This window comes from Primulina tabacum, chromosome 16, assembly GCF_025594145.1.
Source record: "Primulina tabacum isolate GXHZ01 chromosome 16, ASM2559414v2, whole genome shotgun sequence".
Taxonomy (NCBI): Eukaryota; Viridiplantae; Streptophyta; class Magnoliopsida; order Lamiales; family Gesneriaceae; genus Primulina; species Primulina tabacum.
In genome coordinates, this window is record NC_134565.1 from 7,060,241 (window position 1) to 7,202,829 (window position 142,589).

The following is a 142,589-nucleotide window of genomic DNA, read 5'->3' on the forward strand; positions in this document are numbered from 1 at the left end:
GTAACCTGTATTTGAGTCGATCACCGACTAATTTTCTCAAAATCAATATCCAATGATTGAGAAACTAATGTCAGTAGTTAGTTACTCGTTGAAACGAGTGCATTTTAACCTTGTGCAGCACTGTATCAGTGTTCCAAATTAAAATAGTGTCCGGTTGAAGATGACCTTAATGTCAATGAGACAATATGAGCAAAGGAATGTGTCCCTTCTCAAGTATAAAGAAGGACCTCAAATTTCATATGCAAACATAAAACAATCTTTTCTTCTCATTTTTCTCCAGATATTCCGACCCTAAATTTTAAGCAATGATTCCCAAGTTCATATTTACAAGATATAAAATCTTAAATTCGAATTCTAAGACTTTTACACTTTTAACACAAACACAAATAAAAAAAATAACATTTTAATGATAAATTACTCAACACTGACTCAATTATCTCGACAATATATATATATGTATATATAGTTGTCATACTATATTTTGTTCCATATAATACATATGTAACCCCCTATGTTACCAATCATTAGCATTAAGTTGCATCTAATTTAATAGGCTAAATTTAATGAGTGGTGAAGTAGTAAACTTTTTAAAACTTAGTACTAAATTTAGGTTGCATATATCAGTGTGTGTACACACTAATTAAGACAAATTTTGATGCAAAGGGAGGGATTGATAACTAATGGGATAAGGGATAGATTGATAAATAATCCTCTTTATCCCATGTTTGGTACCTTTTTAAAAAGCTCATGATAATATCATGGGTCCTTGATAAATAATTTTTAGAAGGATAAAATGTCCCTTCTATTAGGTGTGATAATTTTAATTTAATGATAAAATACATTACAAATGACTTAATTACCCTCAATTTATAAATGATTTTATAAATCTATGATAGTAGGTAGAAATTAAAATCAAATAAATATTTTTATTTATTTTTATATATTATATAATATGATAATTATATAAATGAATTCGAGATAATTATATAAATAATTTTTATAAATCTCAATAAAATTATTAGTATCACCCGATTAGCCTTAAAAATTGATATTTGACTTGACTCACAAAATCAAGGGCTCAATTATCATATTATATAATATATAAAATTAGGTAAAAATAAATAATGATGCAAGCACTATCGATGCATGAACAGATAAAAAATATGAACTCAAGCAACAACTTTGAAATTATAAAATTTATTATGATAATGTTAATTTTGTCATTACAATCTAATATATAAATTACTCTTATTAAAATCATACCAAACATTAAATATAATATCCTACATCTTATTTATCCTTAACTTATCCTTATATTATATATTACATGTTTATCCTATCATGTGTATCAAACTACGCCTAAATTGTAGTACTGTAACAAATCACATTATTTGTTCATTCTTTATTATATTATTTTTTTAATTTTTTTCACCATTCACCAAATTATAATGACCAATAATTATTTTCTTCATGCTTTATTCTTAGTGGGCGCGGGCGCAGAAAACTCCACAAGAAGATAATTAATAAAGTATAATGTCATGAAGTGTTACACAATTACAATTGAACAAAATATATTTTTGACTTGTCAAATTATCAAACAAATAAAGGTCGTACGCAAAAAATATAAAAAATTAATTTGATCAAAATCAATTCATGTAATTATTTTAAAAAATATTTTATATTATTTTTACCAAAAGAATAGGTCATGTTTTACGGTTTATGTTAAACAAAAATCTCGACACATTCCATTAACAAAGTACCAAGTCACGTATTACAAAGTGTTTCAGAAACGTGAGAATCGCGTTCAAGAAACCAAGTTGGTTCCATTATGTAAGCTCCGTCGGGCAAGCTCGTAAGCCATTTGGTTTGCAACCCTCGAGCATAGGTTGTCGACATTCTAAGAAATTGCTTAGTCTATTCAATTCATGTGTTTCTTTTTGTCTCTTTTAAAATGAGCATTTTAAAATTCACAGTCTCATACATTTCCTCTTGTTTTAAAAGAGAAGTAGTTAAAATAGAGTGCACTTACACTTTTCAAATCATTTCATTACACTATCTTTCATAATTAATGTTCTTTTTAAAAGATAAAAATATAATGATCCAAATAAAAAGAACGAAAGCTCGTGAAAACTTTTAAAATTTTGATTAATGTTTTAAGTTTATTCTTTTTATGAATGTAATGTTTATTATCAGTAAAACATATTTCCAAACTGTCGGAGTACTGTTTTCTCGTATCCAAGACATAGTTGAAATTTAAAAATTTTCAAAGAAATTTAATTTGAGAATCAATTATTTCTTGGATATCGTATGGTTCAAATATCAAAAACAGGATGTTTAGAGGGGTTTTTTTTTTTAAAAAAAAAACGTTGGACCCCAAATTATTTTTGATTTTAAGCCGAGATGATATTTCTTTTAAATCCCTACGAACGATAATTGGTCTTCAATATCCTAATTAGACACGTTCGAAGACTGAATTTATCTTCTAATTCATACTAGAGAATACAGAAGAATTTTGTGTTGAGACGAGATCGCAAGAAGATGGCGGAACCAAGGCGACGACACACGATGGTGCTCGACCAGTTCTGTCAAAAACAAGAAGGGGCTGATTTTTGCTTGTGATGGAGAGAACAGAGATGGAGGGAAAATCAAGAATTGAAATTTCTTGTATTGTTTGGTATCAATCTTTGATAATTCTTATTTATTATCTCCCAATTCTTGAATCCCACTCCTACTAGAATACTAGGTGTTTCATTGAGTTACTCTAACTCAAGTAACTCAATTGGTCAAAACACCTACCCATATGTTTTTCCTTGTCAAATCTCTTATATAGTGTTTTTCCTACTTTTGACAACATGTGTTATAATAAATAATTAATAATGTAATATTATTCGACTTAGAAAAATCTACTGACCAATCTTTGACTAGATTTCTCATGTTTAAAAATTAAATATTTTAAGATTTTGGATTATTTATAATTCGATCGACGATTCGAAAACGTTGATGTGACGATGGTAGGAAACACATTAATATAGTGAAAAGTAAACATTTCGAAGACTAATCACTCTTCATTTTTTGTATCTGCCTATTTTGGGACTCATTCACTAAATCAGAAAGTTGTACTCTCCTCACTAAATTAGCAGTTAACTTTCACAATTTTCAAATATGGAATGTATTTATAAACTCCTTTATAATCAATCTTTTTTTATCTCCATTAAACTAGTCACTAAATTCAACTCTTTGAATTTGACTATCTCAACTGAAACACAAAATTCAATACTTGTTTGACTTTCAATGGTTTATGATACAATTAGCTGTGAGTTCACAAATTCATGTGATTAAATACAACATTTTTCTTTATTCGAGCTTACTCTAATTAGCTTCATTTTTCATCAACCTTTTGATAAAAAAAAAAAGTCAGAACTGAAGTCTGATTGTACCCATCAGATCATGGTAAAAACGTCTAGTAGTATCGTTCCATCAGATCATGGTAAAATCGTCTAATAGTATCGTTCCATGATCCTTATGTATCATTGATAGTGCCTGCAAGAACCAGTAAGTTATGGTTAATATACAATATGGTCATTTTAACACATATATCCCGATCGAATATGCAATCATTAGCATATTGAGAGTCACAAATGAATTCGATATCGATGTGATGTTTTTTTGAGTAACTATAGTGGCATCGTAAGTGTAACTAAAAAAACAACTTTCAACAATGTACATGTCTTACTCTGATAATATATTTATTGCACTATAAACTAATCAGATCAATAGGATATCCACACTTATAGGTGAACGGTGAATCCCTGCCTATAATATATCAACTCCTACGTATGTCGGGACTACACTCAATCTCGCCACCTGATGACCTCCTAGATTTTATAAATGAGTCAAAGTGTAGTGCTAGTACATAAAGCCTTCATGTTGTCTAGAGTCAAAGGACTAATTTGTACCACAATAACCACAGACTAATTCACTCGATAAGTGATGACCATTTAGAAAAGTCTGATGAATGGTTGTTCAGTACCATCATCATATGATCATCATCTATATGATTATAAATCTCCATGTTCATATCAATGAAACATGACGTGAACACCACATATGCTAGTCTCGAGATGGAGTGATATTTATCCTTATTTCAGGCAGTTGAATCGAATAGAAACAAATTTAGAATATACAATAAACTTCCTAATGAATTTCATGATATACGTGACTTGTGGACCTCATGGTAATTATAGTATATTCAAGAGTTTTATCTATAGAAACCTTGCATGAGTATACATATAAAGTAAATATCATAATTGAATAAAACCGTAAAATATTATTAAAATAAATATTGTTTTTTACATAAAAGTCAATATATCTCAATTCATAAATAGGTTCAAAACATACCTACTCTAACTAAATCAACATGAAAACAATGCAAACAAAAATAAATTGATTATCTATTGTTATTTAATAAAGTAGAATCATATATAAAATGAGAGATTAGTTATTTTGTATTGATGTGATCCGGGTGAAATAGATGAGTCGGGTCGGATGCTTCACCGAATCTACTATCAAGATGTTGGAAAAAATAGGAGCAAGACGTTTGGATTAAAAGCTTGCTTCCCGGAATAGATGTGAAGATCTGCAACCAAGAGAGTAACCACGTGAATGGGCGCCGGAGGGATGTCTGGCGTGACCACTCCGATGCTTAAGTCAGTGAATAACTCGAGCAAGAAACCAATGTAACCAAGTGATAGTTGTGAGATTGGTGTGGAAGGTGTAGTAAATGCTCAATAAATGAGTGTATTCAATATCTGAATAGAGAATAAATGCAAAGAGTGAACCTGATATTTATAGTAGGAGATGCAATGATGACCTCGTTCTTTGTGTTGAGCATTAATTATAGTAGGGCGGCTGATTACACCCTATTGTTCTGACATGTCAAATCTCATATTAGTCACATCCAGCCTACTTGATTTTGTCAACCACTTGCATTGATGTCAGAGATAGATCGGCCGCATACACCCTACTTTGTCGGTGTTATTAAATGTGGCACGTTTATCGAAATGGCCCGGGTAGGGTGCCTCTCGGGCATTTACGTGAAAGCCCGGGCATCCAATTGCCCGGGTAGTTTAAGTCCGAGTGTTTCAATGGCCCGGTCTTTTGACTGGCCTCTCTACTTATTCTCCCTATCAAGTCATACTCCCAATGTTCCGGGAAATTTGGGATCCAGATTTCTATTCAGATTATCATCTTATTGACCCGGGAATAATCCATCCTCCTGACCTGGGCACCATCAATGGCTCGGCTTCATGTCCCGGGTTATCCCGGGAACTATCCATGACCCGGGACATCCGACTTCCCGGGATATCATGTATATTTCCACAAAGTAATGAAATAATGCTAGACGTAATCGCCAACCTAATCTTATCCAAATCGAAAGATAATAATTTCATTTATTAGATAATTCATAAGATACATCAAGTATAGCTCGAGATATATATTTATATATATAATTTTGTTATGTTATCGTAAAATTGGTGTTCAACTTTAAGCGACCGCTGATATGGCTAACATGACACATCAATTTTTTTTTCAAAAAAATAATAATAAAGGAAGGTTGTGAAACACTTCTCTCGCACAAATCGTGTTACTATCCCTTGGAGCAACTACTCGTGCATATAGTAGTTCTAACTTATTTAAATACACTTGGAGCAACTCCTCGTGTATTTTAAATAAAAATTAATTCCATTAAATGCTTCCTATCAAGATTTTTAATAATGTAACCAACAAAAATAAATCTTATCGACTAAATTAAATGTTTTTAGCGAATACACTGAAGTTGTTGGACACTGATGAATTTTAGCCATTCCACTAAACCTACTTCTACAGTTGGGACATAAAAAAAATTTCAAAGTTTTTTATATTACATATTTTTTGTTTATCTAAAATTTATATAATTAAATTATTAATATCATTTTTAAATTTTATAATTATGTTGTTAAAAATACGTGAATGTCATGAACAACTTTTTTTTAACCATGTAATTATAAAAATTTAACGATAAATCATTTCATGATCTCATTTCATATTATTTAAAATCTTTAATTAGAAAATATATGAGAGAAAACAAGATTTCTATTTTAAAAAAATGCATTAGAAAATTATTTGGAAAGGGGATTTTGGGAAGAAATCATGTGACCAAAGTGAGTGATATTAGAGAATAATTACGAGAAAACAAGTCGTGGGGAACAGCCATCATTAAGTTTTTTCCTCTCCTCCTGTTTCTGTGAGATATGAGTACTTTTCGAAATAAAAAAGATATGACTTTTTGAAAATAATATATTGTTATTTTGTCTTTTTTGCACTCATAATTATATAGTCACGTAATTATCGAGAATGATTCAAAGATGTGAAGTGTACTAGCTACTTAAATTTAAATACTTCAAGTTTATTATATTATTTTGTATTATATTATAACGGATGAATAGTTCAAAACAATCATCTCAAACTAATGGCTTATTCATCTTGCACAAGTAAAGCGTCAAAACATCTTAGGTTTGTCGTGTTATTTGCCACATAAAATAGACGAGTTGAATTGACAATATTCAAATCCGTAAAAATTCGGGCCGACTCACCCCAACTAATGACTCGTCTAGACAATGCTAAGCACAAAATTTCAAATTGGAATGAGATTTCGGGTTTGAAAAACACTTATCTCAACAATAAAAACAAACATCTGAACTTAATGGTCAAAATATGTATTTAATTATAATTATGCGAATGATAAAATAATGATTTACATTTAAAACGAAAAATATAATTTATAAACAAACTATGCAAATCTTATTACACTACTAATCAACACATATCCAACCATCTGTTAGAGTAGATGTACATTGAGCCAACTTATGCATCAGGTTTTATTGACATTTATTTAAAAATAATATTTGTTCTAATAATATTTTATGGTTTTATCCAATTATGATATTTACTTTATCTATATACTCATGCAAGTTGCATAGATAAATTTCTTGAATATATAATAGGTACCATGTGATATGTCTCTCAATGTAAAATCGTGAAATTCATTAGAAAGCGTACTATATATTCTAAACCGGTTCTTAATTGATCCAGCCACCTAAAAGAAGGATAAAAGTAGCTCGAATTTGAGACTAACATTTGTGAAGTAAATACATGTTTCATTGGTAAGAGTATGAAGATTTTCATTCATACAGATGAATAATTATTTGATGATGCACTGAACATCCCTCCCATGAACTTTCCAAGCGGTTATCAATTATCGAGTATAATAGTTAGGGGTTATGGTTTTACAACATTATTCCTTTGATCGAGAACAACCTGGAAACTCTACGTAGTAGCATGCACTTTGATCTGTTTACCAACTCCATTGAAGGTCATCAGGTGGCGAGGTTGTGTGTAGTCTCGAAATACATAAGAGTCAATACATTGTAGTCAAAATTTCACCTATCACCTACGAGTGAAGATATCATATGCGATATAATGAGTTAATAGTTCAAGTAATCTCTCACCAGAGTAAGACATGTGCATTTTGGAAATGTGTTTTCTCAGTTGCACATACATGTCACTAATATTACTCAAAGATACATTTCATCATTATCGAATTTATTTGTAACTCTTGATATACCAATAGTTGCAGATTAAATCGATATATATATGAGTTAAAGGGACTGTAATGTACGTCAACCACAACTTAAGGTTCTTGCAAGCACTATCAGTGATACCTTGGGGATCATGGAACGATGCTACTAGACGTTCTTATCATGATCCGATGGATCAAATCAGACTTCAGTTCTTACGTTCTTGATCATGGGATTGATAAAAAGACTGAGGCTAATTAGGTAAGCCTGAATAGGACAAATAATTGTTCTGAATCATATGAATTTGTGAACCTACGACTAACTATATCTCTGAATCATTGATAGACATACAAGTATTAGATTCTGTGTTCCTGTTGAGATAGTCAAGTTCAAGGAGTTGAGTTTGGCGACTGTAGTTTGATGGAGATCAAACATGTTGGTTATAAAGGATTGTATAATTTTGATTTCATGTAATGGAAGTTGAGAAATTTAGCTTAACTGCTAATTAAGTAAGGAGAGTATAACTGCCTCTTTTAGCAAATGAGTTCACAGAACTGCGAGCTATCAAAAATTGATCGATGAAAATTTTTCCCTTTGAAATTTTCATTTTACATTATGTGAATGAGATTTATACCCTCGATACATCAACACCGTCTGATTATCGGTAATTGTTATATGAGTTCAAAATTATTTATTTAGTAAATTTTGAATATACTAATTAAATAGTAAATTAGTAGCAGTGACTACTAATGCAAAATTCTCATTGATGCGCATATATGAATATAATTATATATATCAAAAGTTGATAATAATTTAATTGTGCATGGTATTTTCAATAGTGAAAATATATACATGAGAGTTTTGAATAATGAAAAACAATATCTTGATAAGAGGAGAGTCTTGTTTAGACCATCAATAGTAGAATGACACATAATTTCTGCACACAAATTTTTGTCTAAAAAAATTCTCTTTCTTTCTATCTCTCTCTCGCGGCGATCAACTCTCGACGCAAATTTCGTTTAGATATCTAGTGCAATCTATATGAGAAATTTAGTTTCTGATCTTGGACTTGATTATACAATTGAAGAAGGAGGAAGATCCGTTAGTAGGGATTTACAAGGAGGGCTATCTCCGATTAAAATCAGGAATAGTTGGAGTCGACGTTATATACAAAAAGGTAAACTATTCTTGAAACGTCTACTACTCGTTTTTCTTTAAATATACTAGGAAATTTTTTTATTTAAAAGCTTCGGCCGAACTATACCTATATATAAATATATTTTTAAAATCTTTTTTGCACCATTTAAAGTAAATCAATCAATTGTTATTTGAAAATCCAAAAAAGAAGTAACTTCAAACATAAAGTCGTAAAACGTCAACCAAACCTAACTTTAACATTTTCAAAAATAACTTAGCTCTAACATCCTTTCCAAACCTCTCAAATCATCATAAATCTCCAAATCTCTCAAATCATCATAATCATAAAATCTTAAAATTACGTAAATCATTAGCATAAGTCATAAACTTAAGCCATAAACGTAAATCATAATCGTAAGTTAATTGTGAAAAACTAGCTCTGGTCCTCGGGTTGTGTGCACCTTCAGTCCAACAAGATCAACCATCAAGGCTCCCACTAACATCAACATAATGCTCACCTGCATCAATCACACCTAGTGAGTCTATTGACTCAACAAACATTAACCATGATAAAAATTAATACATATAAATTCAAATGCAACAGTGAAAATATTTTTACTTAAAATAGCTTTTCATGAACATGCATAAACTTAAACAAATTTCCTTTCATCATATGCATTTTCATTTTCATCATATACGTATATATTTTCCTTTTATTGAATTCAGATCGTTAATTGTGACTTCGTATCAGGTGAAGGTCGATGGATCCATCTACGTATAACCACAGTACTGGGAGGTGGGGATATCAACGACACTCTCACCCGTCAACTGAGCTTTGGCCTATCATATCATCGTATCATGTCGATGAAAATACGATCGTCGGGGTCTCTCTAGGGTCTTCTCCCATGAACGGGCTCTCTCTGGGGCCTTTTCCCTCACAATATCTCCAATCATATCATCGTATTAGTCACAATTATTTCACATCCTCCAATTTTTCATATTTTCATCACTTATAAAAATTCACACACACACACACACACACACACATATATAAATCATTTTTCTTTTAAACCAAGCATGCAACAAGTCTTTTAGCGTTAAAGTTTCATAATAAAATTTCATAAACATTTAAAATAAACGTAATAACATTATTTACAACATTTAGGACACTGCCAGGACTTCTAATATTTTTAAGATGTAAAATGTCTGTTTTGCACCTGAAACCCTAACTTTCCATATTTTTCCCCAAACCTCGAACGACGTCCCAAATAATTCCAAACTTAACCTATCACCAAACTTAACCTATCACCTTAATATACACCCATAATTATTTCTTAGAAGTAAACCTATGCCCCTCGACTAATTTCCCAAATCGTTTTTAAAGCTTAGATGCACATTCCAGTTTTGACTCGTATTGACTCGAAACTTAACCAAACTTGAACTAAAGCTTCCTAAAACATAACTAACCTTTTTCAACCCAAACCAAACCAATTAGGACCCTTGATCAAGCCTGTATCAGCTACTGAACCATGTCCTTAATATTCGAGAAACCCTAGTTGGATCAAGCCATGCAAGCTTCGACCATATCCCTCAAGCAACTCGACAAGCCCCTCGTTGACCACCCTATGACCCTATTGGACCCCTATGGACCCTACTGGACCGAGCATAAAGGACCTAGCAGCCCCAGCCCTCAAACCCGATCCCATGCATGCTTGCGTATCTCCCTTACTCCACGCGACCCTCATGTACTTCGGACCACCCCTTGTGCAGCCCCCCTTGGACCATCCTCCAGCCCTCGTAGGACTCCTAACCTCGCCCTAACAGCAGCTACATCCGTGGATCTCAAGGAAAGCCCTAGCCGAAGAGTCCTAGTCCACCAAGAGTCCTATTTTCGAGCAACTCCTTCCTCCTTCATGTCTAACCCTTGCATCAGCTTGTCTAGGCCCTTAAACCCTCCAAAACTTGCCCCTTTTTATTGACCTAGAATGGCAGCCCTTTTATGCAACATATACATGATTTTTAAATCATACAAACACAAGTTTTGATCATGGCATGTCAAAAAAACGAAAATAAAAGATGTGCCTCATTTTTTTCATGCAAGAATGGTTAAATACACATAATATGGTGTGAAAGATGTTTGAAAGAAAGTTAAGGCATGCCTTTTCGAAAAAAATTTGGCGATGCGAGGATGTCAACGAGGAGAAGACCTAATGCTGATTTTTCTTCCAATTTTCGTGAGTTCCTCCTTCCAAGCTTTCGTGTGGGGTGTGTATTTGATGAAGAATGAATCCTAGTATGTTTAGGGGGGTTGGGGGACGTGGGTTTAAAATTTTTAAGTTAGGGTTTAGGGCTTAAAGTTTAATATAAAACATTGTGCAAGCTTAGGCCCATTAATCATAGTATAATATGCCCATTAAGCTCATTAGTTAATATTTAAAATATCTTGTTTAGGAAATTTTGTGAAATTATCAGCCGAGTTATCGAAAAGTTCATGTTTTCGTCGAAAATCGAATACTGTTTAAAAATACGACTCGACGTATAAAAACACCTCAAAACATCTCATTTTCGAAAATTTTAATTAAAATACCCCACACACACATTGAACTATTTAAAATAATCATTTAATAAAATATTTTATCTCATATGGTCCCCGGTCTCCATTCCTCGATCGCGTCTCGAATAACCTTTTAAAACATAGTTTTATGCATTCATGTAGAAAGATACATTTAAATATTTAAACATGCACGCCATATTTAATTCATGCAATTAAAACAATTTAATTAAAATACCTAAGAAATTTGATAACTTGCATGCATGTGGTTAACGTGGACCTTCAAATTTTTGAGACGTTACAATTCTAAAACACCTTATCAATGGTTTAAATCATACGACATCAAAAGAATATTTTGAACGTCAAAACAAAATTTTTTAAACTTCTGCTGCTCCTTGGATTCGAGAAACAATAGACCAACAGTGATATCACAGACTAGGTTTCTCTTATCTTGTTTGTTTATTTTTAAATTGTGTTGAGTAATTTGCTTCTTACCATATTAGAAATTCTAAAAAGTTGCAGCCCTTGAAAATTTGATTTTCGAAACACAAAAAAAAATTTGATTGCTCGGAACAGTTTATGGCAGCACATGTATGCAGCAGCGACTGCCTGATAAACTTTTAATTGGCAAGAGTTGTGATGCCCGGATAGTTCAAGTAGCAGGATAACAAAAACTACTCGTACTGTTCGGGCAGTAAAAAATGCCACATGCAAGGTGCCTGAATGGTCTCGGGCAGCCCTGCCCCCACAAAATCTATTTTTTTACATGTCCATGGGATTTTCTAAAAAAAATTGAAATTTTTGTGTCAAATTAATGTTTTGTGAAAATTTAAATTCACACTTTAAAATAAATTTTGATAAAATTATGGTGTTTTCCAAAATAAATAAGTAATTATTAGATTTTAATTATTTATGATAAAATGTGTTTTACAAGAAATTTTAATTATTAATAATTAATTGAAAAATTGAGTAAATATGTTTATTCAATCTATTAATTTATTTTTAATTATATATTTAATGATAAAATTACAAAATACATAATTTAAGTGTTAATATCTGATATTATGTTTTTAGATGATATATGATATCATATCGTATAAAAATGATCGAGAGCCATGATCAAAATGCTATGTGTATGTTATTATATTTTAAATTATTTTTTTAATTATTTGATAATTATTTAAAGTGAGTCTGGTTCATCGTCTGTTTCCCAATGTTGCCATGAAAATTTAATGAAATATTAGATTTAATAGGAGATCAAGATTTGAAGATGCTGAGCCCAGATCCTCAAGAGTTTTGAAGATTGAATACATGTAAAATAATGGTAGCTAATGTAATATTGCAGTTGCATCCCTTTGTTTACCTAGTTTTTTGTAAGGTCCAAAATGCGACAACGTAATCCAACTGCATGCAAATCTAAGAAAAATGAAATATACATAATTAAAATATTTTAATTGCATGAATTAAATGTAGTAGACATGTTTACATGTTTAAAATATGGCTTTCTACTAAAAGGCCTAAAGATGTGTTTTAGAGGTTATTAGAGACGCGGTCGAGGAAAGGAAACGGGGACCATAAAGGGAAATTTTTTTATTAAATGATTTTTTAATTATTTATTATATGGTATATTCTATATTGTATTTTAGAAAATTGTGTTTTTTGAGGTTTTTTTACGCGTCAAGTCGTATTTTAAACCGATAATCGATTTTTGACGAAAACAAAGACTTTTGGAGGCTCGATTAATATTTTCAAAAACTTTCCTAACAAAATATTTTTCCTACATTATAGTGGGCCTAATGGATCTATTATACTAAGTTTATTGGGCGTAGCTTACCACACAATTATTTATATCAAAATTTAGAGTTTCCAAACCCTAAAACATTTAAAACCTCACGCCTGCAAGCTCCAAAGACTCCTAGTTTTCTTAGGGATGTCAAAATGCGAAACGACCCGTCAACCCGACACGACTCAACACGAAAAAAATCAGGTTCGGTTGGTGTTTTTCGGCTTCGGGTCGGGTGGGTTCAGGTTAGTGCCGGGTTAGACGGGTTTCGGGTTGGGTTGAGTTGGGTCGTGGGTTGACCCAAAAACTTTTTTTTAAAAAAATATTACCTATATTTTTATATATTGTATGTTTGATCAAAATTTATTGTATATGTTTATGATAAATTTTCATCATTTAATATTTATTTTGTATATTTTTTATTTTTTTAATAATTGTTTATTTGATTTAGTAAATATACTTTAATTTTTTACAATTAAACTTTCAAATTTAAATCGAAAATTTTGTTATTATGTGTTTAAATTAAAATTTTATTATTATTTTTTATTTTTTCGAATTTTTTTTCATTAATTTTTTTAAAAAAATAAATAAAATTCGGGTTAGACGGGTTGAGTCGGTTTAGACGGGTTCGTGTTTGGGTTGGGGGTTTTCGGGTTGCTTCGGGTTCGGGTTGGGTTTGGGTTGGAAAAAAAATAAAAAAATCTCGCGGGTTGACCCGAAACCCGTTCCATCCGACCCGATTGACACCCCTAAGTTTTCTCCTCCATCAGCACACGCACACACCACATGTTTTTGAAGGTTTTTACGTGAATTTGAATGGAAAAAACGTAGCAAGTTCCCGTCCTTCGTCGCCAACATTCCTCGCATCTCAAATTATTTTTCGTACGTGAAATACGCAAAGGCACGCCTTAATCTTCCTTCACTCATCGTTCATACTATATTATGCGTTTTATACATGTTTGCATGAAAAATATGATACACTTTCTTATATTTTCGTTTTTATTGCAATACATGATCAAAACTTGAGTTTCATGCTTTTAAATTCATGTTTATGTTGCACAAAGGGGGCTATCATGATAGGGTTATGAAAAGGGGTGTTTTTCAACATGATTAAGAGTCCTTAGAGGCTTGGATAAGGGCTGGACAAGAGGAGAAACATGTTGAACAAAATTAGGATTTGTAGGAGAACTAGGGTTTTTTTTTGTCCTTGAAGGGTGTTGCTGCTGGCTGCTGTTAGGGAACGTCCAGGAGTTCTAAGAGGGTGTTCTTGTGGTCCTAGGCGAGAGGAGTTATGTTAGAATAGGTGTCCGACAAGCCAACTTCTGGTTAGAGATTTTATTAACTCTAATGTAAAACAATCTTTATTTTATTAATAGTTATTTAATTTAATTAATGTACATATATATTTTATATGGTGATATAAAATATGTGTATTTGATATTAATATATCATGTATCATTAAAAGTTAATAAATAAATTATATATTATTTATATGGTAGTTTAAATATAATTAAATTATTAGAGTCCTTGTGGGAGTAAGCATAAATATGCAGACTTCAGAGATCCATTTATGGACTCAAACAGGCATCGAGGAGCTGGAACCTCAGATTTGACAACACTATCAAAGAGTTTTATTTTGCCAAAAATCCTGAAAAACCTTGTGTATATAAGAAGGTTAGTGGGAGTGCAATGACAATTATAGTACTCTATGTTGATGACATACTACTCATTGGGAATGATGTGGGGATGTTGCAGTCAACTAAAGTATGGTTAGCTGGTAAGTTCTCAATGAAGGATATGGGTGAAGCATAATATGTATTAGGAATACAGATCTATAGGGATAGATCAAAGAGGATGCTAGGGCTCACCCAATCCACATATATCGATACCATAATGAGGAGATTCTCTATGGAGGAGTCCAAGAGAGTATATCTCCCAATGTCTCATGGTGTGACTCTATCCAAGTTTATGTGCCCTAAGACTGATAAAAAGATAGAAGCCATGAGCCGCATTTCATGTGCGTCTGCCATAGACAGTATTATGTATGGTATGATATCTACTCGACCTGATGTTGCATATGCACGGAGTGCTGCAAGCTGATATCACTCGAATCTCATACCACTGCATTAGAAAGCAGTGAAAGACATTCTTAAGTACTTGAGAAGAACTAAGAATTTATTCTTGGTATATGGGTGTAGAGAACTAAAATTAGGAGTGTCAAAATCAAACAAGACCAACAAACCCGATACGGTTCAATGCGAAATAAATCAGGCTTTTGTTTGGAGTTTCGGGTTCGGATCAGATCGAGTTGGACCCGATAGCTGACCTGAAAAAGTGATCGGGTTGGGTTGGGTTTGGGTCAACCCGAGTTGACCCGAAAATTTTAATTTTTTTAAAAAATATAATTAATAAATATTACATATATTTTTATATATTGTATGTCTGAAAAAATATTTATTGTATATTTATATCATAAATTTTTATAATTTATTATTTATTTTGAACTTTTTTATATTTTAAATAATTGTTTATTTGATTTAGTAAATATGTTTTATTTTTCTACAATTAGGTTTTCAAATTTAAATCGTATATATGAGAGAGATTTTATTATTATGTGTTTAGATTAGTATTATTTTTTTGATTTTTATTAAAAAAAATTATAAAAAATTCAAAATCAGGTTATACGGGTTGATTCGGGTTCAGGTTCGGGTTGAGAATTTTCGGGTTGGCTCGGGTTCGGGTTGGGTTCGTGTTGAGCAATTTTTGAATAGTACTGTTGCCCAACCCGTCCCAACCCATCCGAATTGACACCCCTAACTAAAATTGGAAGGCTACACTGGTTATAGCGTCCAATCAGATGTGGATGATTCAAAATAGACATCTGGATTTATATTCAAGCTCAATGATGGTATTATCTCTTGGAAGAGTTCCAAGCAAGACACCGCAACAGATTCAACCACTGAGGCCGAATACATAGCTGCAACGGCTGCAACAAAGAAGGGTGTTTGGATGCGGAATTTCATCCAAGAGTTGGGTATCATTTCTCAAACAATTGATCCATTCTCGGTCTATTGTCACAACACCGGTGCCGTTAAAATGAAGGAACCAAGGTCTAATCAGCGATCCAAACATATACTGAGGAAGTTCCACATGATCAGGGATGTTGTGGGAAGAGGAGACATTTCTCTAGAGAGAGTCGCCTCCGCAGATAATGTTGATGATCCACTGACGAAGCCCCTGCCAGGACCATTGTTTGAGAAGCATCCCGAAGCAATGGGTCAAAGATCTATGGGTAGTTGGCTATATGGTAAGTGAGAGATTGTTAGAGTAGGTGTCCGGCAAGCCAACTTATGGCTAGGGCTTTTATTGACTCTAATGTAAAATAATCTTTATTTTAATAATATTTTACGATTCTATTCAATTATAACATTATACTTTATCTGTATACACATGCAAGCTGCATAGATAAAGTCCTTGAATGTACAAAAGGTACCGTGAGGTCTGCGTCGCAACGTAAGATCATGAAACTCATTAGAAAGTGTACATCATATTCTAAACAGGTTCCTAGTCGAATCAGCCGTCTAAAACAAGGGTAAAGGTCACTCGAGCTTCAGACTAACATCTGTGGTGTAAACGTCATGTTTCATTGGCAAGGGCATAGAGATGTCCATTCACACAGATGGGTGATCATGTGATGATACACTAAACAATCATCCCTCGTACTGTCCAAGTGGTTCTCACTTATCGAGTGGAATAGTTCGCATGGTTGTGCACCATTAGTCCTTTGACCCGGAAAAATGTAAGGGCTATACGTACTAGCATGCACTTTGATCCGTTTACCGACTCCATCGAGGGTCATCAGGTGGCGAGGTTGGGTGTAGTTTCGAAATACGCAGGATAAAATTCATTGTAGTCTGGAATTCATCATTCGCCTATAGGTGAAGATATCATATGTGATCTGATGAGTTAATAGTGCAAGGAGTCTCTGGCCAGAGCAATAAATGTGTTTTAGGGACATTTGTTTTTCTAGTTGCACATACCATGACACAATTAGTACTCAAAGATAAATCGCATCGTTATCGAATTCATATGCAACTCTCGATATACTAATAGTTGCATATTCGATTGGGATATATGTGTTAAAAGGATCGTATTGTACGCTAACCATGAGTAAAGATTCTTGCGGGCACTATCAGTGATGCCTAGGGGATCATGGGGCGATGCTCTAGATGCTTTTACCATGATCCGATGTGTGCAATCAGAAATGAGTTCTGAAATTCTTGAACAAGGTGTTGATAAAAAGAATGGGGCTAACTAGGGAAAGTCTGAATAAGAATACATTTTATTCTGAATTACATGGAGATGTGAGCCCACAACTAGCTCTATACCTGAACCATTGAGGGTCACACAAACATCAGATTCTGTGTTCCCGTTGAGATAGTCAAATTTCAAGGAGTTAGAATTTGACGACTATAGTTTGATGGAGATCAAACAGAAAGCTTATAAAGGAGTTTATGAGCTAATTCCATAAGATGGAAGAAATGAAAATTAGCATGATCGTTAAATGAGGAGGGAGAGTGGAATTGCCTGTTTTGTGAAGGAGTTACTAAAACTGGCGACCGCCCAATATGGTAAGAGAAAATTTTGATCTTCGAAATTTTCAATTTTCATTATATGAACAAGATTTGTATCCTTGGTGCATCGGCGCTCTCTGATCGTCGATCGAGGTTATAATGAGTTCGAAATCATTTTTTGTGAATTTAAAATTTACTAATTAGATTATTGTGCTAGTAGTGGTGACTACTAACATGCACAATTTATCATATATGTTCTAGAGGAGTCTATAATTAAAATAACTAAGGAGTTAATTTATAAATTAAATAATGATTATTTAATTTAATTAATGTATATATATATTTTATATGATGATATAAAACATGTGTATATAGTATTAATATATCATGTATTATTAAAAGTTAATAAATACGTTATATATTAGTTACATGAGAGTTTAAATATAATTAAATTATTAGAGTCCTTGTGGGAAAGAGACTCTAATTAGATTAGGAGTCTCACTCTATATATACACAACTAGGACTCATAATACATATCATATATTTTGCACACAAAAACACCACAAATCCTCTCCTCAATCGAAGAAAGTGTTCCGCCACCACAAGGAAATTGATGAAGAAACTTTGGCCCACAAAGCAAATTAGATTTTCATGATTGTTCGTTAAAAATCAATAATTAGTTGTTAATGATTGATGGAGAATCAATTAGCACAAATCCATGATTGTAAATCATGGAATTCTCGGCCAACAAAAGGTTTTGGGGAAAATTAATTTCCGCCATCAAGCTTTCTTCCGCCACTGCGCAATCATCGCCGCACCGTCTCCGGATTTTGGAAATTCAGAGAATACAGTCTCAATGCACAAATCGTTTACGATTTCTAGTGCAATCCAAGCGAGGAACATTGCTTTCGATCGTGGACCTAATTAGGCAATCAAATCTGAAGAGCAGTTCACATAGATTTACAAGAAGAGCTATATCTGCCTAAACACTGGAATATTTTGGAGTCCAACATTAAGAACACGAATGTATAATTATTTAAACACCCTATGAATGCTTTAAACACACGACGTCCAAGAAAAAAAATTTAAACTTCCGCTGTATCTTGGGTGCGAAAACATGATGCCCCAACAATTTAGGCCTGGTATGGTTCAGGAAGAAAGGCCGATCGATTTTAGGGCTCATGGGGCTAGGGCTTGCGTTTTTAAAGAAACAAAGACAGGGCCGCGTAGGGGGCTGTCCAAGCAAGTGGCTGGGCTATTTTATTAAATGTATTTTCAATGTTCATGAAAAGTTATTTTATTAAAAGTATTTTCACCGTTGCATGTGAATGTATATGTATTACTTGCTATCATGGTTAAATTTAGCTGAGCCATTAGACTCACCAGGTGTGATCGATGTAAGTGAGTATGATTTTTATGATGTTGGACGACTTGATGGTTGAACCAACTGGACTGATAGCGCACATAAACCGAGAACCTTTGTTATTTTTTTCGCATTAGTATGATTTTAAAGATTTTGATGATTTTTATGACTTTAATGCTTATGAGGGGTTTTGAGAGGATTTAAGATGCTTATTCTTTATTTTGAAAAAAATTAGTTTAATGTTTGGTTGTCATCTTACGATTTTATGGTATGATCTATGTTTTGGATTTTTAAATTATAGGTTGGTTGATTTATTTTAAATTATATAAAAATATATATATATGTATGTATAGTATGGTTCGGCCGAAGCAATCATAGAAAGAAAATTTTTTTATTATATTTTAAAGTAAAATAAATAGTGGATGTTTCAGTTTTGGACTTTGATCCATATTTAGCTCATATGGATCAATTAGATATAAGTTATCGATCATCATTTATTATTTACAATGCATATGTGTGTTATTATTAATATAATAACAAGAATTGTATGAATCCGGCAAACACAAACAAACATGACACGAGATTTAAAATTAATGACGAGACAAATTTTCAAAATTTAAATCCTTCATTTTGAGTAAGATTCAAAATTTATATCAAGCCCATAAAAGAAAAATTAAAAAGAGCTTAAATTTTTCCTATATTCCATCAACGGTAGTTGCATGATGAACGTTACACGCGGCTAATGCCTGGCCCATATTATTGGAAAGGTCTGAACTACGGAAAGTTGTGACTTCCACTGACTTACTTGATGTGAACTATGTGAAACTCTCATGATTTCGGCTCATATTATCATGGATCATGGTAACCGTCCACTAAGGTTCAACATTGATGGATCGGGATCGACATGTGAAGAGAAATGACATCATATTATTGGACTCTCATCAAATGTGAAGCAAAATATGTGAAGATTGCAAATGATTACAATTAGGCTCTACCTTTTGGAAATTATGATTGACTGATCATATTTGATACCATAATTTAGCAATTGAGCCTTACGTACTCATTAAGGAAATTAGATTTCCCGTTTTCATTATAGAGTGATGGAAATGTCAAAATAGTGAGAGAAAATTCATAAAAACAAATAACCATATTTATGTCTTATAAAATATTTTAAAATAGTTAAAAACGTTTATTATGTTTTCATTTCAATATATTTACGATATTGTGCACGGAGCGCTAAGTGTTAACACGAGATGACCAATTCTACTTCATTATCTTTACTGATGACTTCTCAAGGTATAGATATATGTATTTAAGGAAAATGAGATTCTCTCACGGTGGACCTCATCTACCACACTCCAGTTGAATGGTGTATCAAAACGACGTAATCATACATTGATGGACATAGTTCGATCTATGATGAGATTCCGTGAATTGCCACCATCTTTTTGGGGAATTGTGCTTAAAACTGTGATAATGTTGTTGAACCAAGTTCATACAAAGTGTGTTGATAAAGCTCCATATGAGATATAAATGAGAAACCCTCTCAAATATTTTTTTCTTAAAAATACGAGGATGTATTGCTTATGTAAAGCAGATAGTGAAAGAAATTGGATAGCATAACCAATTTGTACTACTTTGTCAGATATCCAAAGAATTCTTTTGGGTATTATTTTTATTATCCCAATGAAACAAATGTTTTTGTTTCAAAGAATGTCAACTTTTTGTAGAAAGAGTTTATATTAGATATAAAAGGTTGGATGATAGAACTCGAGGAGATACGAGAAATAATCACTCTTGAAATAATAGAACCCAGACCCCAACAATCAATTGAATATATACAAGCTCCAAGGAGATCCGAAAGTATCTCAAGACTACATGATAGGACGAGTCCGCTTCTTGAAGAAGGCCAAGATAAGTTCATTCCTTGATTTGATTCAAGAAACTCAAAGAAGCATTATCAGTTATCGATTCATCCAAATGGCTTGAAGGCATGCAGTCCGAGATGGACTTCATATATTCCAATTAAGTATGGTCCTTAGTAGATCCAACTGAGAGAATTGTTTTTGTAGAAATAAAATGGATTTACAAAATGAAACTTGAGGCGTGTGGGAAGGTAATGACCTTCAAAGCAAGATTGGTAGCAAAATTGTATACTTAAAGGCAATGTATTGACTATGAAAAAACTTTTTATCCAGTCGCAATAATCAAGTCTATTAGGATACTACCATTCATAACATCATGGTATGAATATGAAATGTGGTATAGAGATATGAAAAAATAATTCTTTAATGGTGGCATTCAAGAAAAGATTTATATGTCTCAACCTGAAAGATTCACATCAGTAGGAAGTGAGCATAAAGTATGCAAATTTTATATATCTATCTATGGACTCAAACAACCATTGAGAAGTTGGAACCTCATATTTGACAATACTATCAAAGAGTTTGGCTTTGTTAAAAACCACGAGGAATCTTGTGTATACAAGAAGGTTAGTGGGAGTCCAGTGACAATCCTAGTATTTTTTGTTGATAACATACTACTCATTGAGAATGATGTAAGAATGTTGCAATCAACTAAAGTGTGGTTAGCTCGTAAATTCTCCATGAAAGATATTAGTGAAACATCCTATGTATTAGGGATACATTTCTATATGGATAGATCAAAGGGGATGCCAGAGCTTACTCAGTCCAATTATATAGATATCATACTGAGAACATTCTTTGTGGAGGAGTCCAAGAGAGGATATTTCTCAACGTATCATGGTGTGACTATATCTAAGTCTATGTGCCTTAAGACTGATAAGGAGATGGAAACCATGGCTCGCATTTTATATGTATATGTCATTGATAGTATTATGTATTGTATGATTTAAACTCGGCTTGATATTGCCTTTTGCACCGAGAGTTGTAAGAAAATATCAGTTGAATTCCGGTCCATTGCATTGGAAAGCCGTGAAAGATATTCTTAAGTACTTTAAAAAAACAAATAATTTGTTCATGATTTACGGGAGTGGAGAATTAAAATTGGAAGACTATACTGATTATAGCTTTCAATTGGATGTGGATGATTTGAAATCAACATTTGATTTGTATTCAAGCTCAACTGTGGTACTTTATCTTGGAAAATTTTCAAACAAGACAACACAACGGATTCAACCATTGAGGCCTAATATTAGCCGCATCAGCTGCATCAAAGGAGGCTGTTTGGATGATGAATTTTGTCAAGAGTTGAGTGTCATTTCTCAAGCAGTTGATCCAGTCCAGGTATATCGTGACAATGATATATGTCGTTTTTATGTGTTTTATTGCATTAATTTTGTATATGTTTGCATTGTGTGTGTGTGCATTTCATCCACATTTTGTTTTTAGAAAAATCATATGCATATAATCGTGGCTCACTTGTATTTGATGAATTTGCAGGCGAAATGTTCGGGAAACTGAAAAGAGGGGGGGAGTATAAAAGCTAGAACAAAAGGATGAAAATTTGGCAGAAAGGTTGGCGCTCGGGCGATAGGATCTTACCGCTCGAGCGCGAGGAACGCTTTCCTACCATGGAGACAGAAAGGTTGGCGCTTGAGCGGCATAATTTTACCGCTAGGGCGCGATTTGTGTTCTTTGAGAGAAGAGAGACAGAAGGGTTGGTGCTCAGGCGGTAAAATCTTACCGCTCGAGCGGGGTTCATATTTGAAAAATTTTGTGCGCGTGATTTCTTTCCATCCAGGTGAGGCTTACCAAGTTAGACTGGAAAAGGGCATATGGGCGAGATTAGGGCAAGGAAAAAAGGACTTTTCAGCAGCCATTGAAGCTTGGAGGAGAGAAAAGGCTTGGAGTTGAAGAATTTCAAAATTTCCAGTGACCGTTCTTCGCGTTTTTGCCAAGTCTAGTATTTCTAATTTAAAACTTCTAGTTTAAAAATTGTTTTGCATATTTTTATCATGAATTTTAGGAGCTAAATTTTCATATTTGTTGGGATTTTATGGGTTCCTACCCCGAAACCGTGTTTACTTAATTTAACTCTCGACTTTTGATTTATTATTGATTATGCTATTGTTTTTCATTGCATTATTAAAGAGTAACTAACTTTAATAATAATCTCATATTGCGAGTGAGTTCGAGAGAATAGCTTGCGATAAATAGCATAGTCTGTGGATTTACAATTTTCATAGCGATATGAAATCGGATACACATTGATAGTCATAGTTCAATAGGTCGAAAGCTGAGGGATTTCATAGAGCGACATGCAATTAATCTTTGATAAATAATTAAAGAGATTTAATTACTTCACCGTGTTGAATTAGTTTGACATAGCTCTAGATGACGTGTTCAATTGGTTAGGAAATCCTATCAAAAACGTGGACCATTGTCGAATCGAATTAATTAAATTAATGAGGGGTAGGTGAACTGAGATTCTCAACAAATTCATTTCATCATCGAATCCTCGAAGAATTTAGTAATTGTTTATTTAGTCATTCTAGTGGTCAGTAATCATTCAAATCATCGTTGCTAAAAGTTTAATAGTTGGAAATAATAATTGTGAAATACAGTCTCTGGAGGAACGATACTCGTACTCGTGTACACTATATTATTACTTGATATCGTGCACTTGAGATTATATCGATATGGAATTTCATTGACTTTTTACCGAAGAATTTCACAGTGCAAGTTTTGCTCGATCAAGTTTTTGGCGCCGTTGTCGGGGACTGTTAATCCACGATTTTATTCTCATTTAATTACTTTAGCATTCTTTATTTTATTTTATTTAAATTAAAATCGTAAATTTCTTTGCAGATATCCCTTTCGGTGCATGCCAAAGTCTCTAGATTCTAAACTTGAGATATTCAATCTCGAGATTGAAAGAACCCTCCGCAGACGAAGATGACAACAGAGGTTTAAAGACATGATGAATAGGAACGAACGTGAGGAAGAGCATCATGAAGACCTATGAGTCGAGGAGCCAAGACACATACCCGTGCTGGAGTACGCACAACTTTCGCTTGATAGAGCACGTCCAAGCATAGTGAAACCAACCATCAGGGCGAACCAGTTTGAGATCAAACCAACCATTATTCACATGATTCAGAATATGGTCCAGTTTGGGGGAACTATGCTAGATGACCCAAACACTCACGTCGCAGACTTTCTGGAAATTTGCGATACTTTTAAATCTAATGGAGTTTCTGATGATGTCGTTAGATTGCATTTGTTTCCTTTCTCTTTACGTGAAAAAGATAAAGCTTGGTTGAATTGTTTTCCTATAGATTCAATCACGACTTGGGAAGATATGATCAAGGCATTCCTCATGAAATATTTTCCTCCATCGAAGACCATGAAGTTGCGAGCGGACATAACCACCTTCTTTCAATTTGAGCAGGAATCACTCTACGAGGCCTGGGAGCGCTACAAAGATTTACTACGAAGATGAACACATCATGTGCTGCCTCTTGGGTTAGTTGTCCAAACTTTTTATTATGGTCTAATATCTTCTAATCATACCATGATATATGCTGCGGCCTGTGGGAATCTTTTGAGAAAAATTGATGAAGAAGGATATGAGTTGTTGGAGAAACAATCAGAGGAGAAGTGCAGGAGTTCACCAGGTAACTGTTTTTTCGGCTGTCACTACACAATTAGAAGCACTGAATGACGAGGGGAACATTTTGCTAAGGATTGTCAAGACATTAATCATTTCTACGTGCAAGACGAGGCACCAGTGAATCATGTGGGGACTCAAAATCTCTTCTAGGAATGATCCATAATCGAACACATATAATTCTGGATGGAGGCAACATCCCAACTTCTCATGGGGTGGTCATAATAGCCAGAGTCGGCCACATGGAGGACAACAGTATGGAAATAAACCGATTTATAGATCTGAGCCAAGAGAAGAAAAGTCTAATTTGGAGCAGATGATGTCTAAATTTATCTTATCCATTGAAATTAGACAACAGAACCAGGATGCATCGATAAAAGTTTTGGAGAATCAGATAGGGCAGTTGGCTAAGATGATCGCCAGTAGAGAGCCGGGCACCTTGCCAAGCAATATTGAAACTAATATGAAAGAACAAGTAGAGGCTATAACATTAATGAATGAAAAAGTACTTGAACAAGAGGGGAAGGAAAAAGGGGAGCAAAGAGAGGAAGAGGCTGACACGTCCACATGTAAGTCTTCTAACTCTACATCGGCACCAACTACACAATCTAGAATTGTTATTCCTCCAACTTTTCCTGCAGCACTGAAAAAGCTAAAATTGATTCGCAATTCCATAAGTTCCTTGAAGTATTTAAGCAATTGTACATTAATATTCCTTTTTCTGATTCCTTGATACAAATGCCTAGTTATGCTAAATTTTTGAAGGACATATTAACAACTAAGAAGAAGTTGGAGGACCATATGAATGTAAATTTAACTGAAAACTGCTCTGGATTGGTACAAAACTCTCACCAAAACTCAAAGATCCAGGGAGTTTTTTCTATTCCTTGCATGATTGGTGACGTTGTTTTTCATAAAGTTTTATGTGATTTTGATGCGAGTGTTAAACTTATGCCTTTTTCTGTATTTAGGAAGCTGGGATTGGGAGAGCCTAAACCAACAATGATGTCTTTGCAGCTAACAGACAGATCTGTCAAGTATCCACGATGAGTAATAGAGGATGTATTGGTGAAAGTGGACAACTTTATATTTCCTACAGATTTTGTAGTGCTTGATATGGAGGAGGATATGAAGATGCCTTTAATTCTAGGGAGACCGTTCCTTGCAACTGGTAAAGCTCTGATTGATGTACAAGAAGGGAATTTGAGTTTGAGAGTGGGAGAGGTGGAAATCACTTTCGATGTCTTTAACGCTCTTAAGAACACATTGCACACTAATGATTGTTTTCGAGTTGATTCTTTGGATTCACTTGAGTGTAATTTTGTGCAGGATGCTATGAAGGATCCATTGGAAGCCGCTCTCAACACTGAATTGAAGGAGGATGAATAGGATGAAGAAAAATCTGAAATAATAGTATACTTTAATGCCAACCATCCATGGAAGAAGCCAGTAAGGATGTAATTAGAGGATTTGGGGGATCGAAGAGACTTGACCCCTCAGAAGTAAAGCATTGAGGAACCATCGACACTTGAGCTCAAACCACTGCCACCACACCTAAAGTACATGTACTTAGGTGAGAATAACAAATTACCTGTCATTATTTCTGTTGTTTTGACATATTCAATGGAGGACAAACTGCTGAAGATCCTTAAAGAGCACAAGAGGGCGTTTGCCTGGAAGGTGACAGACATCAAGGGAATAAATCCATCAATATGCATGCACAAAATCCTAATAGAAGAGAAGTATTAGCCCCTCGTGCAACCTCATAGGAGACTCAACCAAAAAATGCAAGAGGCAGTGAATGCTGAGACCATCAAACTTCTTGATGCACGTATTATTTATCCTATTTTTGATAGTGCGTAGGTAAGTCATGTTCAATGTGTACCTAAGAAAGGTGAGATTACTGTGATTCTAATGAGAAAAATGAACTTACTCCCACTAGGACTGTTACGGGGTGGAGAGTGTGCATTGATTATAGAAAGTTGAATGATGCCACTCGTAAAGATCATTTTCCCTTTCCCTTTATTGATAAGATGTTAGAAAGACTAGCATGACATGAATTTTACTCTATCCTAGATGGGTATTCGGGGTACAATCAGATCACTATTGTACCTGAAGACCAAGAGAAAACCACCTTCATTAGTTCTTATGGCACTTTTTCTTTCAGACGTATGTCCTTTGGTCTTTGTAATGCCCCTGCCACTTTTCAACGATGCATGACTGCTATATTTCATGATATGATTGAAACTTTTAATTTCTTGAGATATGCAAGTAAGACTGTTGTGTAATGCCTCTGCCAATTTTCAACTATGCAAGTAAGATTTTAGATGAACCGCAATTGAATTACGCAACAACTGAGGAAGAATTACTTGCATGGTATTTGTTCTTGACAAGTTTCATTCATACATTGTTTTGTCAAAAGTCATTGTTTTTAGTTATCACTCTGCACTCAAGTACTTGATTGCTAAGAAAGATGCCAAACCACGATTGCTTAGGTGGATTTTATTTTCTTCAAGAGTTTGACCTTGAAATAAAAGATAAAAAGAGTGTAGAGAAAGTGATAGCTGATCATCTTTTTAGGCTTGAGCATATTAGCAAAGTATGTGCAAATGACGAGATACATGATTGATTTCATGATGAACAGTTGTTAGTGATGAAAAATTGTCCATGGTATGCAGATTTCGCTAATTTTCTCGTTAAAAGCTCACACCCCAAATTCAACATTTCACCAAAGAAAGAAATTTTTTCAGACGTGAAATATTATTTTTTGTAGGAATCATTCTTGTTCAAAATTTGTGCAGGTGTAAGGAGATCGAAATTTCAATTTTTCATTATGTGAACGATATTTGTGCCCTCGATACATCAGCGCTGTCTGATTATCGATCGGAGTTATAATGAGTACACAATTAATTTAGTAAATTTAGAATATAATAATTAAATAGTAAATTAGTAGTAGTTACAACTAAGTGCAAAATTCTCATAGAACATTCTGGAAGAGTCTAGAACATATTAATTAATAACTAATTGAGTAGTTAAGTAAAAATTATTTAATTTAAAGTATAAATAAATATATGTGCATATATATGCGTGTATATGAATATGTGCATATCTTTATATATTGTATTATCAACTTTTAATAATAATTTAATTATGCAAGATATTTTCAAGAGTGAAAAATACATACAAATTTTGATAATAATTTAATTATGCATGATATTTTCAAGAGTGAAAAATACATACATGAGAGTTTTTAAATAATGAAAAACAGTATCATGATAAAAAGAAAGTCAAATTAGATCCGTAAAAGACTTTTAATATGACACACATAACTTTTACACACAAGTTTTTGTCCACTAAAATTTTCTCACTCTCTCCTTGCACAAGAAAAAGGCAACCTGTCTCTTGGAAACACACAACCGCTCTTCCATAGCACCGCGGCGACGTATTTTGAAATTTCGGCGATCAATTTTCAACGCAAATTTTGTTTAGATATTTAGTGTGAACTATACAAGAAATTCAGTTTCTGATCGTGTACCTGATTAGACGATGAAAGAAGGAGAAAGAACCATTCGTGTGGATTTATAAGAAGAGCTATATCCGCTTAAAATCCAGAATAGTTGGAGCTGTCGTTATATACACAAAAGTAAACTATTCTAAAATAGTATATCAACTATTTGAATCATACGACACCCAAAGAACGTTTTGAACGTCAAAATAAATTTTTTAAACTCCCGCTGTTATTTGAGTACGAAAAAACGAAACGATAAACTGTCAAAACATATTATATTTGATATACCATTCGTCACATCAAATAGACGAATTAAGTTGACAATATTTTAATCCGTTAAAAAATGGGCCGATTCTCCCGACCAAAGACTCGTCTAGACAATGCTAGGCACAAAATTTCAAATTTTGAATGAGATTTGACACACCTTCTCGCGATAAGAAAAACAAACATCTTAACTCCATGGTCAATGTGTATTTAATTATAATTATGTGACTTATAAAAAAAATGATTGTTTATGTACATTTAAAACAAAAATATATTTTATAAACAAACGATGCAAATCATATTACACTACTAATCAACGCCTACCCAACCAACATGTTCTTCACCAAGAAATCAAAATCCACATTTACTAGCTTTCACACGCGCTTCAATATTTGAACAGCCCCTCCCAGTTCTCATTCTCTGTAGTACAAAATGTCTCAGGGACCAAAGAAATACAGGAAATAGGAAGCCCGGAATGGAACGAAGAATTTGAATTGCAAAGTCCACAAGTGGACAAATGCTGGCTAAAGTCAATATAGTCATGTAGTTGTCAATTAGTCTGCCACTTTCTTTTCATACTGTGTAGATTCGCGCTGCTTTTGTCTAGAGAAAGATAGATACACAATACAATATAATACACAGACAAAGATTACAACAGCAGTCTACGGGAAAAGAAAAGGGTCTACTTTAGGCCTATCATTCCGTTGATTCCGCTCATATTCTTGCTTGGATTGTGAACCCCATTTTGGTAAAACGCTTCCGCAATTGCCGCATATAAACAGGTTTGGGCTAGAGAGAGGAAGTGGGTCGTGTAAAGATTTTCTTTTTTTGTTTTGTTCTTGACTGTTGTGTATAAAAGCCTAATTTTCAATGGCATTGAGAACTAGCATTGATTTCTCGAAGCCGAGCTTGACTCAGGTCAAGATTTAGCATGTTTTGATCTGGGTGGGCGTTAGTTTTCCATTTTTGTCGCTATGGTGGAGTAGGTGGTGGTGTGTTGGTGACGCGTGGTTTGCACGTGCTAATGGGTTGCGTGACGTCGAAACAGACGGTTTCCGTTACTCCTGCTGTATTGGATCAATCGGGGGGACTCTATGGGGGGTCGGGCCGTAGCCGGGTGGGGAGCAGCGGCGGCGGAGGGGGTTTGGTGGCAGAGCTGGAGATGAACTTGAAGAAGGTAAAGAAAAGAGGAGCAGGTGAGTCGGGAAGCGAGTTGAGTGAGTCTGGTCGGACGAGTGAATCCGTGAGTTTTCGGCTTGGGAATCTGCATAAGTATGTGGAGGGAGAGCAGGTGGCGGCAGGATGGCCGGCTTGGCTCAGTGCGGTGGCGGGTGAAGCCATTCAGGGTTGGGTTCCACTCAAATCTGATTCTTACGAGAAACTTGAAAAGGTTTGTTTTGATTCTGAGTCGGATTACATGTTTTAGTGTAAGATAAAGTGGAAGTGAGGGTTTAACGGAGCTATGATTTATGATAAGTGGTGGAGAGATTACTTCTATGTTCTTTTTTGTCTCCTGTACCAAACGTTTGAGCAAAATTTTGGTTCCTAATCCTGTGAGAACTTGTGGTTTGTGATCAATAAAATGATTTTGCAATGTAGAAGCCCTTAGATTTTATAATGCCTTTAATCATGTCCTTGCATTTTGAAGGATTGAATAGATCAGGAAGCAATGTTGAACTTTTGGTTGGCATGAAGAAATTATGAACTCTATTTTTTCTTCAAAAGCTCGAATTTATGGGAACAAAGCTACTAACTTGTAAAATCAAGATTTTTTCCCTTTATGCTGAAAGTTTAACTTCTATGTGATTCTTTCTGGAACCAAATTTTAGGTGCTATATCCTCTCATGATGTTGCCACTGTGATAGGCAATAATAGTTATTGTTTTCGAACAGCATCTTACCTGCAATCTGTATTCTGTAAGATAAAAATCCATTCACATAGTTCAGCCACATTCTTTTTTATTGTTAGCCCTTCAACTAATGCAAAATCTCAACTTTCTTTTCTTAACAGATTGGTCAGGGTACATACAGCACTGTTTTTCGAGCACGTGAATTAGAAACAGGGAAGATAGTTGCCTTAAAGAAGGTGCGGTTTGACAATTTTGAGCCCGATAGTGTTCGGTTCATGGCCCGAGAAATAACAATTCTTCGTCGGCTTAACCATCCAAACATTATAAAGTTGAAAGGGCTAATCACATCTTGTTCTTCATGTAACATTTATCTTGTGTTCGAGTATATGGAACATGATATTTCTGGATTGTTATCTTGCCCAGACATAGCATTCACCGAAGCACAGGTTCTGATTATTCTGTACTAGATATGTATTGTGTTGAGTTTCCTCACCGCCCTTCTAGATCTTCTCTTTAAACATAAGCTATGAAAAAATGACATTAATCAGTAATATATGCCTACATTGAACATTATCCTGTCATATTTTGTAGGTTAAATGCTACATGAAGCAGTTGTTATTAGGACTTGAGCATTGCCATTCTCAGGGTGTAATGCATCGAGACATAAAAGGTGCAAATCTTTTGGTAGATAACAATGGAATCCTGAAGGTGGGTGATTTTGGATTGGCAAATTACTGCAGTTATGGGCAGAGGCAACCTCTAACTAGTCGAGTAGTCACATTGTGGTACCGCCCTCCTGAACTTTTGTTGGGCTCTACTGAATACGGGACTTCTGTGGATCTTTGGAGTGTTGGCTGCTTATTCGCTGAACTTCTCATCCGGAAGCCTATCCTTCAAGGGAGGACTGAGGTAATCAACAGAGCCATAGTTTTCTTGTTCCATAACTTTGTGATTGAGCAATATTTGTATGACAGACACGGATTAAAGAAAATATTTATATGACAGACAAAAACAATATCTACCATTTGTTAAAACTTATATTTTGATTAAAATTAAATTTGAGGTATCAAATGGGTATTAGGGTGAGTCTGTTGACTGATTCTTAATGAGAGTAGAATTGAGCCGATGCTCCTAGCTAAGTTTGCAGCATGGATGTATGCTCAACCATGTGGCATAATTATGAAATTTTATGTGTCTTCCTCAACAGGTTGAGCAGTTGCACAAAATTTTCAAACTTTGTGGATCCCCACCTGAAGATTACTGGAAAAAATCAAAACTTCCTCATGCAACGTTATTTAAACCACAGCATCCTTACAATACCTCTCTTTGGCAAACCTTCAAAGATCTACCTGAAGGTGCAGTGACTCTCATAGAAACTCTCTTGTCTGTGGAACCGCACAAGCGGGGAACGGCTGCTTCAGCCCTCACGTCCGAGGTATTCTTGTTGGACCTGGATAGCCACAGACAAATTTCTGGATTTCAATACACTGCTGTTTTTAATACTTCACGTTTCTCTGATATGAGAACCGATAGAGTTTCACCGAACAAAAGAAAAAAAAGAAGAGAAACTGATAGGACATTTGCTTTCTCAAGTTGTGCTTGGGTTTAGTTTCATGTCAAGTAGAATGATTCTAATTCTTTGTTTGTTATTCACAATGATTAGTATTTCAAGACAAAGCCATATGCTTGTGACCCGTCAAACTTACCCAAGTATCCTCCCAGTAAAGAGATTGACATTAAAATTCGTGAAGAGGCCAGCCGGTAATTTCTTATTTCCATTTGGATTGAAAATGATTGTTCCTTAAAGTCGAACCATAAAAGGTTTGCTCCTTGTTTTCAGGAAAAGGTCTGATGTGCGATCTCGTGGTGGACCTGAAACAACCAGGAAGCCAACTAGAAGACCCAATGGAATGAGCAAACTTGCACCGGAAGAGGTCACTCCCCCCCCCCCCCCTCTTTGCACTTCTACAAATATCTATAATACACAGGTTTAAATAGAAGTGTAAGTCGAGATATGGAACGTGGATACTTGTAGTCAAATATCGTTTGACTGTACCAAGTACCATAAGAGCTACTTTAAAGTTTTAGATAGTTATTAATCACATAATATCATATTTATTTTATATAATTATATAGGTGTATGTGCATGTGTACACAACACATCCGTATCCTTCTTGTCGTATTCTCATCTTTGATAATTATCAGATCTGTATCACGCTGTGTCCTCGTATCAGTATCCGTGCAATAGAGGCTTATAGACACAAATTTTTATGATCCTTTAAATTTCATTGTCATGTACAGAATCTGCCTCCTCAAAAGCATGAAGAATTGAAGTTGAATGGAAATGGCGTAAACAATGACAAAGGAAATAGATTCTTAGTTTGGGAGCCACCTAAGCCATCAATTATGTGGACCAAAGAAACGTCCCATGTAAAAAATGCATCACAAGGCGATGATACTTGTCCTGGCCCTTTACAAGTTTCGGGATCTAGTGGTTTTGCCTGGGCAAAAGGGAGAATGAACGATTCATCATTAAGATCACGAAGTAGGTCTAGCTCTAGAAGTCTATTTCTTGAATCTTCTGGTGCCTTGCATTTGAAGAATAGCTTTGATTTGATAGGGGAGAACAATTCTGAAGTAGTGAATGGTGATCGGAAATTTCCTGATACAAAACATCATGACCCATGTGAAACCATCAAGCGCTCAATGTTTAAACAATGGAACCATTTAGAACGTCCAGACTCGTTCGATACCTCGGACGAGTACCACTCTCAGGAATTGACCAAAGCACTTTATAATAAGGAGGAGGGTGCTGCCAGAAGACTCAATTCGGTAACTCTAAAATTTCTGTCTATTATACATTATATGTATATTATCAGTTATCACCATCATCAGTTTTTCTCTTCAAAATGTGATTCTTCCCGCTCTTATGAAGTACAATCATTATGAAGATTAAATAATACATGCTAATAATTCTATCTTTCAATGACCAAAAGAGTTCAGTATAATACAGCAGAACATTTTCTTTGATTCTGTATTTAGTTAGAAAAAGACTCCAAGTCATGCCCGATTAAACTTCTGGATTGTTAAGGTCGATTTTCTGTCTGAAGTATTTTTGTTTGGTTGCGACATTACGGACTTCAGAAAATTCAATCTTGTTATCCGGAAAAAGAGTCGAATCTTGTGTGTAGTCAGAAACATACTGTCTTTTAGGTTTGCCATTTCCTCTTTTATAAATCTCTTCCATTCTATCTGCTCTAGCTAATATGAATGGGACTTGAAGCAGGTGCATCAAGAACAGTGGGAGAAGGTTGAATTTTCAGGACCCTTGCTATCTCAATCGCAAAGAATCGATGAACTCTTGGAAAAGCACGAACGCCAAATCCGCCAGGCAGTTCGAAGATCATGGTTCCAGAGAGGTAGGATATTTGTCTTCGAAGTGAATTAGACTCCAAAATCGTTAAGTTTCTATAACACATAAGACCCCAATAGAACTCCAAAACCTATATTTCTTGTGTTTGGTGCACCCTCTTGAAAAATATACCGATCCTATTTCAATACTCACATCACAGACTACCTTTTTTCTTCCACTGCTTTATTACAATATTCACATATCCTATCTCAATAATGTTTGGAATGAATGTACTCGTTAAGAGTTTTAGTAACAAATTCTTGTTTCCTGAATGCAGTCAAGAGAAATGGAAAGCAACTGCCTGTATACTAGTTTATAGCTGCTGATGGAAACAAATAGCCATCCATTCATGATAACGAAACCCGGCTGATTGATCGCTGTGACATGAAAAGCTTCTTCTTGTAGAAGGATTGAGTTGTGTGTTGACTAGCAAGCATGACCGGCGAGGCTTTTGGAACTGTAGTCGAATTCGTTTTCTCCGCTACAACAGTGCTGCGAAAAAAAAAACCCAACCAAAATGGATCCCTCCTATCGGAGCTTATTCATCAACCAAGATCTAGGAAGGGATTATGTTTGTTCATTCTATTCTTTTTGATACATACATATTCGAACATTTTAATATAGCATTCTATCTAAATAGCCTCTTTTTTTTCATTTGTTTAAAAAAAGCCTTTTTCAACTCTTCCATCAGATTTCTCAGCTAGATTCTTATGCATTTCCCCCATACCAATGTGTACTAGTGCGAAGAAATTCAGTCTTCTGGTTTATCTTAAATAATGCATCCATTGATTTGTTTAGAATTCTTTTAAATTTTTAACTATATATATATATTTTTTATTGTAGCAGATTTTAAATTCATCTTGAAATTAAATCTATTTTGAAACTACTTCAGAATGAAGTAATTTCAAATCTTTTTTTTTTCCCAAATATTTAACTAAAATTCAAATCTTCATATCCAAAATGCAAAAACTCGACTTCTTTATGTTTTCTTAATCGGTACATGCGAAAAATACATGAGATTGAAATGTTGGTTTGCCATTATTAAAAAATAATTAATATAATCTCAGCAATTTCAAACGTTTCCAAAAAAAATGATTGATAATAATTAAAAGACAATATTTAACTAAACAAATGTAATCTAACTCATTGTCATTATATTCTCGTAAGTTTGTATTAAAATATTATATATATATATATATATATATATATATATATATATATATATATCAGCCAAAATACATTTGCATGAAAGATTATATACTACAAAAATTGTTCATTTATTTAAAAATGTGAGATTTAAGTAATTAGTCACATCAAATGTACATTTTTACGTACCTATAATAAAATATTAATATCTATTGTCGCAAGATTTGTAATGCATCAATGGAAAACCCCACCCAATTAGTCTACTAATCGTACAAATAATTATCCTCGCCGCGGGAGCAACCAAGGCTCATCTTTGGGCTGTTATAAATATTATTCGAGCTTGATTCAATTTAAATATTGTCTATTCGAGTTTGATTGAGTAATTCATTTAAAGCTCAAGCTCGACTTATATATATTCAATAACTTGAGCTCGAGCTTGAAAGTTTGAGTTCTAGCATATACTTGGGTTCGAGCTCGAGTTTAGATATTGATGATACCCCCGGGAAGAGCTTGAATCCCGGGACATGGGTGAATGCCAGGGTCATGGGCGAATTCTCGGGTCATCCATGACCCGGGATACTGAACGAATGGTCCAGGTCAGAGTAAAATCGCAGGAAGAGTTCATTATAGGCCAGATAGGTGAGTGCCCGAGAGGTCTTTTTCCCAGGCTATTGAACGTCCGGGTCCTCACTAGACTTCCCGAGAACTTTCTACCCGGACCACCTCGATACGAGCACCACACTCAACACTAGTATAATAGAGTGTGAACGGATGTCCTATCTCTGACACCGATCCAAGTGGTTGACAAAATCAGGTGGTGTGGATGTGACTAGTATGAGATTTGACATGTCAGAATATAGGGTATGATCAACTGCTCTACCATAATCAGTAGGTAGCACGCAGAACGAGATCATCATCATTTCTCATACTATAAATAACATGTTCTCTCTTTGCATTTAATTCATTCAGATATTGAATACAACAGTATTCATTGCTCATTTATTTCTAAAACTCTTCACACCAATATCACAATCATCCCTTGGTTACATTGGTTCTTTGCTTGAATCATTCACTGAGTTAAGCATCGGAGTGGCTACGATGGACACCCCTCCAACGCCCATTCACGTGGTTATCTTCTTGAGTGCAGGACATCCTATTCGCTTGGTAAAGAAGTTTTCAGCTCCGATACATCTCTTATTTCCTTAATTATCTTGATATTCAATCCGGTGGAGCATCCGACCCGGCTCATCCATTTCACACGGATCGCATCAGATATATATTGACAAAATTATCCACTATTTTTTATAATTCTAATAAAAAAATATATGTGCAGTTAATATTCGAGTATCTCGCGAGTACAAATAATTGAAAACCGAATTGGGTTCGAAAATATAATCGAGCTACTCAAACTCGAATCGAGCTTAGTCAAATAATTTGAATTGAGTTTTAACCGAATTACTCATGAACAATTTGGTTTAGTTACATCTCTAGCTTACATATGATTTTAAAAAAAATTGAGTTTCATAATTATCAAAGGGCAAGGACTCAAATTTTTTTAAATATTTTTTTTATTTAAAAAATTACAATTACATTATATAATATTATTTTATATTTTAAGTATACCAAATTTTTTTTAGACAACTCATAAATGTCCAATCTTTGACAACCGTGTTTTGAATCACAGCCCACGTGACATTATCAAACAAAATTAATTATATTATAATGAATAAAAGAGTAAAAAAAGACAACTAAAAGAGTAAAAATACAAAAATATAAAGTCGGGTCCCTTTTGTCCGGGTCGGGTCTGTCTCTATCATTTCATTTCCCCTGTGATCCAATTTCCCCCCTTTTCTTTTGCAAATGGCGAAAGATCACATTATTTCATCATTTTGCCCAAAAAACTTGTGTCTAATCCTTTGTCGGAACATTATTTTCATCTTTTTTCAATCACAATCCGACTTTAATTGCCCCGTCGCATTTCTTCCCCTACCCCAAACCCTAAGATTGCAATGTGCATTGATTTTTACTACTGACACTGCCTGAGGTTTCTCATTCTTGGATTTATTCGACCTGTTTCATCTGATTTTTCAGTTTGTTTCTGGTGATTTACTGTTGGATTGCTACGAGGTCAAAACCCTCGTCTGGAATTGTGAAATTTGATGTGGGTTTCTTTGATTCTTGGATTTTGATTGCATTGTGGCAGTGATTGGCGGATTGTGGAGATTTGGGGGTTAGCTGGGTAGACTTGAACGGGGATATTTGGGAAATTGAACTGGAAAGAAGGGGTTTTGGATCCGATCGGGGGTAAAACAGCGCCATTAGATGGCGCTGTTCAGACGCTTCTTCTATAGGAAGCCGCCTGATCGGCTTCTTGAGATTTCTGAAAGGGTATATGGTATGTCGTGGCCCCCTTTGTTATTTTTTTTTTTGTGTGGTTTTTTTAGCTCAACCATGTTTGAATCAAAAGGTCTCCGAAATGGAGTCAGGGGCCAGTTTTTGGGGTTGATTGCTTCAAGAGTTGAATTTCCTGCTCTACTTTGCAAGAATTTTTGTTGCTGTTTAACTTGGTTAGGCCCTTAACAACTATTTACTAGAACTTGAAGTTTTTAAGTCTGGTTATTCTCGGATTAAGTCTGAAAATGATATATTGTAGTTTGTTTTGAAAGTATTAAGAACTGCTGAGTGTTGATATTTCAGAGTTTGGTATGTTAGTTCGTCTTGAGTTTATACAGCAAAACAAAATCTTAAACTCGTCAGACATTAAGATTTCAGGTGGGGTGAAAAGGGTTTCAGATCATTAGTCCGTGGCATCATTTTACTTCATTTTTGTTTTGTAAAGGCGGTGTAAAATTTCTATGATTTTAATGAGAGCCATATTGTTTTCGAAGGCATTGACTACATATTATAAGATTAAAACTGTATCTTGAATTTCAACATCAGTTATTATTTTATGGTTTCTCCTATTTTTAATTTGTTATTTTGCAAATTTAAGTAATAAATTTTGAAATACTTTATGCATTGAACTTGCTGAAAACCGTATTTTATGGCTGTGTTTTACAATGTAACATGGTTCCACGGGAAACAGCTTTTAGGACTCTTACCGGGTTTGTGATTTGCATGATATGGTGATTCTATCTGATTTGTTCTCGATGCAGTGTTCGATTGCTGCTTCTCCACTGATGTGCTTGATGAAGATGAGTACCGATCATACATGAATGGGATTGTGGCTCAGTTACAAGATCACTACCCTGACGCTGCTTTTATGGTTTTTAATTTCAAAGAAGGGGAACGGCGGAGCCAACTCTCTGATGTATTATCTCAGTATGATATGACAGTCATGGACTACCCTCGGCAATATGAAGGGTGTCCACTTTTACCGTTGGAGATGATCCACCATTTCTTAAGATCCAGTGAGAGCTGGTTATCCCTCGAGGGCCAGCAAAATGTTCTTTTGATGCATTGTGAAAGGGGAGGATGGCCTGTCCTTGCATTTATGCTCGCTGGTCTTCTTCTTTACAGAAAACAGTACACTGGCGAGCAGAAGACCTTGGAAATGGTGTACAAGCAGGCACCAAGGGAACTTCTTCATCTTTTGTCTCCTCTGAATCCACAGCCATCTCAACTTAGATATCTTCAGTACATTTCTAGGAGAAATTTTGGGTCTGATTGGCCCCCATCAGATACACCTCTGTCTTTGGACTGTATAATATTTAGAAACCTTCCGCTATATGATGGTGGGAGAGGATGCCGACCTGTAGTTCGTGTATATGGTCAGGATCCTTCTTTGAAAGAATCCACTAGAAGCTCAAAGCTTTTGTTTTCATCTTCTAAATTGAAAAAGCATATTCGTCTGTATAGTCAGGTAAGCCACAGTTCATCTATTTCATATTGAATAGGGTAAGCTGTAAACAAAAATTTTTGAGGTGTTCTTATTATATTTTGCTGCAGGAAGAGTGTGAACTAGTGAAAATTGGTATTCATTGCCGTGTTCAAGGAGATGTCGTTCTTGAATGTATCCATTTTGAAAATGATCTAGCGAGGGAGGAAATAATATTAAGAGTTATGTTGCATACAGCATTTGTCAGGTCAAATGTTTTGATACTCGCCCGTGATGAAGTCGATGTTCTCTGGGATGCCAAAGACCAATTTTCTAAGGAATTCAGAGCAGAGGTAGAATTTTGTGTTGCTTGTGCTGTGTCTTCTGTTTATGAGGATTCAGATTTTGACCTTTTTTTTTTCTGGATCAGGTGCTCTTTTCAGACGTAAATTCTCTTCCGTTCATTACCACCGTAGAAACAGAAAGTGATGATGGCAATGAAACCGAAGGTGCTTCGCCTGAGGAATTTTTTGAGGCAGAAGAGATCTTCAGCAGTGTAATTGATGGTCAGGAGGGCAAGGGAGGGGAGACTGATGACCTTACAGCCCAAGCTAGCGCTCGAGTTGATGAAAATCATCACAAAGAAATCTTGAAGGATGAGTTGGATCATCATGCATTTCAAGATTGTGCCGCAGATGAGGCAATTCACATACAAGACATCAAGGTGGATTCAAATAATAAAATCGTGCGTAATGGAAAATTAGAATCCGTGTTGGGGATATCTGATGTGTCTACTAACGCAGTAACCATATCTGTAAATGCCGGTATGCATGGAAATTTTGAAGAAGAGAACAAGGAAAGTCTGGAACCGCTCTCTGTAATGGAGAAGATTGAAAATCAAGGTTCACAACAGAATTCTTTTGCTGATGATGATAATGAGAAGTTGGTTAAGGGGTTCTCAACTGTCACAATCAAGCAGCCAGTCACCAATTTAAAACCTGCTTCAGATGCTGCTAGTTCCAATAAGAAAACTAAGCAGCAAGAGTCGCTGGGTTCGCTAGCAAGACAAGCAAAGCCAACTTCTGTATCCAGGTGGATACCTACTAATAAAGGTTCTTACACTAATTCAATGCATGTATATTATCCTCCGTCAAGACATAACAGTGCTCCTGCGGCACTATCTCTTGGCAAGGATTCCCCGGAGGAAAAATCTAAATCCCCACCTGTTGCTGCATCTTCAGAATCTACAGCTACAACTGACAGGCCAATTGCATCAGGCCATGGGAAGCATTCATCTTGTCCATCATCATTAGATTTGTCGCTCGTACGAGAGGTCTCTTCCACAAGTCTACCCTCATCACCAAAGGTAGAGAGTGAGGTCCATGAACTTATTGCAGCTCCATCATTTCCTCCTCAACCGTCACCACCTCCTACACCTCCACCATTTTCATCTGCAAGTGTTGCCATTGCTTTTCCTAAAAGCTCACCACGCCCTCCCCCACCTCCTTCCTTGCCACTGCCATATTCTCAAAGTACAGATTTTACTCAGTTGCTGTGTTCTACTCTATCACCATCCCCGCCTTTTAAAAATGCAAACTTAAGTACCAATTCGGGGGTGATTTTTCTTCCACCACCTCCTCCACCTCCACCACCACCACCACCACCACCACCTTCCAACTTTTCCAATTTTCAGAACATTAGTAAAAATTTTCCATCAATACCTCCACCTCCACCTCCGCCTCCGCCTCCGCCACTTGCTCCACCTTCCAACCTTTCTAATTTTCAGAATGTTAGTCGAATTTTACCATCTGTACCTCCGCCACCGCCTCCTCCTCCTCCTCTTCCTCCTCGGTCATCTCGGAGTTATGTTCTAGCACTTACGCCAAGTTCCCCACCTCCACCACCGCCACCACCGTTTACTCCTGTATCCTTCTCGCAAAGATCTTCCAATATAGAGATACCTCTATCTCCATCTCCGGCTTCACTTGGCGTCCAATTTAACCACCAACCAACACCTCCAATCCACGGGGTCCCAAATTTTCCCTTACATGGAGCACCTCCACCTCCACCTCCATTGCTCGGCACTACGCCATCCTTGCCTTCTGCACCGCCACCACCCCCAGTTCATAGGGCACCACTCCCTCCATCTATGAGGGTGCCACCTCCACCTCCACCTCCACCTCCACCTCCACCAATACCAATCAATAGAGTTCCTGAACCACCTCTGCCTCCTCCTATGCTCCGGGCCTTTGTGTCGCCACCACCACGTTCTTTGCCAGGTGCCCCAATACCACCTCCGCCACCCCCTGGTGGTCCACCTCCACCTACACGTGGAGCCCCAAAGCCACCTCCTCCACCCATGTTTTGTGGCCCACCTCCACCACCTCCATCCATAAGTAGAGGCCCACCTCCACCACCTCCTCCTCCTCCCCCCGCCGGAGGCCCACCTCCACCACCTCATTCGCCCATGTTTGGATGCTCGTCTCCGACTCCACCTCCTCCTCCTGGAGGTACAACACCTCCTCTTACACGTGGAGCCCCACCTCCACCTTCACCTCCTCTATCCATGTTTGGTGGTCCACCCCCACCACCTCCGCCCATAGGAAGAGGCCCACCTCCACCTCCTCCACCCATGTTTGGTGGCCCACTTCCACCTCCTCCGCCCACAGGAAGAGGCCCACCTCCACCACCTTCTCCTGGAAGTCGGGCACCTGGTCCACCGGCACCTCCAGGACCTCCTAGACCTCCAGGTGTTGGACCACCCCCACCACCACCATTTGGTACAAAAGGACCAGCAGTAGATGGTAGAGGGTTATCTGCAAGTGGTGGGCGTGTGCCTTCACGTCCTCCTGGTATGTTAGGTGCTCCAGCACCTCGAAGATCTACCTTAAAACCACTTCATTGGAGCAAGGTTACTAGGGCATTACAAGGAAGCTTGTGGGAAGAATTGCAGAGATACGGAGAACCTCAAGTGTATTTCTCGATCTCTGCTGATTTAACTTTTTTATTTTGAACTGGGAAATTCTTGTCTTTCTTCATTAGTTTTACTAATTTTTTGAAAGTTCTAACACTCCTCCCCCAATCCCCAGAAAGAATTACCTAACATAGCACTATGTAACAATTTTTTTCTATTTTCTTTCTTTATTGCTTCTCGATTTCCTTTCTCTGCTGATACTCTGCACTGTAATCTAGTGCACCAGAATTTGATGTGTTGGAACTTGAGACTCTATTCTCTGCGACAGTGCCGAAGTCAGATAGTGCAGGAGGCAAATCTGGTGGTCGCCGGAAGTCTGCTGGATCTAAGCCTGAAAAAGTCCATATGGTAATGTTGTATGAATCTTATAATCGTTTTCTCTCGCAAGAAATTTGTTTCTGGGAAATTATAAGGTTAATAGATTCCATAATGAGGTTGTATTAGTGAAATTGTGATGTACAAATAAGTTCAGTTGATTAAAGTTATGTATAGGCGACAGCCCAAATAGCTTGAGAACACCTAAAAGTAAACTGTCTGGTAACAAATGGTATATTCATTTGTGTTATACTCACGAAGAGGAATCGTTTTGTGAAATGCACAATTATGCTATTCTCTGTCCAGATATCAGCATAACTTCAGAGTTGGTGTTCATTATATTGATACCTTTTTAATCTGAAGGGAAACCTGCCCAGCGGTGATAAATTAGATTTTACTATTTCAATATATAAATAGTTAAAAATTTCTATCTCGTTTTATTAATATTTTCCCCCTCTGATTTAGCGGTGTGTATCTTTTGGATCATGAAGGTGTCTGATTACCAATTTGAATACGTGGGTTGGGGACCTATTTCACACTTTGACTAATTTTTCTTGCTTTTAGTTTCTCAATTCAACACATTCTCTTTGGCAGGTTGACCTTAGGAGGGCAAATAATACCGAAATTATGCTCACCAAAGTGAAAATGCCACTTCCAGACATGATGGTAAGCTAAATATGCTATAAGTTTCCTATTTATTATTTTTGTTCTCAATATGTAAGTTCTTTCAGTTGACAACAACCACATGTTTGACCTAAACTGATGTCTTATCTCTTTCGGTAATTTAATTTATTATTTGGAAACCGTTTTGGTACTTTGAATACATTTTTTTGTTTAAAATTGTCATGTGTGCATAAGGAGATAAACTTGTTGTGTTGAATCGTTTGAAATTTCCAACAGAATGACTCGAGGATAACAATAAAAAAGCAACAATGGTGATGAGGCAACAAAAGTTGACTCGTGATTACATATTCTGGAGAAAATGTACCTAATAAAGTTATATAAGAGGATATGGTGGTGTTAGAACCAACTACTGACTGTCATAATCCGATGTCGAGTTTTTATGGAGTTCAAAAGCTTTTGTTCTGCTGAATGGAGTAAAAACGTATCGCCAATTATAAAAATTGTTTGCGTGACATGTCATTCCCATTAGAACAGTGGTTAACATAATTGCAAAAAAGAGAAACAATTTAGAGAAAGTTAGATAGTAATTTGAAATTAAATATTTTAAGACCAGGCCACTCACCAGCTTTCAGAAAAATGTCCTTTTCAACCCTTTTTGTCTATTTCATTCGTGTTCAAATAGACTCTATGGGTGGAGGTGATCCTACCTCCTAACTGTTTGTGGTTATGCCTACTAAATTGCGGCTTTTCGATATTCTTACAACAGCATGGATGGTTCACTTTGACAGGCTGCAGTACTTGCTTTGGATGAATCAATTTTAGATGCGGATCAAGTTGAAAATCTTATTAAATTTTGTCCAACAAAGGAAGAGATGGAACTTCTCAAGGTGAAGCTTATTTCCTTATGTATTTTTACACAAGTTCATGGTATTTCACTAATCTGGGGATCCATTATTTTCTTTTCATTGATTTTTAAATTTCACTTTTTAGGGATACACGGGAGACCTTGATAATTTGGGCAAATGTGAACAGGTGTGCACACTGGATCATGACTTGTGCTATTTTCTGTTGATTTTGTTCTTGATTTTGCTTGCCATGTTTTTGCCCGTGGTGTATGGATTTAGTCCGCATATTTTTTTCCTAGTAGCATTGGTTTTGATCAAGTACTAGTTAATAATGGTCTGTCATGCAAAGTGCTAGAATTTTAAGCGTACTCCAAATAACTGATATTGAGATCAGCCTATAAATGGACAGTTTCCACGGCATAAGAGCTTGACTTTTTTTGTTTTTTCGACTTTTTGGGATTTCTTTCTTCACATAAATATATAATGTCTGTTTATGCGAGCTGAACTGGGTTTGATACTGAACTGATTGAAACTTCAGTGTGCAACCAGATTTTGACTGTACCCAAATGTCAGCATCGATACTGTGTTGGTACATTTTGACAGTATCTGAAATTTTGTTTATGCAAGTGCAATTTCTAGTACTTGTACATCAATGACTGGACCAACACTGTTCGTCTTTTAATGCCTGCATATTGTTGGAGAAGCTTGTAACATAGAAATTGGATTCCCGACTCCTCGTAAATCTATTGCTGGTATCTTTGTGTAGTCACAGAACTATTTTTCATGCTCTGTAATACTTGATAGAAATCACTACAAGATATCTCTGGAGAGTGGAGACCTGATTTTTAGTACTACTGGACCACCACTTTCTATCCATAGTAATCATCTCAACATCACAGTCCTCAAAAATGCCTATTACACTGTTTCCAAGCAGTAACTTTGACTGTTTCTTAAGTCAGAGCCTGGTTAAACTTTTGCGGCGTCAGAACAGCTAATTATTCACCAAAAATTGACAGACCTTTGAAATAGTAAATATTTTCCATTTAGCAAATCAAATTTCAGATAGCTGTGATAGAGAATTGGTTTATAACGTTTTGATCAGTTGTAAAAATTCATTTTCAGTTCTACATAGAAATGGATTTCTGAGATAAGATTGGTTAATATCCTCTATAATTTGGGAAAAAGTGCATATGAGGCATTGGCAATGATCTTACTTTGGTTGTAACTTGTTTATGTATTGTGTGTGTGTTATTTTTATGTTTACCTTTCTTTTAATGTGTGCTATTTGTTTACCTTTCTTTTAAATTTAAATGACAATTTTTTACATTTTTTAAACTCTAAAGGGATCCATTGTTCGATGATTTACTTCTCTTTCAGTTTTTCCTAGAGCTGATGAAGGTGCCACGAGTGGAATCTAAACTTAGAGTTTTCTTATTCAAGATTCTATTCTATTCTCAGGTTTGTTGTGGGACATTTATGGACTTCCTGAGAATTTCTTAGTGTGCATGCCTAAATTTGTGTTTCATCTCAGGTTTCTGATTTCAAAAAAAGCTTGACCATCGTAAATTCTTCTTGTGAAGAGGTACGTTAAAAATGCCACTGATTGTGTGTTGGTTGTTTTTACATTCTGGATATGACAACTTTACCTTTCACTCGCATTAGGTTCGACAATCCCTCAAACTGAAAGAAATCATGAAGAAAATTTTATATCTTGGAAATACTTTGAATCAGGGAACTGCCAGAGGTACTAACCTTTTCCTGAAAGGTGTCATGTTTGGTTTTTGGACTGTGTGGCCTTGTTGCATATGCTGATAAATGTCTTACCTTACTGGATAAAGCGAAGTTTTTTATTTTCAATAAACCTCTGCGATTCTCAAGCATAAATGAAGCTCCAACTACAAAAATGAACATGAAAGGCATATGATTTCCACATCTGATCACCCACCAAACACAAAAAAAAAAAAAAAAAAAAAACAAAAAGCAAAAAAAGAAAAGGAAACAAAAGAAGAGAAAAAGAGAAAAAAACAAGCACCAGTAAATCCAAAGCTGGATCATACGATTCACACCCTTGACCAAGTCTGCCTACCTTTTCTAATTTCGATCATCTCTCTTTCCCTCCATGTGGTCTCCTTCCCTCCCCCTGTTTTTTTATAGTTGTGTGAAGAAACTGAATCCAAAGGCCCAAGCTGGATTAATATGTTGTAGTTGCTATATCACGTGGCAGAAAAAATTTGAGAAGAATCTTACTCTGACATCATTGTTTCCACTTTCAGGTGCAGCAATTGGATTCAAGTTGGACAGTCTTTTGAAACTCACCGACACACGTGCCTCAAATAGCAAGATGACACTCATGCATTATCTGTGTAAGGTATTGACCTGTTGCTTTTTAGTCCTTCCTTTTTTCTTAATTTGCTGTAGCTGGTCTTCCAAATACCTCCACTGCTTCCTAGGATATACATGATATCGAGTTCAATATGATAAAATGCTTTTTTTTTTGTCCTGCATGAATCAATCCAAATTATGATTGACCATCTTGACTCGACCAGTGGATGGGATATGTATCTTCAATTTCTATATAAATTAATAAATGTGTGCTGTAATTCATTGACATTGTTTACTTCTGCAAGTACAAATTCGATAATATGTATGAGTTAGTGCATCCCTCCAGTTCTCCAAAACAATGATTTTTTGTTTTCATGTCTACATTTATCTTCCAAAACTGCCAGATTTTCTGAGGTGCTTGCCCTCCCATCTGTGCTAAACAATATTTGGTGGTTGGCTTGAGAATCAATGTAGAAAGAAAAATGGCAAAGGTGTGTCCATGAGAGAAATTGGAAAATTGGATTTCAGTGATAAATGACAAAGTCGTACCATGAACTTGACATAATTTATGGATTATGTCAAAAGGGCTGGTTGTAGCGTTCTTACCCGAGTCACTACTAAACAGATTAATAGGGATGCAAAATTTAAAACTTGATAACAACAATTAAATAACGAAAACCAAATAACTTAATCATCTTACAATCCAAACGAAAACAGAATAATAATTTCAGTCTCAAACGTTAATACAATGATATCAAAAATATAATCCTGCATGAGATTACGAGAAACCAATTAAAACCTCCACTGGATCACCACCGAAAACCAAACTGCTATGGCCGTCTGAACTGTCCAACTTAAGATCTGCGTCGTGGAATGGGGTGCCCAAGATGAAAACAAGGACGTGAGTGACAATCGCCCAATACGAGAATGTCCCAGACGCCCACTACGAGAATGTACGAGTATACAAACTGATATGATGCATGTAAAATTCAATATGCTCGGATATCAAGGGTCAAGTCAAGAATGTCATGCTTAGTTTAGAGGTGCCTGAGTGTGTAGCCTCTGATCTGCCCTAAGCACGTTTTGGCTCCCACACTTATCATAAGACGTGGAACTACAATGTCCAGGGTCATCAGAGCTGGCATGTCCCGTTGGGCACTGTAGCTCTCGATGCCTAACCGTCCACAATATAAAATAGGGCTGAGCGGCCCTGACAAACGCGGTACATCACAAAAGATATCGGGCCCAACATGATATGTCATGCATATAATGCCAAAACAATAAAACATGTATCGTGCATCAGATAAATATGCAACATATCAGGGTGTATACTACGCTTGGATGTCTCAGTCAGTACACCACGTATCTTACTAAAACAATCTGATAGAAAGTTTACTCGTCTGAACCTAGACGATACCAATATAGTGAAATCACTATCAAACCATATCCTGAATTATCAAACATGCTTTAAAGTTCATCCCAATGATCTTTAAATTACTTTAACGCTTCAGAATTATACATGTGTCCGTCGTCAGCCTGCTGATGATGTCTCAATCTACATGTCCGTCTCGATTTGCGTGTCTCGGTTCACCGACCATTCCTCGAGTTGACACTAGCTCCGAAGCTTCCCGACACTAAACTGCCCTATAAACTAGTTAGAAAACCTACGGTATATGGCTAGAACTCGAGAGAGTTAGCTGTGGGAAAGCGGTGTAGGAATTCAGCATCTATTTATAGATTGTATCCGGACTAGTTCAGAAAATCCGAAATCAATCTTATCTGCCACGTGTTATATAATCTCATTCGTCTAGTTGGATTTATCGGGATAATGTAATATGAAGTAGATTGTGTGGTCCATTTTAAAGTCGGTGGATCCCAACAGGTTGTCGAATTATCAATTCTTTAATGATGCTTAATTAACAACTCTTTTATTATATCTTAATTAATATTTCATTTAAAATAAGGATTCGGGTCGTTACACTGATTGAGTATGATATAGTGCATGGCTAATGGAAGGCAGACGGTGGGATGAGAAAAGATTAGGATTTATGGATGAAGCTTTGCATTTTTTACGACTTTTCTGTTGGTCCTTGCAAGGTATTTCAATGTATCACGTGTTCGGTTTTCAGAAAGGCAAAAATTCTATGAAACCAGTTCTTCAACCCACCTGTTCGTTCCTGTTCCATTCCATCTTACTGGGATAATTGTCCCAATGTTGTCATGTTTTATAATGGACCAGGGAGAACATTTGTTTCTTGTTGAATCTGGATGTACAGTCCTTTTTTTTTTAAGAACTGAAAGCACAGCCGGAAGCTTTTTTGTCATCTGTCAAACTGCTACTTATTCTCTTGTTTCCTCGCTAATTGATCCAGACCTTTCTTCCATTTCTTTCTTTCTTTCTTCTCTCTCTCTCTCTACTGCAGCTTTTGCACTTACACCACATCCACGAGATAGAATGCAGCTGTCAATGCATTATTTTTTTTCTCCTTCCATTCGCATATGATGCCAATTTAGAGCGCATAAATTTTATTTGCCTAGTGTTACTTTGTGCGACTACCTGCAATAAACCTTTATAAGAAAGGAAAAGGGCTTAAATAAGTAATTACCTATGTACAACAACAAAGTAATGACTACTTACATTTGTCCAGTCTCTGTAAAATATAGTTACAAGTATATCTGATTAGCAGGTTTTGAAAGCCATGGCGTAGCACATAGAAAATTTGAGCTTAGAATCTGTAGCATGAAAAAAAATTAAACCTTGGAACAACTTCACATTGTTGCAGACTACCCTGCTTCCCGTGATGTAGCCATTTACACTAGAGTGCTTAGGCATCTTGAGAAAGGTCACTACTCAGTAACTCATTTGTGTTTTTATCATCTTTTATATTAGGTACTTGCATCTAAATCACCATCTCTTTTAGACTTTCACAAAGATCTTATTAGCCTGGAAACGGCCTCAAAGGTTGGTATTTGTTCTCTGAGTTCACCATAGATTTTAAATCACTGTAGAAAGGCTTGCGTAATTAGAAGTTTCTTTGTAGATACAATTGAAATCTTTGGCTGAGGAAATGCAAGCCATTATCAAGGGTTTAGAAAAGGTAAAGCAGGAGTTGGCTACTTCAGAGAATGATGGTCCTGTATCTGAAACTTTTCGCAGGGTATTATTTTAACCTGCTTTAAGTTGCTATTCCACCATAAAACTTGAATTTATTTTGAAGTTTGTTTTGTGGATTATTTTTTCCTTGGTTCTTTCATTCCAAAGATTTGAAAGCTACAATGTCACCAGAAGATCGACTTTTATTTTCTTTGACAGAATTTGAGAGAATTATTTTTACCTGCTTTAAGTTGCTATTCCACCATAAAACTTGAATTTATTTTGAAGTTTGTTTCGTGGATTATTTTTTCCTTGTTCTTTCATTCCAAAGATTTGAAAGCTACAATGTCACCAGAAGATTCACTTTTATTTTCTTTGACAGAATTTGACAGAATTTGTCAGTGCTGCTGAGATAGAAGTGTCCTCCGTAACAAATCTGTATTCCACTGCGGTACCTATCCACCTGGATTATTTTGTAAAAATTATTAGATAACCTCACATGTGACCGTGATCATAATGGCTTTCATCAATGCTATTGTTTACCAGGGAAGAAATGCAGATGCATTAGCTCTATATTTTGGTGAGGATCCAGCCCGATGCCCATTTGAGCAAGGTAGCATGATGATCTTTTTTCTGTTCTCGATTGACTTTTGGGATTGCAGATCACTGAGTCGATGTCTTAACATGTATGCAGTTACTGCAACCCTCTTAAACTTTGTGAGGTTGTTTCAGAAAGCTCGTGAAGAAAACTGTAGACAGGCTGAACTAGAAAAGAAGAAAGCTCAAAAGGAGGCTGAAATGGAGAATGCGAAGGGAATAAATCTAACCAAGAAAGGCGTAAAAGATTGAGAATTGTTTAATGTTTTGATGATTTCTTTCGCATTGGTCAGTATATGATGAGTTGAAGTTGTTGATCGGCCATGAGCTTTTAACTGTATTGAACTTATTTGCTTTATGGGTTCAAAGAACATGGAGTTGGAGGGAGCTCTTGAGGCTTTACGAAACCCGAGTTTTGCTGATAAGGAAATCGAGAAGTGAACCATGGTACTTTGCAGCTTAGATGGTGCAAATGTCTAATTTATCCCAAGCCTCAGGCCAAATGAGTTGTCGGGGAATGATTTTGGCACTTTCACCTTTGTCGAGAGAAATTTTTCGAGTTGGTTGGATTGTTTCATCGAATTTGGCTCGATTTAGGTGCCTTGACCCTTTGGGACATCTGCTTGCGAAAGGATAGGCGACTGAAATTGTAAAAGCAGATCTCAACAAAATGTACCACGACATTTGTACAGAGAACACTAACCCTGTAGGTATATCAGCGCTAATTCCTTTGTTGTATCATATAAATTGATTTGGCTATTAGTATATACTCAAGTTTCCATAAAACTTTGCTGTGTATAGAAGAAACTATAGAGAAGTTGTAAGAATAGGCTGTGCTAGTTCAGTCATGTAGTCAGGTTACAGTGTTTAGGCTTAATAAATTTTGATTCAATTTATGCAAGCTCTTCAATATGTTGATTAATAAACACATTGTTTCGGGTCTGCCGTATGATATCTTTTTATTTTATTTTTTCAGCGACTAAAATGGCTCGAATCCATCTATAGACTCAGCGTGTACAAACGTTGTTGTGTTGAATCGATAAAATTAGTCTTTAGATGTATCATCTGTCTTTCTGGTCCTTCATTCATATGTCAGCTTCTTTGCTCCTCAGAGCCTCATTGAGAAATTTGATTGCGGCGACTGAGAAATATGGAAACTTATTCAATTTACAAAAGTTGACAAATATAGCATGAGGCATCCTTTGGTGTGCATCATTTCATTTGGCTGGAGTTTTACAATAATTAAATTTTAGAAAAAGTCATGTCATTACTTTTCAATATATTATCTCATCTTTTAGCATCTCATTTTGCGAGTTTTGTGCCGGCTGTGTTTACTAAGATTTATAGTAGTAACATATATACTGTTTTATGCTGAAATATAAGGCGAGGTACCATCGGGCAAACTACTTTGATATATCATATATAGTGTCATTTACATAATGATGATTGAATTAAAGTTGGTTCAGTTGTTTCGGAATTTAATTAAATAAGCCAAGTATAATTAAACCAGTGATTGTTTCGTAATTTAGTTTAAAAAGCCAAACATAATTAAACCAGTGATGTAGAATTATTTGAGTACAACCATTGTGAGGAACAATAAAGTTGCACTACAAGGATGCCATTTTTGTGCTCTATCATAGTATAAAATTTTCATGAGAGCAATATTGCAAATTATGGCAATGTCCTGCGATATATATCGAGCATCATTTTATCATTCACATTTTATATGTTTGAAATTTGTCATTTGCAAAAGATGTTCACAAAGGCAAATAGAATCAAATCCATGAAATATTTGCCCACTTCAATAATTGAAGGGTCTTAATTTTTTTTAAACTATATTATACACAAAACTATAATATATCTCGAGAATCGTCGCGTTTTAAAACTTAGTGCACATATACACTGTGCTTGCCCGAACTGTTACAATAATATTATGAAAATTATAATTGTAAAGTTCACTAACCAAATCTACTTCTGTGCCAAATACAAATCATAAAGAGTAACAAACGAATGAAGAATTTATCATTCTGCATTCTCCCAAAAGCACAATATCCTTCTGGACAAGGACAGTGAGAGTTTTACAACATTCCCAGTGAGAGAACTTTGGTATTCGGAATAAATATGAAACATCAAAAGGACAACTTTCTTTCGTGTTCTCCGGCACTCAAAACAGTGCAACGAGATGAAATTCCAAGAGCGTCTTTAGCCGTAAGCAGATTCACAAATCCGTATACGGTGAAGCTGCATAAAAGAGCAAACTCGATAAAAAAATATGTTTCACCAAGCAAGGTCATAGTAACATGACAATTATCATACCGACCAATCAATGGAAATAGTCAAAATTATTTATCCTCTCTATTTCAGTTGGGTGTAATAAGTACAAGGACTTCCGGGTTGGAAATGGTGGTTTGGATGGAACCTAAATTCCAGTCAACTTCAAAATTCAAGATCTGGAAATGTTGCAGATGTATCCTCCTCAAGGTTATCATTGCCCAGAATACCACAGACATTACCTCACATAACCATCTAAATCAAAGAGAGATTTTATCCCCATTACCTCCTCTCCATTAAATGAGAGAGAGCCAAAGACTATTGTGCTTCTAACCAACTCTTTCTAGATGTAAGAGTTCCCATTCCTAGGGATGTAGTCTAGCAAAGAAAAAATTTTTTGATATGTTTTTTCGTCAATAGGACAGACTCCTCTCCCTTAATCGTTTTCCACCCAATTTTGGCAAGCAAAATTAGCAAATAGATAATTACGTTTCTAGACTCCCTGATATCCAATCCCCACACTATTCATTTTTGGTAGTGTTCTGTGACAAGGTGAATTTTCTTGTATGGCAGTGGCCGAAAGTAAGTTCCATTGCGTGTACCCAGATGGTTGTGAACACCTGAAGGGAGCCTAAGGATTGCAGACATGAACCTCGAAAACAATTGCTGGTATGAATAGGATTGGCAGCAGTAACAGTTCGAATAAATGTAGCTCTCCCAGCTAGATCAAGAGATTTTATCTTCCAACCAGTTAGTCTCTGTCACACCCCGTCGATGAGATCTCTATATAAAGGAAGGGAAATCCTCGAGCAAATTATGGGAATTACAAGGTTTTACCCAGGTCATATCCTTTAATCTTAAAAAAAAATTTAAAAAATAGAAAATTCCATAAGTCTTGAGAAATGAAAATTCCTAGAATACAACTCACGTTCGTGGCCCTATGTTCCATTACTTTATAGAACAAGGTTTGGCACTCAAGGAAGTAGACTCCAAGCCCAGGCTGTCCCATTGCAGGTCAAGATCTCATGTGATTGTCCTAGCACTCTTGGGAATCTTTTTCCATCAGAGTCGAATTGTCTGGGAAAAAAGATGCTTGACATCCTAGATTCTCCGATAAAGTAGATATAGGCAGCCATTTCTTTCTGTTGGAACTCCTAAATTTAGGCAACTTATAATAAAAAAATAAACACAAAAGTTGGCTACCTATCAAGAAAAGCGAGTAATTTTTTCTTATATGGTTTCAGACGTGAAGGTCTTGCTTTTTCAGGGAGCATTGGTGTGTGGAGAACTGTATTTTCTTATACCAATCATTTAACAGCCTAGCCAAGCATCGTCACTGTAATTCACAGTTCAAGAGAATGACTTGGTGAACATGCTTCATTAAATAGTTATCAGATGTTGATCTAGAGCTGCAATATCGAAGTCTCGTTAAAAATAAAGTAGCTAGCAAACATAATGTGTCTAAACTCTAATCCCTCAATCTGGTTGTTGAAAACAAACACAATGGTGAAGACTAGTGGCAGATTATATCATCTATAACTAGATCTTTAGCTCTGAGACTTCTGACCGCACAAGTGTTTGAATTAGAAAACATACCTAATATTAATGATAGAGCCTATTCGACTTTAGTAAAAGGTCAAACTATCCTTCAATGATTTTGCAACAATCAGCTACATAGTATAACTACATTCTACACTAATTATTTGGCTAGTTGTAAAAGAACGTTACTTGTTACAAGGAAAACCAGGGAAAACAACTTTCTACCAACCATTGAGAAATCATATTAGAGCTGGACATAACAAGCTTATACTGAAATAGCATGTTTTGAAAGGGTAACCAAGCTATGAATCTAGCGAATGCACTTTCATAGAATTAGTCGAATAATGAATTGCCGCAGTTGCGGAAAATAGTAAATACATATAAAATACAAGCAAGTTCAAGTACTTTATTGGTTAGCAAGTTCAACAACGGACTGAAATACAAACAACTTAATTGCAGCTTGTAAATGAAAAAAATAGTTGAATAATGAAATGCCGCAGTTGCGGAAAATAGTAAATACATGTTAAATACAAGCAAGTTCAAGTAATTTGTTGGTTAACAAGTTCAACAACGGACTGAAATACAAACAACTTAATTGCAGCTTGTAACTGAGAAAGTAACATTACCTAACAGCTTTGCTGAAAGCGGCGGTGCAGAATCTAACTCCCATTTTCACCCTTTTGATGAACTGAATGTCGAAAATCAAACTGATCTACATACACCAAAGGAGTAACAGTCTCATTCCTAATCCTTTTTATATTGGGGCTCACCAATCCCCTATGCCTAAAGCCATACAAGTTCAAAACTTGATTATCCGCAAAGTTGAAAGCCCTCTCCATGCTCTTCAAACACCTCTCAACCGGATAATCCCCATAACTACCGCAAGGTTTGCAACCAACGAAATGTGTCACAAATGGCCACCTGTCATCACCCAGTCCCGGGTGGTATTTCTCAATCATTTCCTCGTATCGGTCCACTAGACCCTCCCAATATCCATGCAAATAATACGAGTTCTCAACAAAAACCTTATTCATCCACTTATCCTTTTGTGAAAGCAGCACGTATATCAATGCAGATTGATCATCTGCCTCGAATGCTGGCCGACCCTTCAAATTTGCTGTCAAGATCTTGCCAGCCTCCACACGAACAGGACCCTTGGGGCCCATTGGAGCCCAAACATCCAACAAGTCCAATGACCACTGACAATTTCGGAACAAGAAACTACCAGTGTTCAACGCGATCCACGATTTCTGATCAAACAACAGATCAGGGTAACCATGGATAACCATATTATAATCCTTGTACTTAAATACCGGTATCTCAAATGCCATATCAGTAAACAAAGCATCACTATCCATCCACCAAACCCACTCCACCTCAGGATGAGCCAACATCAACCCTCGAATCAACGGCAACTTAGCCCAATACCCTGCCAATTCCTTATCTAAATGAGCCATGTTATACACAATCTCGATCCCATGTATTCTGCAATAATCAATCTTGTTCTTTGCAGCTTTCAACAAATAATGATCTCCGATCGCATTATCACAAGGGTTTGGTGGGGATCCTGTGACAAGCAAAATCCGAGGTTTTCCATTAACATAATTGGGAAAGAGCGGATTCTTTTCAAGCCATGCCTTTCTGTCTCCATCCCAGCTATCGATTTTCGGCCCTAAAGTGAAAGTTATGTTCGGGTTGAAAAACTCCTCGGCTTGGTCATCCGGGTCCTTGTCCGAACGAATCTCGGAGAGGATCCGATTGATTTCTTCCTGGAGATTCTGATTTTCAGCTTCCGCTTCATAGGACACAAGGTTGCCGATACCAATCGTGCCGCGGAGTACGAGAATAGTAACGAATCCACATAGTATCGTGATCTTGATGTTGTTGAAGGTTTTATTGATCTGCCGACCACGTGGGAGGAGAGCGGCAGCACGGCCACGAGCTCCGCCGTTGGAGGCGGCGACTGTCGTCGGGAGCGCGCTAGAAGTCCGTTTCTGAGCTGCAAACGGGCTTTCAGAACCCATCAGCCGAGAAAATCACACAAAAACCTAGAAAAATCGTGGCTTCCTCTCTCAATTGTGGAAAGGAAAGCAAGCAAGTGGGAAGAAAGAAGGAAGAATTTACCGACCGTGTGATGGATTTGATTAATGGAATAACGTGAGAGCGTGAGCGATGAATGGGAGCTGTTTCCGGGCTGGATTTACTTAACGTGTCTCATTCTTGGACTCCATTGTCACCTCTTATTCCATGATTGCTACACTAGTAAACATTAAACACAAATAATTCTCATGTGTGTTAAAAGATCGATCCAAACCATTTTGTATTATATTATTAATTAGCTTTCTAACATATAAACAATTTAACTTTCTGACATGGTTATTAAAGTTAACCATGTTAAATTGTTTATATATATTTTTTTTTATTGTCAATTAAATGTGTCGTTTTTTGTTAATTATATTCTGATGAAATATTGTGTAATATATGTTGATTTGAATTAAAAATTATATATTTGTTAATATCAAAAATATATTGTGTCCCATATGTTGATTTGAATATTGTTTACGTCAAAAGTATTATTTTTTATTATAGATATGGATCGACCGACTCATCTCGAATATAAATACATAAGATCATTGTGTTAGAGTAGATGTCCTATAAATCAATGGTTGGCTAAAGAATTTATTAACTCAGTTGTAATAAAAAAAATTTATTTTAATATAATTTATATTTCATTGTTTCGTTTTACTTTATCTGTATACTCATGCAATCATCATAGATAAAGACCTTGATTATACTTTAATACAAATGAATCATAATTTGATCTTGAAACTCATTTGTAAACACTGTATATATTATAAATTTGTTTCTAGTCGATTCAGCTGCCTGAAAACAAGGATAAAGACAACTTGAGCTTTTGAGACTAGCATTTGTGATGCTGTGTACCGTGTTTCATGGTAAGGACATAGAGATTCCAATCATGCAAATGATAATCATATGATGAAGTGGTTATTATTCATCGAATTGAAAAGTCAGTAGTTATGATTATACATCATTAGTCTTGACGAGGGACATAACCGATGCTCTACATACTAGGATTGTGCTTTGACTTGTTTACTGACTACGCGAAGGTCACGAGGTGGCGAGGTTGGGTGCAATTGCGACATGTGTAGGAACCAATACATTGTAGTCGAGAATTCTTCGCTCGCCTACGAATGTGGATATCCTATATGAGCTAACGAAATAGCAGTGCATGAAATCTCTGAACAAAGTGTAAGATGTACATTAGGGACGAGGGTTCTTTAGTTGTGCATGCGATGACACTATGAATATTTCATGAATGTATCACATATATATCGAATCTATTATGCAACACTCGATGAATCAATGATTGCAGATTCGATCGGGATATATGATATGAATGGACCGTACTGTATGTTAATCATAACCGATTGGTTTTTTCATGCACATCAGTGCTACCTAGGGAATAATGATGCAATATTACTAAACGCTCTTACTATGATTCGATTAGTTTAATCAGAAAATGATTTCTGACATTCTCATGATCAAATATTGATACATAGAATGTGACAAAAAAGGGTAAGTCCGTATAAAGGGTGATGTCCTGAATCACAAAGATTTGTGAACTCACGGCTAGCTATATCTCTGAACCATCGAGGGTCACACAAGTACTGAATATTTTGTTCCCGTTGAGACAATGAATTCAAGGAGTTGAATTTATATAAAATCATGAGATAGTAAATTCAAAAAATTGAATTTATGATAATTAAAATTTGGAGAGAATAAATTTGAGAGTTTAAAATATTAAACTAAAATGTTGAATTTATAAAAGATAAAAAAATGTAATGAGAAGTATGTATAATAGGCATTTAGAAGTACAAGTCTAACATGCTAAATAATTAAAGTTCTTAATGGACTTTGATATATTAATTAATTAAACTATTTGAACTAGTCAAATTAATTAACTAAGCCTATTAATGTTTAATTAAGGAACCTTAAACTTATAATTAAGAAAACTATGTTAAGAACTCATGATTTAAAAAAGAGATACAAAACCCAGCCTCCATTGATTGCAATTTTTGAAAAGTCTCCTCCAATTTTTCTCCAAAATTTCGGCCATTTCAAAAAAGTTTTGGGTTTGAGCCCTCGTTTAATTTTTGATCTCAACGTTAAATTTTTTCTAATTTTTCTAATGCAATTTAGAAACAGAGTAAACATTCTAGTCATGAACTTGATTGGAGATTAAAGAAAGAATATTTCAATCGTTGGTAGAGAATATTACAAGATCTATTTCCGCCAATCCTTAGATAGTTGGTGCCAAGTGATTTATTCACTAAAAGTATATTCATAAACACCTAATGAATGCTTAATTTTTTTAAAACCATATTGATGTGATCAGTCTGAAATGGATGAGCCAGATAAGGAGCTCCAACGGATCAAATCAACAATTTATAGTGTTTGGAAATTTTGAGTGAAGATAATGGCTTGGACAACACCTGCAAATAAGAAAGTAACTCGTGAATGGGCGCCGGAGGGGTGTCCGGCGTGGTCACTCCGATGCTTAAGTCAGTAGGCTTTTCAGGTAAACACAAGCAATATTTGAGAGAAAATATGTGTAATGCTTGAGAGTTGAAAGATTTCAGAATCAATTAATGAAATTAATACCTGATATTTATAGTAAAAAATGGGGTATGTACCTTGCTTTTCGTGCCACCTACTAAGTATGGCAAGTCGGCTGCCCATACTTATAGCTTCTGATGGCTTTTAGGACACTCCAAGCCCAATTTGTTCTGACAGATTAGACGGCCTGTATCAATCATACTCGAGTGTGGTTAAATTCTCGAGGTAGCCCGAGTAGTCGATTACCCGGGTATTTATATGAGATCCCGGGCTATGATGACGGCCTGGGCAGAAAAGAAAATGTCTGGGTGATTGCGTGAGAGACCGGCCTCTTCGGTGAACGCTCGAGAAGAGACGTAGTGCCCGGGTTCTTGAGGATAGTGCCCGGGTCATCAATGACCCGGATCCTTATGAGGGTATCACCACCCATCCCTAAAATAGTCGGGCTAGAGCTTGACTCGTTGTCCCGATCAGTCATACCTGTAATTTTGTTGAAACATAACCCAGAGTAAATAAGAGCATTGGGTCTTCAAATATTCCACAGATGTGATGGGGTGTCGGGGTCCCATATCTCCCGGGTTTTGAATATTTGTCATTTAGTATTCTCGGGAAGTCCAAGGGGTGTCATTATGACGCATGCGTTAGCATTGATACCGCCGAAAATCGTTCGTATTCCGAGGCAATAATGATCCTGTTTCCTCGATATCCGTACACGTCTTTTCACATGCATGCACAATTTCCTAGACTCATTCTGATCGTCCGATTAGATTCGGATCAACGGTGGAGATTAATTCCTTCCCCTATATTCAGTAACCCACCTATTCTTCAATCATACTAGCAAATTATTATCCGAGAAGTGTAATGGTAGGTTCAAGTAGCTCGAAGACTACTGATATGGCGGAGGAGTTCATGAACGCAGCCTTCGAGAAGCGAAAAACTGAAATGGAAGATGAAGTCTTCCAAAAGATCCTTAGTTACTGGGAGGAGCTGCAAAGACTGCAGTTTCTCTACGAATGTGGAGAAGCCACCACGCGTCGTCTGGTGGCAAAGCTGGAGAAGTACCGGGAACGCCTGCACGTTGCCGAGATAGTGAATATTTTCGAAGATGAACATGTCTACCAGCTGCTACTTCACAAGGAGAGGAAGATTCTGATGAACATCACCAACTCTGCTAGCTTCCACAAGACGTCTACTGGGAATCTAAAAAAATGGATGACCATGTGGATGGCTTTTGTAAAAGAGGAGTTTTTTAATATAACCGGTGAAACCTTTTCTGAATAAATAAAAATGCCTATCTAGTTTACCTTTGTTGCCAGAATTTTAATTTCATCAGTTGATATATGTATCATGAACTGAATAAAATAAATGACCATAACTGAAATGACCAACTGAAATGCAGGGACCTAAAATTCCCCGTGCTTAAAATAAAGTACCGGGGCCTCATACCTCCCGGGATTTCGATAAGATGCCAGGGCCTCAAATCTCCCGGGCTAAAAAATAAGATCCGGGGCATCAAATCTCCCGGGCTATAAAATAAGATGCTGGGGCCTCAATTCTCCCGGGCTATGATGTGGTATCATAATGATGCACGAATCAGCATTAAATTCTCGCCGAAAAATGTTTCATATTCCGAGATGGATAAGATTGACGCCTCGATACTGTATATGTCCTTTCGTCTGCCTGGTACAATTTACGAGGTGCATCCTGATCGTCCACGTGCGCCTAAGTCAACGGCCGAGATCTATTCCCATCACCTATATATATTAGGCCTCCTATTACGGAAAAAATACTTGCAAATTCAAAATCTTGGCGAAGCCCTTGCAAATTTTGCACTCGAAGCTCCTCCGTGCCAGCTCCTCCAACTCCGACGATCCTCTGCCGCTACAATCACCAACTTTTCTCTTTTTTAAAATCCTAAGTTCTTTCTCCCGATTATGTCTAATTCTACTTCTTCTACCTCCGGAGCTAATGCGCGAGGCTCTCCTAGCGATGAGTCCACCGCACTGCGCTCTGACTCCCCTCCGTCTCCCCCCCGCCGTTCTATCACCCAAACCTCAAAAACCCTTCCAACCAAACCCTCTTCTTCAAAACCCTCATCCTCGGGCACTTCCCGAGCTCCTGGAAAGGACAAAGGTAAGGGAAAAGCTCGGGCTTCTGACCATCCTTCCACTGAGATCTCGGGGGCTCCTTGGTTCTCCTCAATGAGCAGCACTTCGCGCTCGGGGGCGGACGAGGAACTCCGATCTTTGGGGTCTATTCCTTCTTCTTTCTCCATTTTAGTACCCGGGCCTTCTGATAGGGCTAATAACCCTCCTCCCGGGTATACTACTTTCTTTCGGGACCAAGTCCGGAATGGTCTCCGATTTCTTGTCCCCCCTTTTTATATTGAGGTCGCCAAGTTCTTCGGCGTATCAGTTAACCAATTCCATCCTAATTCCTTCAGGATTATGGCCTCGGCCTATGTCCTTTTCAAGATGAATAATTATCTCATCACTCCCCTTATTCTCCACTATTTCTTTTCTTGCCGACTTGGGGACAATGCATTTTCCCTGAATGCCTGGCTAAATGCCCGATTCCTTGATGACATCCTGATATGAATCTAGCCAGCCACTATGCGTTCCAAGAACCAATCCCGAGAGGACGATTGAAGATGTTGAATTTTGCCCTTCATTCAACCAATGAAAGCTTGGAAATAAGGCTCGAGGAGTTCGGGTTGCATCACCATCAAGTAGAGGATGAATTGGAAGTTTGCGCCTTAGCGCGTAAGTGGTGGAGATCAACAAATAATATAATGAAGGAATCCCGAACAACTAAACATATGAGTGAAAAATGGCCCGAGAGAAGCAGTGCAGCAGCACGCGCTAGCGTAGATGTGCAGAAGCAGCTGCACGCGCTAACGCAGAGCAGCAGCACGCGCTAGCGCAGAGCAGCAGAACTGCGTGCGCGTCCGCGCCAGAAGCGGCGCAGCCGCGCGCGCATGTGCGCCTGAACCGGCGCGGCCGCGCTCCCGCGCGCGCCCCTGCGCGTAAACACGCGCATCCGCGCGCACCGGGCTGCTGAAGTGCAGTATGACGCGCGCCATCGCGCGAGTTCTCGTGCCACCGCGCGACCTTCCGTGTAGAATTTGTTTACAACTTCCTTTATGACTTTTTACACTACTTTTCTTGCATTTTATTGTTTATTTAATGCTTGTAATCACTATGAACGAATCATTATTGAAGATTGATAAAAATATTTTGAAGAGTTTCTCTCAAATTTGCAAGGCATCTTGCTTTGTTCAACACAAATCAAACTTATCAAAGATTGCATCTTTGTGGCGTTTGTCGATTGTTTTTCGCTCGGATTGTCAAAACAAGATCTTTGAAGGTTCGTTTGAAATTCAATTGTTTTATCGTTGATATTTGTTGCTAAGTTTTAATCGCTTAGAGGTGAATATCACAAATCATTACTTGTTTCAAAAGATCGGGACAACATAATCGATCCTTGTTTGTTATTGAGTTGAGGGTGCGATTTCGATAATCGTGTTTGCTTCTCATTCGTACGAGGATTCGCATCACATCCCTTCCTCTTAAAAGGGATGGAAAGGAAAATTTTTCTATATTCAACTCCCGGGTCCTCTTCCCTGTCTGATCGGGTTTCTCCCTTCCCTTCCCCAACAACCTACCCTTCCCCAGTCCTACAAATTCGAGGAGCCTTTCCTTGTGAGTCAAACCTTGGTGGAGGGGCGGAAGTACTCCTCTTCTGTTCTTATCTCAGATGAGAACCTAATTACCTACAGGTTGAGTGCCCGTGCTGAGGACCCTTTGGACAGGGTGATTGACGAGGTTGCTGTCTCGGGCGCTCAACCCGGTAATTCGTGATATCCTAGTTTTGTTTTTAGAGTTTCATACTTACTATTTGTGCTGAAATTTCTTCTTACTCTTGTGCAGATAACTCAAAAATGCAGGAGGCCTTCGCCAAAAAATGGGCGGCTGAAAAGGCAGCCAAAGAGAAGAAAATGGCAGCCCGGAAATCTGCCCTTGAGAAGAAACAGGCCGAGAAGCAGGCAGCCCGGCAAGCTGAGTTGAACCGGGCAGAGGCCCAGCAAGAAGGGGTGACCCGGGATTCATCCCAGGAAGACCCTGAAGACCACGTCCCTCTGACCCAGAGGAAGCGAAAGGCTATCACAAGCCCGGAGCATACATTGGCCGAGGACAGCCGGGAGGTGGGTCAAAGCTCCTCTCCTGTGACCCGGTCAAACACCCCTCCCCTCCAACGATCTGACCAACAACCTCCTCTCCTCGAGTTCGAGCAACAAACCACTCAACAACCTCCTCTCCTTGAGCAGCCTCCCCGAATAAATATTCTTGAGGAGGGGCCTTCGGCACGGGGGATGAAGATTTTCAAACAGCTTCTCACTCTTGACGAGAAGGCTCGTTTGAAGAATGCTCGTGCTTCTGCCAAAATTTTTGAGGGCTCGAACAAGCTCTTGTCGGTAAGTTTTTGTTAGTCCTCATAATCTTTTCTTACTCCGATCACTGTTGATTCTTATTGACCTTGTTTTTAAACAGGCCGCTCACCTGCTGATCTCGGCTTTTGAGGAGGTTGCAGGGGCTGCTACTATCTCTGGCAAGCGAGCTCGGTCTTTCCAAGATGCTCAGGAGAGGCTGCAAGAGGAGCTAGCCCGGGCTCGAGCCACCCATGAGGAAGAAGTGGCTAAGCTGCGCTCAGCTCTGGACAAGGCCCAAGAGGATATTACTGAAGGCCTTGTTCTAGAGGAACGCCTGCAGGGCTCTCTATCTATCTTGGAATCGAGTCTTCATGCCGTTTCTGAACAGGCAGAGTTGCAATTGCATCGGGCTGAGAGAGCTGAGAGTGCCCTGGCCCGGGCTGAATACAATAAGGACAAGTGGTAGGCTTCCTTCCTCCAATCTTCTGAGTTCGAGAAGGCCGTGGTGGACAAGGCCTACCCTCTTTTTCAGACCGGTTTTGAAAAATGCCGGGAACAATTTGAGGAAGCCGGACTCCTGCCCCAAGATAAAGAAAATTTTCCTGACTTTGGTCTGGCCATTGCATCCCTTCCCAAGGATGGCGAGGAGGAGAAGGAGGCGACCCGAGAAGAGCAGCCCGGGCCTGAACATGTAGATATAGAATAGGATTTGTTTTTTTTTTTCATTTGTCTTTTCCTGTCTTGTAATCTCGGGTGATATAACTGCTTGCATGTAAATAACCAGAAAATTTTCTAAGTGTTGCGAATTAACCGGTAACTTGAAACAAGTACCCGGGATCTTGATCCTCGTAATGCATAAAATGCCTCATACTCCGCAAGTGACCCAGATGTAAGCAACCTAAAACCCGGATATAAAACCTTGGCGCGTATACCAACTAGAAAAAAGTTGGGCAAGAGAGCATATTTCGGGGTTTAGACTGGTCGAGGTGCGGTGCCCCGAGCCAGGGTGCAGTGCCCTGGGCTTTTAAGAACCAAGGTACGGAGCCTTGGGCCGGGGATCATGTCCCGGGACTTGGGAATGGTCGAGGTGTGGTGCCCCGAGCCAGGGTGTAGTGCATTGGACTTTTAAGAACCAAGGTACGGAGCCTTGGGCCGGGGAACATGTCCCGAGACTTGGGAATGGTCGAGGTGTGGTGCCCCGAGCCAGGGTGTAGTGCCCTGGGCTTTTAAGAACCAAGGTACGGAGCCTTGGGCCGGGGAACATGTCCCGGGACTTGGGAATGGTCGAGGTGTGGTGCCCCGAGCCAGGGTGTAGTGCCCTGGGCTTTTAAGAACAAAGGTACGGAGCCTTGGGCCGGGGAACATGTCCCGTGTAACGCCCCAAAAATTCGAAGGTCCACGCAAACCACGTGCATGCAATTATTAAATTTTACTGTATTTTAATTAAATGTTTTCATTGCATGAATTAATTATGTTGTGCATATTTGCATGTTTAAAATATATTTTTCTACATGGTTGCATTAAAATACATTTTTAAAAGGTTATTCGAGTTGCGATCGAGGAACGAAGACCGATGGCTAAAAAATGGAAAATGATTTTATTAAATAAATGTTTTTAATTATTTAAAATTATGGGTGATGCTTTTTTATTAATTTTGAAAATATGGGGTTTTGAGGTGATTTTATACGCCGGGACGTAATTTTTATTGGTGTTGGATTTTTAACAAAAATGCGAGCGTTTTGGCAACCCGGCTAATAAATTCACAAACTTAGTTAAATTAAATTATTTTTAATATTTTAATTAAGTACTAATTGACCTAATTAACCTCTTAGTGGACCAAGGCTTGATTAGTGTTTAATTAAACTATATATTATACAATTAAACCCCATAACCCACCCCCTAATCCCTAAAGCACACGTTCCACTTCCCCCAACAAATCAAACTCTCCCTTGCAAAGTTTTACACGGCACACACCAGATTTTTGGAAGAGAAAGTTTTCAAAAAGCTTGAAGAGAAATCAAGTGTAGGCCCTCGTCGTCGTCGTTCTTCGTCGTCAACGGTTTTTCGTGCGTTTAAAACGCAAAGACACGCCTTAATCTTCCTTTTCTCATCCATCATATCATATTATTGTTTAAATAATTTATGCATGAAGCACATGAAAACAAGTTTCTGAAATTTTCGGATTTCTACACTATTGGATGTTATACTCATGATTTTGAATCCAATAAATTGTTTTATGATACTAAGGGGCTGCCATGATGTCTAGGTTTGGTAAAGTAAGGTTTCTACTTGTTTTGGAGTCCCACACACCACACGTAAATCGCCTGAAACAAAGAAAGAAAAAGAAACAAGAACATGCAGAAACCGTGAACTTGCTGTCATGGGTTTAGGGGATCGGGTTCCTTGTTCCGGGGGTTTGCTTGGCTTTGGCTTGGGCCAGGGCATCGGCCAGGGCATCGGCCAGGGGCTTGGTTGAGTCTAGGGTAGAGTCCTATCCAAGCTAGGACTCGAGTTTGAGGGCTGGGAGGAGTCCTGAAACAAGAGGACTCCTACCCGAGAGCAAGAGCAGGTTGGTGCAGTTGGGTGCGCGGCTTGCAGGGGAGGGAAGGCAGGTTTCAGGGCTCGTGGGTTAGGCTAGGGTGACTCATTAGGGTCCTAAGAAGGTACACAATATGTTGGTTCAAGGGCTGGGGCGTCGGTCTAGGATCTAGGCACCAAACAAGAGTCCTAGGGTAATTACAACTCTCAGGCCAGCATATGAATCTTTAGGGGGCTCACGTTTTTGGCTTTGGGTAAGGTTTCCTAGTGGTTTAAGGGTCCAGTAGGTTACTTTAAGATGTTGGTCAAGTTTTGGATTAACATGGTTCGGGGGTAACTCGTGAAAATCGAAAGTTGGCTCGGGGTCGAAATTTAGGTGTCAAAAGTGGGTTTCTAACTAATTATAATTTGAAATACGGTTCACGGGGATCGAGTCATGGTTCATAAAAGCTAAAATAATATAACAAGACTAAATTTAGAATTTAGGAATTTTATATTAAAGTTTGGGATTTTTCGGGATTAAAACACCGTCAAAACAATTAAAAAAGGATAAATGAAAAGTCTAAGTTTTAAGCCAAATAAAATTATGGGAAAATTAATTTAGGCTTAAATAATTATTTGGGACATGTTAGAGTCATGAAATCAAGAAAAAAGTCGAAAACGTAAAATGTCGAGTCCAGGGGTAAAACGGTCTTTTTACACCGAGAAATTAGTAAAGGTCATGGAAGTGCCCTAAATGCTGTTTTTATGATAATATGATTATTTTTAAATGTTTATGATGTATCCGTGATTAAATTATGATTTTTAAAATGTCTATTTGATTTTTATGATTTATGGAAGACATTTAAAAGACATGTTGCATGCTTGGTTTCAAAAACAAAATGTTATGTTATGCATGATTTTTATGAAGTGATGAGAATGTAAATATTGAAGGATGTGAAGTGATTGTGACTAATTCGTTAATGTTGGCGACGTCGTGAGGGTTATGGTCCCAGTGGGAGCCCGACGATCGTGTTTTCATCATTGCGAATATGTGGTAACGGTTTTGTGGTAACGGAAGAATGGGAATATCGTGAGAGGAAAATGCCCCAGAGGGAACCCATTTATGGGAAAAGGCCCCAGAGGGAACCCCGACGAGCGTATTTCTATTCGATCATGATAGGCCAGGGCCCAGTTGACCGGTGAGAGTGTTGCTGGTGTCCCCCGCCGCCCAGTACTGAGGTTTCACGTAGATGGATCCATCGTCATGTCATGTCATGTCAGGAAAGTCACAATTAATCGATCTGAATTCAACAAAAGAAAAGAGAAAAAGAAAAGGAAAATGTTCATGATCATGTTAAAGGTTTTATGTCATGTCATGTTGAGGAAAAAGGAAAAAGTTAAGGTTTATGATTGCATGTCATGAAAATGTTTATGTTTAAAGTTTTATGCATCATGAAAATGTTTACGAAAATGTTTATGTTTATGCATCTTCATGAAAACGATATTTTAAGTACAAGTATTTTTCATCGTTATATGTTGACTGTATTACGTATTACTCGTTATAAAGATTACGGTGTGTTGAGTCTTTAGACTCACTAGGTGTGATGGATGCAGGTTATCATGATAATGCTAATGGAGGTCTTGATGGTTGATCCGACTGGACTGAAGGTGCACATGACCCGAGGACCAACGCTAGTTTCCGCATATATGTTATGATTTATGTTAAAAGATTTTATGACTTTTATTATGAGTATGAGTGGTTTTGAGAGGTTATAGTATGGGCTATACTTTTCAAATGTTATTTTTAGATTTAGAAAAATGTTAGTTGGTTGTTTATTTTAAAATGATGTCAAAATATTTTATGAAATTTTATGGTTCGGCCGAATGCTATGTGAGGTTTTTTTTAAAAAAATTTCTAGTACTTTTTAAGCAATAAAAAGGGCAGGACGTTTAAGGACTTGGGAATGGTCGAGGTGTGATGCCCCGAGCCAGGGTGTAGTGCCCTGGGCTTTTAAGAACCAAGGTACGGAGCCTTGGGCCGGGGAACATGTCCCGGGACTTGGGAATGGTCGAGGTGTGTTGCCCCGAGCCAGGGTGTAGTGCCCTGGGGTTTTATGAACCAAGGTACGGAGCCTTGGGTAGGGGAACATGTCCCGGGACTTGGGAATGGTCGAGGTGTGGTGCCCCGAGCCAGGGTGTAGTGCCCTGGGCTTTTAAGAACCAAGGTACGGAGCCTTGGACCGGGGAACATGTCTCGGGACTTGGGAATAATCGAGGTATGGTGCCCCGAGCCAGGGTGTAGTGCTCTGGGCTTTTAAGAGCCAAGGTACGGAGCCTTGGACCGGGGAACATGTCCCGGGACTTGGGAATGGTCGAGGTGTGGTGCCCCGAGCCAGGGTGTAGTGCCCTGGGCTTTTCTTCAATAACCGGGGCCTAGTACCTCCCATCATAAGATAACAGAAACATTCATAACATTCTTTGAGAAAATATATCTTTCATTTATTTCTTCCATAAAATAATTACATCTGTCATGCATAGTACTTCTTTAAATTAAATACATTCCAAGGCCTTTTGAGGAGATGTCCTTGAGCATCTTCTAAATAAAATGATCCCGAGTTGACTTTTCGGGTGATTTTATAAGGTCCTTCCCATCGAGCTTCCAGCTTCCCAACATCCCCAGCAGGGTTGACTTTCTTCATGACTAGATCCCCTACTTGGAAGTCTCGGATTCGGACCCTTTTGTTATATGATTTCATAACCCGGCTCCTGTATGCTTCCATGCGAATGAATGCCCGGTCTCTCCTTTCTTCTACCAAGTCCAATTCCATGGCCCGGCTTTGGTCATTGTCTTCCGGGTAAGATTCTACCTGGGGAGAAGTTTGCCCGATCTCAACTAGGAGGACTGCTTCAGAACCATATACCAAGTTGAAAGGAGTTTCTTGGGTAGGTGCCCGGGGAGTAGTTCTGTAAGCCCAGAGAACACTGGGTAATTCCTCCACGCAGTCCTTTCCTTTGCCCTGAAGCCGGGTTTTCAATGCTTGTACAATGATTCTGTTGATTACCTCTGTTTGGCCATTAGCTTGAGGATAGGCAACAGATGTGAAAGACTGAGTGATCTTCATCTCCCGGCACCATTATATTATTTCTTTGCCCTGGAATTGTCTCCCATTATCTGATATTAGTCTTCCGGGCACTCCAATTCGGCACACAATGTTCTTCCACAGAAATTTTAATACTTCCTGCTCAGTGATTTTTTCCAAGGGTTCGGCTTCTACCCATTTGGAGAAGTAGTCCACAGCTACTAACAAGAATTTTTTCTGAGCTCGGGCAATTGAGAAAGGACCCACGATATCCATGCCCCATTGATCAAAGGGGCAAGATGCCCAGATAGGCTTGATGAGAGTAGCCGAGTTGTGCTTAAAATTTGAATGATGTTGACAGCCCTCACAAGTTTGGACCACCCGCGCAGCATCTTGACTTAAAGTTGGCCACCAGAAACTAGAAGCATTGTTTTCCGGGCCAAAGACATTCCTCCGAGGTGCTCGGCACAACATCCTTCATGAATCTCTCGGAGTACATAATCCACCTCTTTCTCAGATAAGCATTTCAAAAGAGGTCCCTGGAATGATCTTCTGTACAAAATATTATTTAAGAGAACAAACCTGGGAGCTTGTCTCTTAGTTTTCTGCGCTCAGGCTCTGTCCTCGGGAAGTTCATTATTTACGATGAACTTGATCAGAGGTGTCATCCAGGAGTCCTCGGGTTCTGGTAACATTTTTTCCTCGGTAGAAAGGATCAGCCGAGATGCATGCAAGATTTCCCGTGTACTAACTTCTGACAAAGAAGCAGCCTTTTTTGCCAGAGCATCTGCCTTGCTATTCTCCTCCCGGGATATTTGTTTAATACCCCAATCCGCAAAAACTTCTGCTCGGGCTTTGATGAGCTGTAAATACTTTAGCATCCTGTCATCCTAAGCTTCATACACGCCCTTTATCTGCTGAGTAATGAGTTGCGAATCAGAATAAAGAATAATCCGGGAAGCCCCGACTTCTCGGGCAGCTTGAATACCAGCTAGGACAGCTTCATACTCGGCCTCATTGTTGGTTACCCGGGATTCAATCCTCAGTGCTAATTTAATCTTTTCTCCCGGGGGAGATATTATCACAACCCCTACTCCACACCCAGCAAGGCTAGACGCCCCATCCACGAATATCCTCCATACTTCCTCCTCATTGGGTTGGACCATCTCGAATAAAAAATCTGAAAGAGCTTGTGCTTTGATTGCAACCCGGGGTTTGTATTTAATGTCATACTCCCCCAACTCTACTGTCCACTTGATCATTCGCCCGGATACTTCAGAGTGAGTCATGATCCTGCCGAGAGGACTATTGGTAAGAACAATGATTTGATGTGACAGGAAATAGGGCCTTAGCTTCCGGGCGGTCATGATCAAGGCCAAAACAATTTTCTCCACTCCACTATATCGGAGCTCGGGTCCCCTTAGAGCATGGCTGATATAATAGACAGGCTTTTGATCAGAGCCTTCTTCTTTTATCAGAACCGACCTGACAGCATACTCTGTAGTAGACAAATAGACATATAATTTCTCCCCGGGCTCTGGCTTCACCAATACAGGGAGTTCTGCAAGATGAATCTTCAAGTCCTGGAAGGCCTGTTCACATTTATCATCCCATCCAAACTGCTGGGCCTTCCTCAAGACTTGAAAGAAAGGATAACTTCTATGCGCTGACCGGGAAATAAATCGAGAGAGGGAAGCAATCCTCCTGGTCAACTTCTGTACTTCCTTGACAGATCGGGGAGATGACATGCACATCACAGACTTGACTTTCTCCTGATTCACCTCGATCCCCCGATCTGTCACTATGAATCCCAAGAATTTGCCACTCTTTACGCCAAAAATACACTTGGCAGGGTTAAGCTTGATCCCGTACTGCATGAGAGTGGCAAAAGTTTCTTCCAGATCAACAATAAAGCTTGCAACCTCTCGGGTTTTGCCCAGAATATCATCCACATAGACTTCCACATTTCGCCCCAACTGCTTCTCGAAGACTTTGTTCATCAAACGCTGGTAAGTAGCCCCTGCATTCTTCAACCCGAAAGGCATTACAATATAACAAAATGTACCTTCCGAGGTGATGAAGCTGGCTTTATCTTGATCACTCTTGGCCAGGGGGATTTGATGATACCCCTGGTACGCGTCCATGAAGCTTAGCAATTCGAAGCCCGATGTGGAATCCACCAATTGATCAATGCGGGGCAGAGGATAATGATCCATGGGACAAGCTTTATTAAGATCGCGGAAGTCTACACACATGCGCCACTTCCCGGTAGACTTGGGCACCAAGACCACATTCGAGAGCCATGAAGGGAATTGAATTTCTCGAATGTGGCCAGTCTTCAGGAGTTCTTTTACTTGCTCATCAATAACTTTGTCCTTTTCAGGACCAAAGTGTCTCTTCTTTTGTTTTACCGGGTGAGATCCCGGGAGAATGTTCAGTTGGTGCTCCGATATTAAGGGAGAAATCCCTGTCAGCTCCTGTTGGGACCAGGCAAACACATGGATATTAGCTTTTAAACAGTTGATTAAACTAACCCAGGTGGATGTACTGAGATCCCGAGCCACCCGGATTTGTTGGCCTGGTCCGACTTCTACTATCTCCTGCTCTTCTTCTGCTACAAAATGCACTTCCCCTTTTTCCACCACTCTTCCTTCTGCTACACCCACTCTGGCTTTCTTCTCTTCCCACTTGGATTTGCTCTGATCCGCCCGGACCGCTTCCACATAGCATTTCCGAGAAGATGGTTGATCTCCCCGGACTTCTCCTACCCTGGCTCCCACATGAAACTTTATCTTTTGGTGGTACGTAGATGCCACAGCCCTCAGCTCATTCATGGCCGGCCTCCATAGAATGATGTTATACGATGATGGGGAGTCTACCACAGTGAAAGAAGTCATCACCGTCTTCTTGAGATCCCGGGAGCCCAGGGTTAGTGGTAAGATAATCTCCCCTTCCGGGTAGACCACATGGCTAGCAAATCCAAAGAGGGCAGTTTCCACAGTTTCCAAGTGATAGCCCTGCAAATCCATCTGCACAAAGGTATCTTTAAAAATTACATTTACAGAGCTGTCCGAGTCAATAAAGACTCTCAGAATGTCATAATTTGCCACCCGGGCTTGGATCACCAAGGCATCATTGTGGGATAGATTCACTCCCTTTAAATCCTCGGGGCCAAAACTGATGACCGCCTCGTTCCTTCTCATTCCTTCTACCTCCATACACTCCCTCCTACTCCTCGACTTCCTCGCCCGGTTGGAGTCTCCATTAGTAGAGCCTCCCGATATCATTTTTATCAACCCCGTAGCAGGGGGTGAATTCTTTTTTCTCTCAAGCTCGGGCTCTCTTCTTCTCCCGGGCTCTCCTCTCGGACTATTCCTCATACCTCCTCCTCGGGCGCTGGACCCTGGCTGCCGAGATGTCCAAGGTGGCAATCTCGGCTCTCTGTTGTTGTGACTGGGTCCGGGAATGGAACATGAGACATAATTTCCCTTTAATGTTTTGCAATCTTCAGTGTTATGGTAACACTTTTTGTGGAAGGTGCAAAATCCTCTCTTTTCTGGCAAGGATAATTGATGGTCCGGAGCCAGGTCTCTACTGCATTCTTGTACTTCCCTTTCCCCGGAAATCTTCAGAGGCGCGTGCTAGGAAAAATGCCCTGGATTACTCCTCTTTTGCCCCCTCTCCTCGGGCTTAGACACCCGATCTCCTCTCTCCTTCTTAACAGCCTCCCTCTTCTATTTATGAGCCTCTTCCATGTTAATATACTTCTCTGCCCGAGACAATAAGTCCTCAAAATCACCGGGCACCTTCTTAGTCAATGATTTAAAAAACTCACCCTCTCTCAGGCCCTGGGTGAATGCGGTAGTCTTTGTCTCAGTGGCACAAGTTGGGACATCAAGAGCCACTCTGTTGAATCTTCGTATATAAGCCCTCAGACTCTCCTCCGGGCTCTGCTTGACTTTGAAAAGACTAAAAGCAGTCTTCTTGTACTTTTTGCTGCTACTGAAATGGTGTGAGAACATCTTTTGGAAGTCTCTGAAAGAACTAATACTTTGAGGGGCCAAACCTTCGAACCACTTTTGAGCCGAATCCACCAATGTTGTCAGGAACACTTTACACTTGATTCTATCAGTGTAACAGTGTAGCATGACCATGTTCTCAAATCTGGCCAAATGTTCCTCTGGGTCTGCGTTTCCATCATAATCCTTTATTTTGGCTGATTTAAAGTTCCCGGGAAGAGGTTCCCGGACAATGATCTCAGCAAACGGGCATCCACTTGGAACTGCCCGGGTAGTGCCCTGATTCTCCAACTCTCCTTCCAGCACCTTCATCTTTTGTCTCAACTCCAACAACTCTTCTGCCACGGTAGGAGATTTGGACCCGGCGCTAGATTCCTCGTCTTCTCCTCCCATCTCATCCTCCCTCATCTCCTGTTCCTGCTCTTGCTCCTGCTCATGCCCCTGTCTATCCCCGGGCGGTGTAACATGATGAGAGACTTCTTTCCTGGCCATAGCTTGCTTTATGGCATCGGATACAATCTATTTTAACTCCTCCGAGGTTAAAGTAATGAGATTTGGTCCAGTGTTATTAACACCGGCTTGTCTTGAAGTCTGCCCTCCATCATCCTAGGCGCGAGAATTATCTTGGTTGGTTCTTCTTGTACGAGCCATATCAACGTCTTGAACTCAAATTTCCCACAGACGGCGCCAATGATGTGATCAGTCTGAAATGGATGAGCCGGGTAAGGAGCTCCAACGGATCAAATCAACAATTTATAGTGTTTGGGAATTTTGAGTGAAGATAATGGCTTGGACTGCACCTGCAAATAAGAAAGTAACTCGTGAATGGGCGCCGGAGAGGTGTCCGGCGTGGCCACTCCGATGCTTAAGTCAGCAGGCTTTTCAGGTAAACACAAGCAATATTTGAGAGAAAATATGTGTAATGCTTGAGAGTTGAAAAATTTCAGAATTACTTAATGACATTAATACCTGCTATTTATAGTAAAAAATGGGGTGATACCTCGATTTTCGTGCCACCTACTAAGTATGGCAAGTCGGCTGCCTATACTTATAGCTTCTGATGGCTTCTAGGACACTCCAAGCCCAAGTTGTGCTGACAGATTAGACAGCCTGTATCAATCATACTAGGGTGTGGTTCAATTCTCGAGGTAGCCCGAGTAGTCGATTACCCGGGTATTTATATGAGATCCCGTGCTATGATGACGGCCCGGGCAGAAAAGAAAATGTCTGGGTGATTGCGCGAGAGACCGGCCTCTTCGGTGAACGCTCGGGAAGAGACGTAGTGCCCGGGTTCTTGAGGATAGTGCCCGGGTTATCAATGACTAGGGATGGCAATGGGACGGGGCGGGGGCGGGTTTGCCATCCCCATCCCCGTCCCCTAATTATATCCCCGCTCCCATCCCCGCACCTATCCCCGGATCTACCTAATCGGGGAATCCCCGTCCCCGAACTCGCGGGGATAAAATCCCCGTCCCCGAACCCGTTTGAAATACCCGAATATATTATTGTATATATATATATATATATATATATATATATATATATATATATATAAATCCCCGAACCCGAAACCAAACCCATTAACATATCCCCGAACCAGTCCCATTTCGGGTTTTCCCCGCGGAGCCCCGAAACCGCGGGGAAAATTGCCATCCCTATCAATGACCCAGATCCTTACGGGGGTATCACCACATATGAATGTTCAAACATATCAAATTAAAAATTTTAAAACTTCCATTGTGTTTTGCACATAAGAAAACTACTTAATTTCATTTGTAAAAACAATCCAAGTTTCGGATTGTATAGTTGTCTTTGACACCCTAGCTTTAGTCACATCAACTTACGACACCCTAACTTCGGTCGCATCAAATTAATTTTAAAATGCATTTCTAGTTTGAGTTCTTCTGAAATGAGATTGTGTGAATTTTGCCATCTTACTTAACAAGCTCGTTCTCTTTTTCCTAAGTAATAGAAAATCTAATTCTCTGTTTGATTTGATTCATTGTGACATTTGGAACAAATTTCATACACTATCTTCTTGTGGGTTTCTTTATTTTTTAATCATTGTGGATGATTACACGAGGAGCACTTGGGCTTTTCTTATGAAAAATAAAGGTGAAACAAACATCCTTTACAATCATTTCATGCTTATGTTTAAACTGAATTTGACAGAAAAATCAAAATCATTCGTTGAGATAATGGGTCTTAATTTGAGATGAAAGAATTTATCAACTTAAGGAGATCATTCTTGAGACTAGTTGCATCAACACTCCTCAACATAATAGGGTTGTGGAGAGAAAACATGGTCATTTGTTAAATGTTGCTAGATTCTTGCGTTTTCAAGCCAATCTTCCAATTTCGTTTTGGAGAAAGTGTGTCTTGATTGCCACATATTTAATAAACAAAATGCTTAATCCTCTTCTTTCAAGAAAAAACACCTTATAAATTACTTTTTGGATACATTCCTTCTTAAAATAACTTGAGAGTATTAGGTTGTTCGTGCTTTGCAACCAATACCAATGCAACGAAAACCAAATTTGACTCTAGAGCATGTGGTTGTGTTTTCCAAGGTTATCCCTATGCAAATAAATAATATAAACTATATGATTTGAACACTGAAAGTGTAACGACCATGGGTCGTAGAATGACCCAATATGAGACTCAGCTCATGCCAATTCACCACTACTGGTCATGAGCTGTAGGTTGGTCCAGCATGGGCCGTAGTCCATGTCCATACACTGTCACTCATAGAATATCTCATCCCTGAAAGGTGATAGCCAAATTGATAATAACAAAAATATAGAAGCAAAAAATATAGAAGCAGTGAACGAAAGCAATCTCTTAAAGACAAAACTCTAAACAAAAATGAGCATACTATTAAAAGTATGAATATCGTGTATGAAAGAACAACAAGAAAAATGTAAATCAAACCGAGACCTGTACGAAGTACAGTTTCTTAAAACATATTTGTCCCCTCCGACGGTGCTTTGAGGATCTGGACGGACAACTGTTTCCCAGGATACAACGGCAAAATCTTGTAGCAACTTAGCACAAAGTAATTACATTGGCGAACTGAAAACGTACATTCACTTTCTCACCGAAATTTAATGGAGTTCAAATGAAAAATTAACAATATAAAATGCAAGAGAATGCTTGAGAGAGACCTTGAGTTTTTGTAAAAATTATTTTATGTATATGGAATGAGAAAATTAACACAATATTTATAAACTCCAAAATTTACACCAAAAGTCATGTAAGGTTAATTAGCTCAATTAATCTTCCCATTAACTCAAGAATATGAAGAGCCAAAAAATTTCAATTAACTCAAGAATGTGGAAAGTCAAAAGACACTTCTACAATCATGAGACACAACTGACTCAAGAATATGGAGAGCCAAAAGACACTTCCACATTCATGAGATATAATTTTTATTCAAATTTATAGCTTGATTCAAATTTCCAACAATCCCTCACATGAATGAAAATTGATACAAATCTTGGTAATAAAGTTCTATAGTTGAATTCTGCATAGAATACGTAGGTGTTACCCTTTGAACCTTCCCTTATGAAATATATTTGATTTACTTGCTGACCAGTAGACACGATATCCTTGAACTGTTCTATTGTTTATGTAATTAAAATATATTTCACACAAAACTTTCCCTGTTGCTATTCAGTTTCGTTTTGGCCACGAACACACACCTAGTTCTGTGAGAGGGGTCTAGAATTGAGCCTAACAATTTCTTCGAAGCGGCCCCGCTTCTCTCTCATATAGGTGATTCTTTATTGTTTATCATCAAAATCATTAAAAGTCGTATGCTTATCCTCTCCATTCACTGTTTCATCATATGAATGGGATATGGATAACCCCTACAGTGATATACTAAATCAGTGCGATTAGGTTGTACCATTGAATCTAATTCTTGGGGGATCTCCAGTCAGCATAGGTTGGGTTTTCCTTTGCACCAATTTATAGGCTTAATCCAAATTCTCTTAAACGATTTTGCAACTAACTCTCTGTTCAATCATTTGGTTAGCGGACCGCTATATTATCCTTTGACTTTATATAGACAACAGAGATAATTTTATTTGAGAATAGCTGTCTAATGGTATTGTGTCTACGACATATATGCATAGACTTACAATTATACATATTATTTTGTGTCCTTCTAATCGTAGAATGGCTATCACAATGTATACATATAGTCGGCACATGTTTTTCTCATCTTGGAACATTTCCTAAGAATTGACATAGTCATTCAGCCTCTTGAGTACATTTGTCAAGAGCTATAAACTAAGATTCCATCGTGGATCTGGATATTACAGTTTGTTTAGAAGATTTCCAGGCAATTGATGCACCTCCTAAAGTGAATACAAATCCACTTGTAGATTTTGAGTCTTTCATATCAGATATTCAGTTTGCATCATTATATCCTTCAATAATAGTGGGATATCTGGTATAATGCAGTCCATGGTCACGAGTGTACCTTAAATATCTTAACAATCTGATAACTGCTTTATAGTGTTCAACTTCTGGAATACTCGTGAATCTACTCAATTTTCTTACTACATAAGCTAAGTATGGTCTTGTACAACTCATTAAGTAGATTAGACTTCCCATGACTCGAGAGTATTCTAATTGCGAGATATTCTCCACTCGATTCTTTGATAGATGCATAGTCATCCTTATTTAATTTATCAAGGATTTTGTCCATATAATGTGACTGACTTAGAACTAGCCCTTCTGATATTCTATGAATTTAAATTTCCAAGGATCACATCGGCTAAACCCAAATTTTTTATGTCGAATTTTGAGTTTAACAACTTCTTGGTGGATTTAATCATCTTATAATTGCTATCAATGACAAGTATGTCATCTAAATAAATACATAAAATGACATAATCATTTTTATTGTTCTTTACGTATACACATTTGTCTCATTTACTGAATGTAATCCACTTTGCATTGTGGCTTTCTCAAAATTTTCATGACATTGCTTTGGCGCTTGTTTTAGGTCATATAAAGACTTCACAAATTTACAAACCTTATTTTCTTTTCCACTCGCAGAAAATCCCTAAGGTTATTCCATGTAAATTTTCTTTCTAAATCTCCATTTATAAAAGCCATCTTTATATCCATTTAGTGTATTTCAATATGCCGCAAGGCGGCAATTGCAAGTATCACACGAATAGATGTTGTTCTCGTTACAGGAAAATAAGTGTCAAAGTGGCAAACCTTGATTACCAATTTGGCTTTATACTTATCTATGATTCCATCTGATTTCATTTTCCGTTTGAAAATCCATTTGCAGCCTAGTAGTTTGCTTCCCAGAAGAAGATCCACTAATTCTCATGTATGATTTTGTAAAATGGATTATATTTCGGAATTGATAGCCTATTTTCATTGAGGCCCCTCAGATGAAATTGCTTCCTTGAAGCTTTGAGGTTAAGTCTCCAACATGAAGGAGATGAAATCTGGACCAAATGATTTATCTGTCCTAGATTAAACCTCATGGTTAACCTCTTGTTCTTTTCCAATTGTCTCATGTGATATTTTTGGATAAACTTGGTTCTTCCTTAGATTTACATGGAAACACATGTTCAAAGAACGAAGCATTTATTGATTCCGTTACCGTATTCTTGTGAATATCATGTATTTGAGATTCATGTAAGAGAAAACAATAAGCGCTACTATTTTGAGCATATCCAATGAAATTGCAATCAACATATTTTGGTCATATCTTTACTTTCTTCAATGTAGGTATTGCTACCTTGACAAGACATCCCCACACTCGCAACTCGTATGAACTTTGATCTTGCTTTTTTTGGGACACCTTATTTAACAGGTAATTTGCTGTTACAACAGCTCCTCCCCACATGTTCTGTGATAAACCCGAACTTAATAACAATTCATTCATAATTTCTATAAAGGTGCGATTCTTTTTCTCTGTAATGCCATTTTGCTGAAGAGAATAATGTGCAGTTCTTTCATGTTTGATACCATGTTGAGCACAAAACTTAGTAAATGATGCTTCATATTCACCTACCTGATCACTTCTTAGCACCTTAATTTTCTTGCTACGTTGGTTTTCAACTTTACTTTTGTAGTAAACAAAATTTTCAATTGCTTCAACTTTACTTTTAAGAAGATACACATAACAAAACTTTGTACTATCATCAACAAAAGTAATAAAGTATTTATTTCCGTCACATGTTTGAACTCCTTTTAAATTACATATATCATTGTGAATTAGATCAAGTAGTTCACTATTTCTTTTTGTTGGAAGGAGAAAAATTTCTCCTGTTCGAGCTTTGGCCATACTCGACAACATTTGCCTTGGCAGGAACAGGAGAAAACATTCATCTTTCAGAACCCTTGTTGTCTTCCTCGATGCTAAGTCGAACAATGAGCTCTTCAAAATTCATCTCCTTTGTCTCGGGTTTCAAATATTTTTCGAAATCCTTCCAGACCGGTGGTAGCTTCTCAATAATAGCAGCCACTTGGAAAGATTCACTCAAAGTCATTCCTCAGTGTGAATTTCATGTAGGATCACTTGGAGTTCCTAAACCTGACTGATCACCATTTTGGAGTCGACCATCTTATAGTTCAAGAATCGACTAACAATAAATTCCTTGGGCCTGACATCTTTGGTTTTGTATTTCCGATCCAGAGACTCCCAGAATTCCCGAGTCATCTTCTTTTCACTATGCACATTTTATAGTAAATCGGCCAAACCATTCATTTTCTACACAAGAAATATGAGTGGTGACATGCATCAATAGCACTAGATCTTTGCATATCCCCGTCAACCTCGGCTGGTTTGGGAGCATCCTCGATAAAAAACCTTGCTAGATTCAAGACAGTAAGATAGAAGAACATCTTTTATTGCCACATTTTGAAATTTGAGCCGTCAAATTTCTTTGGTGTATCAGCATGGATCACAGGCACATCGACATCAATGAATTCATAATTAGGGACTAACTTTTGGCACATTCAAGACCTTCGAATGAGTATCCATGTCTTCAAAAAATCATGTAATGATTATAACAAAATCTATTTTAAGATTGTTAGCCAAATTGCTAATAACAAAAATATAGAAGCAGAGAAGGAAAGCAATCTCGTAAAAACAAAGCACTAAACGAAAATGAGCATACTATTAAAAGTATCAATATCATGTATAAAAGAACGAAAATAAAACTGTAAATCAAACCAAGGCTTGTGCGAAGTACATGTTGGAATATTATAAAGTTTTAAAGTTTGACAAATTAATGCGCAAGTGAAATGAAGAAACTAACTGATAGAACAATCCTGAAATCATAATTGAAGACTTCGCTTGAACTAAACTGAAAAATATTATCAACTGAAGTATTCGTAACTGATAGGACATCAGTTACAACTGATAATGCCCAGCTGAACTGATCGGCTGATCAGTTGACTCGTAATCAGTTGGCCACGTCATCAGTTGAAGTATCAGTAGACAAATTGACAGGTTGTACCAAAGCAGAACAGTTGTATCATAACATAACAGTCTGGATACCTCGTACCACTGTTATAAAAAGTAACTACACGACAATTAAACGGATATTTGTTATTTAATGGTCATTAAATGAATTCAACATGACCGTTGAGATCGAAGACTATATATAGCTGATCAAATCAGTTGAAGAAGGTTGGTGACTAAAAACAAGTGAACTAACACGAAGCAATAAAACTACAACCTTCAATCAATTGCGATACACTTCTCGAGTATATTCTTAATTTACAGATCACACACTCGAGCTCTACTTTCTTTGTATTTATCAGTAGCATTCATGCTACTAGTTAGAGCACCTTTCAGTTTATAACTGTTCAAGAGTTGTTAGACTAAGAGTTTCAGTCTGGCAGTGTGTAAGACCAACTGAAGTGGATTATTACAATCTGTTATAATATATCAAAGTCTTTTAGTGAATTCATATCCTCGTGATAGAAGCAGTGACATAAGAGCATTTGAAGTATTCGAATATGCATAAAAATTTCCTTTGTTCATTTCAATTATCATTTCAGTTTACACCAATATTATTTAATCTATACTTCAGTCTTATTCCGCACTAATTTTAGTTGACTGATCTATATCAATAAACAAGATTCTAAGATCAGTTCCTCAAAGAACTGATTCACATTTCAGAAAAGAATACAAAAATTCTAAGTGTTTATTCAAACCCTCCCTTTAAACACTTCAACTACTTTAACCAATCCTAACAAGTGGTATCAGAGCGGTTAATCTTGTCATTGAATAATTACAAATGCTCAAACTGATACAAATAATCATTTCTTCTTTCAACAAGATTCTCATGTTCTTCAGAGAAGAATTCGATGATTGAAAGATAAGAATGCAGGCTCATCTAGCTGCTCAAGATGATGACATGTGGTATGTCATCTCAGATAGACCGATGAAAATCATGAAAGCCAATACAGCTGCTGCTCTGACTGATGGAGCATCACACTGAATAGAGAAGCTAAGAGATGAGGGGACCTTAGAAGACAAAAGAAAAGCTAACTTGGACAATGTGGCCAATGACATCTTGTATAAGGCATCGGACAAAAACACATTTAGCAAAATCAAAATGTGTAAATCAGTTAAAGAAATCTAGGAGAAAATCTGATTCATCTATGTGAAAGAAATGAGCAAACAAAGGAAAATAGTTGTCTATTGCTATTCAGAAGTTTGAAAACATCAAAATGAAAGCTGGAGAATCATAGAATTATTTTGATGAAAGAGTCAGAAGCATAGTGAATGCACTGAATACACTTAGAAGAGTGCACTCAAATAAAGAGATTGTCCTGAAAGTTATGCGTGGTCTTCCCAAGGAGTGGGACGTTAAGACCATGACCATGGGGGAATCTAAAGATTTGAACAAAATTGAATTACATGACCTATCTTCAAATCTAAAAGCCAACGAGTTTGAGATGCAAACTAGAGAAGGCGAGCCAATTGTTCCACTAGTTACAATTGCTCTAAGTGCAATGAAACTGGAACCATCAGTTTCAACTGAAAGTCAGCAGAACAGCTAAATAATGATGCAATGTCATTGTTTGTGAGAAAATTTGGGAAGTTCATGAGAAAGAATCAAGGCTCTTATCAAAGAAACTATCATAGGAATGAACCCAAGGAGGAATCTAATGCATTCTTCAACTCTGGAAAGACCGACCATTTTATTGATGACTGTCCAAATCCCAAAAAGGACATTAGGAGATCAGTTGAGAAGGGTAAAAAGCACTTTGAGCATAGAAGAAGGTTCAGGGATGAAAATAATTCATCCAAGAAGAAGCATGAAGCTTTGGTAGCAGAAGAAAACTAGTCAAAGTGGGCTAAATCAGACAGGGAAGCATATGAAACTGAGAGCACTAGCAGCTCAAGTGATGAAGAGGAGGTGAAATGCCTCATGGTTGATGATGCTGAGATAGAGTCCAGCAGTGATCATGTATTTGATTTTATCTCAACCGATTTTACACGAGAAGAGATTATATCTACATTGCATGAAATGGTAAATGAGTACCACAAACTAGCTACTCCTTTGTGAAAGCTAAAACAAAGCAAAATGATCAATCAACTGACACATCTGATAGTCTTAAATCATTTGAAAACTTAAATGTCGAAGATGAGATTGCTAAGATGAAAGCTAGAAGGGATGAAAGTGATTTGTTAATTCAGCAGCTGAGAGCTGAAAACTCTAAACTGACTGAAATAATTCAAGTTTGGAACAAATCGTCAGTTACACTGACTGCAATGCAATGGTTGCAAAAACCAATTGAAGATAAAACTGGACTGGGCTTTGATAGCTAAGATGAATTCTCAACCAGTGGTACAATACCAAAACTGAATACAAGCAAAGAGAAATATATTCACTTTGTCAAATCAGTCATCGTACAAGAGAATTTGAGTTCAAAAATTCAGTAGAAAAACCAACTGAAAAATAATTTGAAAATATAAACAAGGAAAAGCGACATGGAATTGGGTACAGTCCCAAAAGCTCAGCTGAATCAAACAACTAGTCTCCCAAGAAGCCCAGTTATGCCAAAAGGAAGTCAGCCATAAGCTATTATTACAGGTAAACTGATCAAAGATTCAGTATGGTACTTGGACAATGGATGTTCAAGACATATGGCTGGAAACCCTGAACTGATATATTAACTAAACAAATATTCTGGTCCTAAGATCAGTTTTGGTGATGCCTCAGAAGTTAAAACTGTGGATAATGATAAGCTTATCCATGATAACATTATCATTAATGATGTATTACTTGTTGACAACTTAAAATACAACTTAATCATCATCAGGAAACTACACGATAATGATTATTCAGATAAATTCAGTAAGCATGCATGTTCAGTTAGAAATAAAACTGGTGATTTAATCATGACAGTAAACATATGTTGAAATACATACAAAGTGAGTTGGAGAAATCCACCCGATAAGCTAGTTTGTTTAATAGCTTCTACTCAAACTCAGAACTGGATGTGGCACAAGAGATTAAACAATCTAAAATTCAAAGCTATTGCACAACTGCGCAAGCAAGAGCTGGTAACTGCCCGATGTGATTTCTCAAAAGATAAATTTTTTTCAGCTTTTCAGTTTGGGAAGCAAGTTAGATCCTTTTCTAAAAATAAAGGTAGTAAACCCTCAACCCAATGTTTAGAACTGATGCATATGAGATTATTTGGTCCAATACCAGTCATAAGCTTAGAGAGAATGAAATATACTCTTGTGATTGTTGATTATTTCTCAAGATTTACTTGGGTCATTTTTCTAAAATCAAAGGATCAAACTGCTTCACAACTGATCAAACTCTGTAAAAGACTTTTATATGAAAAATCTGTAAGGACCTCTATCGTGTTATCGTAAATCATATGTTGATTATCAATAATTTATTATATTGTAATGTTATTAAGTGTATGAAGTATATAATTGATTAGTGTTTGAAAAAGTATGTTGAATCGCAATAGAGAAGTGACACATGTTACAGTTTTAAGCATAATCATATGAGTATTAGTCCAAATGAAATGAAACCAATTTCATTAAAAATCTAATATATAGTACTAGAACTTTCATGTATTGAGTTTTGTCCAAATCCATTTGGGAATAGGGGCAAAATCATCCCTAAATGTATCGTGTACATTGCAGTTCCTGCACTAACACATTTTGGAAGAATGAGCGTAACTCTCGCGTTCAATATTCAAATTGATTGAAGTCAGTGGAAAATGAAAGAAATACATAGATCTACAACTTTTATGTTGACCACTTTTGCTAATTTGAAACCTAGTGTTCCGGACAGAACATGGCGCGCTAGGGCGCCATTTCTTTTGCGCCCTAGCGCGACAGTGTACAAACCTTTGGACAGAACCCAGCGCGCTAGGGCGCCACTTCATGACCACCCCAGCGCGGCACAATAAAATTGCTCCGGGCATAGCTCGGTGCGTAGGGGGCCATTTTTTTACCGCCCACACCAATATATAATGTTGATAAAAATGCGTTTGCAGACAAGTCTTGTTCATTTCCTCATCAATTTCAAAAGAAAAAGTTGGAAATCGTGTTCTATCGTCCAAATCCACGTCGAAACGTCGTCGAAACTCGAAACAAATTATATATTCAGAATCCTCATGTTGAGAGCATTCTTTTGAGGCAAGTTTCTTCTCGATTCAGAACTTTTATTTATTGAATCACTGGAATAGCATGTATTTGAATTTGATTTCAAAATATGCGATACAATAACCGACAAGAAGCTAATTTTCAAAGTCGGAATTGAATTATGTTCTGATTTCAATTTGATATGAATTTTCAAAGTTTCAAAAGATTTTTGGAACTTGAATTTTTGATTTTAAATGAATTCATTGATTGGAATGAATATTTTGATGATGTAGAGAGATTTTCCGTACTGAAATCTTAAAGCTACATTGACCGAGACAAAAAATTGAGGTATGTTGCTATCGAGTAACATACGACAGGTATCTGTGTCATATGATATATATTTGATTGATTTGACTGAAAATATGTGTCTATATGCCTTAAATGTTGAGTTGATGGGGTATACATGACATTCATGATTGATATATCGATGTATAAAATAAATATTTTGTTAACACACATCATTTTATTAATACATCGATACATGATATGAAAGTTGAGCTATGATCCTTGGATACTTTTATATTATTGAATTTGATTCTGGGGTTTGTGAGCACGATGCTATGTTTGGAATTATGTGACCCTTAAAAGCATAGTCATTCGTGGCCCCTATGATTGATTGATTGAGATTTGGGATTTGATGGCGCTTTGCTGACGCTATCATACGATCATCCCTTATACTTGATTGTGCCAGCTCGAGCATTGATTTGATAGCGATTCGATTGGTTTTGATACATTCTCAGTGGATGGGCATTTGTTCCATACGGAGCGTTTGCTCATTCCCAAGGGGTACTGTTGTTGTTTTCGTGTGTGGACAATGGCAGGTACTCCAGGTTATCAGAAGATCGGAGAAAGTACTTCTGGAGGAAGTCACATCTGAGTTGAGGTTGATGGGTCTATCCCAGTGTATATATTTATCTATATACCGGGGCATGTCCCGAGGATATTGGTTGGTTCTATGTAGTTGATTTTGATTATGTGTAGGCATATTTTCTGATGTGATATATTTAGACGATATTTTATTATATACTATTTTTAGTATTATAATTATAGTTGACACATTTTGGGTTCATTGTAAAGACAATTTTTACTCGTTTTCCACTGTATTTATTGAACTCTAATCAAATTGCATTGTAATAACGATTAGGAGCTAAGGCCCCACAAAATCAGTTCTTGTTTGACAGAATAAGATCCGACCGAGAAACTGAATTTTTCAATCAGACTTTGTCTCAATATCTTGAAAATTTAGGAATAAAATATGAGTTCCATGCTGCAAGAACACCACAACAGAATGGTGTAGCTGAACGAAGAAATCGAATTCTTAAGGATGCAGTGAGAACAATGAGCTGATTCTGGTATTTCTCAAAAAATTTGGGCAGAGGCAATTAACACCACGTGTTATACTAAAAATAGATCAATGATTAACAAAAATCATTTGAAAACGCATACGAGATCTGGCATGGCAAGAAAAATATGGTCTCTTATTTTAAAATTTTCAGGTACAAGTGCTTCATTCATAACAATGGTAAGAATCACCTAACTGCCTTCGATATTAAATCAAATGAAAGATTATTCTTAGGACATTCATCTGTTACCAAAACATATAGAATTTTTAATAAACATACTCTCAATGTTGAAGAATCGATGCATGTTGTGTTTGATGAAAATATGCTAACTGATCCAGTTGAGCTGATTAATCGCTTAACAAATATAAATTTGGAGGATGACAATGAAGATGAAAATCACACTGTCAAAAATTCGCTTCAAACACCAGAGCCAGAAGTGATAGAACTACCAGTTGGACATGATACAACTCTTAATAATCAGCTAGAAAATATTCAGACTCAAACTGATGTTGTTCCAACTGAAGCAGAAGGAACTATTCAGTTACAAACTGAAAAAGATATGCAAACAAACCAAGAACATCCTAACTACAGATGGAGCAGAAACCATCCTCAGGACTTGGTTTTAGGTAACCCATCTGATCCGATGAAAACCAGAAATCAGATATTGAACTTATTTATTCATTCTAATTTTATATCGCAACTAGAACAAAAAAAACTGAAGAAGCTCTAACTGATCCCAGCTGGATCATTGCTATGCAAGAAGAGCTTAATCAGTTTACACATAACAATGTCTGGATGTTAGTTCCAAGACCCTCTTCAAAATCTATTATAGGCACCAAATGAGTATACAGGAACAAACTAAACGAAGATGGTTCAGTTTTGCGCAATAAAGCAAGACTAGTCGCACAAGGCTATAGACAGGAAGTAGGAATATATTATGACAAGACTTATACTCCAGTAGCTTGACTGGAAGTAATCAGGATATTTCTAGCCTATGCATCCTACAAAAGCTTCAAAGTGTACCAGATGGATGTTAAAAGCGCATTTCTTAATGGTCACTTGCAAGAAGAGGTGTATGTAGAACAACCTCCAGGTTTTGCTAATCACTTACTCCTTAATCATTTTTATCATCATATAAAACTTTATATGGTCTAAAACAAGCTCCTCGAGCTTGGTATGAAACTCTATCAAAATTCTTGATTGATCATGATTTTACAGTAGGAAATTGATAAAACCCTGTTCAAATTTACCATGAAAGATCATTCATTAACTGTTCAAATTTATGTTGATGATATCATATTTGGGTTAACTAACCCAAAATTATGTGATAAGTTCGCTAAGCTGATGCAGGAAAAATTCAAGATGAGCATGATGGGTGAACTGGAATTTTTCTTATGCTTGCAAGTGAATCAACTGGAAACTGGTATTTTTATCAGTCAGACCAAATACATGAAGGAATTGCTAGAGGTTTGGCATGAAAACATGTTCACCTGTATGCACTCCCATGAGTTCATCAGTTAAACTAGACAAAGATGAAGGAGGAATATCAGTTGAGATGGTATTGTACAGAGGGTTAATAGGTTCTTTATTATACCTAACTTCTAGCCATCCTGATATTATATTTGCTTTTTTTTATGTGCTAGATTTCAAGATAATCCTAAAATATCACATTTCCTAGCTGCTAAACGTATATTGAAATATCTAAAAGGCACACAGAATGTGGGCTTATGGTATGCTAAGGACTCATCTTTCAATTTAGTTGGTTATTCAGATACAGACTATGCAGGATGTAAGCTTGATCTCAAAAGTACAAGTGGATCATGTCAGTTTCTAGGAGACAAACTGATCTCATGGTTCAGTAAAAAGCAAACATCCATCGTCACTTCCACAACTGAAGCTGAATATTTAGCTGCTGGAAGTTGTTGTGCTTATCTACTCTAGATTCGGAAACATTTGAAAGATTCCGGAGAAGTAGATGAAGAGTCATTGATCTTCTGTGACAACACCAGCTCCATTGCGATTACCTACAATCCAGTTCTTCACTCTAGAACCAAGCAAATTTATGTCAGACATCAATTCATCAAAGACCATGCTCTCAAGAAGGAAATCAGACTGGAGTATATTTCAACTGAACAACAAGCAGCTGATATCTTTACCAAGCCACTACCATAGACTAAGTTTTCTTACTTTATAAATATATTAGGGCTTACTGATTTATCTTAAATGCTTAATTTGAGGCCGGGCCGAAGAGGGTGGTGGGTGATCGCCAGGGCTTACTGATTTATCTTAAATGATTAATGTGACGCCCGGGCCGAAGAGGGCGGAGGGTGATCGCCGGTGCCATGAGGTTGCACGGACAATGAGCGGCTCATGGCAGGCTTCTAGGCGGAAGGAACATGAATGAACCGATCATATACCGGAAGGAGAGGGATTCCTAAACTATTAAAGTATGGAACTGTGCAGTTGATGAGGGCTGAAAAGATTTGATATGTAATACTCATATCAAGAAGGTGTATCTTCTTTTCGGTAGCTCATCACATAAGAACTCCAAAGTTAAGCGTGCTTGACTTTGGACAATTTTGGGATGGATGACCCCCTGGAAAGTTTACTAGGGTGCGGGTGCGTGTGAGTGATGACATAAGCACGTCGGAAAGACTCGTCTTGGTACATTGAGGACAGTCGTCGAATCTGAGGCATTACAGTTGGTATCAGAGTCGACCTCTCCTAGTACGGTGTGGTTCGGGGACGAAAAAAGCGGAAGCTGGTGGGCATGTGAGGCTCGGGGCAGAAGAGATCGGGGGTGATCGCTGGTGCCATGAGGTTGCACGGACAATGAATGGCTCCTGGCAGGCATCTAGGTGGAGGGAACATGAATGAACCGATCATACACTGGAAGGAGAGGGATTCCGAAAATGTTTAGGTATGGGGCTGTGCTGTTGAGGATGACTTAAAAGATTTGATATGTACTACTCATATTAAGAAGGTGCATCTTCTTTTCGGTGGCTCATCACATAAGAACTCCAAGGTTAAGAGTGCTTGACTTGGGGCAATTTTGGGATGGGTGACCCTCTAGGAAGTTTTCTAGGGTGCGTGTGAGTGAGGACATAAGAACGCTGAAAAGACTCGTCTTGATACAATGGGGATAGCCGTCGAATCCGGGCCGTTTCACTAAACTTAGAGGGAATGTTGAATTTCAGTAAGTCAACTGATAAGAAAACAGTCAGATGTTCATAAACTAAACTGAATCAGTTTTGAACTGATCAGTTGGTATCTGAACAAACTGATCTTATACCTTATGTTGACTAAGTTTAAGTCGTTTTAAGTTTCCCAATTAAAATCGTGACCAAGTACAAATTATCTATTTAAAATTTGAATTTCAAACGTCTTTTCGTTTTTATCTAATTGCTCAAACCAGTTACTAAATTTAAATGTCCAACGATTGAAAATCTTACTTATTTGGTCAAAACCTCTCACGGACTGCCAAGTGTTCAAAATTTGAAAGGTCACGAGATATAAATAGAAACCGCCTCTCAGAAAGTATCTCACCATTTCCTATGTTTATAACATTTGTATTTTCAGAGCAAGTCACTTGTGTTTTTATCTCTTTTCAGCGAAAATCAATCAAATGGCATCTCAGACACCTGATTATCTCTCCAACACTATTGCAATCAGTTTTGAATCGATCTTTGCACACTCTGAAGAATCAGTTTGCAGTATGTTCGAAAAGATCGAAGCATCTAGGCTTCGTGCCTTCCTCGGGTTGGCAACCCAGAAAATTTTCTCTGCTGAGATCCTTTTTATTTATGAATCTAGCTCAGTCACTGATAATGGGAAGATTCAAATGAAGGTGATGACCACATTCTGATCGTGGACGAAGAATTTTTCAGTAGCTTGTTTCACCTCCCAACTAAAAGCACCTCGAATTTCTCAGAGGTTTCTACTGCTGCTGCTATTGAAGAGATGCAGACATCTCTATCTGCAATTGGGGAAAAGATCAAAGTGTTTGACCCTAAGAAAGAACTTAAGCTAGAATACCAGCAACTGGCTGACATCGTTGCCAAGGGCCTTCTATCCTGCCCTCACTCTCGAAAAATTTCAAGTCATGACTACTATTGTCAAGGGGATAAAGATGAACTAGTCATTCATCATCTTCACCATCCTAAAAAACATGGTACAAACTTCAAAGCAGTCCAAAGGCTTTGCACTTCAACTGAGCAGACTCTTTGAGGACTCAGGGATACTTCAAGTACCCTCCTCCTCAATTATCAAGTTCAAAATATTCACATTCTCCAAAGTGCAGCTGAAGAAGGCAGGGGCTGACAAGTCAGCAGCTAAGGTTAAGAAAACAGAAAAGATCAAACCAGCTGCTACCCCCAAGTCAAAGAGAAAATTGGTCCATTCTACCAATGATTTGGAGAAGACCCCTTCTCCAATTTTGTTGAAGAAACCAAGGTGCAGAATACCAAGCCAATTGCTACTCCTGGAGCTCTTCCTAAACTTAGATTGTTGCCATCAGGAGCTGAGCAACATCTTCAGGCTATTCCAATTCAGTCGGTTCAGCTAGCTGCACCACTTAAACAGAAGATTGCAGCTGACTACCCCTCCACAATCATAACTGACTTCGAAGAGAAGCTGTAACTGACAGCAATCTCAGCTCCTCTCACAACTGTTGTCCACCCCACAGTTCTACCTCCAGCAAGCTCAAAAAGGCGTAATCATCAGAGAAGCAGTGGACACAACTGGTTCAGTGCTAGACTTTCCCCATGCCCTAACTGATCCGAAGGACAAGGCAAAGATGATTGAGGAACCGAGACCTAGTAATGCCATTCAAACGCAAATTGATTTAGTCATGCAAGCTATCAATGAGATTGCTGAACTGAAACTGGAACATTATGATGAATGGGCGAACTTTTGGACAGTCACACTTGCCAAGAAGCTGAAGAAGAAGAAAGTCCTAGAGAATTTCATCTCTTTGGAATCAGCTGTCATGAAGGCTGTCAAAGTCACTACAGTCTCCCAAGCCATGGAAAAGAGATCATATTTCTTTCATCTTATGAGAATCAAGAGGTTGGCTATGGTGACAGCTGAACTGAAATTAAACTATGATCCAGCTAGTTCTACTGCTTATGAAGACAGAGCAATGTTTCAAAAACTGGACTCTGATATCATCTCAAAGTGAAAAATCGGGAGATGAGCCAGCAATTACACGTTCTTGTGCGGGCCAGTGGTTCAAAATCAGCTAAAGAACAAATTCCAACTGAGTTAGCTGTGGAGGAATTTCCAACTGAGTCAGCAGAGGAGCAGCTGATGGCTCCAGCTGAAACAGAGTCAGTTGTTAGTCAACCAGTTGAACCAGTTTCAGAAGTTCCTCCTTCACTCTCCACCAATGAACAAACCTCCTTATCTACAGCATTGATTATCGTACTGATCTCTGAACCAGCAGTGTAGCCAACTACATATTCTGAAGAAGATCTGATATTAACAAATGTAGATGATCTGCTGCAATCAGTCGTTGAGGATATTCAAATGGAATTCAAAGACAGTTCAGCTGCTGATAACGTTGAACCCACTAAAGATCGAGTTATGATATCAACAACAGAGGCAGAAGTGAAAACTGAACAAATAATCACTCCTTCAGTCCAGGAACCAACAGATGCAACTGCCTTGCCATCAATCAACCAGCTGCTTCCTCAGACTTTCTTTATGTCTCAAACCTCTCTTCAGATGTTTGCTGCTCAAAAGATTACCAAGGTATCAAGCTCTTCAACTGATCAACATGATCACCCTCCCAGTCAGTCAGTTCAAGAAGTAATAGTAGAAGAACTTGCAGCTGATATTGACTATGATATTGCCCGAGGTCAGCTTGCTGTTGTGGAATTATCTCATAAGGGAAAGGGGGAAGAAAAAGTGCCTACTGAAGCATTATCCCCTGAATTGACACTAGGAACTGATATAATGCTGGACACCATCGTTTCAGAACTGGACACTCTTGGTTCAAATATCAGCCAGATCAAATCTATTCAGCTGCTGAATTCTTTTAAGTCTGGACACCTTAAAAGAACATACAATGAAGGACTTGAAATTGTTGACCAAGGATGGAGTTGCTCTTTTTGATCCAGTCGAAAAGATTAAAAGAGAATCAGTTACAATTCCTACTCTGCTCTCTTCCTAAGAACAACTCAGCAATCGGATGGATTTTGTTCATATCAGTCTATCTAAGAAGATTGACATAATGTAGAATCAGCTGGCTGAGGCATCTGCTCAAGTTAGTTCAGCATTCCTCCTCTTGACAAAAGTGGCGGGTGTTGGCAAAAAAAATGGGAAGAACAGAAGACAGAGGTAGCAGGAACATGCAGCAAGAAAAGAACTGAACCAGACAACCCAACAGATAAAGGACCAGCTGAGAAGAAGTTGAAAAAGTAATTTCTAAGTGTCCTAAATAAGTTATCAGTCTGGAGGCTTATTTTCTGTTTTGGAATGTTTGTACGAATCTGTACTTACCTCTTTCAAAATATATAAAATTGTTATTGCTGAATATGTATGAATATGTACATTATTTTATGTACAATTAGTTTTGTTCTCTATCATCAGTTCACGAAATATAAGTTTTGTCAAACACCGAAAATGGGAAAATTGTTGGAATATTATAAAGTTTCAGAGTTTGAAAAATTAATCCGCAGGAGAACTAAAGAAACTAATTGATAGAACAATCGTGAAATCATAACTGAAGACTTCGCTTGAACTAAACTGAAAAATCTTATCAACATAAGTATTCCTAACTGATATGACATCAGTTACAACTGATAATGCCCAGCTGAACTGATCGGCTGATCAGTTGACTTTTAATCAGTTGGCCACGTTATCAGTTGAAGTATTAGTAAACAGACTGACAGTTCGTACCAAAGCAGAACAGTTGTATCATAACATAACAGTCTGGATACCTCATACCACTGTCAGAAAAAGTAGCTACACGACGATTCAACGGATATTTGTTATTTAATGGTCATTAAATGAATTCAACACGACCGTTGAGATCGAAGACGATATATAGCTGATTCAATCAGCTGAAAAAGGTTGGTGACTAAAACAAATGAACGCACACGAAGTAATAAAACTACAATCTTCAATCAATTGCGATACACTTCTCGAGTATATTTTTAATTTACAGATCACATACTCAAGCTCTACTCATTTTGTATTTATTAGTAGCATTCAGGTAGGAGTGTCAATTCGGGTGGGTCGGGTTGGTCCATAACTATTTAAAAATTGCCCGACCCAAACCCGATCCAAACCAAAAACTCCCAACCCAAACACGAATCCGACTAACCTGATCAGCCCAGTCAACCCGACTAACCCGATTTTTTAAATTTTTTAAAAATTAAATAAAATTAAAATAATAATAATAATAATAATAATAATAATAATAATAATAATATTTTAAATTAAACACATAACAATCTCTCTTATATATATGATTTAAATTTAAAAGTCTAATTGTAGAAAAAATAAAGTGTATTTACTAAATTAAATAAACAATTATATAAAAAAATAAAAAATGTACAAAATAAATATTAAATTATGAAAATTTATGATATAAATAAACAATAAATATTTTTCAGACATACAATATATAAAATGTATGCAATATTTATTAATTATATTTTTTTAAAAAAATTAATATTTTCGAGTCAACATGGCCCGACCCAACCTACCCGATCATTTTTTTCGGGTCAGCTACCGGGTCCAACCCAATCTGACCCGAATCCGAAAACCTCAAACCCAAACCTGATTTTTTCAGTTGAACCGTGTCTGATTGGTGAGTCGGGTCTGATTTTGATACCCCTACATTCAGGCTATTAGTTAGAGCACCTTTCAGTTTATGACTATTTAAGAGTTGTTAGACTAAAAGTTTCAGTCTGGCAGTGTATAAGACCAACTGAAGTGGATTATTATAACCTGTTGTAACATATCAAAGTATTTTAGTGAAATCCTATTTTCGTGATAGAAGCGGTGACGTAGGAACATTTGAAGTCTCCGAACATCCAGAAAAATTTCCTGTGTTCATTTCAGTTTACACTAAGTATTCAATCTATACTTTAGTCTTATTCCGCACTACTTTCAGTTGACTGATCTATATTGACAAACAAGATTCTAGGATCAGTTTCTCGAAGAACTGATTCACATTTCAGAAAAAAATACAAAAATCCGAAGTGTTTATACAAACACCCTTTCTAAACACTTCAACTACCTTAACCGATTCTAACAGTACAGTTTCCTTAAAACAGATTTGTCCCCTCCGACGGTGCTTCGATTATCTGGACGGACAACTATTCTCAGGATACAATGGCAAAACCTTGCAGCAAATTAGTATTAAGTAACTACATCGGCGAACTGAAAACGAACCTTCAGTTTATCACCGAATTTAATGGAGGCTTCAAACTTATAATTTGATTCAAATTTTCAACAGAAAGTGGTTTTTTTCCCCTCCCCCAACACTTGAACCAAGGACCTCCAGACTTAAGTACCTAAATTCTTAAAGTATTGGTACCAATTGAGCTCTTTGTTTGTAATGACCATGTGCCGTAGGCTGACCCAACATGAGGTTCAGCTCATGCACGCACCACTAATAGTCATGGGCCGTAGCTTGGTCCAGCATGGACCATAACTCATACTCATGCACCATCACTCTTAAAATATCCCACCCTTGAAAAGTGGTTTCTTTCGCCTCCCACAACACCCATTACCTTTGGAAGAGCACGAACCATTCTAATAAAATTGAAAATGCCAAACCTATAGATTTTGATGCACAAGAATTTAATTCAAAGACCACTAGTCCCCAACCATCAATCAGATGCTCAGACCGTGAGGCACGTCCCCCATCTTACCTCAAGGATGATCACAATGAATTGGCCGCTTGTAATCTAAAATCTCCACAATCTTCTTCTTTCCAAGTAAACACTTCTCATCCATCATATAATATTTGTCTTATGAAAAATTCTCTGCTTCACATCGATATTTTTTTGCACCCATTTCATCCATGGCAGAACCCAAAAGTTTAAAACAAGCTATGCTTGATGAGTATTGGAGAGGAGCATGCAAGAGGAAATCAAAACCTTGGAAACTAATCAAAAATGGACACTTGAACCTTAACCACCGAACAAAAAAGCAATAAGATGCAAGAGGATTTACAAAATCAAGCATAAAAAAAACATGACTCCATTGATCGTTACAATGCTTGTTTGGTGGCCAAATGATATAATCAATAGGAAGTGGTAGATTACCAAGAAACTTTTTGCACCAGTTGCTAAGCTCACAACCATGTGTTGGCTCCACATTCATGCATCCATTGTAGTTATCGAGTCAAAATAAGTTGGCTCATATTTTAAATGATTGTCAAAATTGCCGGAAAAAATATATTTTGAAACAGAATGATGCGTTTATACGGGGAATTGCATCTATAAATAGATGCATTTCTTCATAATTCAAGTATCTCTTCTTCGAGTTTTCTCTCATCTTATAGTATTTGAATGCTTAGTTCTATAATATTTGTAACGTGCTTTGTTCTCCTATATTAAAAGAGTGTGTGTTCTATTTGGAAACATAGTGAGTGGTTGTACAACATAAAATATTATAGTGAAAATTTTTTCATCTTACCCGTAGTTTTTACCATAATAATTTATCGAGGTTTTCCACGTAAATATTGATGTCCAATTTATTCTTTATTTTCATATTTATTATCTCAAATTACTGTACGTAGGGCTAACAAGTAATATCAAAGCCTTGGTTTAAAGTTTCTTAAAATTCTGAGTATGCTATGTGGTTGCAACCTAGACTAATCTTCCACATCAAAAAATTTTTTTTGTGATTTTTTTATTAAGGCGGGATTATTTTGTCCAGTTTACTAAATTGTTGTAAACATAAAGTACTAGATAACAAAGTTCAATGAAAACAATTTTACGCTATGAAAAATAAAGATACAAGCAATTTTAAGAAAGGAGAATTGCTTGGCAGCTATTGGAGATAGACCAATGAAAATTACGGACGATGGAAAGTGAAATGAGATAAATGATAATGTTGTTGCCAATCTAAATTTGGATATAGCAAACGAAGTATTGTCAAGTCTTCGAGATAAAAACAACAAAAGTTATATGAGATACTTTGACAAAAATATACGAGGTCAAGTAGCTACAAAACATGATTATCTTAAAGAGAAGGCTTTGTGTGGGGCCTTTAACTCCTAATCATTATTACAATGCAATTTGATTAGAGTTGATTAATTACAGCGGAAAAAACAGGTAAAAATTTTCTTTACAATGAGCCCAAAATGTGTCAACTATAATTATGATATTGAAAATAGTATATAATATAGTCTCGTCTAAACACGTCACAATACAAAACAAGCCTACACATACTCGAAATCAACTACATACAAGCAAACTCATATTCTCAGGACATGTCCCTGTATATAGATACATATATATACACTGGGAAAAACCAGTAAACCTTAGCTCTGTGACTCTCTCCAGAAGCACTCTCTCTGGTCTCCTGATATCCTGGAGTACCTGTCATTGTCCATATACAAAGACAACAACAGCCCCATCTGGGGTGAGCAAATCTCCGTATTAAACAACCACAATATATACCACAGATATCTAAACAATGATATATGATATGCAATGCATGTATGTCGTGGAAGAATCAGGTCAAATGCCAATCCACTGAGCATGTATCGGAATCAATCGAATCGCTATCAAATCAATGCTCGAGCTGACACACCAGCCATAAGGGATGATCGTATGATTGCGTCAGCAAAATGCCATCAAATCCCAAATCTCAATCAATCATCGGGATCACTAATGACTATGCTTTAAGGGCCACATAATGCCAAACATAGCATCGTGTTCACAAACCCCAGAATCAAAACCAATCATAATAGGTATCCAAGGATCATAGCTCAACGTGTATGTCATGTATGCCACATCAACTCAACAAATAAGGCATATATACATATATTCTCAATCAAATCAATCAACATATATCATATGATACATATACCTGTCATATGTTACTCGGTCGCAACATACGTTAACTTTTTGTTTCCAGTCCACTGTAGCTTTAGATTTCAGTATAAAAATCTATCTACAACAATAACATATTCATTTCAAACAATGAATTCATTCAAATTCAAAAATATAAGTTTCAAATATCTGTTGAAACTTTGAAAATTAATATCAAATCGAAATCATAACATAATTCAATTCCGACTTCAAAAATTAGTTTCTTGTCGGTTATTCTATCACATATATGAATCTCGACTTCAAATATATGCTATTCAGCATTTGAATAAATAAAGATGCCGAATTTAAGAGAAAATTACCTCAAAAGAACGCTCTCAGCACGAGGATTTCGAATATATAATTTGTTCCGAGTTTGGACAACGTTTCAATATAGTTTTGAGGGATAGAACTTAAATTCCCCGTTGTCTCCTATTTTCTTTCTCGGCTGTTTCTTGTTTCTAATTATGATTATTAACAGATTTATTATTGTTATTTTCTTTATTTTATGCTAATCCACTTCTACGTGGATTAGCTAACATTCACCAATTCACACTTGCTTGGCACGTAAGCATCATACAAAATGCCAATTTACTAATCTTATTTTTTATTAATTACCAATTTACCCTCAAATTTAAATCAATTATTTTTCAAATTATTTACAAAATTGCCATCAAATAGTTACACATTTTCCATCAAATTTTAATGTAATATTTTTCAGTTTATTTACAGATTTGCCATTAAAATTAAATGCATTATTTTTAAAAACTATGAAGTATTTTCAACTTGTTAGTTTATTCTCATTTGCATCGACTATTTCAAATCCATTTTTACTACTCGCAGTCTACATAATTAACGTTAAGCAAATCATGGGGTCTCACACTTTGTACTCTTTAGATGACGGAATCCTCATCGATGACCGACCATATCAACATACTAAATACTTTATTTTCCCAACTCACTTCCATTTGGCATAAAATAGAGGAAAATGAACGTTCATAGCTTCTACTTCAAAGTATATCAGATTCATATGATCAAATTATCATCAACATAACCAACAATATTCTTATGAGTTTTCTAAAATTCGAAGATGTCTTAACTGCAGTTCTCGGAGAAGAAATCCTGCGCAAGAATAATGAAGATATGTTGGTAACATCGAAGTAGGAAGAGGTTTTACCAATGATAAGAGGAAGATTTATTGACTGTGACTCCAATGAGTGCAAAAGACGAGTAGATCAAAGTCCAGAAGTAAAAAAAGAATATTTACTGCTTTAAATGTGACGGTAAATGACACTTCAAGAAAGAGTTTTACGAGTATCGAGAAGATTTCTCAAGGAAATGTGGCCAGTACTTTAGGCGGTGGTGAAATATTATTCAGCAAAGCGACAACAGTTGCAGAAGGCATGCACAAATTGTGTGACACAAGGATTATGGATTCAGGAGCGACATGGCACATGATGTCTCAAAGAGAATAGTTTGATCAATTGAACCAGTCTCAGGAGGATTTGTATTCATGAGAAATGATCATAACTTGAAAATCACTGGGTCGGTACTATCAAAATAAAAATGTTTGATAGCACAATTCGCACCATACAAGAGGTACGACATGTGAAGGGACTGACGAAAAATCTTTTGTCCTTATAGCAATTGGATGACATCGGGTGCAAAACTCTTATCCAGAACGGGATCATGAAAATTGTGAAGGGTGAACTTGTGGTTATGAAGGCGGAAAAAGTTGCTGCAAATCTGTATGTATTTTTGGGAGAAACACACAAAGAAGCAGAACTAGTTGTTGCGTCAATTGGTTCAGGAGAGGAATTAACAGTGTTATGGCATATAAAACTCAAGCATATGTCAGAACGAGTGTTGAAAATTCTCTCAGAACGGAAGCTATTGCCGGGACTTACAAAAATGTCACTATCTTTTTGTGAACATTGTGTTACCAGTAAAAAAACATAGATTAAAATTTGGAACTTCTATTGCCAGGAGAAAAAACATACTGGATCTGATTCATTCGGATGTTTGGCAAGCACCAATTGTATCCCTAGGAGGAGCGAGATATTTTGTCTCGTTCATTGATAATTTCTCTAGGAGATGTTGAGCGTATCCTATCAAGAATTAATCAGATGTTTACAATATCTTCAAATAATTCAAAGTTCGTGTTGAACTTGATTATGAAAAGAAAATCAAGTGTTTGAGGACTAACAAAGGAAGATAATATACCAGTGACGAATTTTATGCATATTGTCAACATGAGGGCATCAAAAGAAAATTCACGACGACTTACACACCTCAATAGAATAGAGTGGTGGAGCGGATGCACATGATCTTGTTGGACAGAACAAGAGCTATGTTGAAGACCGCGGGTCTAGACAAGTCATTTTGGACGGAAGCAGTCAAAATCGTTTGTTATATTATCAATCGTTCTTCTTCAGTGCCAATTGATTTGAAGACTCTGATAGAGACGTGGACCGGAAGCCGACATAATATTCTCATTTGCGTACATTTGGAAGTCATGTGTATGTTCGATACAATGTTAAAAAAAGATCGAAGTTAGATTCAAAATCCAGAAAATGTATCTTCTTGGGTTATGCTGATGAATAAAGGGTTTTTGCTTATGGGATCCTACTGTCCATGAGTTTGTCATCAGCAGGGATGTTATCTTCGAGGAAGATAAAGTAAAGGGAGACAAAGGAGCACTGAATTCAGAAACAACTATATTTCAGGTGGAAAATAAGATGGACGAAAGTCAAATATCTTGTAAAGCAGTACCAAAGCACGAAGAACAAGAACATGTTGAGTCTGAGGTTTCCAATGTGAGGCAGTCAACTCGAGACAAAAGACCATCAGGTTGGCTTTCAGATTATGTCACTGAAAGTGATATTGCATATTGTCTATTATCAGATGATGGTGAGCCATCGAGTTTCCACGAGACTACTCAAAGCTCGGATGTATCATTGTGAATGATAGCAATGCAAGAAGAGTTGGAGTCATTAGACATGAATAAAACTTAGGATCTTGTTACACTACCATGAGGGAAGAGAGCTATTGAAAACAGATGGGTCTATAAGATCAAGCGTGATGACGATAACCAAGTGGAGCGGTATCGTGCTAGATTGGTGGTAAAAAAGGTATGCTCAGAAAGAAGACATTTACTTCAATGAAATATTCTCCGTGATTCGATTACAATAGTCAGAGTAGTGTTGGCATTGTATGCGGTGTTTGACCTACATCTAAAACAGCTGGATGTGAAAACTGTATTTCTTCATGAAGATCTTGGAAAAGAAATATATATGCTCCAGCCAGAAAGTTTTGCAGAAAAAAGGCAAAGATAACTTAGTTTGCAGGTCGAACAAATCTCTGTACGATCTCAAACACGCGCCAAGATGTTGGTACAAGAGATTTGATTCATATATCATGAGCCTTAGATACAACAAAATGAGTGTTGACCCTTGTACGTATTTCAAGAGGTTTGATGATGATTTTATCATTTTGTTGTTGTATGCGGACGACATGTTGGTAGCAGGCCCCAACAAAGATAAGGTCCAAGGATTGAAGATACAGTTGGCTATGGAGTTTGATATTAAAGATAAGGTCCAAGGATGCAAGTTCACCGAGACAGAAGTAACAGAAAAATTTGTCTTTCTCTGAAAAATTATTTGAAGAAAGTCTTGCAACGCTTCAACATACAAGATAGCAAGCCAATATCGACCCTTCTTCCTGTTAATTTCAAGTTATCCTCCGATATGTGTCCTAACAGTGAAGCAGGGAGGACGGAGATGTCAAAAGTACAATATGCATCAGCAGTGGAAAGTTTGATGTTCGCAAGATCTATACAAGACCGGACATTGCTCAAGCAGTGGGAGCAGTTAGTTGGTATATGACGAATCCTGGAAGAGAACATTGGAGTACTGTTAAGAAGATACTTAGATACATTAAGGATACCTCAAATGCTGTATTATGTTATGGAGAATCATATTTTACACTCAGGGGCTATATCGATTCAAAATATGCAGGAGATCCTGATAAGAAGAAATCTACTACTCGTTATGTGTTTAAGCTTGTAGGGGAGCAGTAAGCTGCATTTCAAAACTGCAAACAGTTGTGGCGTTATCTGCGACAGAAGCAGAATATATGACAACTACTCAAGCTTGCAAGGAGACAATATGGATTAAAAGATTATTGGAGGAGATCGGGCACAAACAAGACAATGTTTATTTGTTTTGTGACAGTCAGAGTACCTTGCACATCGCAAGGAATCCAGTCTTTCATTCAAGGACGAAACACATTGGAGTCCAATTTTACTTTGTACGAGAAGTAGTAATAGAAGAAAGAAGTGTGGATATGCAGACGATCCATACAAAAGACAACATAGCTGATGTTCTGACCAAGCCAGTGGACATTGAAAAGTTTGGGTGATGTAGATCCTCAAGTGCTCTAGCGAAAACGTAAGCAATAGGGAATGACAAGATTGAAAAGATGTGTGGAGATGTGTTTGATTCTCAATCAAATCTCCAAGTGGGAGAAATGTTGGCAAAGTCATCCAGTCAAAATAAGTTGGCTCACATTTTAAATGATTGTCAAAATGGTCAAAAAGAATTTTGAAACGAAATGATGGGTTCAGACGAGGAATTGCATCTATTTAGATGCATTCGTTCATAATTCAAGTATCTCTTATTCGAGTTTTCTCTCATCTTATTGCATTTGAGTGCTTAGTTCTACAATATTTGTGTGGTGTTTTGTTCTTCTGTATTAGTGTGTATATTCTATTTGGAAACACAGTGAGTGGTTCTACACCATAGAATATTGTAGTGGAAATCTTTTCATCTTGCCCGAGGTTTTTACCCTAATAATTTTTGGGGGTTTTCGACGTAAATATTGGTGTCCAATTTATTCTTTATTTTCATATTTATTATCTCAAATTGTCGCACGTGTGACCAACATCGACCTCAACATAAATTCATTTTTTCTTTCCTTTTCTTTTTAATTATTTTATAACTAATTTCAAATCTATTATACATATGAATGATTTTTATAATTATACAAAAACTACTTTGATAATTTTATTTCTAAAATAGTTTCAATATAATATTACTCTTTTATAATGTATAAATTATAGTAAATATTGAAATACATTCATAGATCATTTAAGCGATGAATATAGCCGGTCAAATAATACAGATGGTATCTATCTTGTATTATTTAATTTTAAAGTTTCATTTTTAAGTTCTTATCAAAATATTAATTTTTCCACAATTGTTAACCAATAAAGTAATTAAGTTAATTTTGTAACCAATTAGTTATTCAAAATAATTAAATATAAACATAAATAAGCAATATTTTTAAGAATATTTTTTTAGGATAAAGTTTGAAATTGATTTAAAGAAGATTCGTTTTATATTTAACTCATAAATTATACCACTTTTGTATAATATCTTAATTTAGAAAATTAAATTTGAAAATTTCTTTTCTTTTTTTTTAAAATTTTATAAAAACTATATTTTTAAATATTCATAAAAATTTAAATATTTTAAACGATCAAGGATTAGGTGCCATAACTTTAAGAGAGTCGGGTACTTGCCATCAAGAGTTGGTATATTATCATACTCGTACATCTAATTGGCCATGTGCTAATCGTTTCCCTACACATTAACTATTTGTCTTTGATAAAATTATAGGAAAAATTAAATTAAATATAAGCCCGAAACATTAGATATTTTCCTCGACAAAAAATAAAATAAAGTTTCATACAAAATTTATAGAAATGTTTTGTTACAAAAAATATGCTCATCGAGTTACTTTTTTGATTCACACGTTTGAAATCAAAGCATAATCAAGAAATTGGAACAAATGGATTTAATCACTTACATTGAATCTCAATCCAAACTCGAGTGTGATTGACTGACAAAATCTACATTTGTTTGAGACTGCGAATTCCCACTTTGGAAATAGGTTTGAGGAACAAAAACAACACATTTTTCAGACAAAAAATGTAATGAATCTCGTTGATTTCTGGAAAATATTTCTTCGAAGAGTAACCAGTTCAAATCCCTTTTGCGAGAAACTTACAATCTGTATCTTGGATTTCGATGCCATGAAAGTGTGCATCCTCTTGACCCATTTCGGATTCTGTTGTTCTGCTACTTCTGATGAAAATGCAGCCCACAACTGTATCAAGAACTAGTATCATAGCATACAAATATGCAATGAGAAATCCCTCAAAAACCATGGCTGAGTTGATGGCAAAAGCTCGATTATAGGCTCGAACGATGCGGTACTGAAACAAGGCTTCAATGCCTGCTAAGGCTATGTTGAATGGCATAGCTAATGATAACGCAGTTGCAGTTCTATCTTGGATCAACGCGTAAGTCTTGATGATTGAGATAAATCCGCCAGCCTTTTCGTATCCGGATAATACCAATGCAAGATTGCATATAACATAGGCATTGGCAAGAATGACAGAGTAGATTATGGCACCTATTGCTGACAAAAGTAGTGAAGATCCAGGAGCAGAAAGAGCTCCCAACATTTCGAAGAAGTTAAAGTACACGACTATTAGGCAGAAGCAAGTGGCATTTGCGGAAAGAATGAGCAATGAGTTGCACAATTGTGTGATGAGTAGAGGGCTGAGCAGTTGAATCCAAGAAGAGAACGCATGTTTTTGCTCTGGTTTTTTATGCTCGATGGCTCGAATTATGGATGCTTTGGCGAGAAGAAGAAAGGAAATGGTAAAGGGTAAGGAGAAAAGATAGTTTACAATGGTTTGAGAGAGCTTAAGATTGAGAATGGCAAAGAGTTCTGCTGATGGAGGGAACCCTGAAGCAAGAAAAAGAGACCTTAAACGGAGATGGATTATCTGGAAAAGCGGCGACGTGGGAATGATCAGCTGGGACGCGAGGCACGAGATGGCGAACGGGAGGGCGGAAAGAGATGGAATTGAGGTGAAGTACTGGTAGTTCTTCAAGAAAGTGAAGACTGATCTTCTAATGATCGCAGCTGTTTTCTCCATTGTGATGGAGGAAAAATAAGAGTGGAGTTGTTTTCTTGAAATGGGGTGTGGATCGAAATTTTTAAGATGGGATGTTTGATATATGTTGATTTGGGGTTTACCGTTTATGCTTTCGAATTGTGAGATATATTTAATGTGCTAATTATTTTAAAATATGTGGAATTAAGAATATTTATGGATGGATAATAGTATAGGATTTCGTTTTGGTAGTTTGGAGGTGTTGGGAAAGTGTAGTTTTTTGGTGGATTGGCCAACGACTAAAAAACTAACAGCAAAAGCTTAATTGGAGTAGTTTTAGCTTTGGTTTCATGAATGGCTTCGTTTGGATACCATTGATTACCTTTTTGTGATCTCCAAATCTAGACATTAGTTGCAAGGTACTAAAAATTGTGCCTTCTAAATTACCATGTTTAATTATGATAAAATTATATGTTTTTTCTTTCGTTTAACTAGAATGTTTTTCGTTTTTGTCTTATTATTGATTAATTTACGTTCGTACTTCATCAATATGCACTTATTTTCGGTTTTAGTCAATTTTCATCTGAGTATTGATTTATCACAAAAAAATTATGACTAGTCGCTGAAAAATGCTGACTTTGGCTGTGACGTATCTGATGTCACGTCAACGTCCCGATACAAAAAAGACTAAAATAGAAAAATATAAGTTACTGATAATAGGATAACAAATGAGCGTAAGTTACATGACAAAAACTGTGATTTTCTCGTCAAACGTTTCTTTTTATTTTTATTTTGGAAAAAAAAATAATTTTATATATATTTTAGAAAGAAAGGTGTTTATATCATTAGATGGCGTCAGAATATATTTACAAACAATTCACAGCTAGAGTGGGGCATGAAACTAACAGATTTTGATGGATCAAGAATTTCCTAGATGACAAGTAACATCATAATAGGTGTGAGAACTTAAAGTGTAAGTTGGGGGGTTTGCTTGCGGTTGAAATGATAGCATTATTTGATGTCGTAAGACTTCCATCTTACAAAAACATAAAATAAATAAAACAAATGATAATAATAATAATATAATCTTGATGTTTTTTTAAAACCTAAAAAGGGATATAATGTTGGCTACAATTACACATTATTTTACTTTGGCAATGATGATATACGATTAAATTTAAGCCTATACAAATGTCCATTACGTGAAGGTAAAGTTGATAGTGTAAAATCCAAGCACCGAGGTTTATGGGTTCCATTTGTTTATATCTTTTATTTTATTATATTATATTATATATTGTGGAATAACATTTCAACTTCCAAATGTGGTGGGAACGAGGTCTACCCTAAATTAAAGCAATAGTTGTTGCTTTATTAGGATAGTTCCATTTTTGTCTTTACTTATTCATTTTCATTTATATGCATTTCCATTAATATGTATCTATATATATTTATATAAATGAAATTGGAATAATATGCGGGTGGTGCTATTTTATTTTTATTTTTTTAAAAAAAGTAGGTGATGTTAGTTACAATGGGGTACGTAACTTATATAAAAAGTTAAAGATGGCTCATGGGTTTGGCTCAAATAATTTTTTTCCAGGAGTAAAGCTCTAAAAGCACAAACCAAGAAGTGAGTGAGAATCTTGATTTTTCTTGGCGAAACAACTCCAACACTCAATTCATAGAGGAATGTATAAAATATACGGACGGTTGAAAAATTATGGCTTAAGCTTATTATTACCAACTTCAGGTATTTAAGGGTGCGGCCGTGTGGAAGGAGCCTCTATTATTAGGATAGATTTATGCCAAATATACGTATCTTTGGATTAGCAAGAAAGCAATGATATTAGAGTTAAAAGGACAAATTTTCATACTACTTTTTTAACATAGCAGGAGCAAATATACGTGCAACCAAATTCTACGCAGATTGGTCATAGTTTCAAATGCAGAACTTATTGAAGCTTCTAATAATAATGTCACAAAGTTTAGTTACTCTACGCAACACGATAGGAGAAGTGACAGACACCAAGAAACCTACTGAGAATCTCTTCAAACAGCTCTACCAGTTCCAATGTTAGTCGGAGATTCCAAAGACCCATCCATGCTAAGAATCGTCCTCTTCCTCATCATACACTTCTTCACCTTCTTCATCTTCTTCAGTAGAAGCCGGCTGCCCATTAAGATCAACAGCAATGCCATTTACCTTTCTCACAAACTGGCCCCTCAGGCGAGGCCTACGTTCTGCGAGTTTTTTCCTGTTCACATACCTGATCTTCTTGTCGAAACATCTCTCCTTACGCTTTTGTCTAAACTTCAACAAGGCTGCCTCCCTTCGATCAACTTTACACGAATTCTCTTCATTCACTGAGGAATATTTCAAAGACGGCCATGAATGAGGAGAGGGAACAGGCATTTGACCAGGTTGTAAGCATATACCAAAGGGGTAGCATGGATAAGGCGCCATCTCTTGGACATGAGGTGGGCATTGAGGAATGTGATTGTATGGAGACAATATAGCAGGATTAGAACGGTTATGTACATCCAGAGTGTGCTTGTGATACATAGAGGCTGGTGGCATAGTTACTTGATTCATTACTCCGGGTATGTAGTAAGGATAAGCGATATGAGTGTAGCGACCGGTCGCATCTTTAACGTTTCTTGAATGCACATGTGAGTGAGAGAAATGTTCGTCCGAGTTCCTCTGTAGTGTGATATCATGAGATACAGGAGTACATGACCTCTCCGCAGAGGAAGAATTGTATACGCTGTTACTGCAGTGATCTTCATCACCTTGAGAATGATTATCCAGGGTCTTCGTGTTATCCTGCTGTTGGATTTCAATACCAACTTGATCACTAACCGTGGAGAGATGCTCTACTATCTTCAAATGCTGAGGTTCATCGTCATGAACAGAAGGTGGTCCTTGGGTGTTGCTATTGGGTGTGGTTGACTTGATATACGTGAAAAAGGCAGAAGACTCGCCTATTTTCAGTTGTTTTTTTGGAAAAACCGAAATTTGTCCTGGAAAAGTTTCAAGTCCACAATTAGTTACATGCACATGGGAGACAACAAAACAGGGATAAATGATTTCCTTTACCAGGCCATTATTATTTCCTAATTATCAGGAATATCTCATTCATTGTTGAAAAGAATCAAAGATGCCTCCGGATGAAATCAGCAGGTTATATTTTGATCTCACACTCAAAACAAATATCAGAACCAGCTCCACATAAAGTTGCATTGAAAGGAAAACATATTTTAAGCAGAGACTTTATAATAATACTGATTTAACATTTAAGAATAAGGCAGACTTGAAGAAATCAGTTAAAAATATCATACCGCACCATCAGTGAACATGGAAAATTCTCGAGAGAGAGTGACAAAACTAGGTGTCACTAACTGAGAATTTCGAGGGAGAAAAACAAGTGAATATCACAAATTTGCAATCTTTATGGAAGAACCTCCCTTGCACTGAAATATTTAATGGATGTTTATAACTTTATTTGGTATTCAATGTTTATATGCCTTATTATTAACTAGCCTAGTCAAATGCTTCTTCCAACAGAAAAGTATCAGTTCACATGGTTCATGGTTTATTCTTCCCATTTTACGTTTTCCAAACTCTGCTCATCTCAATTAGACCAATCATAGAAACTTTGATGTTAGTTCTGGATTCTATAACTATTTGACCATAAACAACGGAAATGGCAAAGCATCTGCAAGGTTTTGATAAGTCCCAATAAAATTGGACGAGTTTAAATTATGCAAAAGTCCAACAACCACTACTTAAATTACAGGCAAGAAAAAAAACTTGACTCCAAATCCTTTCAATCCATTTGGACTAGTCGATCATGCACCAGTAAGTGTAACAGAACAGAATCAAGAAGACGGTTCTAAGATGGATGGATATCCAAATGAACCACATTTTAAAAATACTATTTATTAAATATAGCAGACACTTCATTCCAATTATATGCTTCCTGGACTTAGCAGTGATTGTAGAAACATATGTCAAAGGGTGACGCATGATCTACTCTCTCCACATGCTACAGGAAAATATGATTATTATTTTAAATTTATAGGCCGTCTAAAATTATTTAAAAAGTCGTGATCCAATAACCTGTCTGTCTGTCATTTATTTGTGGCATGTCAGGCTGACACACTGAGAGATCACAAATCACAGTCTCTATCCCAGCTGCAGTTGTGGTGGCAGGAATCTAAACACGATGCAAATGGAGTAACTTAGTTAAAGACAACCAATTTGGCCAAAATGGAAAAACCCCTATGCTCTCCTTGGTACTGAAAACAATTAATGATCCTGAAGCCTTTGTTGAGATAAAACTATATATGCTCTTTCAAGACCATCAATAAACTTTTATCTTCAATGTTTAGAAATTGAAGATAATGTTTAATGGAAGAAAGAAATCATCATGGCTGGCGTCATTTATATATAGTTCTCAAACTCAAACTCACCTCCTCTTTCCGATGTGTCGAAACACAAAATTCTGGGTTATTACCCTTCAGAGACCTGTCATCTGTGTCATCTGAGAATAAAGTAGTGCTGTTTGTATTAGCATCACTAGGATCCGAAGCTACCAGATCACAATTTACAATGCTCTTATCAGCAAGTCCCAGCTGTCGATGTAAAATCAAGAGATAAACCATCATAATACTTACCTAAATAAAACACCAAAAAGGCTGATATACGCCATGCCCAAGAAAAAATAACACTATCACATACATGTGGCACTCCCTGTAGAAATTTGATGAACAGACCTAGAAAAAGAAGCTTTGTTTCACGATAGCTGCAGAATCAGAACAGTTATTATCTTAATGATTCAAAAGATCATACAACCACATGTCCTCAACCTTTTGTATCCAGGTACAAACCTCAAATAAGTTAAACAGTTAAGCATGTGTGATGCATGAGACTAGTCAATTATCTTATTTTAAAAATAAAGAAACCCATCACACTGTTCTCTAAAAGAAAACCAATGAAAACCAGCGACATATTAAAAACAACTTCTTAATGAGAAAAGAGTACATGCCATTCTCCTTCTTCTCCACATGTGTGTCCACAAGTTCAACAACTCATTAGTACGTAATGGCTTCACAAGATAATCAGCTGCTCCAAATTTTAGGCACTTAACAACGATAGAGACTTCGTCTTGAGCTGACATCACTAACAAGCAAAACAATGCAACAAAAGGATGACAATTAAACCAGCCTGTCTCGAACTCAACATGGCATACGTTAATCGAATGAAATGCACAATGCAAATGAAATTTACGCTTACTGATTACAGGAATCCGACGCAATTCTTTGTCCCTCATGATATATTTTAACATTTTCAATCCTCTAGACATCGGAAGGTCAACTTCAGAGAGAATAATATCAATATCAGGTCCCGCAGCATTCAGTGCACCAATCACCTGTCTTGGTGATCTTACAGAAATAACTGGAAAGCAAGGGCCAACTATATTCAGCATCAAAATCAACATGAAACTTTCTACATGAGTTCTAGAAGTTTCCTGCAATTAGAATTTTTTCAGAAGCAATTTATTTTATACTTGGACAAGTAAACTGCATTTGGCGTTCTTCCGACTGCTTATACATCAATCTAGCCAAATGATCCTAAGATGGGCCTGTCAAAGGCAAAGCAATCTAATCAAATCATTAATCAAATGGAATCCGCGCAATTCTTTGTCCGTCATGATATATCCAAACCTTAGAAGGGATCCAATCGTTAATACACCTTGATCGTTTAAATGGCAGAAATAATGAAGTCGTAATTCGTAAACTTTTATCTTATTGAAGTCGTAAAGAAATGCGTATGAAGTCGTAAACTTTCATCTTATCGAAGTTAATACATGAAAAAACAGGTAAATGCCTTGACAAATAAATTTCTGACTTATGAACAATTGCTCAAGATCATGACAAAATAACAAAATCAATCAAAGAACAGTTGCTAAAGAAGAATGAAGAAATGAAAATACCTTGATAAGCACAGTTACACAAAAGGGTAAAGACCTCCTCAGAACTTTTGTCATCATTATCACACAGCAAAATCCTCACTTTACTCCGATCAATGAACACATCCCCACTCTTCCCAGTTTCATTCTCCATCACTCCCACGATCAAGACACATACATAAAAACAGGTTGCAATTCAAACCCCCAATAGAATTAACGCTATAGATACTTGATAACTGAACTCCCTCCCGACCCTCAACAAATCAAATCTCCTCCACTATAACCAACACAAACTCCCCCTTCCAAATTCAGAATCCTCTCTTCTAATTTCCATCATACAGATCATCAACTCAGTGAAAAAGGCAATATCTAACAGAGAAAGAAGGTGAAAAAACTGACCTCTGCTCACCATTGCTAGCAACTAATCACGACCCAATCCATGTAAGGTAATCTAGCAATCTAGTACAACACGGGAAAAGTGGAAAACAGCAAAAATTCCAATCCGACAACTCCCAACACCGCCACGTCACCGATCCAGCGGCTGCAACCACCTGCACAAATCCACAAAAACTACAGCAGCAGATTGATGCAGGAGCCTCAAAAGCTAGGAAGAGATATTGAAGAAAATATCTCAGCGCTCTTTCAACGGTGTTTTTCCCAATGGGAAATAGTGAGAGCTAAAATGCCACTGATCATCTGGGCGGCGTCCAATCAACGGTCAAGATGGATTGTTAGTGGGTCCAGTATCTATTATAATGTCAAATAATGAGTAACTAACTTGGTATTTGAATGCTCGGAAAATGGGATTTTGATTCAGAGGAAGAATTGGATTTAGAATTTTATTTGGTGTTTGATTTGAAATTTAAAAATGATTTTTAAAAATCTATTTCTATTTGAAGAAAAAAATTTTGAATTTAAAATTTTAAAATTTTACTAATCTAACATTTGATCTTTTACTTAATTCATTTTTAAATCACATTATGCACATTATTAAAAAACCAAATAATAAAAATTAATATTTTCATATACAATTTCAGCTATATATTTGTGTTATACAAACTACATAAACTTTTATATAAATAATTAACTATTGTTATTGAAAACTAAATAAATTATTAAAATAAAATAATCAAACATAAAATATAAATATTCAAATTTAAATTTAACGAAATAAATTATTTCAAAATTTAATATTTAGTTATATCATAATTTTATAAATAGAAAACAAATTATTATTATTGAATAAAGAATTGTTCAATTTTCATGAAAAATGATAAAGGAAGGTGTGGAAAAAAAATGAGGTCAAGAGAAATACAAAGGATAAAGCTCAGAAAATAAATGTTTGAATCAGTTTTATTTTCTTGAAATCCAAATCATACCAGATTTTATCAAATATGAAGAGATTTGAGCCAACATAATATAATCTTAGCAAATTCCATGGAATTCTTCAAAATCCATTTTTTTAAAATGCCATGAAATCAAACAAGTAAAAATTGGATTCACAAATCTAAATCTCATCAAATCCAAGCTTCCAAACATAGGGTAAGTGTTCGAACATTTCATGTTCGCAATCTTCATTTTGATGTTAACAAAACTTGTTATTTTGTTTCTAATGATTTACCTTAGTGCACAGGAAGCTGGAACTGATCAGGCTTCTAACTGATCAGTTAAACGAGCCAAAACTGAAGCTATCGAGATGCAAACTGAAAACATCAACTGATCGACCAAATTGAATCAGCTCAACTGATATCTTAAAAAACGGTTCAACTGATTGTCCAGCTGATAGGTGATTTAACAGAAGATCTTCAGAAGCCCGGCCAGCTGATGAAGAGTTCAACTGATAAAGAACCCAGCTGACCAGTTCAATTGAAAGAGTGAAATCAGTTCAACTGACGAGTTAACTGATTTCACCTAGCCCAACTGAAGATCAGTTCAGATGACCAGTTAGGAACATCAGTTAGAAATCAATCAGTTGCAGATCAAGACAAGCTTATCTAAGTGTATTCCTGCTACGCACAAAGATACAAAAGCATCTGTACGATTAAAGGTACAATAATAGACGTTGCAGCAAAGATGATAGCCGAGAGATTCCTGAAGGCATGTCAGAAAAGTCAAGACACATATACCAAGGAACGCATTCAAGCTGCAACAATCACATGTGATGAGTATTGGTGTACGGTCATCGTGATGCTATATATTTACAGACCAAGACCACGAGCAATATGGGTGAGTGAATGAGAAAAACAACAAGTGTGTGAAGATACACAAAAAGGCACGCATATTGGATATCAGCTTACAAAAAGCAAACAGCTCAGAGGGAATACTTCATCGTGTTATCATCTTAGATTAGAAGCATATTTCCCTCAGTGTGTGAGAACACTTTCGGGTAGTATTCATTGATCAGTTCACACACACACACATACCACCACTCATATACAGTCTTGCATAAAGATATTAAACTTGTGTATGTAATCTTTGACACACAGACATTAAACAATTGTTGACTGAAAGGTGATGCCTTCAGTCTAGTCTAGGAGTTTAGTTAGGCAGTGGGCAAGTCCTAAGCTGGGTGGGTTTGTACAAGTAGTTGTATAAATCACAGTCTTCTAGTGGTACCTACCCGAGGAGGTAGAAGGGGTGACGTAGGAGCAGTTGAAGTCTCCGAACATCCATAAACATATCTTTTGTCTTATCTGTTTAACTGCTCGTTTTGTTCTTAACTGATTTGATCAGTTCAGCTGATATCAGTTCAGTTCTGTCTATAACTGAACTGATATAAGCCATAACTGATTACTAGTAATTTTTAGAAATTCAGTTACACAAGATATAAAATATATCAGTGTTTCTTAACGAAGGATTATTTCGAGTGTTTTTCACTTGATTTTATACCAAACTCGATCTAATTCATCGGTGTATATTTTCTTAGAACATGAGCTATGACAGCTCTTGGAGAATATTTTGTTTGAAGCATCTCTAGGTGCCCAGGAATCGATCCTTCAATTGGTATCAGAGCTAGCTGTTCTAAGAAGGACATTTGAAAACTGATATTTTAAAATATGTTTCAAAATATTATTTAAAATAGATTTCAAAATCCTCTTAAAAATTTTACGAGTTTGCCATGAGAAGAGAGAAGGTTCTTGGCTCTGCAACTAACATTGTAACTACTTCTCTCGACTCATCAACGTTGTTGTTAAGTGGCTTGTAGGATTTTGAGTTCAGTTGACAGCAGTTCAGCTAAAACTGCTCTATAGACAAGATTTCAGTTGCAAGCCTACCAGTTCAACTGATCAACAGACGAAACCCAACTACCAGCTGAAACTGATGAGTTAAGTGGAGATTAATCATCAGAAGTGCCGCCGCTTCATTGTCATATCAGATCAATATAGATGATTAATGTGGTTCAGCACCAGCTGAGTCCAGTTTGAGTCAGCTCGACCAGTTAGCCAGCACATAAATCAAGTCCAAGGCAAATTAGCTGATCCTCTGGCAAAAGAGACTCATAAGTCATACATCATTCAAAGCATTCAAGGCGACCAGTTGTTAGTATATTCAATTCTATTATGTGTAAAATAACTGATGTTTGATGTTATTTAAAGTCTGCTAGTGGAGTAGCATTTTCCCTTACAATTGTTGATGTGCGTAAATGTACAATACAAGGGACGCTTATTCGATTAAATAAACATCTTGTCCATCCAATTAGCACATAACTGAACTACTATTTTAAGATTAGTTGTCTAAAGTGTTTGATTGATACTAAAACTTCATTAATCGTGTAATTTGTTATTTTTTTAAGGGGAGTTTTTAATTCAGTTTCTGAGGGGGAGTTCTGTTTAGAACTACTCTTCAAACTGAAAAACTATTTTCAAATTATTTCATTCAGTTGTTGAGGGGGAGCTTTTCTTTCTGCTACTCCTCGAACTGAAAAACTCTTTTTAAAAGTTTTTATTTTTTTTTATTTATTCTCACAAAAGGGGAGAATTATTTTTTTAAATTGATTAAAACTACTCAAGTTTTTTATCATAAAAGGGGGAGATTTTTAGAACATTTCATGTTCGCAATCTTGATTTTGATGTTAACAAAACTTGTCATTTTATTTCTAATGATTTACCTCAGTGCGCAGGAAGCTGAAACTGATCAGACTTCGAACTAATCAGTTAAACGAGCCAAAACTGAAGCTATCGAGATGCAAACTGAAAACTTCAACTGATCGACCAAATTGAATCAGCTCAACTGATATCTTAAAAGACGGTTCAACTGATTGTCCAGCTGATAGGTGATTTAGCAGAAGATCTTCAGAAGCTCGGCCAGCTGATGAAGAGTTAAACTGATAAAGAACCCAGCTGACCAGTTCAACTGAAAGAGTGAAATCAGTTCAACTGACAAGTTTCACCCGCCCAACTAAAGATCAGTTCAGATGACTAGTTAGGAACATCGGTTAGAAATCAATCAGTTGCAGATCAAGACAAGCTTATCTAAGTGGATTCTAGCTATACACAAAGATACAAAAGCATATGTACGATTAAATGTACAATAATGGACGTTGCAGCAAAGATTAAAGCCAGAGATTCCTGAAGGCATGTCAGAAAAGTAAAGACACATATATCAAGGAACACATTCAAGCTGCAACGATCACATGTGATGAGTATTATGTACGGTGATCGTGATGATATATATATATATATATACAGACCAAGACCATCAGCAATATGGGTGAGTGAATGAGAAAAACAACAAGTGTGTGAAGATACACAAAAGGGCACGCATATTGAATATCAGCTTACAAAAAGCAATCAGCCCAGAGGGAACACTTCATCGTGTTATCAGCTTAGATTAGAAGAATATTTATCTCGGTGTGTGAGAACATGTTTGGGTAGTTTTCATTGATCGGTTCTCACACACACACACCACCACTCAGATACAGTCTTGCACAAAATACAATAAACTTGTGTATGTAGTCTTTGACACATAGACGTTAAAGAAGTATTGGCTGGAAGGTGTTGCCTTTAGTCTAGCCTAGGAGATCAGTTAGGCAGTGGGTAAGTCCTAAGCTAGGTGGGTTTGTAAAAGTAGTTGTATAAATCAAAGTTTTCTAGTGGTACCTACCCGAGGAGATAAAAGGGGTGACGTAAGAGCAGTTGAAGTCTTCGAACATCCATAAACATATCTTGTGTATGTGTCAAAGACTACATACACAAGTTTATTGTCTTTGTGCAAGACTATATTTGAGTGGTGGTGTGTGTGCATGTGTGAGAACTGAACAATGAATACACCAGAAAGCTGTCTCACACACTGAGGGAAGTGAGCTTCTAAACTAAGCTGATAATACTTAAGTATTCCCTTTGGGCTGAATGATTCTTGAAAGCTGATAGGCAAATAAGCGTGCCCTTTCTTTTACCACACACTCTCTCGTGTATCTTTCCTTATCTTCACTGATCTTCATCTTCTATTTATAGGCGTGAAGCTAGCTCGTACAGTGAGACTCAATTATTGCATCCGTTGCATTTTGAATTCGTTCCTTGGACTTTATGTCTCGACTGCCCTTCTGAAACCTTTGTCTTTAATGCTCTGATGAAACGTTCATTATTATCTTTGACTGGACAATTGATTTGTACCTTTGTGCATAGCTAGAATCCACTTGAATGAGCTTGTCTTGATCTACAACTGAAAGATTCTAACTGATGCTCCGAACTAGTCAGCTAAACTGATCTTCAGTTAGGCTGGTAAAATCAGTTGACTCGTCAGTTGAACTGATTTCACTCTTGTTCAGTTGAACTGGTCAACTGGGCTCTTCATCAGTTGAACACTCCTTCGGCTGTCCAGGCTTCTGAGATTCTCCTGCTGAACCACCTATCGGCTGGACAGTCGGCTGAACTGCTCGTTTGACATATCAGTTCGACTGATTCAGTTTGTGCGATCAGTTGGGTCTTCAGTTTGCGATTTAGACAACTCGTAAATGATCCTAGCTTCTGTACACTAAGTTAAATCATTAGTAACAAAATAACAAGTTTTGTTAACATCAAAATCAAGATTTTGAACTTGAAAAGTTCCAACATTTACATTCTTAAAACACGAGCTATTGCAGCTCTTGGAGAATATTATGTTTGAAGCACCTCTAGGTGCTCAGCACACGATCCTTCAATTGGTATCAGAGCTGACTGTTCTAAGAAGGATGTTTGAAAGTTAATTTTTTAAAATATATTTCAAAATGTTATTTAAAATGGATTTCAAAATCCTCTTAAAAATTTTATATGAGCTTACCATGGGAAGAGAGAAGGTTCTTGTCTCTGAAACTAACATTGTAGTCACTTCTCTCGACTCGTTAACTTTGCTGTTTTAGCAACTTGTAGGGTTCTGAGTTCAACTGACAGCAGAACAGCTAAGCTGATCTGTGGATAAGATATTAGTTGCAAGCTTACCAGTTCAACTGATCAATAGACGAAACCCAACTACCAGCTGAAACTGATAATTTAAGTGGAGCTTAATCATCATAAGTACCAACGCTTGACTGCCATATCAAATCAAATTAGATGATAAATGCGGTTCAGCATCAGTTGAGTTCAGTTTGAGTCAGCTCGACCAGTTAGCCAGCACAGAGATCAAGTCCAAGGCAAATTAGCAGCTCTTCGGGTAAAAAGAGACTCAAGATTGATACAACATTCAAAGCATTCAAGGCAACCATTTGTTGGTATATCTAGTTCTATTATGTAAACTAACTGATATTTGATGTTGTTTAATATTTGCTAAGTGTAGTAGCATTTCTCTTAAATTTTATGGTGTGCTTAATGTATAACACAAGGGACGCTTATTTGACTAAATAAACATCATGTTTGTCCAGTTGATTTGAATATAAATGAATTGATATTTTCAGTCAATGTGTTGCCTAAAATGCTTGAATGTTAAATGATGTGAAAACTCATTGTTAAAATCGCGTAAATGATTATATTTTTGAGGGAAAGTTTTTAATTCAGTTCCTGAGGGGGAGTTTTCTTTAAAAATTATCCCTCGAACTGAAAAATTTTTTAAATTCGTTTTAAACTCGTTTTTAAATTCAGTTCTTGAGGGGGATCTTTCTTATCCCTGGAACTAAAATTTTTCTTTTAATTGTTATAAATGTTTTTTATTCTCACAAAGGGGGAGAATCAGTTAAATTTTAAAAATTTTAAAATTTTAAATCATTTTTAATTGTTCAAGTTTTGTGATCATCAAAAATAGGGAGATTTTTGGAACATTTTATGTTCATAATATTGATTTTGAAGTATCAAAAGCAGTTCAAATGATTGTCCAGTTGATTGGTGATTCAGCAGAAGACCTTCAGAAGCCTGGCCAGCTGATGAAGTGTTTAGCTGATGAAGAGCCTAGCTGACCAGTTCAACTGAAGGAGTGAAATCAGTTCATCTGACGAGTCAACTGATTTCACCATCCCAACTGAAGATCAATTCAGATGACCAGTTCAGAGCATCAGTTAGAACCAATCAGTTGCAGAACTGGACAAGTTTATTCAATGGAATCCAGCTGTGCAGAACTGGACAAGTTGATTTCACCATCTCAACTGAAGATCAATTCAGATGACCAGTTCAGAGCATCAGTTAGAACCAATCAGTTGCAGAACTGGACAAGTTTATTCAATGGAATCCAGCTGTGCACAAAGGTACTAAAGCAACTGTCCAGTCAAAGGACAATAAAAGACGTTGCATCAATGTTTAAAACCAAAACGTTCTAGAATAGCTGTCAAAAAGTACAGACATATTTCGAGGAACAGATTCAAAATGCAACAGATACAATAATTGAGTCTCACTGTACGATCAGTTTACCGCCTATAAATAGAATATCAGTGAAGACCAAAAATAGAAGAAGAACAAGAGTGTGGAAAAACAACAAAAAGGACACGTTTATTGCATATCAGCTTTGAAGAAGCAATCAACCCGGAGGGAACACTTCATCGTGTTATCAACTTAGATTATAAGCACAATTCCCTCAGTGTGTGAGAACATTTTCGTGTTGTACAATAAAAGAATCAGTTCTCACACACGCACACCACCACTCAAATATCTTCTTGCACAAAGACGTAAAACATGTGTATGTAGTCTTTGACACACAGACATTAAACAAGTGTTGGCTGAAAGGTGATACCTTTAGTCTAGACTAGGAGTTCAGTTAAGTAGTGGGCAAGTCCTAAGCTGGGTGTGTTTGTACAAAGTGTTGTATAAATCAAAGTCTTCTAATGGAACCTACCCGAGGTGGTAGAAGAGGTGACGTAGGAGCAGTTGAAGTCTCCGAACATCCATAAACATATCTTGTGTATTTAATTGTTTAACTATTGTTTTCAAACTGATTTGATCGGTTAGAGAATTCGTCAGTTCAGGTTTAACCATAACTGAACTCATATATGTCACAACTAATTCCATTTATTTTCAGTTATTCAGTTATATAGGATATAAAATCGATTAGTTTTCTTAACGAATGATTATTTCGAGTGTTTTTCGCTTGGTTTAAAACCAAACTCGATCTAATTCATCAGTGTTAACATTCTTAAAACACGAGCTATTGCAGCTCTTGGAGAATATTGTATTTGAAGCACCTTGAGGTGCTTAGCACATGATCCTTCACAAAATTAAATAAGACGGTTTGTGAACAAAAAGGAAAAAATGCCCAGTAAAATTATATTCTAATCTCACTATTCACAATGGATCAATACAAGTGTATTGATACTTACAATCACTCAGGATAAAAAAGGTAAAAGATGAATATACAGAATAGAGTTTGTTATATTGTTACAACAGTAAAACAGAAGAGATCCAGGGCCTTCTAGATGGTGAGCTTGTGATCTACTGCACATGTGAACATATAGCTTCTTGTGCACTTCGTTTTGATGACATCACTTAACATCCCCACGCAAGGTCAGCATCGATTTTTCCATAATACTGAGCTTGGATCAAAACCACTGAAAGTTGGGAGAAGATAACGATTTCGTGAAGACATCTGCAATTTGATCAGAAGAGGGAACAAATTGGACATCGAGTTGCTTAGCCAAAACTTTCTCTCGAACAAAGAAGAGATCTAACTCAAAATTCTTAGATTTAAAATGTAAGACATGATTGGCACTCAACGAGATTGTACTGATATTGTCACACCATAGTATGGGTGAAGCACAAATGTTAACATGAAGTTCGGTGAGCAGAGACTGAAGCCAAAGTAATTCTGAAGTGGCATTAGCGAGACTACAATATTATGCTTCAGTACTCGATCGAGAAACAACCATTTGTTCCTTTGAACACCAGGTGATAGGCTAGTTACTTAAAAACTAGCAGAATCCAGAGGTGGAACGTCTGTCATCTGGATCATTGGCCCAATCTGCATCACAAAAACCATGAAGAGAAATCCGAGAAACATCAGTAAGATGAATTCCATGTTTTGAATTTCCATTGAGATAGCGAAGTATTCACTTAACAGTCTTTCAGTGAGAGAGACAAGGGCTTGGGATGAACTGACAAGCTTTATTCACATTATAGGCAATATCTGGTCTTGTTATGGTGAGATACTGGAGGGCACCTGTAATGCCTGAATTAAATATCACAATTTGTTGATTTAGTCATGTGAGATTACTAAATAATTAATGATTTTTAAATAATGAAATATGACATATTTTGGTCATATGAAGCCCAAATAAGTTGAAATTTGGATATAGTAGAAAACTCAAAGATATAGAAGTTTCATGTTTCAAGTTTTGAAAAATTTGATTGTTTGACTGGTCCAAAGAGATATACCGGTGTTAAAATGTTAAATATTATATTATAATATAATATAATATTTTTTTATTTATACAAAAAAGAAAATCTAAAGATAATCGGTCGAATTGAAAGTTAAATTCAATTCCACCATCAATTTTCAGAACTTAACAGAGAGAAGAGAAAATAAATGAAAATAGGGTTTTTGAATTTTATTTTCGATCGTACGACTTATCTGTTTATCCAATCGACGAACCGACTTCTGTTCTGTGATCGTTGACACGAGGTCTTCGATTTGAGGTATAAATTTTATAGTTGTGGTAATATTTGAAATTCGTCAATTTCTGGAATAAATATGATAAATTGTTAAATCATACTGAAATTGAAGATGGTTGAATATTGTATGATTTTAATGAAGTAGAGAAGATTATAGTGGTGTTATTTTGAATTATTCCCAATTTATTATAATTAGGGATTTTTAATCGTTGGATTGAGATTGGAGAGTTGTTTGTCAGTTGTTATTAATTCTGATTATATATTCGGAGTCTACGAAGTACAGGCTATACGTTGATATAAAGTTTTCGTAATTTAACGTATGTTGTAAAGTAGCCTATTATTTGAAGTTAATTAATTAGGGTGTTTTTGATGGTAGTATTGTGAATTAAATACAACGGAATATTAATTGTTGAGCGATAAAAAGTTATAATCGAGTTTTATATTTTTATTGAATTGATTGTTGTTGGGCTATTTGATGTTATATATTGGGGCTGTTATGATTATGTTGATATGGTAACAGTGGTATGATAATTGTTGTTGAATTATTTAGATACGTCACAAGCCTCGGGATCAAAGAAATATCCAGATTTTATATATACTGGATTATCAGGTACGTGTTGATGTACGAGCATATGTTATTGTTTAGTATTAATGAATACTATTGCGTTGAACGATGATAAATCACTGGAATTGAGTGATTTGATATTATATATGTTGTTGTTTATTATTGTTGATGTTGTTGGCTGTCGTTGTTGGGAGACGTCACGTTGATGTTGTTGTTCGTTCGACGATATTGCTGTCGCCGGAGTTGGAGTGCGACATATCGTCGATTTTATTGTTGCAGTGTGATGTTGTTGAGGCTGTTGATGGCTGATTGTCCAGAAATGGCAAAGGGAGTATTTCTGTTATGATTTATGTTATATTTTATTTGTTAATATAACTGTTATGTATTACGATGATGATTGTTATGTATGCTCACTCTTTCGGGTTGTTTCCGTTGGACAGGTTACAGGACTATGCTGTGAGACATGATAGAGGTGAAGGACTAGGTGTGTCTAGTCAAACCGTCCTGTAGTAGATAGAGACAGTATAGTTCATTGTCTTATTTGAGTTGTATGTGTGTATTTATTATTATGTTTTTGTTGTACTGATGTAGATAGTGTGATGATTGCACTATTTTGTCGTATATGCATTATATTATTATGTCGTTGAAAAGAAAATTTTTATGCATATGACGTCACATGTTGTATGATTATGTGGCGAGGTTTGGGGCGCCACAGCACCCATGGTGCTACGATAAAAGGTTGCGTCAGAAAACAATTCTGCTTCTTTAGAGGAAATCTTTAACCAGAAACCATAAGAGTGGGTAATGGATTTGCTTTGTCCATTTTTGTTTGTTTCAGCAGATCATGTATGTATTTGGTTTGAGATAGAAATAAACACGTGGGAGAAGGCCTTGATACTTCAATAACTAGAAAGAATGAGACTTGAGCAGCATTGTTACTTATGTCATCGACATAAACCAAGATATAGATAATCAAATTCTTATCATGTTTAACAAATAGTGAAGCATCGGCCTTGGATTGGATGAAGCCGAGATGTATAAGAGCAAATTTCAACTTATCAAACCAAGCACGAGGTGCTTGTTTGAGCCCATAGATCGCCTTGTGTAGTTGACACACAATTTTTTTTCCATGGCAATGTTGTTTGAAGCCAGGAGGCTGCTGCATATAGATAAGCTCATTAATAATACCATTAAGGAAAGCATTATTAACGTCAAGTTGTTGAATAGACCAGCCATAAGAGATAGCAATGTTGAGAACAACTTGAATTGTAGTAGGCTTTATAACTGGACTGAATGTCTCGGTGTAATCGAGCCCTGCAGTTTGAGAATATCCTTTCGCAACAAGATGAGCTTTGTACCGAGCCACAGTCCCATTTGAATGTGTTTTGATTTTAAAAACCCACTTGCATCCAATAATTGGTGTATCATTTGGTGCTGGAACTAAAAACCAAGTCTTATTTTGGATCAGGGCCTTATATTCAGCCTTCATAGCATCACACCAAGCTGGATGTGCTAGCGCATCACGAGTAGTGGCTGGTTCATGACTGGTCATAAGTTGAGAAGCAAACACCCTTGGTTTGTAAATACTTGCTTTGGACCGAGTAACCATGGAGTGAACATTGGTAAGAGGGGGAACATGCCGCTTAGTGGAAGAGATAGGTAGAGAAGATGATGAACCTTAATCACAAGCTTGAGAAGAAGAAGATATGTTGGATGTGTGGATGGGAGGTACATGAGTTGGAGAGAGTGAGTGGGACAGTGGTTGGGATGAAGAAGGGACATGAAGGATTGGGAAGAAATGATTAGAAAACTCTGGGGATGCATGATGTGAAGTTTTGGAATGAGTATTCGAAAAAGGAAATGAACATTCATCAAACTTTACGTGCCAAGAAATGTAAATACGACCATCTTGACTTAAGCATTTATACCCTTTGTGTTTGGTTCTATAGCCAAGAAAAACACATGGTTTAGATCTAAACTCAAGTTTATGTGTATTGTAAACTCGAAGATAGGGAAAGCATAAGCACCCAAAGACACGAAGAAGAGAATAATAGAGATCAAGATTGGATAATTTTTTGAGAGGGGCAGTACCTTGAATGGCAGAGTTATGGAGACGATTAATGAGAAAAACAGCATTGGAAATGGCATCGTCCCAAAATTTTATTGGCATGTGAGCATGAGTGTAATGCCCGAGATTTTATCACTGTAATCAGACATTGATTAATTGACAGAATTGAAATTGTAGGAACTCAAGTGAAGAAGCTGGGCGTCGGTGCATTATAAGCCAAGATGTTGGACAGAACATCTGGCGCCCGAGCGGTAGAAAATGACCGCCCGAGCGCCGATGCATCACAAGATTAAAACTTTGGACAGAAAGTGTGGCGCCCGAGCGGTAGAAAATGACCGCTCGAGCGCCGGTGTGTTACAAGCCGAGTACTTGGACAGAAGGTTCGACGCCTGAGCGGTAGTTTGTGACCCACTGAGCGCCAGTTTACAACAAGAATTGTCTCGGACATAACATTCCGCGCCCGAGCGGTAGTTCTCGACCGCCCGAGCGCCGCCTGATATACTTGAAAACTAAGCCACTTGTCTTCAGCATGCAAGTTCAAGTGTGTGTGTGTATATATATATATATATATATATATATATATATATATATATATATTCATTCATTTCCTCCCAGCAAAGAAATGAGAAAGACTCAAGGGAATATTGCAAGATTCTTCGAAGATTATTATTGCGATTTTGAACGATCCGTCCGTCCGATTTTTAATCCGACTTCAGTACTATGTTTCTATTGATGAGAGCTGTAACGAGACGTAAGTTTTACTACGTTTTGATATGATTTGAAATTATGATATTGAAGGAATCGGATATGATTCATATATGGTGTTCTTGATATAGTAGACATTGTATAATCGAAACGGGATTGAATAACAGATACCTTATGAAATTATTATGATTTTCATAGTTGATTTGATTGAGATTGAAATCAGATTTGTACTATGATCGATTATGAGTTGTGGAATTGATATCTGATTGATATTGTATCGCTGGGTATATTGAGATTGTGTCGTTATGCCGTTGAAACAGAATTTGATTTAGTTCTGATTATATCCAGTATTGATTGAGTGGGGTATTAATATTGTATTCCTCGCTATTGTCATTGCCAGATTGATATTGACAGGCTATGGAATCCTAGACTTTGACAGAGTCAGATTTACAGAAAAGAAAGGTATAAATCGATGTTAACCGGGAGATCGACCCGAGTCAGATTGGACTCGAGTTTCCCATAAAACCACATATTTTACTTTATTGCATTGATATTTCCAATTGAACGAAATTGATATGCTTATTCTATTGAGTTATAGCAAAGCTTGTATTGAGTCATGGGCGGATATGCCTAGTCATTGGCAGGATATGCCAAGTCTTTGGCGGATATACCAAGACACTGGATGTTTGGTTTATATCGATGTTTGCTTAGGAGTTGATGCATTCATATCGCTGAGATTCGATATATGAGACAATGTCCAGGAACCGGGATCCCTAGATTAGAGATGAGTCGAGTCTGAGATGACGAGTCACGAGTTATTTACAGTTTTATATCGATACATGTCTTTCTGATTTGATACATGCTATTGATATCTGTTTCATGCTTTTATATCTGTTTATATGATTTCATGTCTACATTGTTTATACTGGGATTATATTTTCACCGGAGTTATCCGGCTGTTATCTTGTTTGTATGTGTGCATGACAACAGGTGGGACAGGATCATGGTCAAGAAGAGGATGAGAGAGGACAGTTAGCGTGGAGATCCGGACTTAAAAGTAGATATGTTTCATTACTTGACATATAGTGACCGAACAGTTTGTTATGATTTACTTTTGTACAGGACTTGTACTTCGATCTGGATATTGATCTTGTAAATGAAATAAGATTTATTTTATATGTTGTGTACTGTTGTATTTAAAAAAAATTTAGACCCTATTTATCTTAATTGATTTAATTATTCCCCAAAAAAAATGATTAAAAAGACAAATAAGGTTCTGGTCCCCACAGCAGGTGGTATAAGAGCAGTAGGTTGCTTAGACTGAGATAGAAGCTAGTGAGCGGGGTAGATTGAGTTTTCTTCCTTGCTTTTGAATGCTAGCATGTGTTACTGATTTATATAATACATGTTTACTTGACTATCTGATTTGATTGGTAACGTGTATTATTGAGAATGAATCAGAACCAATTCTTGATCAGCAGTAAGATGAACAGAGGAGGACTGAAACAGGTTTGTCGTATTTGGTTACTAATCTTTTTGATAATCAGATATGCCTCCTCGAAGAGTACCAGAACAGGGTAGTACTTCTGCGAATCCGATGGATGTGACAGCTACATCGATGGAAACGCTACTGAAGAGGTTTCAGTCGTTCAAACCGCCAACCCTAAAAGGAACAGAGACTTATGTTGACTGTGAGTGTTGGTTAGATGATATTGAGATGTTGTTTGAGTCCTTGGATTACACAGATGACGTTGCAAAGAACTGGTGGATCACGAAAAAGAGAGCATTGGAGCATCGAGGTACGACTATTACTTGGAATGTCTTTAAAGCTGAGTTTTATCAGAGATTTTTCCCAGTATCGTACAGGAAAGACAAGGGGCAGAATTTGCCAATATGACACAGGGTCAGTTGAACATAGAGGAGTATGTGGCCAAGTTCTCTACTTTGTTGAGATTTGCTCCACACGTGGCCGAGAATGACGAAGCCATTTTCGATCAGTTTATCAATGGATTGAACCCCGAGATCTTTACATTGGTGAACACCGGGCGACCAAATAACTTTGCTGATGCTCTGAACAGAGCCAAATGAGCAAAAGCAGGTCTGATGAGACAGAAAGGAGATTCGTATGTTCCTCCAGTACCGAGACCACAACAACCACCTCCCAGATTTGAGAGTGGCAGCAGCAGTGGTGGAAAGAAAGATTTTTTGAAAGCCAGAGGAAAACAGTTTAAGAAGTCTGGCAGCAGTTCTTCTAGCTCCAGTGGTTCCCGACAGAGCCAGAGTTGTACCGCGGCTTATTGTAGAACTTGCAGAGGGAGACATTTGACCGAGCAATGCCAGGGAGTGATTGGTATTTGCCGTATCTGCAGACAGCAGGGACACTTTGCTAGAGTCTGTCCACAGAGAGGTTCCCAGGGATCCTAGGGAGCAGAGTCAGCTGGATCAGTGGCTCAGACAGATAGACGATCATCTGCTGTTCATTCTTTCCAGCCACCACCGACTACTACTCAGTCACAGCAGAGGCCAGGAGGAAGCCACACTGTGAGCAAGCCTCCGAGACAGCAGGCCAGAGTATTTGCTTTGACTGCAGAACAGGCCCAGGAAGCACCAGATGACGTTGTTGCAGATAATTGTTCTTTATGTGGTTATCATGCCTATGTATTGATTGATACGGGTGCTTCTCATACATTTATATCTGAACGATTTGCATTGAGTCGTGCATTGCTTGTTGAGTCTTTATCTGTTGTAGTGTCTGTCTCTTCTCCTTTGGGGACATGTTTGATTTCAGTGAATTCTGTTAAACATTGTGTACTACAGTAAGACGGGCATGAGATTGAGTTAGATTTTATTGTACTTGGGTTGTCTGATTTTGACTGTATTATCGGTATTGATATGTTGACCAAGTACAGAGCTACCGTTGATTGTTTCCATAAGATTGTGAGATTCAGACCTGATATGGCTGATGAATGGAAATTTTACGGTAAGGGTTCTAGATCGAGAATTCCTTTGATATCCGTATTATCTATGACTCGATTATTACAAAAAGGAGCGGAGGGATTCCTTGTCTATTCAGTTGATTTACTGAAATCGAGCCCATCATTGCCTGATTTTCCAGTGGTCTGTGAGTTTTCTGACGTCTTCCTAGATGAGATTCCGGGTTTGCCTCCGATACGAGAGATAGACTTCAGCATTGAGTTGATGCCAGGTACAGTTCCGATTTCTAGAGCTCCGTACAGAATGGCACCGATTGAACTGAAAGAGTTGAAAGATCAATTGGAAGATCTACTGGCCAAGGGGTACATCAGACCGAGTATTTCACCTTGGGGTGCTCCAGTATTGTTTGTAAGAAAGAAAGACGGTTCGATGAGACTCTGCATTGACTACCGGCAATTGAACAAGGCTACGGTAAAGAATAAATACCCTTTGCCTCGTATCGATGATTTATTTGATCAGTTGCAGGGTTCTTCTATTTATTCCAAGATCGAACTGAGATCTGGATATCATCAGTTGATAGTTAGAGATTCTGATATTTCGAAGACAGCGTTCAGAACCAGGTATGGATATTATGAGTTTATTGTCATGCCGTTTGGGTTGACTAATGCTCCAGCTGTGTTTATGGGTCTAATGAACCGTGTATTCCAGAGATATCTTGATGAGTTTGTGATTATTTTTATCGATGATATCTTGATTTACTCAAAGAATATGATTGAGCATGCTGAGCATCTGAGAACTGTGTTGAGAACTCTGAGAGCTGAGAAATTATATGCTAAACTGTCGAAATGCGAATTCTGGTTGAGACAGGTTGTATTTCTGGGTCACATTATATCTGGAGATGGGATTTCTGTTGATCCTAGCAAGGTTGAGACTGTGATCAGTTGGCCTAGACCGACTTCTGTACCAGAGATACGCAGTTTTATGGGTTTGGCAGGATATTATCGTCGATTCATTAAAGATTTCTCGAGTATTGCTAAACCTATTACTCAGTTGACTCAGAAGAATGCACCATTTATTTGGTCAGAAGACTGTGAGTCCAGTTTTCTTGAGTTAAAGAAGAGACTGACCAGTGCTCCGATCTTGACTATTCCATCAGGTACTGGTGATTTTGTTGTATATTGTGACGCTTCTCACAGAGGGTTGGGTTGTGTTCTGATGCAGCGAGGACATGTTATCGCTTATGCTTCGAGACAGTTGAAGCCACATGAGACTCGCTACCCAATTCATGATCTTGAATTGGCGGCCATTGTATTTGCACTGAAGATATGACGACATTACCTATATGGTGAGAAGTTTGAGATTTATTCTGATCATAAAGCTTGAAATATCTGTTTTCACAGTCAGAATTGAATATGAGGCAGCGAAAATGGCTTGATTTACTGAATGATTTTGATCGTGAAATCAAGTACTATCCGGGAAAATCGAATGCAGCAGCCGATGCACTGAGTCGAAAGGTATGTTCTTTATCCTTATCGACAATTGGTGTTTCAAATTTGATTGAAGATTGCTGTTTGTCTGGATTGGTTTTTGAGACAGATTGTAAACCGTTGAGATTATATGTTGTTCAAGTTGAACCAGAGCTGAATTTGAGAATTAAAGCGGTTCAGAAAGTTGATCAGAATGTTCAGAACTCGATAGCGATGGTCAGAGCAGGGCATCGATTAGAGTATCAGGTACGGGATAGTGTACCGTATGTGAATAATCGTATTGTTGTGCCAGATGTTTCAGATTTGAAACGACAGATTTTGTCAGAAGCGCATAGCAGTCGATTCAGTATTCATCCTGATGGCAGAAAAATGTATAATGATTTGAAACGACAGTTTTGGTGGAAACAGATGAAAGCAGATATTGCTGAATTTGTATCCAAATGTCTGGATTGCCAACAGGTGAAAGCGGAAAGAAAGAAACCAGGAGGACTGTTATAGAGCTTATCTATTCCTGAATGGAAATGAGATCACATTTCCATGGATTTTGTAACGAAGTTACCGCGTTCCTCCCGAGGTTGTGATGCAATTTGGGTCGTGATTGACATATTGACCAAATCCGCATGTTTTATTCCGTACAAGATGACGTACAGACATGACCAGATGGCAAAGATTTATGTCAGAGAAGTGGTCAGACTGCACGGAGTGCCGAAGTCGATTGTATCAGACCGTGATCCTCGGTTTACTTCGCACTTTTGGAAGAGTTTGCAGCAGGCTCTAGGTATGAAGTTACATCTGAGTACTGCATATCATCCACAGACCGACGGATAGTCAGAGCGGACTATCCAGACACTGAAGGATATGCTTAGAGCTGTAGTGCTTGATTTTAGCACTAGCTGGCAGGATTCATTGCCACTTTGTGAATTCTCGTACAACAACAGCTATCAGACGAGTATTGAGATGGCACCATTTGAAGCGTTGTACGGCAAGAAATGCAGATCCCCTCTGTATTGGGATGATATCTCTGAGGTACCTGAGATTGGGCCTGATATGATACGAGATATGACCGAAAAAGTGAAGCTGATTCAGAAGAAAATGAAGACAGCTCAAGACAGACAGGCCAAATATGCCAATGTTCAACGTAGACCGCTGGTATTTGAAGCAGGTGACCAAGTATTCTTGAAGATTTCACCTTTCAGAGGAGTTGTCAGATTTGGCAAGAAAGAGAAACTGTCTCCACGTTATATTGGGCCGTATGAGATTCTCGAGAAGATAGGAGATCGTGCCTATCGACTCGCATTACCGTCTTCTCTATCTGGAATACATGATGTCTTTCATGTATCTTTATTGCAGAAGTATATTCCCGATGCTTCACATATTCTTCAGCCAGATGAGGCAGAACTTGACGAGACACTGAGTTACTTCGAGAAGCCGATCCAGATTCTCCATCGTAAAGAAAAACAGCTCAGAACGAAGACTATTCCGCATGTGAAAGTTCAGTGGGGTCGTCATGGCATTGAAGAAGCTACCTGAGAGACCGAGCCTGATATGAGGCAGAGATTCACAGAGTTAATTCGTTGATGTGAGTTCTATGTAGCTTCTGTTAGACCTTCTTATTGATATGATTTGATTGCCTGTGATTTCGGTGACGAAATCGTATCTTGGGGGGGAGAAATGTAATGCCCGAGATTTTATCACTGTAATCAGACATTGATTAATTGACAGAATTGAGATTGTAGGAACTCAAGTGAAGAAGCTGGGCGTCGGTGCATTATAAGCCAAGATGTTGGACAGAACATCTGGCGCCCGAGCGGTAGGAAATGACCGCCCGAGCGCCGTTGCATCACAAGATTAAAACTTTGAACAGAAAGTGTGGCGCCCGAGCGGTAGAAAATGACCGCTCGAGCGCCAGTGTGTTACAAGCCGAGTACTTGGACAGAAGGTTCGGCACCCGAGCGGTAGTTTGTGACCGCCCGAGCGCCAGTGTACAACAAGAATTGTCTCGGACAGAACATTCCGCGCCCGAGCAGTAGTTCTCGACCGCCCGAGCGCCGCCTGATATACTTGAAAACTAAGCCACTTGTCTTCAGCATGCAAGTTGAATATATATATATATATTCATTCATTTCCTCCCAGCAAAGAAACGAGAAAGACTCAAGGGAATATTGCAAGTTTCTTCGAAGATTATTATTGCGATTTTGAACGATCCGTCCGTCCGATTTTCAATCCGACTTCAGTACTGTGTTTTTATTGACGAGAGCTGTAACAAGACGTAATTTTTACTACGTTTTGATATGATTTGAAATTATGATATTGAAGGAATCGGATATGATTCATATATGGTGTTCTTGATATAGTAGACATCGTATAATCGAAACCGGATTGAATAACAGATACCTTATGAAATTGTTATGATTTTCAGAGTTGATTTGATTGAGATTGATATCAGATTTGTACTATGATCGATTATGAGTTGTGGAATTGATATCTGATTGATATTGTATCGCTGGGTATATTGAGATTGTGCCGTTATGCCGTTGAAACAGAATTTGATTTAGTTCTGATTATATCCAGTATTGATTGAGTGGGGTATTGATATTGTATTCCTCGCTATTGTCATTGCCAGATTGATATTGACAGGCTTTGGAATCCGAGACTTCGACAGAGTCAGATTTACAGAAAAGAAAGGTATAAATCGATGTTAACCGGGAGATCGACCCGAGTCAGATTGGACTCGAGTTTCCCATAAAACCATATACTTTACTTTATTGCATTGATATTTGCAATTAAACGAAATTGATATGCTTAGTCTATTGAGTTATAGCAAAGCGTGTATTGAGTCATGGGCGGATATGCCTAGTCATTGGCAGGATATGCCAAGACACTGGATGTTTGGTTTATATCGATGTTTGCTTAGGAGTTGATGCATTCCTATCGCTGAGATTCGATATATAAGACAATGTCCAGGAACCGGGATCCCTAGATTAGAGATGAGTCAAGTCTGAGATGACGAGTCACGAGTTATTTATAGTTTTATATCGATACATATCTTTCTGATTTGATACATGCTATTGATATCTGTTTCATGCTTTTATATCTTTTTATATGATTGCATATCTACATTGTTTATACTGGGATTATATTCTCACCGGAGTTATCCGGCTGTTGTCTTGTTTGTATGTGTGCATGACAACAGGTGGGACAGGATCAGGGTCAAGAAGAGGATGAGAGAGGACAGTTAGCGTGGAGATCCGGATTTAGAAGTAGATCTGTTTCATTACTTGACGTATAGTGACCGAACAGTTTGTTATGATTTAATTTTGTACAGGACTTGTACTTAGATCTGGATATTGATCTTGTAAATGAAATAAGATTTATTTCATATGTTGCGTATTAGACCCTGTTTATCTTAATTGATTTAATTATTCCCCAAAAAAAAATAATTAAGAAGACGAATAAGGTTCAGGTCCCCACAGTGAGCAAGGATAGAAAGGCCAATGTCAACGATATGCCGATGCTTCCTTTCTACCACACCATTTTGTTGTGAAGTGTGTGGACAAGAGAGACGATGATGAATCCCATAGTTTTGAAAGGAATGAGTTAATGGTCGATACTCTTCACCCCAGTCAGTTTGAAGAGTTCTTATTTTGGTATCATATTGTAGTTCGACATGAGTCTTAAATTGATGAAAAATTTGAAACACCTCAGATTTTGCTTTTAGAAAATATATTCAGTTATATCGACTGTAGGCATCCAAAAAACTGAGATAATATTTAAAGCCATTAGTCTAAGTTGTGTAAGCAAGGCTCCGTATAAGAATATATTAACTGAAGTGGTTTATCATAATAGGTTAAGGAGGAAGGAAATGGGAGATGATGACTCTTACCCAGTTCACAAGACGAGCAAAAACTAATATTTTAATTCTTTGAAAAAGAGATATTACAACCAGGTAAAATGTGTTTTACAGTGGAAATCATAGGATGACCTAATCTATAATGCCACTGATTGAGTGTTGAAGGTGCCACTGCAGTTAAGTTGTGAGACTGGTTCACTTGATTGAAGAGAAAAACAGCTGAAAGAGGTTGAGTATGTAAGCATGTGGCAGAGTATGTAGATGAAGGAGCTGGTTTGCCCAAGGAAAATTATACAGACCTACATGTAAGGTGCCTTTGAGGAGGGTGTTTCCCGTTGCTAGGTCCTTCACAACACAAAAAGATGGATAAAACTCAAAATATACATTATTATCTTGGGAAAATTTGCTTACACTGAGCAGATTTTTAGAAATACGAGGGACTCGAAGAAGATGATTTATAGATAACGTGCAGTTTGAATCATGAGACAAAAAAGATGAAGAACCAATATGAGTGATCGGCAAAACTGTTCCATTCCCCATAAGAACATTACCTCCACCGGTATATTCAGTCCCAAGAGCGATATTGGCAAGATCATTAGTAACATGATGAGAAGCTCCGGAATCAGGGAACCACCAGTCATCATTTAAGCTTTCTGAATTCGCCACAGCTACTGCAGCAGATGGAGGTGCTTCAGGCTTATTGCGATAATTTTTTGATTAGTGATTTTCTGGAGTTCGCGGGTGTGAAACGAATTACTTGTCAAAGAGATAATAGCATTTATCTGCAATGTGGCCAGAATACCCACAAATCTGGAAAATAGGGCGATTGTTGGTGTTTGACCAGCTTCGTCGACCACTCCGAGCAAATCGGCCACGACCTATACCGCGGGGTGAAGAGCTCGGAGATGACGACGATGGACAACCTTTGACTGAAGAAAAAGTAGAGATGTTGGTTGTAGGTATAGTGCCGTCCACATTTACAGTATATGATTCGATGCGTCCTTCATGTGATAGAAGTAGCACCAACTTTCGAAGGCGAAATCGGTTCAACTCGAGAGGTCACATGGACAATAACCAAGTCGTACTCCATTCCAACGCCACCCAGAATATAGAGAACCTGATCATCATCGGATATAGAATGCCCACAACCAGCAAGTGAATCAACATAACTTTTCTTTTTACCAAGATAATCCTTCATGCTAAGACCACCTTTCTTGAGTGTCTGCAATTGAAGTCGGTACTGCATCATTCTTGCTTTTGAGCGATTAGCAAATAAAGTAGAAACCCGGATCCAGATTTGAGCAGACGAAGAACACCCAATCATCTGACTTTGAATTCCTTCGGTCATGGAGGCCAGGAGGAATGAAAAGAGAATTTGATCTTGCTTAGACCAAGCAATGTATAGAGGATTTGGAATATCAGTACCATTTTCACCGGGAATGGAGCTGGGTGGGATGATTGAGTGAGGATCAATATAGATGTCAAGACACAAGCCTCGAATTCCAGCCAACACTTGAAGCTGCCAGAGGAGAAAATTCTCATCGGTGAGTTTGATATTGTTCATTTGGTTGGAGAGATTTAGGATCACGAGGTTAGGACTGAGATTGGACATCGTGGCTGAGCCCGATTCTCCAGGTGATACCAAGATAGCAAACTTAAATAGGACGGTTTGTGAACAAAAAGGAAAAAAGGGCCGGTAGAATTATATTCCAATCTCACTATTCACAATGGATCAATACAGGTGTATTTATACTTACAATCACTAAGGATAAAAAAAGGTAAAAGAAGAATATACATATAGAGTTTGTTATATTGTTACAACAACAAAACAGAAGAGAGATCCTGGGCCTTCTAGATGGTGAGCTTGTGATCTACTGCATATGCGAACATACAGCTTCTTGTGCACTTGGTTTTGATGACTTCACTTAACATTTATTATCATATATAGAAATTTTACACTCATATTTTTATTATCTTACATAGATTTTACTCGTGAATCCGAACAAAACTTTGAGAGACACTGCTTTGATATAGAGAAAATGAAATAACAACCAACAATACAAGATAAATCGGCTTCTTTCTCCGAAAAAATTGTGTTTCTTAAGGTATTTTGTTATCTGAAGTAGTATAAAACTATTTTATGACACATGTTTTCCAGTGGTAGAACAAATATTAATATCCTCATTTGTGTAACTCGTTTCTACCTCAATCTTGGGCTAAGTAAGAAACGTAGGCCAAATAGGAGAGGCATAAGACAACATGCGTCCGTAAGAGTGAATGCTCAAATGGACCACCTGTGTAGAATAATTGAAATAGGAGATGCCAAATGCGTAGTTAATTTGAGGATAGGTCTTAATGCATTTGCTCGACTTTGTTACCTACTCACCCATGTTGGCGACCTTGTGGAATCGAGATATGTACGAGTTGAGGAAAAAGTTGTGATGTTCTTATCTATTTTAGCACATCGTAAGAAAAATAAAACAATTGGTCATGACTACGTACGAAGTGGGCACACGTTGAGCACCCATTTCCACAAAGTTCTAAGACGTGTTTTGAAACTACATACTTTACTTCTTGTGAAACATGCTCTCGTGGACGAGGATTGCCCGAACGAGACATGAAAATGGTTTAAGGTGTGTACATATTTAAAACTTTCTAATTTGTCTATAAAAACAGAATATACAAGATACAACAAAATTCTTAAAAAATTGAATTAATCTGGTTAACAGGATTGTCTTTGTGTGTTGGATGATACATATCTCAATGTTCACATATTGAATAAGGATAAACCAAGATACAGAACAAAGAAAGGGACAACATGAATTTCATTTATGTACTAACAGACAGACTGCTGATGCTAGAGTCCTTCGAGATGAACTTAACCGTGAAAATGTGTTAAAAATTCCAAGAGGTATGCTTTATTTTATAATGTTATGCTATTTATTCATTTAAATTATAAAACAAATAAGAACCAGTACTACCTAAAATTACAATGTCATTTCAGGATGTTATTATATATGTGATAATGTATATGCTAATGTGGAGGGATTTTTAACAACTTACAGCAGGACATGGTATCATTTGAATGATTGAAAGGTGTTTGGTTTGTTAAAGCCCAACATTTTACCCTTTAAGAGTCAAAAATCAGATGAATTTTGCATGCATGCTTCTACATAACTTCATTCATCGTTAAATGCATGATGACCTGCTTGAGGGAGTTGATGAAACAGTTATGTGCTCCACTGAGAACATCAGAGATGATTTCATCGTAAATATTGAGTCATCTCCCGCTTGGGATATGTGGAGAGATGATTTGGTTATGTCTATATACCTTAATTAAGAAAACATTAAGTGCAAGACCTTAACTAGAAAATTGTATTAATCAGTTTTTCAATCTTTTTTAAAGATAATTTTGGGTGATAAACACTAAAATCTTTGTATCTAGCTATGGATGGTTTACGTCGTGTGATACATGATTTGTTATTATCTTTATGATCAACATTTGGTTGTTCTATTCATTATATCAGATATGTTTGCTTTGATAATTATAATTTTTATTTTGGATTACTTCACCTACTTTGCATGCTTTGTATTTTCATTTATCGCACTGCTTGTATTTCGATTTGTGATCAATACATTTAAATCTTTTTTTGTAGAAGGTTTCAGTTGCTGGTTACATGGAATTTAGAGCAAGTAGAAACGTTGTAGGAAGCAAAGCTGGAAAGAAGTCTGATAAAGGTCTCCTGATCTAAAGTCAACGAGAGGAGGAATTCCTAATGCAATGTTTGAAGGAGGCTATACGCTATGGTTGGAAAAATGAAAATGGATTCCGATATGGGTATTTGAGTCTCTCAGAGAAGAAGATGACAACAGAATTCCCGCAAATAGATTTACGTGCTACTTTTCATATCAACTTCAAAAGATATGTTTGAAAAAAATGGCACGTTGGTGAAATTTTTTAGCAAGAGTGGAGTGGGCTGGAACGAAACGTTGAAGATGATTGATGCACCTGATGAATCGTGGGAGTAATTCATTAAGGTTCTGTTATAGTAGATGTCATGTAAGTCAACTGTTGGCTAGGGAGTTTATTGTCTCGATTGTAATAAATAAACAATCTTTATTTTAATATAATGCATTATTTCATGGTTTGTTATTTCTTTATTTGTATACCTATGTGATTAACATAGATAAAGACCTTGATTATAATTTAATACAAATGAATCGCAATTCAATGTTGAAACTCATTTGCAAACACTGTATAATCTAAATTTGTTTCTAGTCGATTCAGTCGCCTAAAACAAGGATAAAGGTCGCTTGAGCTCGAGACTAGCATCTGTGATGTCGTGTGCCGCGTTTCTTGGTATGGACATAGAGATGTCCAAACACGCAGATAAGTAGTCATATGATGATTATACCAAACTGTCCTCCCTAGTACTTTCCAAGTGGTTATCATTCATCAAGATGATAAATCCATGGTTGTGATTGTATACCATTAGTCCTTACGACCCGGGACAAAACTGAGGCTCTATATGCTACAGTTATGCTTTGACTCGTTTACCGAATCCAGGAGGGTCATCAAGTGGCGAGATTGGGTACAATTGCGACACATGTAGGAGTCAGTGTATTGTAGTCGGGAATTCACCGCTCACCTACAAGTGTGGATATCATGTATGATCTGATTAAATAATAGTGCATGGAATCTCTGGCCAGAGTATGAGATATACATTAGGGAATGAGTTCTCCAATTGTAAATGCGATGCCACTATTTATTATTAAAGTTGTGTCATACAGTTATCGAATTCTTATGCAACCTCGATGAACCAATGGTTGAAGATTCGATCGGGATATATGAGATGAAGGGACCGTGTTGTACGTTAATGGTCATAACCGACAGGTTATTGCAGGCACTATCAGTGATACCTAGGGAAACATAGGTTGATGCTACTAGAAACTCTTACCATTATTCGATGGGTTTAATCAGAGATATGATTTTTGACATTCTCATGATCAATTGTTGATACATAGAATGAGAAAAATTAGGGTAAGCCCAAATAAAGGATTGTGTCCTGAATCACAAAGAATTGTGAACCGACGGCTAGCTGTATCCCAGAACCATTGAGGATCACATAAGTACTGGATTATTTTGTCACCGGTGAGATAATAAATTCAAGGAGCTGAATTTATAGAAAACATTGAGAAATAAATTCAAGGAGTTGAATTTATGACTATTAAACTTTGGAGACGATAAATTCAAGGAGTTGAATTTATAATTTAAATATTAAATTCAAATGTTGAATTTATGATGGATTTAAATTAAATGTAATGGGTGTATGTTTTATGGGCTTGTAGGAGTACAAGACGGGCTTGTAGGAGTACAAGACCAACATACAAATTATTAAGGTTCTTAATTTGACATTAAAAGTATTAATTATTTAATTAAACTAGTTGGACTAAAATAATTAATTAATTAATTGAGCCCATTAAGTATTTAATTTAATTGATGAGCCCTAAGCTTATATATATGTGTATTAGGTTTAGCGTTAACACAATTAACCCATGCAATTTTCGAAACCCTAGCCTCCAAGCCAAGGGATTTTTGAAAAAACACCAACTCCCATTCTCCTTGTTTTCGGCCATCATCTCAATGTAAAATCTTTCTATACTTTCTAATGCAAGTTGGAATCGGAACAAGTAATCCAGTCATGGACCGGATTAGGAGGTTGAAGAAAGAATATTTGAAGAAAGTTCGCAGATATATACAACAAGAACTATGTCCGTTTATACCGGAGTAGTTGGAGACAAGTGAAAATTGTTCACTAAAGTTATATGCTAAACATCCTATAAATGTTTGTTTATTAAAATCATACGAGTGCTCAAAAAATATCTTAAATGCCAAAATTCAAATTTTTTTAAAATTTTCACTGCGTTTGGGCACGAGAAAACACGATTCACAACAATGGTATCAGAGCCAGGTTCTCATTATCGTATGGTTTAAATCATGTTGAATAATATTTCTAACCACACAAGAAAATTTTTCAGAAAATTGATGCACCATAAAAAATTTTATTTTTATAAAAAAAAATTGGAATCTGCCCAGAAATGTTCCGGGAAGACCGTGCGCGCAGGTCCGCGCACTGATGCGCAAAGAGAACACGGCGCGCGCGCAGCGTGTGCGCACAGCCGGCGCGCAACACGCGCACGCCCTGCGCGGCCAGCACTCGGCGTGCACACAACGTACCTGCCATTGCCCGATCTAACAGGGCAGCGGGCGAGCAGCGAGGCAGCTGCCCGGGAACGTCTCGGGCACTGTGCTGGATAATGGGCTTGAATTTTTCAGGCCTAAGGTGCGATTCTCTGATTTTTCAAAATTTTGGTCAAAATTGATATTTTATGTGAAACGTCTACTCGTTTTAAAATGCGAAAATATATATATATTTTTCCATATATATATAAAGGCTCTCATTTTTTAAAATAAACATTTAAATGAATCGCATCCATGCAATCCTACGTAAAAGCATCTTTTAAAAATTATCATAAACAATTACCAATGAAAATATAACGGAGTAAAGAAGTGAGTAAAACCCTAACATCCAACAGTAACATAGAAAAGTATATAAAATCCTCGTATCCTCTCCAAAACGTAAAATGATATAAGTGCGAAAAAATCATAGGTCCTCGGGTCGTGTCGCCCACCAGGTCCGCTGACTCAGAGTCCAGCACCTCCAGTCTCCTCAGAATCTAGCTCACCTGCATCACACATGCCTAGTGAGTCTAAAGACTCAACACACTTGTGCCTGGAATAACAAGTACATATACGTAGCACACAGCAGTGAAAAATAATATAATGAACATACATTTCATGTCTGCAGTAAAATTGTGTACATAATCGTGTCCTGTAAAAACATGGTAAAATCATAGCATGTATAATCGTATCAGCATATACGTGTTAAATTTCTTAATTTGAATTACGTTCATTTGCTGTGACTTTCGTATCATCGTGTCAGTCGATGGATCCATCTACGTATAACCGCGGTACACGGTGGCGAGGATCATCAGCGACAGCATTACCCGTCCACTGAGTCCTGGCCTTACATGTCATCGTGTTATCGTGTCATCGTGTTAGTCACAACTAAATCACTTCCTTCAAAACGTGTCAACATATTCAGCCACATATTCAGCACCCTCTACTCAGCCACATGTTCTTCGTAGTAAGCAATGAGTTCTTTTGCCTTTTGAATATGCTGTAGACCAAACAAAATTGGGCCTGTAAGTGAGAAGATAGAGCATGACAAATCCATTGGGAGTGGAAGTGGACGAGGACGTCGTGTTGCCAACCAGTAACTGACCAAGGTAGATCCAGTTTCCTGTTATCCTTGAAATAAGGCGAACCGATCTTGAGGGTTTCACTCACATCAAAAAGAGTCTCATCATCTTCTTTGAGAAACCCCTATAACTTCAGTATCCCAAAGATCAGGGAGAAAAAAAAAGTACATCAGTGATAGCATTGATGCCTTCTATGATGTCATTTTCTTCATCCGTGGGGGTATTGTAGAATTCATTGATGAGAGTCTGGGAGAACTTGACAATTGTAGCATGCAGTCATCGATCTTTGAAGAATGCGTCAAATTTTGTTGGTCATACACCTTCATGTCAATGTTCTTCTCTTCAATAAATTCTATCATTATCAAAAGAGTCAATGTTGTCAGCAGTGTTGACAACATCGGACAAAACATCAGTAGTATCTTCAGCCACCTGTAGAACGTGAGAGAAAATTATAGAGGTATATCAGAAGATATGCGCAAAAACGCACAAATAAATCACGAGAGCAAGGAATGTTTGCAAGGGTAAATAAGAACAAGCAAGAGTAATTATCAGGTATTCAACTATACAAAACATATATGCTCTTACTCTAACAAAAAATACACCGGTTCAATCCTTCAGCTCCAAAAAATCCGCACGATAAAGGTAATATTTCCGAAATTTACCCAAAACACTAATTACGGTTCTATCCCAAAATCAAAAAGTAAAATTGATTCAATATCCAGTGAAACCTACGTCGATTATAACCCACTGACACAAGTATACACCTAAATTCAAAATCTAGGTAATTAAGGTTTCATCAACCGTCATAGGCCGACATTGATATGTCACTGCACATGATGAATTCACGAAACAAAAATTAATATGTATGTCCTAAATATGCCTCCAAAATGATGAATTATCAAAATGTCAAGCAGTGTATAAATTGTGTTATGTCTGAACTTTGTGTTGGCAACACCACCTTGCAACACCATTGAGTTTTAGTCAAACTTCCATAAAATTTTCTTTTGATTTAGAAATTGTAGCTCTCAGACTAGAAGAACGGTCTTCAATGGACTCCCATAGGTAGCTTTTTCCATTACTATTTTTACTTAGAAGTGGTAGTTCATATACTAGAAGAACGGTTTTAAATGGACTTCTCTAGGTAGCTTTTTCCATTTTCTTCTAAATAATTTTTATTTATTTATTTACCTGTTTTATGTTTTTCTCATTATGCTCACATTTTCAAGCCACTTTTTCATTTTAGATAAGATCACGGTTTCCATGAATATCCTCAACTACTCGATGCCTTGGATTGAGCATAATTCACTCTTCAATATTTTTATTGGAAGTATGAACACTCAGAGGTACCTTTCAGAAATTGCCTTCACTGTTCAGACTTTACAAAAAATAGGATGAATGTAAATATGCAATATGTCTAGCATCCTATAAAATAGATATGCAGGAAAGGTGTTGTCACTGGTGTTGGCCACACCAATGACAACATGTGTGTGTGATCATTGTATGCACATGCTAAGAGACTTCCGAAGATTGAAAAATCTCTCAAAGTCTAAAGATTTTGTGAATATATCAACCAGCTAGTTTTCAGTTGTTACAAATTCCAGTTGATATAAAGATGGGTTGGAGAAAAATATGTCTCTGTTTTGGAGAAATCCTCCCTGAGATGCCCTAACTATGATGATGAGACACAATATGGAAAAAAAATACGCTTTGAATTCGTTACATGTAAAAGAACTTTTTGTATAAACTCCAAGTTTTAGTATCTGACCTTGTGTTTTAATACATTTTCTCATTTAAAATACAACATCACATCTCTTATCCACGTAAACATATTTTATTATCTCAATTATAGTCAACTATTCCAAATGCGAGAACTTTTTTCATAGATTAGTGGCGAATTTTCATGCTTATTGCCTCATCGCGATGGATAGTTTTCTAGGATATTGGGACTTGATCTTGTAAGTTAGGCTAAATTATTCAAGATGTGATGCATTTGGATCGAGCTATTTGAACCTATCATTTTCAAATTCGTAATTTCAAATATATGGATAAATTAGCCACATCTTGATTCTACAAATCATTCAACCTTTTTTGAAATCGAATGGATCCAACTGTACTTTACTACCAAATTCATGAATTAATTATTCATCGTCAATTATATTACCAGTCAGCAAACGGGTGTAAATGGCATCGAAAGCACCTTTCCCTCGCCGGATCCATCGGTCACGGATGATGCAATCAAGAAAGGCCAAGCTTCGAGGAAGGCGTGGGACACTTTAGAGTTGTTGGAGGGACCAATCACGAGGGGGCGAATTAAGAGATTCAAAGAAGCATTGCACGGACTCATGAGCAATCAAGAAGAACTTGCAAGAAAGGCTCCAAGCCTCGAAGGAGTTGGTGGATCAGTTCGGGGCACCTATGAAGGTGCTTCGAACACAATTTCTCAATGAGCTACAATAGCTCATGTTCTAAGAATCTAAACATCGATGAATTAAATCGAGTTTGGTTACAAACCAAGCGGAAGACACTCGAAATAATCATTCGTTAAGAAAACTAATCGATTTTATGTATTGTGTAACTGAATAATTGAAAACTACTTGGGATCGGTTTTGACTTATATCAGTTCAGTTTTGGACACAAATGAACTGATCAAATCAATTAAGAACAAAAACAAGCAGTTAAACAGAAATAACACAAGATATGTTTATGGATGTTCGGAGACTTCAATTGCTCCTACGTCACCCTTTCTACCACCTCGAGTAGGATCCACTAGAAGAATTTGATTTATACAACACCCTGTACAAACTCACCCAGCTTAGGACTTATCCACTGCCTAACTGAACTCCTAGTCTAGATTGAAGGCATCACCTTTCGGCCAACACTTGTTTGACGTCTGTGTGTCAAAGACTACATACACAAGTTTTACGTCTTTGTGCAAGACGTGGTGGTGTGTGTGTGAGAGAACCGATCTCTGAAAACTACTTGAAGTGTTCTGACACACTGAGGGAAATATGCTTCCAAAACTAAGATGATAACACGATGAAGGGTTCCCTCAGGGTTGATTGCTTCTTGTAAGATGCTATGCAATATGTGTGCCCTCTCTGTATTTTATCTTTTTACTTGTCAACTCTCATCCTCTTCTTCACTGAGCTTCATCTTCTATTTATAGTCGTTTGGTTGAATGTACAGTGAGACTCAGTGAATGAATCCGTTGCAGTTTGAATTTGTTACCCCAAATAGATATCTGGAACATTTGGCTTTAAGAGCTGCTGCAACGTCTTTTATTGTACCTTGATCGTACAATAGCTTTTGTACCTTTGTGCACAGCTGGATTAAGCTTGTCGTATCTGCAAACTAGTTCGCTCCTAACTGATGTTCTGAACTGATCTTGAACTGGTGAGGTTAAATCAGTTGACTCGTCAACTGAACTGATTTCAATGATTCAGTTGAACTGGTTAGTTGGGCTCTTCATCAGTTGAATACTTCATCAGTTGGTCGGGATTCTGAAGGTCTTATGCTGAACCACCTATCAATTGGACAATCAGTTGAACTGCTCTTGATACTTCAATTGTACTGGTTCAGTTCGATTAATCAGTTGGCACTTTCAGTTTGCGTCTCGATAGCTTCAGTTTAAGCTTGGTAACTGATCAATTCGAATCCTGATCAGTTTCAGTTTCTGCGCACTTAGGTAAACTCATTAGAAACAAATAAACAAGTTTTATTAACATCAAAATCAAGATTGCGAACTTGAATTATTCCAACAGGAGTCGTGATGCATGAGAGTGACTTTGGAGGCCATATGAATCTCATTAGATATGGAACAATATGGGTTGACCAGCGCCCAGGAAGAAGCGCCACAGTGCTAGGTGAAAGTGGCCGAGTGCCTAGGCGCTACTTTTGCGTTCGCTCTGCTTGTGTCGAAGTTGCAATGCCTAGGCGCTACTGGATCAGCGCCGCGGGGCTGGGCCTGCGGAAAAATAGAAATTGTCCTTATTTTGAGCATAAGATAATTTGAGAACTTATCTTTTGATATCTTTTGAATTTGTATGTGTATTTTGGACGAATTTTGCAAATTTTTGACAATTATTGATTGAACAGAATTCTATTGTTTTTGAATTTTATCTCAAACAACAAAAGCTCTTTGCTTTGCATCAAAAAAATCAAATGTATCAAAGTTTTTACTTTGTGGTATTTGTCGATCGTTCTTACGCGGATTGTCAAGGGCGAATTCTTTGAAGGTTCGTTCGAGTTTTAGTTGTTTTCTTTGTGATTCTTTATTACTAAAAAACATAGTTTAGGGGTGAAAATCAAGAACACACTTGATTCAAAAGATCGGGACATCAACACGGATCCTTAAACGTTATTGAATTGAGGGCGTGATTCCAATTAATCTTGTTTGTCTTTTTCTCGTTCAATGATTCATATCATTTGGTATCAGAGCTTTGGCTCATTGAATTCAATTAAGTATCCCGTTCTAAAAATTTCAGATCTACAATTATCCTTTCGTTTGTTTGTCAGATCTGCATCGTTCTATCGTGAATATGTGATTCTCGAAATTTTATGTTATTTTTTTATGGGTATTTTCGAGTTTGCACAGCCTTCCTAGTGCAAAAAAAAAAATACAAAAATTCGAATTTTTTGCTACAATTTTTTTTCGTATTTTGTTCTATTTTCTCTAGTGAGTCATATTCAATAGTCTCTCACAGTAAAAAAAATCAAATTTCTTGTCTATGAAGTCCAAGTGAGTCGATCACAATTGTTCACAAGTTGAACTTTATT

General features: G+C 37.1%; 5 protein-coding genes across 17 annotated transcripts; 2 read left to right on the top strand and 3 right to left on the bottom strand.

Moving 5' to 3' along the window:
• Window positions 1-28,758: 28,758 nt before the first annotated feature.
• Window positions 28,759-34,411, top strand: LOC142528892 (protein IMPAIRED IN BABA-INDUCED STERILITY 1-like). 3 transcript variants are annotated; one of them, XM_075634159.1, is made up of 10 exons: window positions 28,759-29,778; window positions 30,399-30,683; window positions 30,829-31,146; window positions 31,445-31,672; window positions 31,901-31,998; window positions 32,078-32,171; window positions 32,539-32,782; window positions 32,858-33,069; window positions 33,521-33,656; window positions 33,927-34,411. In XM_075634159.1, the coding sequence occupies exons 1-10, from the start codon at window positions 29,413-29,415 to the stop codon at window positions 33,959-33,961; spliced, it is 2,016 nt and encodes a 671-aa protein (XP_075490274.1). In that variant the 5' UTR covers window positions 28,759-29,412; the 3' UTR covers window positions 33,962-34,411. The 3 variants fall into 3 exon arrangements, with proteins under 3 accessions (XP_075490274.1, XP_075490272.1, XP_075490273.1); XM_075634157.1 differs by having other exon boundaries at window positions 28,760-29,778; window positions 32,539-33,069; window positions 33,927-34,410; XM_075634158.1 differs by having other exon boundaries at window positions 28,762-29,778; window positions 32,539-33,069; window positions 33,524-33,656; window positions 33,927-34,409.
• A 2,192-nt stretch (window positions 34,412-36,603) lies between these two features.
• Window positions 36,604-50,326, top strand: LOC142529049 (formin-like protein 20). 9 transcript variants are annotated; one of them, XM_075634421.1, is made up of 18 exons: window positions 36,608-37,190; window positions 37,951-38,657; window positions 38,744-38,965; window positions 39,043-40,978; window positions 41,015-41,585; window positions 41,805-41,934; window positions 42,496-42,567; window positions 43,314-43,412; window positions 43,516-43,557; window positions 44,748-44,828; window positions 44,902-44,952; window positions 45,033-45,114; window positions 45,644-45,738; window positions 48,583-48,654; window positions 48,734-48,850; window positions 49,169-49,237; window positions 49,333-49,399; window positions 49,481-50,326. In XM_075634421.1, the coding sequence occupies exons 1-18, from the start codon at window positions 37,118-37,120 to the stop codon at window positions 49,633-49,635; spliced, it is 4,641 nt and encodes a 1,546-aa protein (XP_075490536.1). In that variant the 5' UTR covers window positions 36,608-37,117; the 3' UTR covers window positions 49,636-50,326. The 9 variants fall into 9 exon arrangements, 5 of the variants coding, with proteins under 5 accessions (XP_075490538.1, XP_075490540.1, XP_075490536.1 ...); XM_075634422.1 differs by having other exon boundaries at window positions 39,043-39,724; window positions 39,854-41,585; XM_075634423.1 differs by having other exon boundaries at window positions 36,607-37,190; window positions 39,043-41,585; window positions 49,519-50,326.
• Window positions 50,327-51,314: 988 nt separating this feature from the next.
• LOC142528766 (putative xyloglucan 6-xylosyltransferase 5) lies at window positions 51,315-55,461 on the bottom strand. Its single transcript, XM_075633920.1, has 2 exons — window positions 53,820-55,461; window positions 51,315-51,624 (listed from the first exon to the last, which is right to left on the bottom strand). The coding sequence occupies exon 1, from the start codon at window positions 55,215-55,217 to the stop codon at window positions 53,853-53,855; it is 1,365 nt and encodes a 454-aa protein (XP_075490035.1). The 5' UTR covers window positions 55,218-55,461; the 3' UTR covers window positions 51,315-51,624; window positions 53,820-53,852.
• A 46,523-nt stretch (window positions 55,462-101,984) lies between these two features.
• On the bottom strand, window positions 101,985-102,950 carry LOC142528315 (uncharacterized). The gene has a single exon (XM_075633358.1). It carries the CDS (start codon window positions 102,948-102,950, stop codon window positions 101,985-101,987), a length of 966 nt encoding a protein of 321 aa, XP_075489473.1.
• Window positions 102,951-104,835: 1,885 nt separating this feature from the next.
• Window positions 104,836-109,540, bottom strand: LOC142528815 (two-component response regulator-like APRR1). 3 transcript variants are annotated; one of them, XM_075634003.1, is made up of 7 exons: window positions 108,905-109,043; window positions 108,479-108,553; window positions 108,205-108,366; window positions 107,957-108,090; window positions 107,382-107,543; window positions 107,029-107,125; window positions 104,836-105,929 (listed from the first exon to the last, which is right to left on the bottom strand). In XM_075634003.1, exons 2-7 carry the CDS (start codon window positions 108,522-108,524, stop codon window positions 105,013-105,015), a joined length of 1,518 nt encoding a protein of 505 aa, XP_075490118.1. In that variant the 5' UTR covers window positions 108,525-108,553; window positions 108,905-109,043; the 3' UTR covers window positions 104,836-105,012. The 3 variants fall into 3 exon arrangements, with proteins under 3 accessions (XP_075490118.1, XP_075490117.1, XP_075490115.1); XM_075634002.1 differs by lacking the exon at window positions 108,479-108,553 and having other exon boundaries at window positions 108,205-108,439; window positions 108,905-109,540; XM_075634000.1 differs by lacking the exon at window positions 108,479-108,553 and having other exon boundaries at window positions 108,905-109,539.
• Between the last annotated feature and the right edge of the window lie 33,049 nt (window positions 109,541-142,589).

Coding starts and splice junctions, on each gene's coding strand:
- LOC142528892 (XM_075634157.1), top strand. CDS start 29,413: ATGGGTTGCGTGACGTCGAAACAGACGGTTTCCGTTACTCCTGCTGTA. Junction 31,147..31,444: donor TCCTTCAAGGGAGGACTGAG/GTAATCAACAGA, acceptor CTTCCTCAACAG/GTTGAGCAGTTGCACAAAAT. Junction 32,172..32,538: donor GCAAACTTGCACCGGAAGAG/GTCACTCCCCCC, acceptor TGTCATGTACAG/AATCTGCCTCCTCAAAAGCA.
- LOC142529049 (XM_075634420.1), top strand. CDS start 37,118: ATGGCGCTGTTCAGACGCTTCTTCTATAGGAAGCCGCCTGATCGGCTT. Junction 43,558..44,747: donor ATTTGGGCAAATGTGAACAG/GTGTGCACACTG, acceptor CTTCTCTTTCAG/TTTTTCCTAGAGCTGATGAA. Junction 48,655..48,733: donor GCCTGGAAACGGCCTCAAAG/GTTGGTATTTGT, acceptor GTTTCTTTGTAG/ATACAATTGAAATCTTTGGC.
- LOC142528315 (XM_075633358.1), bottom strand. CDS start 102,950: ATGGAGAAAACAGCTGCGATCATTAGAAGATCAGTCTTCACTTTCTTG.
- LOC142528766 (XM_075633920.1), bottom strand. CDS start 55,217: ATGGGTTCTGAAAGCCCGTTTGCAGCTCAGAAACGGACTTCTAGCGCG.
- LOC142528815 (XM_075634002.1), bottom strand. CDS start 108,961: ATGATGACAAAAGTTCTGAGGAGGTCTTTACCCTTTTGTGTAACTGTG. Junction 107,126..107,381: donor CGACACATCGGAAAGAGGAG/GTGAGTTTGAGT, acceptor CATCGTGTTTAG/ATTCCTGCCACCACAACTGC. Junction 105,930..107,028: donor AATAAATGACAGACAGACAG/GTTATTGGATCA, acceptor AAACTTTTCCAG/GACAAATTTCGGTTTTTCCA.